This window comes from Opisthocomus hoazin, chromosome 6, assembly GCF_030867145.1.
Source record: "Opisthocomus hoazin isolate bOpiHoa1 chromosome 6, bOpiHoa1.hap1, whole genome shotgun sequence".
NCBI lineage: Eukaryota > Metazoa > Chordata > Aves > Opisthocomiformes > Opisthocomidae > Opisthocomus > Opisthocomus hoazin.
Genome location: NC_134419.1, coordinates 65169874 through 65293774, shown reverse-complemented (window position 1 = coordinate 65293774; position 123901 = coordinate 65169874). Strand labels below are relative to the sequence as shown.

The window sequence follows — 123901 nt, the reverse complement described above, 5'->3', positions numbered from 1 at the left end:
GGGACCAGGGTGGTGGTGGGTGCTAAGCTACAACCAAACCAGCCAATGCTTCACCCCCAGCAGAGCCTGAGGCACAATGGTGTCATGCATTAAGCAACTTGATGTATGTCTTCTTGCGCTGTGATGGGGTCTTCCGTGTCCTTCCAGCAAGGCTGCAAGCTGGCAGTGGCTGGAGGAATGTCTCTGGCTGGGGGTCCGGCAGGGAGCACGTGGCAGCGCTGCCGACCCGGGCGCCGAGCTGCAACCTGAGTGCACGCAGGTTGCTGGCTCCTGGGCTCGGGATGAGCGCAGCACGGGCACTGGGAGAGCTGATCCGCGCTAATCCCATCAATATTTCACGGCTCTGTGGCCCTGTTATAATTCCTCGCGTCATCTGGGGTGCCAGCTGGGACAGGAGTGCGGTGCCAAGTGAAACGTGAGAGCTGCCCTGGTTTCACCCTGGCTCCTGGGCATCGGAGGAGCGAAGGGGGCTGGCTGTGGGCATTTCCACCCGCTGCCGCGGGCAGGGTTATCTGGCAGAGACGGGCAAACCCCAACATGTCAGCTGAGCATGAGCATCGTGGGCATCCACCTGGCTCTGCCGCGTGCCGGAGCGGTGAGGCTGTGCTGTGGCAGGCAGCTGCCCCTGGTGTGGACGGGGCTGTGACGTGGGACAGGTCTGCTCTGCCCAGTCCTCTCTGCGTAGGACATGGTGTTTAAGTGACAACAAGAAGAAATTAAACAGTAACCAGACCCTGGGCTAATGATCAGAGCAGTGAAGCGTCTCCTTTTCCTAAACACCGTTTGGATTAACGGGGACGTGAGAGTGTCGGGGCTCTCCTCTCCTTGCGTGGCCGGGGGAAGGGCGGTTTCCCATGGCACCGTGGCACGACCCAAAGGGCCCCCTGCTCCGGGCTGTCCTCTGGGCTGGGATGGGGGCTGCAGGGTTGCTCCGAAGGAAAATTCCCCTTCCAGCGCCTTGCTGGCTCTGGGCTGAGGCTGGAGGAGAAGCGGGACCTCCCTGCCCGGCAGCACCGCTCTGCGGGGCAGAGGGACGCGGGCAGGCAAGCGGGTCGGGTCCGATCCGGCTGCCGCGCGCATCCTGCCCCGGCTCATGGGAAAGCCGTGCAAATAAGAGCAAGGCCCTGGCCTTCAGCCTCGTGGGGCCCGAAATTCCTCCAGTGAATCTCACGGGGGGCAGCAGGGCAGGCGAAGGCTCTCAAAATAGATCTGTTTCCAGCTGCCGATGACTCGTGCTAATTAATTAAAGCCTGGCAAGCTCGGGCCTGTAAACACGCAGTGCCGAATGCGCTGGGCTCCGCTGGCTCTTTGCTCATGCACTAATTACCCCGCTGTGAGGCCAGGAGCTAACGCAGCCCCAATTTGTGCCGGGCTGGGCTTGCAGCCACGTGGGAGGGTGCCTGCCTGCGCTGCCTGCGCTGCCCGCGCTGCCTGCACGGGCAGGGAGCGTTGCTGCGGGACCGGACGCGCACAGCGCCCTGGGGAGGGAGGGAGCCTTGGGCACCCCCTTCCCCAGCACTCACAGACCAGTTCTCCCCGTAACCGGCCCCGCAGCGTCCAGCTGCGCCTCCGCTAAGGCAGGGGATGGGATTAGGAGCGGCTGGGGGGCGACACAACCGGCTGCCTCGCAGCACCTGAACCCCCACCCCTGGGTAAGACGGGATGGTCAAGAGCATCTCTGCCTTGCGCTGGCCAGGCAGGGCTGCGGGTGCACCCGGCTCCCGTGCGTGGGCTTCCCGCTTCCGCAGGGCGGGCGGAGAGGCGAGGCGAGGCCAGGCGTGGAGGAGACGCTGGGGTTTTGCCCAGGGACAGGAGGAAATGGTAATTAGGGGAGGGGAGGGAAGGAGGACGGGGAGCGCCAGGGGAGGTGGGGAGCATCTCCGCTCTGCTCTCCTGGGGTCCCTGGGAGCAGGGATGGGGAACGGGTCCCGGCATCTGGTGGTGGAGCGAGGGGATGGTGGTTGCTTGGTGAGCATGTGCAAGGGTGACGGGAGCCATCCCATCCGCAGGAGGGTCCCTCCTCTGTTGAGACCCATCAGTGTATGGGGACTGGGGGGATTCAAGCCTCTGCCGCTCTCCCTCCCACCCATGGTGGTTTTAGGACACAGGACCCTGGCAGTCGGAGGCCTTGGAAGCGGCGTCTCAGCAGGTAGCACCCTGCCCCTGCCACCCTTACTGACCCTAAAAGGCCGAGGTGGTGACCCTCACCCCCAAACGGTGCTCAGCAACTTCAGCACAACCCTCTCGACATTGAGCCCTGCCACGGGTCCGGTCCCAGGTCTGCAGGATGTAGGGTTGGGGTGGCCTTTGCCCCCCTTCCTGGAGACCTCACTGCTCGCAGAGGGCTGGCGTGGAGTGGAGGGGATGCTGAGCCTGGGCACCACGCGGCTCTGTGACCGCGGGCTGGCAGCACCCGGCCACCCCACCAGCTCTGGGAGCTGCAACCCGGGTGCGCAGCGTCTCCGCGCCTCCCGCTCCAGTTGATTTCCAGTTGCCCTAGATCCAACCCGCTGATTGCGCGCGGTGCTCAGGGTTTTGCCTCCCGCGACGGGCGGCGAGGGAGGGCTGGCTGGGTGCTGGAAAGCTTGCGAAAGGAAAGCAAACACAGGCCTGAGCCTGGCAGCTCCTGCCCGCAGGGAGGAGCCGCAGAAGCCACCCAGGACAAAAAAGCCTCCGAGCAGGGCCCAAAGAGCAACCGCGACCTGCCCGCGTCCCCACACCAGCTCCGCCATGGGTAAACGCAGACTAAGCGGGGCGGTGCGTGCCAACAGGAGGGAGAAGCCGGGGCACGGTCCCTCGGGCGGGACGCGAGGCGCGGCGGTGGGCTCGGGCGCCGTGACCTCGGCTGCGCTGCGCTGGCAGAGCGGGACGGCGCCCACCCGCACCCGACGACGCGGTTTCGTAGCCACGAGTCACCAGCCCTTTGCCTCCCCGGCCCCGTCTGACGGCCGGGCTGCATGACCCAAACCGCCCGCGCCCAGCGACCCCGCCGCCCGCCCCACAGCGCTGGCCGTCGGCGGGAGGCATGGCGGCCTCCCCGCCTCTGCGGGGCACCCCCGGCACCCCCCACTCGCCGGGCCGCTGCAGGCCCGCTGGCTCCGGCCCGGCCACCGCGGCCTCCGCGCACCGGAGGCTCAGCGCGGCGGCGCGGCCGGCAGGGGGCGGTGCGGTGCGGGCGGCGCGGCTCGGTGCGGCGGGGGCGCGCACAGCCGGGCTGCGCCGTGCTGTACCGGACCGGGCCGTGCTGCGCCGGGCCGGGCCGCCCGCACCCGCTGCCCCGCCGAGCCCAGCCGCGCCGCAGCGCACCAGGCAAGCGCCGGGGGGGGACGCGGGGTCGGGACAGCCGCCGGCTTGGCGCTGGGTCCGGGTCGGGGTCCGCGGGCAGGGCCGGGGACGCTGGGTCTGGGCGCCGCGCCCGCGGGCAGGATCCGGAAAGCTGGGGCTGGGTGCTGGGTGCGGGTGCTGCGGGCACAGGCGGGGGCTGGGTGCTGAATCCGCGGGCAGGGCCAGAGGGGGTGGGTTTGGGGTGCCGGGTCCCCGTCTGCGGGCAGGATTGGGAGGACTGGGACCGGGTGGTCGGGTGCTGCGTCTGGGTGCTGAGTCAACAGGCAGGGTCTGGGGTGCCGGCTCTGGGTCCGGGTCTGCAGGCAGGATTTGGGGTGCTGAGTCCGCATGCAGGGTCTGGGGTGCTGGCTCTGGGTCCGGGTCTGCAGACAGGATTTGGGGTGCTGGGTCTGGGTGCTGAGTCCGCAGGCAGGGTCTGGGGTGCCGGCTCTGGTTCTGCAGACAAGATTTGGGGTGCTGGGTCTGGGTGCTGAGTCCAGAGGCAGGGTCTGGGGTGCTGGCTCTGGGTCCGGGTCTGCAGACAGGATTTGGGGTGCTGGGTCTGGGTGCTGAGTCCGCAGGCAGGGTCTGGTGTGCTGGGCACGCCATCAGAGTCCGGAGCAGGAGGAGCAGGGGTCTGACCTGCTGGGGTTGGAGGCCAGGGAGTGACGCCTTGGGGGATTTGGGGGCAGAGCCTCGGGGGCAGAATGGGGAGGGGTTCAGGGAAGGTGTGATGCAGCTGGGGGTTTGGGGGTGACAAACTGGAGGGGAGGTGGGGACGCTCAGGGTCTGGTGGCAGTGCAGGTAGCTTGGTTTGGGGGGTGGACTGAGGTGGGGCGGGGGGACATGCCGAGGGGGTGTGAGGGAAGATGATGGTGGGAATTGCAGACAGACAGGGCACCAGCTCGTAGGGGGAGGGCTAGATATAGCCCCCCACTCCCATTCCCCAGCACATCAGGGGGGGATTGGGGGTCTGCGGGGATGGGGACTGCTGGTGGTATCTGGGGAGGCTGAGCATTATCTGGGGGCAGGTGGTGTTTCGGATGGCTGGGACGAGGTACTGAACTGATGCCGGTGGTGCAGTGCAATCTCTGCCTCCCCCTGGCTTCCCCTCGGGAGGTGGGGGGCCGCGGGACGTGGCTCCTTGGGATTGGGATGCATCGCGGTGGGGCCTGCAGATGCCCCCGGGCGGAGGGGACCACCTGGTGCTGGGGTTTGTCTGCGCCGGGGTCGAGCTGCATCTCCCTGCCGATCCACAGGCAGAAGGGACCTGTGGTGCGACCAGGTAGCACTGGGGTTTAGGTCTCTGCCTTCCCCACCGGCACCAGGTGGGCCAGTGGCTTGCGCCTGGCCTTGAAAACCAAAAGCTTGAAGTGGGAGAGGGAACCACAAAAGGGCTCTTCAGGTGCCAAGAAAAACTGTCTCCAAAGACAAAGAGAGAGCCCAAAATGGATGAGGAGCGCAGATTCCCCCAGAGGCAGGGAAATTATTAATAACAGCGATGGCATTTTTTTGTGCTAGTTGGCCTACCACCGCGGGAGGCTGCTTTGCTTCCCTCCGCGGTGGGCGCAGGCTGGGAGCCCCCGCCTGAACCCCGGGACCGGGTGGGACGGCTGCAGCGATGCTGCCTGCGTGCCCTGTGGGATGCGTCTCTGCTTCATCTCGGCTTGGCCGGGCTCGCTCTGCCCAGAGGGACAAGGGGCAGGGAGCTGCCCCCCAGCACGCCGCGATCCCTATCTTGACTTTGTTTTTGTGTTGCAACCGGAGGGGAAAAAAAAAACCAAAACCCCAACAACCCTTTCGGCTCCTGCAGATGAGAGCTTTGTGTCGTAGGCTTGTTCTCCCCTCCCCGCCTTTTCCAACATCCATTTGAACCTTTCACCGCTTTCCCTGCCAGGAATGCAGCAGGTTTGCCGGAGCCGGGAGGTTTGTTCAGCAAATCTGGCAGGTCGTGTGCTGGGAAAAAGCATCCAGGTGCGCTCGGCAGGGCCGGCGAGGGGGGGGGTCTGCCAGCACCCCGACGGGGAGGGCAGCCGTGGGTGCACCAGAGATGCGGTGCCAGCCTCGCCTGGCCACGTGTGGGGAATTTCCCTCCCTGCGCCTGCCCGCTGGCTTTGCTTGGCATCGTGATGGGACTTGTTGGGAAGCGGCTCATGCGGTGGGCAGGTGGGTAGGGGGGAGCTGGTCCCGCGGGACGCGGTGTCGCTCGGGGACGGGGAGGGGGGAACCACGTCGCCAGTGTTTTTTTTGTTCCCCTGCTGCGAGAGCCCCCCGGCAGTGTCCGGCCGCTGCTGCGGGTGTTGGGCGGGCGCCTGGCCCCATCCAAAGGTGAAGGCTCCGTGCCACACTGGCGCTTGGGGACGAAATGCTGCCGTCGTCCCTCCCCACCTGGCCGTGCCACCGCGCCTGGTGATGTACGAGCACGAGGGCTTTGCCGTAGCAAGGTCATCATCAAACCCACACCCTCCTCCCTCCTGGGGCCCGAGCTGCGCCGTGCGGAGCCGGAGGGAGCCGAGGGATCTGGGCGCTGTGTTACCGACCAGTGTGGGGACGATGCCTCTTGGCGCTTCAGGGTGTGCTCTGGGTTGTGATTTTCTTGTTGCTCAAAGGCTCGCCCCGGGTACAACCCCATCTCCCCTTACCTGATGGGAGGGCTCTCGTTTGCCTGTTCCAAAGCCAATCCCCTTGCAAATAAGGTGGGGAGCTGATTTTGGGGCAGCAAAGCTGGCAGTATGCAAACGGCGGTGGGGAAGGCCAGGTGCCGCTGCCTTGCACCGTGCAGTTTTGAAAGAGAAGTTGAATATCAAATTGAGTTTGATCCCACATTTGAAGCTTTGTTGGAAAGAAGGCCAAGGAAACAAGAAGAGGTTGTTAAAGCTGGAAGCCATAAAACCACTCCTGTCATCTGGTTTTGCTGGACTTTTGAAAAGAAAACAGTTTATCTTTGGAATAAATAAATGGGAGAAGGACAGGCTTGGGATGGAAAGCCCCACGTTCACACCAGGCGAGCTGGTTGTGCTGCAGCTCTTGCCCCTGCTCCCAAGGGGACCCCAGGTCGTGGGGGATTGCTGAGCCTCAGTTTCCCCTCGGGGAAGCTCCGCGCCGTGCCGACGGTGGGAACCCTGGGCATTGCCAAGAAACGTCTTTGAAACGCAAACCTGGCTTTGGAAAAAAACCTGGAAGACAAACCGGCTCTAAACAAACACCCGAGTTAATTCCTTGTCTTGCATTGTACGAGCCCAGTGAAACGAAACACAGTGCAGCCACGAGGACAAGCAAATGGATTTGAGTGCGTCAGAAAGCCCCAGTATCTGCTGGATCTGAAGTCTCCCTTTACATTTAGCATTGGGGTCTTTTTTTCGTTTTCTTTCTAATTGTTCCTGGGAGTTCAATTCTACAATATTTTTCCTGCTTCTGCCGTGGAGACAACGCGCTGCAGCCGCAAAGCCCTCAAAGGCTGAACTGCAGGTCGCATCCAGCGCTGAGCCACTCGGATGCGAACGCCTCCTTGCTGGGAAACTCGGCTGTGATGTGGAGGGCTGTCTGTCCAGCTGTCCAAGGGGCTGTCGGCAAGCGGTGAAGCCTGGCCTGCTGCAGCAGAGACGGGAAAGGGTGGAAAATATTGGGGTTTGGGGGTGATGTTGCTAGCGCCGAGCATGCCTTGTCCCTGCCGTGGAGGCGGTGGGAGCCCCGGGGGTCTGCACCCCGCATCCTGGGGCTCGGCGGTCGCACTCTGCCTCCCCCATGGCCTGGGTGTGGGGGCTGGCTGGTGGCGAGGTGAAGTCAGAGTCAGCCCACCGCGGCCCGGCATCCTCCAGTTTCCCTTCCCAGTTCCTGCGTGGCTCCCGGCTGGGCTCTCGGGTGCTCCTGGGGGTCAGCCCAGGGCTGCTGCCATGGGGTTTCTGCAGAGTGAGACGTGCTGGATGGGAGGGAAAAGCTGCAGGGACTGTGTCTTCACCACCGGCTTGCAAGACCCAAACAGCCTCTGGCATGCTCCTGCGAGGGGAGGTTTGCTGCCCTGCCTGGGGGTGCTGGGTCTGGGCTGGCTGGGGGCATCCCTTCGTGCTCTCGGTCCCGCCGCCGAGCTGCGAGGGTTTGCCCTGCAGCCTCCCCTCCTTGCACCCTTCCTCCCGGGCCAGCTCTGAGCGAGGCTTTTGGGGTGATGGAGCCGGGCAAGGAGCTGTTGTGACTAACAGCCAGCGCTGGTGGGTTTTCCCTAAGGATGGGAAGCAGAGGAGCGCTCTGTCTGTCCGTCCCGGGCACCGTACTCTTGCCGTCTGCTTGTGGCATGCCGGGAGCTGCTGGAGCGGAGCCGTGCCTGCGCCTGGCAAGCGGCTGCAGGCAGGTGATGCCTGCCCATGGCACAGGCCGGAGCAGCTTTCCTTATTTTCTCATTTGGGTTTTTTTGGGTGGGTTTGGATGGGAATGGCAGGAGAGCTCTCATGGGGACTTGGCGCTGAGCTCCGTTGCTGCCTGGCAGCCCCTTTGAACCTCCCGCTCCACATCAGCCCCGACCTGACGGAGGAGAGGAACGGGTTCTTGTAAGATCAGTGAAAACGGGGAGCTGGGGAGAAGCTAAAATGCCCCGATCTCTGCAGCCGTGCAGGGGCAGGTGACGGTTGGACTTGATGATCTTAGAGGTCTTTCCCAACCTTAATGATTCTATGATTCTGTGGGGATACCGTCGCCCATCCCTGCCCCTCACCGGGCAGGCGGCATCCCCTGGAGGGATGCTGCAGGGGGATGGAGATAAGGCACAGTGCTGGGGGCCAGCAGGGCAAATCTGTTGGAAGCTGGGCTGCTGTTAGGTTTTTTGCTGACAGATCAGCTTGTCTTTTCAGCGATGTTTAGATGTCTGGCTCCCGCCAGCACTAGTGCCTCTTAAACAGGCCCACGTCCCCGGCCGGCCCCGCTCGCTCCCCCATCCATCACTTTGCTCCTTCACGCGCCTCCTCCCCTCCGTGACGTTGGTGGGGTCGGAGCTGGGTGCTCTCCTCTGTCGGCTCTGCCGGTGGCGGATGGGGGCCGTGCCGGAGCGTGTTCCCATGGCCTGCCGATGCCTGCTGCCCACCCCCCCGGCTCCACGGCGGCTAAGCCGTGCGTGGGGGCTTTGCGGTGGGAGCTGGGTGGGATGCGCCTTGAGAGGAGCCGATGTCGCCGCTCTCCCTCCCCTCCTCTGTGCCCGAATCCCAAATTTGAGTGAACGAGGGATGTATCTGCTTCCCGCATTGCCACAGCTCTCGTGCCTGTCCGCTGAAGTGCCTCAGGGTCAAGCGTGGTTTTGTTTAGAGAAAGCAACTAAAATAAACTTGGTGAGGGGCTCCCGGGAGGTCACTGTGCTCCTTCCCTCCCCGTCCCCAGCTCCCAAACGCAGCACCGGTCCTCTCTTCCTGGAGGGCTTTCGGCAAGTTAGCATTTTTTTCTTGCTGTTGTTGACAAAAAACCCCGGCTGGTTGAGAAATCTGTGCGCAGCAGCGCCAGCCCGGTCCCACGGGTCAAATCCTGCCCCTGCAAATCTCTGCCGGGAAGGGCGGCTCGTCCCGGGCTGGCCCTCGGGGATGCTGCTTGGGGGGACCCATCGCCTTGCACAAGGCTGTGAGCAAGTCCCTGTGGTGGACAGACGGACGGATGGACTCCACAGGCTCGTGGTGGACCCGATGCTTTATCATCTTCTGGTTGAGCTCTGCAGCAGAGGCAGGGAAGTGCTGGAAGTTCGTCAAGGGCTGAATTAAAGTTGCCTGGCAACCTCTATCCTGGCTCCTCTTCCCGCATCTCGCAGGATTTCCCACCCAAGGTCTGCCGGCTCCCGGGAAGGGGGGCCCGAGACGCGCCACGCTCGCAGCCGGGCAGGGGCCAGGCTCGCTTCTCGCTGGATGGCTCTTTTTCCGCAATTCCCCAGCTCCTTCCCACGCCTGGGAGCCGGGAGCTCTCCCTGCCGCATTCCCTGGGGCGGGTGCCTTTCCCCCCCGCACCGGGAACGGGTCGGGCCGTTTTGGCTGAACCCAAAGGCAACTCCGGGGGTGAAATGGCGCTGGGGTGGTGGGAACATGGCTGGGAGCCGGGGGGGTCATGTGCTGGGCTTGGCCCCGAGGAGCAGAGCTGGATCAGCCGCATAGGGATGGGAGCTCCTGGGCTGGGCTGTCGTCAAAGAGCAAGGCTCTCCTGGTGCAGTCCCTGCCCGGAGTTTTGTTAAGGCTGTTCTGCGAGCCCGTGACCCGGAGGAGACCTGCGGGAAGTCCTGGCCCCTGCCGGGAAGCCAGGAGCGCTTGCTTGTAGGGGTGCAGGATGCCGAGCGGGGCAGCCCACGAGCAAGGGAGAAAGGTCCGGCAGCCATTCCGGGAGCCTGTGTGGGCTTTGCTCGGTGGAGCAACCACAAGCTGTCCACGTTGTGGCGGGATGGGGAAGCATCCAATCCTGCTCTGCAAATCTGTCCTGCCATCCTGGATGGATGCGGGGGTGAGCCGGGGAAGGGCTGTCCCACCCAGCATCTCCGTCCTTTCTCCTGGGTTCCCTTTAAATTAAAAAGCCAGCATCGGTTTCGGCTCTGCTGCTGAGGAAACAGCCACGGGGGGCCCGTAAGACCCCAGCTGAGGTCCCTCCGTATTCACCAGCCCCACTGACAGTGCAATTTCCCTGCACTGCAGCTCGTGGCCAGCTGTTGCTCCCAGATTTTGCTGCCTCGTGGCTTTGAGGACAGCAGGGCAGCGGGAAGGGGCCACCATGGCCAGCAGAAGCTCTCAGTGCGGTGGCCATCGAGAGGTGCGGCAGCTTTGGCTGGTTTCTTTGGCCGGATCCAGGCTGGCGAGACCTGCCGCTGGGAAATTCGCTCATCAAAAGCTTTTTGCTCCTGCAGAGACGCTGGTCGCGGGGATTTTAAGGAGGTGCCGACTGGGCCGGCTCGTTTGGGTGTGCTGTGCCGGCTGGCTGCCGGTGGGAGGCTGAGGCCAGCACAGTCACGCTCACACGGCTTCCGTCGTGACCCAGTAAACCCAGTCAGACCTGACCGGGGCTCGCTCGCTCCCCTGCGCGCTCACACACGCCTGCACGCCTCCGCCGCCCCGCTGCTTTCCTGGTGTTCCCCGGGGACCGGCAGACCCGTCCCGCCGGCAGGAGCCGGTGCCTGGGTCGGCTCGCCCGGCTCCGTGCTGGGAGCCGCGGCTGCATCCCACCGGAGCGCCAGCAGCCAGCGGTAGGAGGGTGGGCTTTGGCCCCCGTGGACGTTGCACGTTGAGGTTAGAGCGGCTGGTTCCTGGCTCTGCCCCGCTCTCGGGGCGGCCGTCAGCCCCGCAGCCAGATCCTGCCTCCGCCACGCTTCTCCTTCAGCGTCGCTGGCCGGGGTGGGAGCTGGGGCCGGATTTTGGGTCTTATGTTGGCCCCCCCTGCGCCAGGAAGTAGGTGAGGTGCCAAGGGGCTTGGGAGCTCGCTCTTGGGGCTGGGCTTTTCTGGGCAGTTTTTCCCTTAAACCACAGATTTCGTTGGAGCTGCTGCTGCTTTTCAGCCTCTTTCTCTCCCCCTTTTGTGTCCCTCCCCCCCCGGAGAAAACTCTGTGGCGTTTCCCCTCCTGGCTTTTCCCCGTTTCCATGGAGGAGCTGGGCTTGAGCAAACCGACTGCCCCCAGCCTGACTGGTGGGTCCCATGGACCTCCTCTGCCTCCCACCCTGGCCCTTGCCTTCACCCAGAGCTTTGAACTTGCACCCTGCTGAGCAGGAAATGATGGGTTTGGGGGTGTTTGGTGCGGCTGCAGCCCGGGGTGACAACCTGAGCGGGGCCAAGGATGGTTTCAGTTCCTTCTTGCACTTTCTCCCCCAGCCTAGGTATGAAAAATAGAAAATTAAAAAAAAAAGAGAACCTTGGAACAGCCCTTCCCTGCGAGTAAAATATTAACTGGCTTTACAGCTAACTGAGTAAATGTCCTTTAGGACAAAGTTACATCTGATCTTGGGCAAAGGAGCCTTTGGAAATGGGTGCACCTGCTCCCCTGGAAGAAGCAGAGGAGCCCGGCCCCGGCAGCAGGGGAGGCTGCTCCCCCCTGCCCCTACCCGGCTGAGAACGCTGCACAGCATCACAGCTTAATTTATGACTTTTATTTCCCCCTCCCGTGCCAGCTGGGTGCTCACGCTGGTTAAATGTTAGCCGGGGCTGGCTCGCAGCACTGCGCTTGCCCAGTGATGAGCAGCGTCACTGCCTCCGTGCCCGGCCGCACTCCCAGCTCCAATCCCCATCACGCCCGGAGCAGGGCACCAGGCAAAGTTCAGGGCTTGTTTGTTCGGGGGAGATGGGGCGAGGACGCCTGGCAGCGGGCAGGCAGGTCGCAGGGCTGTTACTCATTTATTTAGGGATCGTTGTTTGCCTTGTCATGAGAAGGGTTCTCCTCCCCTCTGCCCTCCCAGCTCAGGTGCGTGGCAGCTCTGGTGGCTTGTGCGTGTGTTGAGGCTCGTGTCCCTGCACAGAGGCCTGGGGAATGGTCCCCATGGCTGTCGGGATGGCCCCGGTCCTGCTGGTGGGATGGGGAGGTGTCAGCACGGGGCTGGCTGCAGCGTTTTCAGGTGCTTTGGTGCTCCAGATGTGACCCCGCCACTGGCTTTGCCCAAAAGCCTGGGTGGGTTTGGCTTGTGCCAGACATGGTGCCACCAAAGCAACGTCTTTCTCGTTGACCTCCATCCCCACTCACCCACCTTGCATTGCCCTGCCAGGCCCATCGCTTGCGATTGAGCTCCTTGAAGGGGGGATGCTCCAGGTCACCCCCCTCTGCTCCCAGGAAGCTCAGCCCCATGGGCAGCACCCTACCCGCTACTGGGGTTGGGTGCTGTATGGGTGCTCTGCGCTGGGCCGGTGCCTGGGGACAGCGAGGCAGGAGGGAGCAGGGGGGACATCTCCCCCCTGCCCGTTCCTGGGATGCTCTGGGGCAGCGGCCAGTGCAGGTGCGAGGTCAGGGTCTGAACCCCCCCCAGGGTGTAGCGCAGGCTCCAGGACTGTGGCTGCATCCCACTTCTCCTTTTCAGCCCCAAAGCCCCTTTCACTTTCATTTCACTTTGGTTTTACCTCCCCTCCGCCTGAGACCCGGCGAGGTATTTGCTTCGGGGAAACCGTCTGCAGCAAGCGTGTTTGAACAGCTTCTCTACAGGGCCAGGTATTTAGTTTTTTATATATATATATAAAAGAAACAAACCCTAAGTGAACATATAGATGCTGGTTGCTTATGGAGAGCTCTCCTGCTCAGAGATACCCAGTCATCTTCTTCCACCTTGGCGCCTGCAAAAGGAACCGGTGGCTTTGCTCGACGCAGCCGGGAGAGGCTGGGGGTTATTCGGGAGGGATCGGATGCATGAAAGCAAGAGCTGAGGTAGACGCCGAGCTTCAAGGCAGCTTGGGCTGAAAGAAAAGCTGAAATCTCGTGGAAAAACACTCGGGGGAAAAGCTGTTCTCACTTGAAAAGACTTGATGCAGATGCCAAGAGGCTCCTGTATGGGTTTTCCTTCACCCTGCGTCACTGCGTGCCTGAAGCATCCTTCCCCACGCCTCTGTCCATGGGAGTCTCATCATTTCCAGAGGGGCAAAGCTTTGGGGACAAGTATCTTGTGTGGCAGGAGACGGCCAGCTGTGCTTTCAGGGAGGAGCGGAGCCCTTGGACTCCCCGGGAAGCCCCCTGCCACCCGTCCTGCTGCAGCCGCTGCGGGGAGTGGGGCTTGGGGTACCCCAGTGTGCCACGAGACCTGTAGAGGCTTGGCCCCGAACCCTGCTGTCTGCTTTTGGGAGTAAATGTGCCTGCGTTTTGGATGTGAAAATGCAACAGGGGATCAGGCAGCTCTGCCAAAGCATGTGCTTCGGTCAGGGGGAGCTGCAGGAGGAGATGGCTGGGGGCGAAGGAGGGAGGAGCCCGAAGCAGACCTGGAGGAAAATGACCCTCGGAGCAACCGAACCGAGCGCTCAGCAAGCAACTGCTGCCGCTGCGACGGGGCGGACGCTGAGGCAGGGGGATGCTGCGGAGCGTCACTCCGCTCAGACTCCCCTCCCTGCCCTGTGCTGGCTGCAGGCTCGACGCCTTGCGCCGTGCCTCAGTTTCCCCTTTGGCAAACGCAGGTTTTCTTTTCCCTGAAACCATCTCAGGGCTGAGGCCATGCCCGGTCCTGTGTCCATCTGTGTGTGTGGCTGGCTCCTTCCCAAGCCCGCTTGCTCACGAGGTGCTGGGGACACTGAGAATGCCTGACCCAGTGCTCTGTGTTTCAGGAGGGTTTGGCAGCCAGCTCCGTCCCGGGGAGCTGGGGAGCCCGTCCCGAGGATCGGCTGTGCCAGCCCGGCGGCAGCAGGCTGGGTGGCTGCCCTCGCCGGGGGAGCAGGAAGATGAGCAGAGGCACAGCCCATCTCCTGACTGCTCTCTTCGTGGCGGCGGCGATGGGCTACCCGTCACGGCGGTCTGCCACCGACCTGGATGCCACCCCCAGGACAACGGTCACCTTTGACGGTAAGGGGACGTGGGTCATGGTGGTGGCCTTGGGATCTTGTCGGGACTGGGTTTGGTGCACTGTGACTGCATCCGGCCTTTGCCAGGTCCCCGGAGCTGGGGGCTCAGCGCAGGGCGGTGGCTACAGAGGGCCCTCCAGTCCCCTGGGCTCCAGAAATCGGAGGCTGCATGGCTGGCTGGTGCTGGGTGCCCGGAGTCGATGTGCTCTGAGGGATGGAGCAGGGCAAAGGCATCTCCCCAAAAGCCAGCGTCAGACAAGGACCTGGAGGGAGCCAGCCTTGGCCAGCCCCCAGCCCTGGCCAGCAGCCCCTGAAGAGTGTCCCGAGCTGGGCATCCCACCCGGGCTGGGCTCTCATGGCCCACATAGTCAGCAGGGCGCTTTCTTCTGTGATTTTCTCCAATTGCCACTGGGGTCTTGGCCTCCAGCCTCTGCGGTGTCAGCCAGCCCCGCAGTGTCATCGTGGCTTGGGCATCCACACGACTTCGTTGACCTCGTTAGTGAAGCCCAGCTCAGCAGTAAACAGTGGAGAGGGTTACATTTGCAGGTGGGGTGCCCTTTTCTCCCCAGGCAGTGCCTCCTTTCGGAGGGGTCATACCCTCCCCAGCTGCCTCCAGGGTCCCAAGCCCCACGGGACATTCTCCTTCTGCAGCAGGAGGGTCCGAGCCTGGCTTGGGGTCCCTCCAGCTGGGGCTGAATCCCACCCTGAGCTTCTCAGCACCCCAAATTGGATGGTTTCTCCATCTTGGTGGGCAGGGAGCGCCCAGCCTCACTGCAGAAGGCCTCCACTTGCACGGCAGTTTTGGTTCTGGTTTTTTGCATCTTTCCTTTTGGGCTGGCTGGGCTCGGTTCGCAGCCAGGGTCACTGCCAGTGTGTTTTCGCTTCCTCCGGAGGTTCCCCAAACAGCGTCACAGGTCTGTGCTGGGCATGGATGTTGTAGCTCCCACCCCTGAGCTGCCGTTTTAATTAGCGGGGAGAAATTTCTCCTGCGAGCCTGAGCCCAATTAGTGCCTTTCGCCTCCTACCAAACCTCCCCTCTTCCTTTCCGCCTGCTGGCAGCTGGCACCATCTGCCTGACAAATCTCAGTGGGTGCTTTCACAGAATCACACAGAATCACAGAATGTTCGGGGTTGGAAGGGACCTCTGTGGGTCATCTAGTCCAACCCCCCTGCCGAAGCAGGGTCACCTACAGCAGGCTGCACAGGACCTTGTCCAGGAGGGTCTTGAATATCTCCAGAGAAGGAGAATCCACAACCTCCCTGGGCAGCCTGTTCCAGGGCTCCGTCACCCTCAGAGGGAAGAAGTTCTTCCTCCTGTTCAGATGGAACTTCCTGTGCTTCAGTTTGTGCCCATTGCCCCTTGTCCTGTCGCTGGGCACCACTGAAAAGAGTCTGGCCCCATCCTCCTGACACCCACCCTTGAGATATTTATAAAAATTTATAAGGTCCCCTCTCAGCCTTCTCTTCTTCAGGCTGAACAAGCCCAGCTCCCTCAGCTTTTCTTCGTAGGAGAGATGCTCCGGTCCCCTCATCATCTTCGTAGCCCTCCACTGGACTCTCTCCAGTAGCTCCTCATCTTTCTTGAAGTGGGGAGCCCAGAACTGGATGCAGTACTCCAGATGGGGAGTACTGCATCCAGCCTCAGCGTCCGCCCCGTCGCAGCGGCGGCAGTCGCTTGCTGAGTGCTCGGTTTGGTTGCTCCGAGGGTCATTTTCCTCCAGGTCTGCTTCGGGCTCACTAGGGCAGAGTAGAGGGGGAGGAGAACCCACCCGCTCCCGGCTCCATCCTCTGTCTTCTCGCAGTGGCTTGCGCCGTGTCTGCTCCGGGGTCCCCACTCAGCCCCCCTGTTCCCTTTGCAGAGCTGTCAGGCATCCGGCGCTTCAGTGCGCGCAGCCTCAACTACAGCACCCTGCTGCTGGAGGACGACCGGGGCATCCTCTACGTGGGTGCCAGGGGAGCCATCTTCGCCCTCAACTCCGGTGATGTGGCCGACGGCTCCCACCGCACGGTGAGCCCGACCTCTACCCACTGCCAGCTGGTTGTCCTCTGGGGTCCTGCGCTGCCCGGTCCCTGCCCAAATCGCCCTATCCCTGCTCATCCTCCTGCTCACCATTTCAGGTCTTACCTGGAGCTGCTGTCCCCAGGGCTGGCCCCGGGTCTGTCCCCAGGTCCCCAGTGGATGCCTGGTCCTTCTCCCCGGCCAGGCAGCGTGGGGACAGCGGTGGGAGATGTCCCCAAGCTCAGAGCTTCCTGCTTCAGGAACACCCTGCCAGGATGAGGGGCAGGGGGAAGTGCACCCCTTTGCTCCCCCCAGGAAGGACACCCCAAAATCCTCCAGGCTTATGTGGGTGCTCTGGGTGTCTGCCCGCGGGTCGGAGTGTGGGACCGCTCTCGCCTCGGGCTGGGGGGACGCAGGCAGGGTGCCATCTAGTGCTCTGAGCAGCTGTAAATGAAAGGGAGGATTTTAGCATCCCTGATGGCTCTGGCAGAGAGTGGAGCCTGCAGTGATGGGGGGGTCATGCAGTAGCAATCCCTCTTCCCCTTGCAGATCCACTGGGAAGCCTCCCCGGAGAAGCAGATGGACTGCCTGCAGAAGGGCAAAAACAACAAGGTAGAGCCGGTGGGTGGGCGCCGGGTGCCCGGGGAGCTGCCGCCGCTTTCCCTGGCTCGTAACGCCTGTCCTCCCCCTCCGCAGACCGAGTGCTTCAACCACGTGCGGTTTCTGCAGAGGCTGAACAGCACCCACCTCTACGCCTGCGGGACCTACGCCTTCCACCCACTCTGCGCCGCCATCGTGAGTCCCGCTCGGCCTCACCGCTGTCACCTGTCCCCTGCCACCGTGTCACCCCAGGGCAGCACAGCCCCCGTCCTCTCCCACCATCTCCACCCGCAGCCCCCCTCCCTTTCTGCCCCTGTCCCAGCCCCTCCCCGGCTCGGGGTGACCCGCAGGCTGGGGTGGGTCGGTTTGGGGACACAGCCACCGTGACAAACGCCCGAAGTCCCCACCCTGGCGCTGGGGTTGGACTCTGACCCCATAGTGAGGTGGCTGGGGGTGAATCAGTGCCATGGGGGGACACGGGGACTCAGCGGGGCTGGTGGGGTGGGACGTGCCAGCACTGGAGCTGGTCCCCAGCCCCTGCTGTTGCAGGATTCCAAAGCAGGGGCTGCAGACTGGCTGGTGGCCAGTGGCAAGCGTGCCCAGGGCAGGTGACGGTGGCAGGACTGACTCAGCCGCCCCTCCCCAGGGATTTCCCAGGCCAGGCGGGGGTCCCCGCGTTCGTGACTCAGTGGCACAGCGGCCAGGGGCAGCCACATCCCCCGGCAGTGGGACTTTCACCCCCATGCAGTGGCTCTTCGGTGACTCGGCTGCCCTTTGCCCACCTCCCTCCCTGAACTGGGGGGGAAAGGGGCCGGGGCCTGTGTCCCCAGCGTGGCCAGGGAGCCCAGGAGGGGCCGTGCCTGTTCCCAGGTCTGTGCCGCCGGTCCAGTTTGGTCATCACATGCCCTGGGGTTCAGGTGGAGCTGGAAGGGCCCCGTCATTGTTTGACGAACTTTGAACTGCAAACCCTAAAGAAAATAACTCCTGCTGTGATGGGGACGTCACCCAGGGGGACCCAGCCTGGCTGCACAGCGTCTGCCAGCCAGGCCCAGCCTGGAAACATCGGCTGCGCTGGCTGGCTCCTGCCTGGCCCCCACGCGATGCCAAAGTGGGGTGCTGGGGCTCCCCACCCCCCCTGAGCCCTCTCCCTGCTCTTGGCTGGGGGCTCTGGCTCTCCATGCTGTTTCTGACCAGCTGGAGGGTGCCGGGGCAGTTCGTACTGCCTGGACCAGGGCACAGCCGTGGGCATCGCTCTGTCCCCGCTAGCAGAGAGCCTGGGGCTGGCAGGTGGGGTGGGTCTGTCCCCTCTGGTCTAAGCTGGTCCCCTGTCCCCCCCCCAGGATGCCGACAGGTTCGTGCTGCCGTCCCACTTTGAGGAAGGCAAGGAGAAGTGCCCCTACGACCCTGCCCGTGGCTACACTGGCCTCATCGTGGGTAAGCGGCACCTTTCCCGGGGCTGGCGGAGACGTGCAGGATGCTACCAACCCTGGTCCCATCCCAGCGCCCCCACAGGGGTCCCCAGCTGGGTGGGCTCTGTGTGCGGGGGCCTCAGCAAGCCAGGACTTGGTCCTCCTCCTCCTCCCTCTCTGCCCGGGGCACGGGGGTGCTGGTGGCTTTCAGGGCAGTCCCCGCTGTCCCGGGAGTGCGGGGCCATGCTGATGGGTGCCCACCCTGGCTAGACGGCGGCTTGTACACGGCCACGCGCTACGAGTTTCGGAGCCTCCCCGACATCCGTAGGAATCTGCACCAGCGGCCGCTGAAGACGGAGGAGTCCCCGCTCCACTGGCTGAACGGTGAGACATCCCCGTTCCCCCTCCCGGGACTGGTGTCACCGGCCATGGGACGCTGTGCAGCACCTCGGGGAGCGTGGAGCAGGGGCGGGGGGATGGCCCCGGGGTCCTGTGTGGTTTGCCATGAGAGGAAACTGAGGCAAGGAGGGATCCCCCGTCGCGTGGTGGGTCCCCCGTCTCCACCTCTCGCTCCGTGTCCCCCAGATGCTGAGTTTGTGGCCTCTGTGCTGGTCCGGGAGAGCAAGGACAGCCCTGTGGGTGACGATGACAAGATCTACTACTTCTTCACGGAGTGGGCGGGCGAGGAGACCACATCCTTCTTCGACAAGAGCCAGGTGGCCCGAGTGGCCCGGGTGGCCCGTGTCTGCAAGGTAGGCACGTCCCCAGCCACAGCGAGCCAGGCACCGCTGCTCCCGGCACAGGGGCTGGGTGCCTGCACCGGGGGGGAAGCCGAGGGCACGCACCCCCACCAGCCTGTGCAGAAATGCTCCCTGCGCCCTCCCAGAGCGACGTGGGGGGAAAGAAGATCCTGCAGCGCAAGTGGACGTCCTTCATGAAGGCACGCCTGGTCTGCTACATCCCCTACTACGAGGTGCTGCGCAGCGTCTGCAGCCTGGACGGGGGCGGCTGGGCCAGCACCGTCTTCTACGCCACCTTCACCCTCTCGGCGCAGTGGTGAGCGGGGCAGTGGCCAAAACGGCTGGGGCTAAAAGTCTGCGGTGCAGGGGGGACCAGAGGTGCTCAAGGGGATGCGCAGGCGGGCGGGAAGCACCCGTCTGTCTGCCCGGGCTCAGGCAGGGCTCTGCCCTGCAGGAGGACCATGGAGGCCTCGGCCGTTTGCCGCTACAGCATCTCGGAGGTGCAGCGCGCCTTCGAGGGCCCCTACATGGAGTACCAGGACTCAGCTCGCAAGTGGTCCCGCTATGACGGTGCGGTGCCCGAGCCTCGGCCCGGCTCCGTGAGTGCCCGGGGATGTGGAGTGGGTTGGGGGGGCGGGGGGTGGCCGCGTCGCCGCTGACCCCTGTCTCCCCCGGGCAGTGCATCACGGACCGCTCCCGCAAGAAGGGCTACAACTCCTCCCAGGACCTGCCCAACAGCGTCCTGGACTTCGTCAAGCTGCACCCGCTGATGTTCGAGGAGGTGAAGCCGGCCGGCGGGGAGCCACTGCTGGTGAAGAAGAGCGTGGCGTACAGCTGCCTGGCCGTGGACAGGGTGCAGGCCCTCGACGGCCGCTCCTACGATGTCCTCTTCATGGGGACGGGTGAGTGGAGGATGGGTTTGCAGGGTCTCTGCTGGGCAGGGGGGACAGCCCACGCTCCCGCCTGACCTCCCTGCTCCGCTCTCCAGGGGACGGCTGGATCCACAAGGCCGTGGTGGTGGGCTCTGGCATCCACATCGTGGAGGAAGTGCAGGTGTTCCGGGACCCGCAGCCCGTGGAGAGCCTGGTGATCTCCCACGCCCAGGTGAGGGGTGGAAGAAGCCAGGGAACACCACACACGGGGCATGTTTGTGCTGCAAAGCTGCCACTGGGCTGTTTGGGGGACAGGGGGGACACGACTCCTGGGTCACCCCAGCTCGGGATATGTGCCGGAGCCCGGCCCAGGGAAAGGGACCGGCCTGGCCCCCACCTCCCTGCCAGGTGCCAGCTCAGCCGTCGGCACTGACTGGAGCTGAGGGCTCTTTCCCGTGCACCCAGACCAAGGGAGAGCCATGCTGTGGGGCTGGGGGGGAGGATCTCTGGGCACCCCAGAGCCCAGCCACCCCGTGCCAGGGCAGTGCCGAGCCAGCCCTTTCCCCCTCAGAGGAGCCTGTATGTGGGGGCAGCCAGCGGGATCCTGCAGATGCCCCTGGCCTCCTGCGCCAGGTACGCCTCCTGCTACGACTGCGTCCTCGCCCGGGACCCTTACTGCGCCTGGGACGGCAGTGCCTGCCGCACCACCACCGCTGCCAGGGACAGGTAGGGACGGGCTGCCCGTCCCCGCGGGGTCCCCACGGGCCTGCCACTGGCCTCATGCACATCAGCACCCCGCGGCACAGTCGCCCCAGTGCCCCGCCAAGGGCCTGGCACCCAGTGGTGGGTCTGCTGGTGGCTGTGACGCCGTAAGGGTGGGCTCAGTGGGGGCTGTCTGGCTGAAGCCCCCCCTGTCTTGCAGCACAGGGTTGGTGCAGGACATTCAGAGCGGCAACGAGGGATGCCGGAGCAGCTCCGGGCGGGGTGAGTCTGCGCCACAGGGGATGACGGCGTCCGGTGTCCCGTCGGGTGGCCGGGACGGGTGCAAGGCAGTGCATGTCCCCGCAGGCTCCCTGGCATGGAAGAACCGGACAGTGCTGCGGGGCGACGACGTGCTGCTGCCCTGCGACCAGCGCTCCAACCTGGCACGGGCCGTCTGGCTGCTGAACGGCAGCGAGGTGGCCCCGGGCACGGGGCAGGACCGGCTGCGGGTCGGGGTGGACGGGCTGCTGGTGACGGACACGCTGCCGCAGCACAGCGGCGAGTACCGCTGCTACGGGGAGGAGCGGGGCCTCCGGATGCTGCTGGCTGCCTACAGCCTCACTGTGCTGCCCGAGCTGCCCCGCGGCCCCACGGCCGCCCCTCGGCCCCACACGGCCAGCCAGGTGGCCGGCGACGTGAAGGTGGCTTACATCTCCGCCATCATTGCCTTGGTGGTGGTGTGCGCCGTGCTCGGCACCATCCTCCTCTACGTGTCCTGCCTGGAGAAGCGCAAGGGCAAGTACGTCCTGGGGGAGCCGCGGCCAGCCGGCGTGGAGCTGCAGACCGTCTCGGCCAACTGCCTGCGCAAGGGCCACCGGGAGGAGGAGGAGGAGGAAGAGCTCGCCTACCCCGACGGCTGCCTGCGGATCATCCCTGGCGAGGCGCCCACGGCCGCCACCTCCCCGGTCAAGGAGCTGCCGGCTGCCGTGCCCCCGCTGCCGCCGCCGCCACCGCTGCCAGCCGAGCTCACCAACGGCGTGGGGGCTCTGCCCAGCGTCCTCCGCAAGATGAACGGCAACAGCTACATGCTGCTGCAGCAGCAGGAGGAGCCGCTGGCCTCGCCGCTCTACAGCGCGTCCTTCACTGAGGAGCTCAGCAAGATCCTGGAGAAGCGGAAACACATGCAGCTGGTGGAGAAGCTGGACGAGAGCTCCGTGTAGGGGCCGGGAGGGGGGTCCTGCCAGCGGGGCCCTCCTCCCCTCCAGTCCCTTCCCCACCCCCTGCCAGCAGTGTTACAAGACTTAGGCAAAACTACCTCCTGGATGGCAGAGCCGGGCCGGGCCCAGGCTCGGCTGTCCCTTCGGCTTTACATCCACTTTTGAGATTTGCTGTACAGAAAAAAAGAGAGAAGACACAGAATCTATTTAAATTTGGGAGCTCTATTTATGTATAAAAACCCACGGACGGCGGCCACGAGCTGGAGGCAGGAGCTGGCGCCTGGCTGAAGGTGGACACTGGGGGGAAGGACAGCTTCTGTCTGTCCGTCCGTCTGTCCAGGCGTGAGAGCCGCTGTTGTGGACGCGTGGACTCGGCCTGCCCCGCTGGGCGTCCCTCAGTGCACAGAGCCAGATGGCTGCTGAGAGGTGGGTGAGGAGCGGGGAGGGGGGGCTGCCCTGAGGTGCCGGCGCCTCAAACGGGTGCGGGGTCCCTTCCCAGCATGGGGGTTCTCCCCCAGCTGCCTGCTCGCAGGCAGGAGAGGGGCCGCAGACCCATCTCGCGTCGCGGGGGGTGGCCTTGGTGGCTGCCAGCCCCTGCCCGCACTCCCACGTTTGCCCCTTCCAGGGTTCCCTCTCTGGGAGAGGATGATTCAGCGAGGGACGGAGCTGGGGTGAGGAGCCCACATCCCCGAACGCCCCGGAGCAGCTGGTGGAGCGGCACGTGCCCACTGCGAGGAGGCCCCAGGTGAAATGCAGGGCTGGGTGCCCTGGGGAGGTGGCACCCCTGGGGCCTCCGACCCTGACAGGGCTCTGTCCCATCTCTCCAGGGTGCTGCAGGGGATGAGCAGGATGCAGCAGCGAGCAGCAAGATGCACTGGCAGTGGGACCAGCAGCCACTGCTGTGCCCTGCAGCATGGCAAGGGACCAGCACAGCACCCACATCCCCCCCCCGGCGTCAGCAGTGCCCCTGCACACCACGTGCTTCTGCCCTCCTGCATGGTGCCGCTGGAGAATGGGGGTTCAGGCAGGGCCCTGTCCCCCACGGGACCACCTGTGGGAGGGGAAATGTCCTCACACAGCAAGGAGGAGGAGCGCTGGACAAGGGCCTGCCTCCCTCCGCAGCCTCCTGCTCTTCACAGCACTTCCTGGGGCAGCCGCTGTCCCTGAATCCCCCCAGCTACCTCTGCTCCTGCCACCTCCCGGAGCAATGCGAGGGACCAGGGCGACAAAAGCATCTCACACCCCAGGGACAGGGCGGTGACACCAGAGAAGCTGGGGAGGGACAGACTTGGTGGGGTGCGTGTCCTCCCCACCATGTTCCTCGCTGGCACCTCCAGGATCGGACATTGCCCGGAGCTCAGCCCCACGGCGGGGGGCAGGAAGGGGGTGGCAGCCCCTGGGCTCTGTAATGGACTGCAGCCACAGCCCTCCTGCCCCAGGACAGCGAGGCTTTGTGGGAAAAGGCACGAGCCGGACGCCCGTCCAGCCCCCACCCTTGTTTTTGCTGCAAGGCGGGGGCCGAGTCACCCCCCAAGCACACAACCATCGCTCCCCCCATGCCTGGCACCCCTCGGGCACAGCCCCCCGTGCCCCCCGGCAATAAACGCGGCTCTGTCTGGACACGGCGTGGCGGGGTCTCTCCGTGGGCGGGAGGAGGCGTGGAGGCTTTATTGGGGCTGCAGGCGCGGGCCCTGGACGGTGAGGGCGGAGGGTTTGTTGGTCAGGGGGTGCCACTGGCCCTGGACGCTGGGGTTGGCAGTGTGGAAGGGCTTGCGGATGCGGACGATGTCCAGGCCGGACTGCCCGGCCAGCTTGGTGGCCAGCTGCGCGATCTCCTCACTCGTCTTGCTGGTGACAAGCACCTCCCGCACCGTCCCGTTCACTGCGGCAGAGCGAGGTGGGGGGGGGAGGTCAGCTCCCCCCGCCCCGCAGGGCCCCGCTCCTCCCCCCCCCCCAACTCACGGTACTCGGCCAGCAGCCGCGGGGCCCCGTCGGAGCGGGCGCTTACGTAGAGGACCACATCGGGGTGTCGCCGGGCGAAGTCCAGCGCGGTCTCCTCCACGAACTGCCTGGGGGGGGGGGGGGGGGGGGGGGGGGATGTCAGCGGTCACCGGGCCGCTGCGCCCTCCGCGGCCCGGGGTGCCCCCGACGGTACCTGGCGCCGCGGGCGTCCGCCGCGGTGGGGCTGAAGAGGAGCTGGAGACGCTGGAGCTGCCGCACGTAGCGGCCCACGCCGTTGTGCAGGACGGCGGCCAGGAACCGGCTGGGCGAGCCGCGGCCAGTCATGGCGCCGCCCTAACGGGGGGAACCGGAAACGGAAAAGGAGGTGGGGGAACATCTGCTTCCGGCCCCCTAGACCGGAAGTGACGCGCTGAGCGCGGCGGCGGGGTCAGGCAATGGCGGCGTCCGTGAGGCTCCACGTGAGGGCGGCGGCCTGAGCCGGGACCCCGGGGGAACCGCGGGGTTCGGTCCAGGGGCCCGGGGGGGTTCGGTCCGGGGACCCGTGGAGGTCGTGCCTGGGGGCCCGGGGGGGTTCGGGCCGAGGGGCCGGGGGCCGCGGCCCATGCGTTTCGGCGGCGGCCCGGGCGGCGGCGGCGGGCGGGATGGCGGTGGTGCCGCTGCTGCGGCCCTGCAGAGCCCCCGGCCGCCTCCTGCCGCTGCTGTGCGGCGGGGCGAGGAGCAAGGGAGCGTCCCTGGGCCCCGGGGTGCCGGGCCGCCTCACCCAGCGGCGTTACAAGAAGGACGTGCTGCCCTGCCCCGACGGGCCGGTGCCCTCCGTCTCCATCACCGAGATCCGGCAGTACCTGCGCGCCCAGGGCATCCCCTTCCACGACGGGTACAGCTGCCTGCACACCCCGAGCCTCTTCACCAACGGCCGGGAGGACCAGCCACCGCCACTGGCCACCGGCGCCCCGTACACGCTGTTCATTGACAAGATGACCGGCAGCTTCTTGTGCACGGCCACCTTGGCCGAGGGCACCTGGCAGGACTTCCAGGCCAATGTGGAGCTGCGGCACCGCGGCGTTCCCCCTGCCAGCTCGGAGGAGCCGGAGGAGGGCACGAGACGTGCTCGGGAGGAGGCCCGCTGCATCTGGGACCGGGCGCTGCCGCTCTGGGAGCTGCTGGACGAGGAGGAGACCGAGAGGACCAAGGCCGCGTTCGGCATCTCCCTGGTGACGGACGCCACCCTGAAACGCTTTGGGGTGCGTTACCTGAGGACTGCCAAGTCCCTCGTCTTCCCCTGGTTCAGCCCCCGTGATGCGACCCTGAAGGGCCTGAAGCTCCTGAGGGTGGAGAAGAAGGGGGACGCAATAACTTACGTGGAAGAGACTTTACCCCGCTTCGATTCCTATCGCAATCTCTTTGGGCTGCCCCTGATCGCCCGCCGAGACATGGAGCTGGTCTTAACCGGGTGGGAGCTGGATGCCCTGGCCCTGCACCAAGCTACAGGGGTGGCCAGCCTGGCCCTGCCTCGGGGGGCCACCTGCCTGCCCCCCGCCCTCCTCCCCTACCTGGAGCAGTTCAAGCGCATCACTCTGTGGCTGGGCGAGGACCTACGCTCCTGGGAAGCCGCCAAGCTCTTTGCCCGCAAGCTGAGCCTCAAGCGCTGCTCCCTGGTGCGCCCCGGCGACCTCCAGCCCCGGCCCTTGGAGGCTCTGAACCAGGGCCTGAACCTCACCAAGATCCTGCGTGCCGCCCTGCCCGCCAGCCACAAATCCATCGTCTCCTTCCGGCAGCTGCGCGAGGAGGTGTTTGGGGAGCTGGCCAACACCGAGCAGGTGGCCGGCATCAAGTGGGCGCGCTTTCCCGAGCTCAACAAACTCCTCAAAGGGCACCGCCGAGGGGAGCTCACCATCTTCACAGGTGACAGGCTAACGGCTGGTGGACGGGGGGAGCAGGGGGCCCTTCAGTGACGTCACCCTCCCAGGGGTGACACCTCACGAGTCGTGCTGGTCCCTTTCTGCTCGTGGCTTTGGCTGAGCCCAGCGTGGGGGTGCACAAGAGGCTGGGGTGTGTCCCCTGGTGCGGTGGGGCCAGTGACATCGGTACAGTGATGGGCTCCCTGCCTGGGGTGGCACAGGGACACCTGGGGTGTCCCTTCCCCCTGCTCCCACCCATCACCTTCTGCCCGAGCCCTCCCTGTGCTCCCCCGCCGGCTGCCCGGCCCTTCCCCGCACCCCACGGGGACCCACTGGCTGCTGGAGGCGATGTGTGTGCGCCCAGTCGTGCAGCCTGCCTTGAGACGCTGCTTGTTCATGGCGGGAGTGCTGCAGATGGGCTGCTCTTTGTCCGCTCCCTGACGCTTCCACCTCTAAACGACCCCCCACTGCGTTCAGGTTGGGTCAGACCTCCTCCCCCAGCTAATTCCTCCCGTCGTTGTCCTTGTGCCAGGCCCAACAGGCAGCGGGAAGACGACCTTTATCAGTGAGTACGCGCTGGACCTGTGCATGCAGGGGGTGTGCACGCTGTGGGGCAGCTTTGAGATCAACAACGTCCGCCTGGCCAAGATCATGCTGACGCAGTTTGCCACCCAGCGCCTGGAGGACCAGCTGGAGCTGTATGACGAGTGGGCCGACCGCTTCGAGGACCTCCCGCTGTACTTCATGACCTTCCACGGCCAGCAGAACATCAAGTATGGTCCCACACCTTCCTCCCTGGTGGCGTTTATCCCCCACGGCGTGTGCTGTGGGGCCCTGGGGAGCCAGGGCTCTATCCCCACACGGGGTTGCAGATTTGGGGCTGGAAGGAGGCACGTTGGGACTGGTCAAGTCCCAGGGCTGTCTGGGGGGATTGCGGGGCGGTGGGCAAGGGGCTGTGTGGGGAGCAACTGGGTCCTCCTGATCCAGCCACCCTTACTTGTGGGGATGGGCCTGCCCCTGTCCTGTGACAGGAGATGTGGAGGTGGGACGTGCCCAGGGCCCGACGGGAGCCGGTTTGGTACCTCCAGCTCTGCCCCTCGCTGTCCTCGTGCCTGGCTCAACATCCCCATCCCTGCCTCCGCTGATCCCCGGGGCTGATCCTGGTCTCCCCCCACCCAGGACAGTGATTGACACCATGCAGCACGCCGTCTACATGTACGACATCACCCACGTGGTCGTCGACAACCTCCAGTTCATGATGGGACATGAGCACCTCTCGGTGGACAGGTAGCCCTTCTCCAAGCTGCCACCTCCTTCCTCCGCTGCCCTCCTCGCTGGAGCTGGCCCTGTCAGGTGTCACGGCAGGGACTGGGGACCCACGCAGGGTGTCCCTGTTAGTCCTGTCTGGCAGCCCTGTTCCACTGAAGGGCGATCACTGCCCTGGGAAGGAAGAGGTGGGAAAGGGTGAGCCGGTTCCCTGCTATCCCCGTTGTGCCTCGTCCCTCTGCCCATGTGGGCCCGGCTGCCTCGCAGACCCCTGGGTGCTTCCTGTGGTGGGGCTGAACCTGGCAGCGCTTTGCTGCCCTCCCTGCCGAGCAGCGCCAGCCACTGACCCCCTTCTCGCTGCCGTGGCAGGCTCGCTGCCCAGGACTACGTCGTTGGTGCCTTCCGCAAGTTCGCCACGGACAACACCTGCCACATCACACTGGTCATCCATCCCCGCAAGGAGGATGACGAGAAGGAGCTGCAGACGGCCTCCATCTTTGGCTCCGCCAAGGTGAGCTGGGCCAGGTGGCCCTTCCTGTCCCTCAGGCACAGCGTGTTCCCAGGAAGGGGCTGGCATATGTCAGGCAGCCGTCCCCAGCTCCGGCCAGTGCCCTGAGTCATCGCTGGGGCCCTGAAAGTTGCTGTTGGGGGGCTGGATGTCCCCAAGACTCTTGTCACCTGCTGGGAATGTCCCGATTTGGCCAGGCCTTGCTAGGGAGGGGCAGACGGGGAGCAAACTCTTTGCCAGCTAAAGCTCTGCTGGGGCTGTAGGTGCGGTTAATTAATGCTCATTGACTGTGAGTGGGATGTAGTATGAGATAATTAAAGAAGGAGCCGGGGAGGGTGCAGGGATGGGCTCTGAGTGCTCCAGTCCCTGTGGTGATGCTGAACGAGCCCACAGCGGTGGGCAGGAGGTGATCCGTGAGGGTGCGCAGCCCTCCCATGCTCCCTGGTTTCCCCAGGGTGCGCAGTGGCTTCGGCTCAAGCCTGTGGGTCGCTGAGGTGTCCCAGGGAAAGAAGGGGCTGGTGTCAGGGAGGTGCTGGAGTCGCCGTGGCCTGGGATGCCCCGTAACAGGGCTTGAGGGAGCCGCGCAGGCAGCCACAGAGCGCCTCTGAGCCCCGTGGCTCCGGCTGCGTCCCCGACACCCTCCTGGAGATGTTTTCCTCCCCCCAGGCCAGCCAGGAGGCCGACAACGTCCTCATCCTGCAGGACCGTAAGCTGGTGACGGGGCCAGGGAAGCGCTACCTGCAGGTGTCCAAGAACCGCTTTGATGGGGACGTGGGCGTCTTCCCCCTGGAGTTCAGCAAGGCCTCGCTCACCTTCTCGGCCGGCAAAAGCAAGGTCAAGCTGAAGAAGATGAAGGAGGACAAGGCGCTTTTAGGCAAGAAAGCTCAGGAGGGAGGCTCGGGAGCCTCCAAGAAGCCATGAGCCCGGCGGGTCTCTTCCTCAGTCCATCAGGAGGGACGGGGCCTGGCGCTGGGAGCACAGAGCAGGGGAACGCCAGCCCCTCTCCCCCGGGACCAGCAGCCATGCGCCGCCACGGCCCTTCCTCTCCCTGCACAAACAAACCTGTTGGCCAGCAGCACTGTGTCTCTGAGACGCGGGGCCACCGCCAGAGGAGGAGCGGGCTCGTCGCGGAGAAGAGCAGCCAGAGAGGTTACCTGCAGGAGCTCTGCGCCTGGGGCAGGTGGTGAAACTGTGGCTAAAACGGAGCCGAAATCCTGGGCTGTCACTGGTGGGGGGGACTGCAGAGGGACAGGAACCCCCCCTGCCGAGGCCTGACCCAGCCCCCCGTTGCTCAGGGTCTCCCCGAGCCCCTCTCTCCGGGGAGCGTCACCAGCACTAAAACCTCGGGGGGAGCAGCCCTGCCTCGCTCTGCTGGGCGGGGGGCGGCCATCCCCCCGCCCTCTGGGCGGCGAGCGCTGCGGCCTGGCCGGTCCACGGCTGGATCTCAGCCTAATCCCTCCGTTTTCTTTTTCCCCTTCCCAGTTTTATTAAAGCACCAGTGCCGTTTCTGTGCTGCTGTCCCGGTGACCGGGGGATGGGGGGTGGGGGGCTGGGGTGCAGAGGGGGTCCCTGCTGCGCAGGTCATCCCCCCCAGCCCTGCAGGTTGTTGCCAGCCCCGCGTCGGGCATAGTTTTAACCTGAGCCATAATGAGGGAACGGGGCGCGCGGGCGGCACGCACCCCGCCCCGGGTTTCCGGGGTGCATTGGCTCTACGGGGAGCACCCCTGGGTGCTGTTGGTGCAGGTGTGGGCCCTGCGGGGCCAGGACCGGGGGCATGGCAGAGGAGGGTCCCAGGGAGGTGGAGGTAAGCGGGGGGGGGGGCTGCGGGTGTCCCCCCTCCAGCTCCCTGGCCCCCTTTCCCCCCAGACTAGCCCGGGGTGGGCGCTGTCGTGGGGCTGTGGGAAGGCGCGGGACCCCCATCTCCCGCCCGTCCCTCCTCGGGGCTGCGAGGGTTGCGACTGAGCTCACCTGGGGGGGCACACGGACCCTGGGCTATACCGGACCCCGTGGGGTGGGTGGTGTGGGCCTGGGTGCCCATGGATTCCCCGGCTGTGAGGAGGTGGGGGGGGGGGGCTTTTTTCTCTTGTTTTCCCTCAGTTTGAGGGTCCTGGAGAGCCGGGAGCGGCAACATCCCATGGGGGGGGGCAGCAGAGGGGGTTCCTCACACAGCTGAGGGGGGGGGGATGACCCGCACCCCGCGGGTCTGGGGCTGCTCTGGGGGATGAGGAGCCCGGAGGTGGGGGGCTTGGCTGGTGCCCCCCCCCCCAACCCGGGAATCCCCCGGAATCGACGTGACTGGGGCTGAGCTGCGCTCCCCACCCCCCCCAGTCTGCCTCACGCACCCCGCGGCCCCCCCGGCCCGGGGGCGTGGCCTCGCCGAGAGGGGGCGGAGCCAGACGGGGAACTCGTTGCTTTGAGAGGCGGGGCTTGCGGAGGGGGGGCGTGTCCTGGCGCGGGGCGGGGCGGCGGGGCGCGGCGCGGCGCGGGAGGGCGGCAGCGGGGCCGCGGTGAGTGCGGGGGCCGGGGCCGGGGGTCCCGCGGGGCCGGGGGGGCTGTGGCGGCCCTGGGGACGAGTCGGGGGGCGGCCGGGGCGCGGGGAGCCCGGAGGGCTCTCCAGGGCGGGGTTTGGGGGTGCTTCGGGGGAGCTGCCGGTGCTTGGGGCGTTGGGGGCGCCCGGGCCCCCGGAGGCCGCTTCGGAGGGGGTCCGGGGCCCTCTGTGGGGGGCGGGGGGGGCAGCGGGGGCCCCGGGGCGCCGTGGGGCTATTTGGGGGTGTTTCAGGGGCGCTTTGGGGGTGCCCTGGGGATGCAGATGCCCAGGGTCTCCATGGGGCACTTTAGGGGGTCACAGGGCACTTCTGGGGGGCTTTAGGGGAGCTGTGGGGCAGTGCAGGGCCAGGGGCCCCGTGGGGCACTTTGGGGGTGTTTTGGAGCACTTTGGGGGCACTTTTGGGGAGCTGTGGGGCAGCAGAGGCCCAGCAGCTCTGTGGGACACTTTGGGGGGGGGGTTAGGGGCGCTTTAGGGGAGCTGTGGGGCAGCAGAAGCCCGGAGGGTCTGCGGGGCACTTTAGGAGTGTCGTGGGGCACTCTGGGGGTGTCATGGGGAACTTTCAGGGGTGTTTTAGGGCGCTGTGGGGGAGCCGTGTGGCAGCGTGGGCCGGGGGGTGCCATGGGGCACTTCGGGGAGCCGTGGGGTCAGGCATGGTGGACGCAGCGTGGGGCAGGCTGGGTGCTGTGGGGCTGAGTGGGGTGGGGGGGGACAGGGAGGCAGCACCACCCAGGTAGCCTCGGGGAGTGGGGGGGTAAAGGCGGGGAAACAGCTAGGCATGGCAGGGTGTCCACCCCCCACGGGCCGGCTGCGTGGGGAGGGAGGAGGGACCGCTGCCCCCTGCCCTGGGAGGGCCAGGAGCCGCTGCCGAGGTGCGGGGGTCCCCAGGGGCCCGAAGCACCCAGCAGCTCAGGGTGAGGCTCTGGCTGAGCGGGGGCCGAGCCTTTCCTTGCTGTTTTGGGGTCGGAACGGTGGGATCTGGCTTCGCTGTGCTCCAGCCGGAGCAGCTGGCGGTGACGCCACCCCAGTTGCTGACTGGTTTTACTGGGGCGGCTGGAGGGAGGTTCCACAGGGTGCTGGCGGCCAGCCGGGGGGCTGCCCCCCCGCCCCCCAGGCGCTTGTTCTCCTTGGGTGGCCGTGGGATCCTCTCGGCGGGCTGTGGGGGTCTGCGGGAGGGAGAAGATGGAGTCCATGCCCACCACCTCCTGGCCCGGCTGCCGAGCGTTCGGCCCCAGCCGTGGCAGCGTCCCTTCCATGGGGACCCAGCTGTCCCCAGGGGCTCCCCCAGACCCACACGTCCCGGAGGGGTGGGGGGGTCGCTGGGCTGGGGTGCAGCTGGGGGGGACAGAGATGTCCCTTTGGGACAGGGCCCGCCATGTCCCTGCCTGGTGCCTGATCCCTGCTGTCTGCGGCAGCATCGGTCCCCACGGGGCTCCGTCGTCCCCACCTCCCCTCCCGGGGTGGCTGCAGCCCTTCCTGGGCGCTGGGAGCAGCATCCCCACCGCCAAGACCCCCTGCCACCCCCTGTGCCACGCTAGCACTGCCTGCCCCGGCCCTGCCGGCCGGGGCACTTGGGCGGGGGGGACTCCGGGGGGCGCAGGGACCCCTGCTACCGTTAGGCACCCTGACCCCCTCCTCTTTCTCCTTCTCACTTCAGGGGCCAGCGGAGCCGTGTTCGCGGTGCGGGGGCCCGAGCGGACCGGACGGATGGGCAGCAGCTGGCGAGGTGAGCTGGGGTGATGGGGTGCAGGGGCGGGGGTTCACCCACCTCCGCACCCGGGGGTGTCACAGTGCCTGGGGACGGCACGTGCTGGTGGTGGGGGCTGTGCCGGAGGCGGGGGGCTGGCTTGCTGGCATCTCTCCGCTGCTCGTCCCCCGCCCAGCGCTGGCAGGCGGATTGATTTCAGGTGACAGCTTGGCGGGCGAGACCGTGCGGGCAGCGGCCCCCCCCCACCCGCGCCCTGTGCCAGCTGCAGCCGTGTGCGAGATGCGATCAGGCAGCGGGGGACGGATCCGGCCCGTCGGCTGCCTCATGTCACGCGGGTGTATGGCGTGGGTTGGGGCGGGGGGGGCTGCAGTGGGGCAGGCAGTGGCAGGGCACCCCAAGCTGGAGTGGGGGGGCCAGGAAGGAACGAGGGGCACCCGTGTGTTGGGACTGGGGAAGAGCCCGGTGCCCACACCCTGGACCACCCTCCTGCCCGGCAGCTGCCCCCTCAGTGGAGGGGTACAGGGTTGGTCGGGGGGTGCCTGGGGTAGACCCCCCTGCCCTGCACTGCTCCACGAGGGCTCCAACCCACCTGCCTGGTCCCCCGGTAGCAGAGGGGGCTGCGTGGTGCAGCCCCCCCCCACCCCGGTGGTGGGTCTGGGGAGAGCCCCCCTGCCCAGCACCCCGGCGGCAGGGGTCTGGTGAGCAGATGGGCAGGGGCTGGTGGCTCTCCGGAGGACGCTGCATCCCACTCCAGAGACCCCTTCTCCACAGACCTCTTGGGATTCGCCTCCCTCCAGCCCTGGCACGCTTCCCGTGGGGAGGGGTCACACTGGGGCATGGTGGGGGGCAGGACCACATCACTGCTGCCCCACGGTGCCGCTGGCACCCCACAGCCCCTGGCACCCCGGCATGGGGGGTGCTGGTGCCAACCCCCCCTGGGTAATCCCGGTTTTTATCCTGGTTCGTTTGGCATCTCCTTCTGCCCGCTTCCCCTGGGGCTGACCCACGCGCACGAGATCGGGGATGGCAGGCGGGGGTTCAGGGGTGCCCTCGTGTCCCCCCCGGGATGCTGGCAGCCGGCGGGGCTTGGCCGGCGGTGCACGCTGCTCTGACACCCCGTCTCCCTTGCCTGCAGGCTGCCCGCGCGCTCCTGCCCGCCGCGGGACCCCCCGCCATGGCCATCGTGCAGACGCTGCCGGTGCCCCTCGAGACCGCCGCTGAGGGGGCTGCGCAGCTCCGCGCCGCTGCCCACTCGCCCCCCACCGCCATGGGCAGCGTGGGCAGCCTCCTGCCCGGCCGGCCCCGCCACGACCGCGCCGGCCAGCCCTGCGACGGGGGACCCCCCGCCGCCTCCTTCCGCAAGCAGGAGGGGCTGCTCCGGGCCACCCCCCGGGACCCGCCGTCCCCCGAGGAGCCCCACGCGGCTGTGCCCGACGGCGCCAACGCCTATGCCAACCGGGGCTTCTGCGGCGACTGGCTCGACGCCTCCTCTCCCGCCAGCCCCTGCAGCGACTCCGACGAGCCCCGTGATGACCGAGCCCCGAGCGGCCACCTCCGAGGGCCGCCCCCCAAGCTCGTCCCCGTCTCCGGCAAGCTGGAGGAGGTGAGGAGGGGGCGGCAGCAGGGTGGGTGGGTGCTGGGATCTAGGCTTTGCTCCCCGTGCCACGCTGGGGCTGTCAGTGGGCGTGTGAACTGGGGCCACGTGGCCACGGTTTTGGTGTCCCTGGGAATGTAGTGGTCTCTGTGCCTTTGGTGTCCCCTCCTTTGTGCCAGGGGTGCGTGTGGTAGCCCACCTGGGCACCCTATGGATGGGGGATGGAGTGGACAGCAACCAGCCCTTGCCTCCTTTCCTGTGCGATGGCGTCGGGGCTGGGCGCAGCCCCTCGGGTCCCCCCCAGCCTCCCCACTCTCCCCTCTTCCCCTGGCAGAACATGGAGAAGACCCTGATCCGCCCCATGGCCTTCAAGCCGGTGGTGCCCAAGCTGCGGAGCGCCCAGCCGGGTGTGCGCCCAGGGCTCTCGGAGAGCCAGGTGAGCCTCACCCACTTGCTGGGTGCCGAGAAGTCCGGCTCCCTGAGCTGCCGCACCAGCACCCTCTCGGACTCGGGGCGCAACTCCCTCTCCAGCCTGCCCACCTACAGCACGGGGTGCAGCCAGCACCCCGAGGCGGGCGCACTGCCGGCCACCCCCCACGGTCCCGCCGACCCCCCGGGGGGCTGCCGCCCCTCCAACTCGGACAGCGGACGCTCGTCCTCCAGCAAGAGCACGGGCTCGCTGAGCGGCCGGGGCCGGCCCTCCTCGGAGAGCGGTTCCTGTGGGCGCTCGCCCCTGCCTGGCGAGGAGGCCATGCTGGTGCGGGAGCTGGAGGACAAGCTGCGGGAGAGGGAGGCTGAGCTGCGGCTCCTGCGTGACAGCCTGGACGAGAGCGAGGTGGCCATCTGCCAGGTACGACCCTGGTGTGTCCCCCTGTCCCATCCCCGTCCCCCTCCTTGGGGCACCTTGCGTGGGTGACCCCCTGGTTGGGGGTAGGGAAGCCCATTTGGGGAACTTGTATGGGGATGCGTATGGAAATGGGGATTTTCCCCTCTCGTGGGTGGTCCTGGGGGACCCTCGTGTTGTCTGGTGGGGGGGGAAGTTGTACAGACTGGTGTGCCTCATCTTGGGGTGCTCTCTCTTGGAGGGAGCTGGTGGTGGGGCTGGGGGAGCCCTATAGACTCTGGGGGTGCTGACGTGGGGAGAGCAGCGCGCCGAGCGACATGGGGCACGACTACACTGCACTCCTGTTTGGGGGGCACAAGTGAGCAGCAGAAATGGCAGGGGGTGCCTTGCCGCCCCCCCCACGTGTGTGTTTCCCCCCCAAGGTGTACGAGGAGAAGCAGCGTCGCTGCGAGCAGGAGCTGGAGGGGCTGCGGCAGCGGCGCGCGGCCCAGGCGCGGCAGGCATCGCAGCGAGGGCAGCAGGCCCTGCAGCTCCAGGTGCTGCAGCTGCAGCAGGAGAAGCAGCAGCTGCAGGAGGACTTGGCCCAGCTGCTGCAGGAGCGGGAGCTGCTGGAACGGCGCTGCGCCTCCTTCCAGCGCGAGCGCGCCGAGCTGGCACCCCGGCTGGAGGAGACCCAGTGGGAGGTGAGTCGTGGCAGGGTGCATCTCTGGCCGCAGGGATCTGGGGGGCCGGTTGGTGGTCCCGGCTGGCAACTGAGCCCTGCCGTCCCCGCAGGTGTGCCAGAAGTCGGGGGAGATCTCGCTGCTGAAGCGGCAGCTGAAGGAGGCGCAGTCGGAGCTGTCGCAGCGGGGCACGGAGCTGCTGGGGCTGCGGGCGCAGCTGCGGGAGGCGCGGGTGCAGCTGCAGGCGGGCGAGCGGCGGGCACAGGGGCTGCAGGAGGCCGCCCGGCTCAAGGCACTGGAGCTGGAGGTCTGTGCCAACGAACTGCAGCGCCGCAAGAGCGAGGCCGACCTCTTCCGCGCCAAAGCCGGGCGGCTCGAGCAGGAGGCAGCCGGGCTGCGGGAAGCCGCTCGCGGGCAATGCCCGCCGCCCGGGGAGGGATGCCCACCGCCCGGCGAGGGATGCTCGCAGCCTGGCGAGGAGCCCCAGGGTGGCGCGGGGCTGCGGCGGCAGCTGGAGCGGCTGCGGGCGGAGTTGGCCACGGAGCGGCGGCGCGGGCAGGAGCAGCGGGACGCCTTCGAGCAGGAGCGCGGCATGTGGCAGGGCGAGAAGGAGCGGGTCATCCGCTACCAGAAGCAGCTCCAGTACAGCTACATCCAGATGTACCGCCGCAACCGGCGGCTCGAGCAGCGGCTCCAGCATCTCCGGCTCCAGGGCGAGGACCCCCTGCCCGAGCCTTGCGACCCCCCCGGCCCCGACCCGTCCTTCGAGGAGATCACGGCCACCGAGATCTAAGACGCTGCCTGCCCTCACCCTGTGCTCGGAGGGTGGGGGAAGCCTCTGGCCCCGTGGATTTTGGGAGCAGTGGAGCTGTGGGGGATCCCTGCTCTCCCCCCGGCATCGAGGTGTTGGGGCGAGGGTGCGTCGGCACCCACCACAGGGGGGGGATGCCGAACCCCGTCCTCGGGGCCGCCCAGAGCTGGTTCCCGTTGATCCTCTTAGCGCCCGGGGGATTAGCGGCGCTGGCTTCGACCAGGGTCACCTTGGGCAGGGGGAGGACTGACTTGTCCCCTCCCTCTTGTCACTGCCAGCACTGTCACACAGCCCCTTCCAGAGGGGCTGGCATGTGCCCGTGCCGGCCTCCCCCCTGCCCCCCATGTGTTTGTCAGGGGATTCGTTTCTGTGCCATTTTAAATAACTCTATTTTTATAGGACCTACCAAAACTTATCACCCTCTGCCAGCTCACGCTCCACCTGTCTGTGCCCCCCCTCACCCCTGCCGTGGGGCAGCTTGCCCTCAGTGCCTTTCCCATGCCCTTGCCGCTGGCATCTCTGTGTTTCTGCCACCCCCCCCCCCAAAACCCTGGCCCGTGCCCCTGTGATGCCCACCCTGCCAGGGGAGAGGGGTGTGGGGCTGGGGTGCCAGCTGGGGACATCCTCGGGGTGGGCAGAGGTGGGGGGCCCAGCTGGGCACCCGGGGAGGTCAAACCAAAGGAAAAGCCTGGCTGTGCCCAGCTCTGGCTTCATTGCCCCCAGCTCAGGGAGGTGGGGGATTTTTGTACTTTATTTTGGTCGCGTCCCATTCCCAGCGCCCGCCTCGCCCGTGTAACACCCGGAAACGCCCATTAAAAACAGGCCCCCGGCTGTGTGTTTTTCAGGGCTGTGTCCGTCTGTCCAGAGCAGGGTTGGGGGCTGCCCGTCCCCCTCCCACCTCGCAGCGTTGCCCCTGCCTCAGGTCGTGCTGCGGGCAGCTCCTCCGTGCCTGTGCTGAGGCTGGCCACAGCTCGGTGCAGGAATGAGCCACCCGGCTCCTCGGGACAGCTCCTCGAAGGGGGGGGGTGCAGCGTCACTCTGGGGGGGTTCCGACCACCCGCACCACCAGCTCCATGGGCTCCTTGGCTTTGTTGCGGTAGGCCTGGCGGATGATGTCCACGGCCCGCTGGTGGGTGACGTTCTGCAGGCTCTCCCCGTCCACGGACACCAGCTCCTGCCCAGCCTGACCCCCCGGCAAGAGAAGGCAGCAGGGTGAAGGGCAGCCGCTTTTGGGGTGCCAGGGGGCTGCCAGCACACAGCAGCGCTGTGGGATGGGGATGTCCCCCCCGTACCTTGAGGACTCCGCTGAGGAAGGCGGCTCCCCCAGGGAAGATCTTCTCGATCTTCACCACTGGCTGTGCCCTCGACTCGATGCCACCAGAGATGCTGATCCCTACGACGGAGCCACAGGACCCTCACACCTGGGTAGGATGGGACCCCCCCACCCACTCCTGGGCACAGCCCCCCCCTGCCCTGGGCAGCCGCGCCTCTGTCCTGCCCCGTTTTGGTAGGGACGCGGGCACGGGGCAGCGGCAGCTTTTCTCCCCATCTAGTTTTGGAGGGGTGGGTAGGTAGGGGCAGTGCTCGGGGTTTTGCCCCCTGTCCCCTAAATGGGGTGCCCCTTGCCAAGGTGGTTCCCACCCATCCCAGTGATGCTGGTGCCAGGAGGAAGGATTCCCCCCCCATCCCCCCCCCACCCCTGTGGTCCCACCAACATGCCACCCACCCAGTGAGTGCTTCAGCTTGGAGAGGGTGACGGTGAGCAGCTGGTACTCCTGCTCCTCCTCTTCCTCCCTGCCAGCATCCCTAGGGCCATTGGTGGCTGCCCCAGCCCCCGCCTCACCCCCTGCCCCCCCAACGAGGGGTGCAAGGGGGGGCCGTGCCCGCCGGGGCTTCCCCAGCACGTTGGCCCCTCCGTCGGGCACCGGCCCGGGGGGCTCCTTGTGCCAGGTGGGCCGGGGGCTGCGCGAGCGCCCGCGCCCCTCGCGCCGGGGGGGCTCGGTCAGCAGCCAGTTGGGGGGCTGGGGGCTGGCGGCAGGCGGGGGGCAGCTGGCGCAGGCGTAGGCATCCACTGGCACGTCGGGGAGCGGGGTGTAGGTGCGGGGGTGAAGCCGGTGGGGGCTGGGGGAGGCTCGTGGCCGGGCTGGGCTCGCCTGCAGCCCCCCAGCTTCCTCCGGCTCCGGGGCTCCCGCCGGCTTCAGCAGGAACCCACCCCGGTAGTCTGCAATGAGAGGGGCTCAGGGATCCCCCGCAGAACCCCACAGCACTGCTCTCTGGGGACCCCCACCACCCAGGGATTCCCCCAGGACCTCAAAGCCCCACTCTCTGGGGACCCCCACCACCCAGAGACTCTCTTGGCACCAAGGGCCGCAGATCTTCCTCCTCCACGGATGCCCAGGCACCCTGGTTCCCCTTCCTAGGACCTCTGACCCCCAGGGACACCCCAGACACCCCAGCTCTCTCCAGAGACTCCAGGTCCTCCTCCCCAAGACCCCCTGGCACCCAGTGTCCACAGATTCTGCTACTCCAGGACCTCCCAGCTCCCAGGGGCACCAGACCCCCCTCTTCCCTGAGACACCCTGCACCCAAGCATCACAGCCCCCATTCACCTCCCCCAAAATGGCCCCATACCCCGTCCACCCTGCCCCCCCCCCCCCCCCCCCCCCCTTCCTGGTGTTCCCCCTGCCACGGGGCAGCCCGGGGGCCAGGCAGACCCCGTGGGGTGGCACTCACCAGGCACTGGTGTGATGAGGTGTCTCTTGGGGGGGACGTCGTGGTGGGCTGGGCGGAGGGCAGGCGAGCGCACTGCAGGGAGAGCCACTGGTCACCGCCATGAGCCGTGCCCACCCCTGTCCGTTGCTGCCTGGGCCAGGGTCCCTGGGGGGGTCCAGGCTCTACCTGAGCGGCTCTTCAGGGCATCAAAGGCTTCCAGCTCCAGGGGCATCACCATGCTGTCAAACCGACCCAGGTCCGTGGGGGCCACCACGCTCCTGTCAGGGCAAAGGGGTGGAGGGGGGAGGTTGTGGCCACCTCTGCGATGGAGCACATGTGTGGGGCTCTGGGTCTGTCCCACCAGCTGGATGGTGTTGGGGTACCCCGGGGTATCCTCCGGCACCACCCACCTCACGTCCCGCAGCAGCAGGACTTTCTCAGGCCGGTCCAGGATGGCCAGCAGTGGCTGCACCAAGTCCTCCACGCTGCCCTCGTGCAGGTACTGCAGGTGCAGGAGGGGTGTCAGCAGACGGGTGCCCATCCCCCCCCCCCGTGCCTCAGTTTACCCCCCAGAGCTTAATGCGGGCACGTAGCTCTGGCTGCGGTGCCCCAGGATGCCACGCTGCCCTGCCCGCACCCAGCCCGCGGTGCCGTACCCGGGAGCAGTGGCGGAGCACAGCCGTCACCTCGTCGGGGCTGAGGAGACGTGCGGCCGTGTCCTGGATGTGCGGGAGCCGGGCCTCGGCGTCGCTGCTGCTGGGCTGCAGGGCGGCGATGCCCGCGGGGCCCAGGATGCTGCCACGCCGGCTCTTCTCTGTGGGGGGGCACAGCAAGGAGGGGTGGCCAGCGGAGCAGGGACCGCTCCAGGCACCCCACAACCTCCCCCACGCCCCCCCCCCCCCAGTTTGATCCACACTGCAGTCAGACAGACACATGCAGCACGGGGACAGGCGCATGCAGAGCCTGCCCTGTAGCCCCCCCCCCCCCCCCGCCTCCGCTCCCCCTGCCCTAGGCACACGGGCATCCCCGTTACCCCGCTTCAGGCTCCGGATGACAAACTTCTGCACAGCACCTACTGCAAGGGAGATGGAGAAACGTGAGCCCCCGGGGCGGGGGGTGGGGGGCAGCGGCCTCGCTGCCCATCGCCAAAATTGCATGCCTGGGGACCCTCTCCCCATACCCCCCCCCCATGCCAGGGATGCCACAATGGGGCCATGGTGCCCACAGAAGGTAGGACTGGTCCCAGGTCGGGTCCCTCTGTGCCCTGTTCCCCCAGCTCAGTACCTCTGTCCCCATCAGAGCGCCCTGGGGACTTGGCGCGTGCCCGGTGGTCGGAAGCGGGGGGCTCCTGGCTAGGGGGGGCCCAGCTCTGGCTGGTGGCACGGGCCCCCTTGAAGAAGAGGTTGACGAGGGTCTTGGAGCGGTGCAGCCCCGGGGGGGCCCCCCGTGTCTCTTGTACCTCTGGCTTCTCCTTCTTCCGCTTCTCCTCTGGGGACAAAAGAGCCGGGGGGGAGTGTTGGAGTGAAGGGGCCAGGGGACAGCACCCCAAATGGTATTTGGGGGCTGTGAAGGGACCTGGGCTGGGAAACTGGGTGGGGGAGGGGTGTCTACTGGGCAGCACTGACTGGAAGAGAGACCTGCTGTGGGGCGCAGGGGGTCTCCAGGGGCTGTGGGGCTGGGCTTTGGGGTGCCCTGCAAACCCCGAGGACAGGACTGGGGCTATGCAGGGCTACGGGTTGCCCAGGAGTGGGGGCCAGGGGTCCCTATGGGGTGGGGACCAGGGACTTGGCTATAGCATGCCCAGGAGCGGGGGCGAGGTATTGGTGTGGGTCAGGGGCTACAGGATACCAGAGCGGGGGACAGGCTCCACCTGGGGCAGAGGCTTAGCTATGGGACACCCAGGGCTGGGGGTGCAGGGTTGGAGGGGCACCCCATGCCCCGGTGCCTACCGGCGACGGTGAGGTCACTCTGGGAGCGCGTGATGGGCTGCCGGGGCCGGCTCAGCGCCAGCAGCAGCGCCGTCTTGGGCGAGTGGGTGAAGGTCCGGCGTGGGTGGGTGCCGGGGGGCTCGTGGGCACCCTGGCCCCGGATGGCCGTGTCCCGCAGCAGCTCGGGGGGCCGCACCGTGCGCTGCATCTCCGGCAGCCCCTCAGCAGCCGGCTCAGTCTGCATGGCCCGCTCGGCACGCTCCCGTGCCCAGCTCCACCGCGGCCCGTCCTCCGTGGAGATGGCCACATCCACGGTGCGGGCGGGGGGCCCCAGCGTGGCCGTCCCCAGCCCGTTCACCGCCCCTGGCGCCGGCCCCGAGGAGTAAGAGGAGATGGAGGAGCTGGTCTCCGAGGCCTGAGACAGCTGCTGCAGCTGCCCGTTGGTCACTGCAAAGGTGCAACAGAGACATGGGGTGACATGACGAGCTGGGATGGGGCCACGGGGAGCTCTGCATCCCCGCTGAGGACAGGGGACATGTGGGGACCCATAGGGCCATGGGGACTGCAGGGCTGCTGGCGGTCACATCACATCCCCTACAAGGGACGTGTGGGGTCCCACAGGGTCATAGGGACCAACGGGCTGCTGGCCATTGCATAGGGGTCTTCACCTCCCCCTCCAAGGATGGGGACATGTAGGACCCTGCAGGACCACAGGGCTTCTGGCCATGGCATGGGGCTCATCATGTCTCCTCCAGGGATGGGGGACAGGTGGGACCTCGCAAGCCCATGAGAACCGCAGGGATGCTGACCATGGCACAGGGAGCGTCATACCCCTCCAAGGCTGTGGGACTCCACAGCACGAGGACCTTCCCCCTCCCCACCGGGGCCAGACGTCCCCTGCATAGGGGTCCCAGCCCAGTGTCCCTGCTGGTACCCGCATGGCACTGCCCTTACAGCGACTGAGCCAGCAGTACTCGGCCACCATCTCCTTGTAGGCAGGGAACCGGCCCGTCTCCTAGGCACAGGGGGAGAGGACATGGGGGTCAGCGCGCGCCGGCCGCCCTGGGAGAACCCGATCCAGTGCCAGCCATGAATAATGCATCCCCCCCTCCCCGCTCCCACCTGCCTGAAACCCAACCAGCCCGTGGCCACACCAGCCCCACGGGCGCCAGGCCGAGCTGGGGCAGTGCCAGTGCAGGGACACGCTGAGCCCCCCCCCGCCTCACCCGGGGGTCCCGTGGGGCCTGGTGCGGGTACCTTGATGGTTAGCATGATGTGGGTCTGCCCTTTGAGCACCTCCACTGCCTTGCTATGGCTTATGTCTTCGAACTTGACTCCATTGGCTGCAAGGACTTGGTCTCCCACCCGAATGCCATTCTGCTCCGCCAGCCCCCCGGGGTCCACCCTAGGGCAGCAGGAGGGGGGCAGGATGGGGCCAAGTCCTCGCCGGAGCCCTGCTCCTGCCCCACACCTCCACCCGGGTGGCCCCGTGCCCCAGCACTCAGGGTGGTGATGCCCACAGTCACGGTGGGTGGGAGGTTACGAGGGTGGGGGGGCTCAGCCAGGGAGAGGGTGCCGAGCTCCAGCGTGGGCACAGCGGGGATCAGCGTGCCATGTCCCCCTCATGCTCCCCGGGGCAGCCATACTTGGAGACGTAGATGCCGAGGCCGAACTCCCTGCCGCCGCGGATGTTGAAGCCCAGGCAGTAGTCGTCAGAGGTGGTGTAGAGGTGGACGATGCGCCGCAGCCCGTCCTCGGAGCCGCTCTCTGATGGCGTTGAGCCGCTTTTCTCCACCACCAGGCGCCTGTTCACCACGTCCACCCTGGAGCACGGGCACAGTGCTGGGGGGGGAAGAGGCTCGGGGGTCCGGCTCTCATCCTCCAGCAGGATGGGGCCATTGGTGTCACCCAGCAGAGGAGAGCGATGGGGATGGGGGATGGTGAGGACTGGGCTTGCACCCACCCTGCCAGCTCCAGACCTTCCTATCCCACCCCATGTCCCACCCTAGGTTCTCCCCAGCTTCATCAGAGACCTCCAATGCCCCCCCACCCTGGGTGTCCCCCAGCTCTGGGATCTTCCCTGCTCCCCAGGATCCCCCACCAAGCCTCCCCACCATGCCCTCCATGGAGCTGGGCTTTGGGATGCCTACGTGAGGGATGCCCTGCTCACCACGCCGTCTTCTCCTTGGAGAATTTGATGCCCGGCACGCGGCCCATCCGCCGGACCACCATGCGGAGGCGGTTGTTGCCAGTGAGGACTTTGACGGCACTGCTCATGGTGATGTTCTCCAGGCTCACGCTGTTCACCTCCGTGATCTTGTCACCAACACAGAGCCCAGCCTGTTCTGCGAGGGGCACACGGCTCAGCTGGGCACCTGACCCACCAGCAGTGCCCTTGCTTGGTGTCCCCTCCCTAAGGGTGTCCCCAACCTGATCCAAACCCCACGGGAACAGAGGTGGGCATGCCTGGCAATCGCACTGGGGCTGTGGCAGGCACGGGGCACTTGTCACCTCGCTGCGGCTTGGGGATGGAGCTCAGAGGCATTGGCATGGGGCTGCTCACTCCCGTCCCCAGCCCTTTTCCATGGGCAGACTGAAAACCCCACGGCCAGAGGCAAATGGTGGCTTGCCACCATGAAGGGTGGCATTGCCGCTGTGGCACCGTGCTACTGGGAGCTTCCCAAGAGGGTCTTGCTGGCACGTGTCTGTCCCCACAGGCATCCCTGGCCCCGTCCCACTTACCGGCAGCGCTGCCCTCCTCCACCTTGCTGACGAAGATGCCCAGGCCATGCTCGGAGCCACCACGGACGCTGAAGCCCAGCTTGCCGTCCGCGCTCTTCTCCACCGTGATGGCATTGATGATGTCGCTCTCGTTGCTGTTGGCTGTGGGGACAGGGGATGGGATGTGTCACCCGGGCTGGGTGCGAGCAGCGGGAGGGGTGTCTGTCTTGCTGGGGACGTCCCCAGTCCCAGGACAACCCTCCCTGCCCCCAGACCCGGGGAACCCAGGCACCCAGTGGCCGCCGGCCGTGCGGGTGGGCAGGGGGACAGGAGGGCACCCCACGCACCTTCGATGGGGGTGTTGATGAGGATGACGCGGCCCATGGGCGAGGCGGCGCGGCCGACCCGGACGGCCCCGTTGAGCAGGCGGCTCTGCTTGCTGAGCAGGCAGCGGGGGGCCAGGCTGGCCTCGCTGCTGGAGCTCCGCGACCGGCTGCCCGCCGTCATCCCCGGCAGCGACGTGTCCCAGCCCTGCGCCATGCCTGCGCTGGGCACCCCAGCGTCCCGGCGTCCGGCTCGGCGCTGGCCGCGTCCTCACGGGGCTGGGGCTGCCCGCCGGCCGGGGGGGGACATGGCATAGTCCAGCGGCTCATGCCCGGGCTCAGGCACCGGCTCCCCCTTAGCAGCGCGATGGCGGGGCCGGCTGGCGCGGGTGCTGGGTGCTGGCAGGACGGGTCCTGGGTGCAGTGGCACAGCCTGGGGGGACAAGGAGCTTCGTGAAACCCCCCCTTCCAGCCCTGTCCCCCTCCCCTCCTATAGCACCCGGGGGGCCAAACTGCCGCAGGGTCCTGGGTACCACCGTGGGGGCTGCTCTGCCCCGGGGGGAGGACGCCAGGGCGCGAAGGGGCTTTGCCTGGCAGCGTCACTCTGGGAAGGGGACACGGGGACCTCAGCCCGAACGGGACCTGACCCCCCTCGGCCCCTCCCGGGGAGGCTTTGCAGCAGGAGAGGGGGGAGAGCGTCGCCCACCCTCCCCGGAGCCCCGCCGGGTTTACACCGCCGGGAGCTGCCGTGGGGCAGGGGACGGGCCCGCTGCCCCCCGGGGCAGTTCCCGCGGGGATTTTCCAGGCGTGGGTGAAACGCTACCACCACGGCTCCCCCCCACCCCCACCCGCTTCGTCCCCCGCTCGCCCCAGCCTGACCTCAATAAATAAGTGATGGCCCCGGCCGGGGGGACGCGCCGGTGTCCCCGCCGTCTGCCAGCCCCCCACGGTGTGTCCCTCCCCGCCGCCCCCCCCTCAAAGTGGCGTTGGGGACCCCCCCCCCCCGCCGCCCCTGCCCCCCGCCCCGTGCCCTCCTCACCTGTCCCCATGGTGCCACCTGCGAAAGAGACACCCGGCAGCGCGGGGGGGATGGAGAGGCCGGGGGGGGCGGGGGGGGGCGGTGCCGCCTCCCGCCCCCCCGCCCGCGCGGGGATTGGCCGCCCCTGCGGGACCGGCGCGGCCATCGGGCGCGGGCGCTGTCAATCAAGAGCGGGGTTGTGGCTGGGGGGGGGAGCCCTGCGCTCGTCCCCCCGCCACAGCCACGGGGGGCTCGGGGGGGCGCGTCCCTTCTCCCCCGCCCGAGCCCCGCCCTTAGCGCGGGGCATCCCGGGGCCACACCGGGGGGGGGGTGGGGTGTTGTCATCCCCCTCCCCGGGGGGCACCGCCTCCGCCCCGCGCCGGCCGTGACCCCCCGGCGGGGCCCGGCGCCGCCAGCGCGAACCCGACACCGCGGCGGTTTCAGGTGATGCGCGGCGGGGGGGCCGCGGCCGGGCGGCGGGCCCGGGGCCCGGGGCGGGGGGGTCCGGCCGCTGCCAGCGGGGCAGCGCCCCGGGGGCGCGGGGGGGGCACGGCCGGTGTGGGCACGCGCACCCACACGCACACGCACCCCATGCACGCGCACGACCACGGCATGCGTGTCCACGCCCCGGCGCGCGCGCCGCCGCCGCCGCTGCGCGCGCTCACATGCACTCGCGCCGGCGCGACCGACGGGAACGCGCGCGCGCGGGCACGGACACGCGCCCCCACCCACGCGCGCTGTCGGGGGGGGGGGCAGACGCCGCGTGCGGCTCGGCACGTACCGCCCCCCCCCGCCCCCGCAGCCGGCCCGGACCCGCGCGGCCCCCGCCGCCCCCCGCGCGGTGCCGCGCGTCTCCCCCCGCCGTGGGGCCGCCCCCCCGTGACGAGGCCGGACGTCAGCGCGCCGGGCGGGAGCGGGGCGGCGGCGGCTGGCGCTGCCCGGGAAGCCGTGAGTGGGGGGGGGGGAACGGGACGCCCCCAGCTCGGGTCGTTATGGGGGGGGTCACCCGCGGGGTGATGAATGCTCGGCCCGGGGAAGGGCGGGCGTGGGAACGGGGCCGCGCCGTGGGTTTTGGTGCCTTCCCGGGGCGGGGGGGGATGTTCCGCCTTCCGTGCCCCTCCCCTGCCCCCCCCCCCCCCCCCCCCCCCCCCCCCCGTGACCGGCGGCAGCGCTAGCCCCGAGGCGGCGGGTCCCGGTGCCCCCACCGTGGCTGGGTTGCCCTGCCGGGGTGGGGGGTCCATAACCACGCCTGGTGGGTGGTGCGGGCCGGGTCGGGGGGCTCCCCACGGGCAGGTTGCAGGGTGAGGGGGGTGCGGTGGTGGGGTCACCCCGCCCGGGAGCTGCCCTGTCTGCTGGGTGGGCTGGGGGGTCCGTGTCCCCCACCCGTGTCCCCCCGGGCTGGGGGAGCTCCAGTGCTGCCCCAGCAGAGCTGCGGGGGGCGGGGGGGGGGGAGGAGGAACACGGGCACCACATCCCGCTTAACCCCCCCCAGAAGATGCCACCATCCCTCCCTGCCACCATCAACATCCGGGAGCCCCGCTGGGACCAGAGCACCTTCCAGGGCCGGGCCAAGCACTTCTTCATGGTGACCGACCCCCGAAACCTGCTGCTCTCGGGGGCCACGCTGGAGGAGGCTCGCCGGGTTGTGGAGGGCTACAGGTATTGGGGGGCTGTACCCCCAGCACCGCTCCTGGGCAGGGTACGGCCACCCAAGCGGTGCTGCCCCCCCCCGCCCGAAGCCAGCCCCCCAGATTGCCTGGCTGGTCTCCAGCACGTCTCCCAGCTGCCCCGAATGGGGTGGGGGACTAGGCAGGGCACGGGTGTTGGCAGAGGGTCTCCCAACGGGTGCTACCCTTACCTGGCAGGGCAGGCATGGTGCCCCCGGGGCTGACAGAGGACCAGCTTTGGCGGGCGAAGTACATCTACGACTCAGCTTTCCACCCTGACACGGGCGAGAAGATGCTCCTCATAGGGCGCATGTCCGCCCAGGTCCCCATGAACATGACCATCACCGGTTGCATGCTGACCTTCTACAGGTAGCTGTCCCCTCCTCACCCCAGGGCCAGGAGAGGACGCGTGTCCCGCACCCTGCAGTGCGCCCATGCCATAGGAGCATGGGTGGCATCCCGTGGTGCCACCAGCACCGTTCTCTCTCTGGTAGGACCACGCCGGCCGTGCTGTTCTGGCAGTGGGTCAACCAATCCTTCAACGCCATTGTCAACTACACCAACCGCAGCGGGGATGCGCCCATCACCCCCAGGTAAGCATCCCTCTGACCGGGTCCCCAGGGCACCCAAAAATAGCTTCTCGAATAGTGGAGGGGTTGTGAGATGGGATGGTGGGGACCTGGCGCAGCCAGAGTTGGACACCTGTGGGGCTGTCAAGGTTGGTGGTGGAGCTGGCAGAGGAACCCAGGTGTCCTGCTGCTATTGAAGGTCATGCTCTCCCTTCCTTTGGGGGGGTGGGGGGGGACCCTGGCTCATCAGTGTCCCCTCCTGCTCTTGCAGCCAGCTGGGGACGGCCTATGTGAGTGCGACCACGGGGGCAGTTGTCACAGCACTGGGGCTCAAATCGTTCACCAAGGTAAGGTGGCCCTTGGCCATCACTGCCCGGGGCATCTGGACCCTCCCCACGGGGTCTCCCTGAGCTCCTCATCACCTGGGGCAGGGGAGAAAATGGAGGAACGGGGTTGCCTGGGGGCAACCACACAAGGCAGCCCCTCTCCCCAGCGGTGGCTCCGGAGATGACCTATCCCTCCGGCCCCGCTCCATCCCCAGCTGGATCTCTCCAGGCTTCTTTCACCACTTGGCCTCCCTCCAGGGCTGGGAGGGGATGTGGGACCCCCCGGACCTCCCTGAGCTGTGCAGCTTTCACTGGCTGGGCGTTGCAGGGGAGGAGGGAACGGTTTTCCCCGGTGGGGCTGTGACACCCCGGGGTCTTGTAGGGGGGCGGTGGCAGACGTGGGGACAGGCAGCACTGCCCCCAGCCCCTCTCTGCGTGACGTACTCCCTGTTTGCACCCCCCCAGCACTTGCCAGCCATCATCAGCCGCTACGTGCCCTTCGCGGCCGTGGCTGCTGCCAACTGCATCAACATCCCGCTGATGCGGCAGAGGTGAGCCCCTGGGCTGGGAAGGGGTGCTCGGGCTCGCGTTGGAGTTCACCAGGCACTGGTGGGGGATGCGGGGAGCAGTGCCCTGGGCTTGCAGGGCTTCCTTCTTGGCCCTGCTGGCACCCCTTGCCCCGGGGGGTTGGTTTGAGGGTACAGGCACCCCATTGAATCCCAAGGGATTAATGGTTAATGCCCGCTTTGAACTTCTGTCTAGCCCTGCCCAAGACCCCCTCAAGTGTGAGTCCAACTGAGACCCGCCCAACTATTACTCAGGCAGTGGGTGGGGAATATAGGACACCAGCCTCCCTTGGAGATCTGCCCCTGTGCTGTGTCCCTGCCCTGTCCCCCTTGATCCCCCCACTGCGTGCCCTGGGGCCCCCCTCACCCCCGCTCTCCCTGCAGAGAGCTCAAGCTGGGGATCCCCGTCACAGATGAGAACGGGAACCGCCTGGGCGAATCCACAGCCGCAGCCCAGAAGGCCATTTGCCAGGTGGTGGTGTCCCGCATCGGCATGGCAGCCCCGGCCATGGGTGAGTGTCCCCTCCTCCACCCGCGTCCAGGGGCTGCAGCCAGTCCCTGGCAGCATGGGATGGGGTCCCACGGCTGGCGGCGGGCTGTGAGCACTGGGAGCTCATCTCCTTCCCTTCTGCCCCAGCCATCCCCCCGGTGATCATGAACGCCCTGGAGAAGAGAGCTTTCCTGAAGGTACTGCTGGTCCCAGGAGGGGAGGGTGGGCAGGGGGACCCCCACCTAACTTGTCACAGTGCTGGCACCCCGTCGGGGAACAGATGCCTTCCCGCCTCTTCCGCCCCACTGACTGCAGTCTCTCCCTGTCCCCTGCAGCGTTACCCGTACCTCAACGCTCCCCTGCAGGTCGGCCTGGTGGGACTCTGGTAAGTCACCCTCCGCAGATGGGCATCGCCAGCCCGCGGGTGGGGGGCAGTGCTGCTGGGGGGTCTGCTTGGCAGGGCGGGTGAGAGCCGCCCCAGAGCTCCTCGGAGCGATGCCGGAGTTCAGCTGGGCTGTTGTCACCCCAAGCAGATGGGATGGGGTGTGAGGTCCTGGGGCTGAGAGGTGTATTTCTCCATCTTGATGGCTCTCCAGCCTCCACTGGGCTCCTGATCAGCATCACTGTTCCCCCCCGCTGATGGGGACAGGCTTTGCCCCACTTCAGGAGCCGAATGCAGGGTCTAGAGCTTGGAGAGGGCATCTCCTTACCCCTTCCCTGGCTGAGTGCCCAGCACGGCTCTGGGCTACCTCCTGGCTGCAGGGGTCAGGCCACAGGTGGGAGCAGGTGATTTATGCAGCCCAGCTTCTCCTCTCCGTGTCTTTCCCTTGCAGCTTGGTGTTTGCGACCCCGCTGTGCTGCGCACTCTTCCCGCAGAAAAGGTAAAGAATGGGCACCTTGCCTGCAGATGCGGCTCCTGTGGGGCAGGGCGTGGGGTGCAGGCATGGGGTGCATGGGCTTCTTGTGCTCTCTGACTCCCAAGAGATCATTTGGCTCCTTTGAGCGATCAGCGGCCCGAAACTGTGTGTGCACACGCGTGTCCCTGTGCGCACACACATGCGCTGGGCCACGGAGACATCATCCCCATGGGGTGCGGGTGGGGAAGGGGTGGCAGCGGGTGATTTCCCAACCTGGGGCTCCCAGCGGCTGACCCCTTTCCATCCCCTGCGCCTGTGTCCCCTCGGCAGCTCGATGCCCGTGAGCCGCCTGGAGCCCGAAGTCCAAGCTCGGATCCGGGAGAAAGACCCACAGCTGGAGACCGTCTACTTCAACAAAGGACTCTGAACGGGGGGCCCGGGGCGGCCAAGACGCGTCCTGCGGAGCCGCCGGGCCAGCGCATCGCTGAGCTTTGCCCCTCGGATCCCTTCGGGGCTGCCGCCACTTCCCCTTGGCTGTCCCATGTCTGTAGGTCCCAGGTGCTCAGCCCTGCTTCCCGGGATGCCCACGGCACGGCACCGCGCCGTGCCAAACCCCGTCCCTGGGCTCAGCGCCACGCTGGGGACCTCCTGGCTGGCATCCTCCCGCGTTTCTCCCGTGGTCACCCTGCGTGTGCCCGTAGCTGTGTGCAGTGCACAGGGGTGCATGGGCAGTGGCACCGGGGACCTTGTGAGCGGGGATGTGGGGTGGGGAAGAAGAGGGTGCTCCCCGGCTTTAGGAGGCAGCGGACAATCATGGCGTTTGAGGGTTGAACCCCTCTGCACCCAGTAACTGCTCTCATCCCTCATGGCGCTGGGCACCCGTGTTCCCCGGCGATTTGGTGGCTGGCCCCTGGGGATGGCAGAGTGGCTTCTGAAGAGCAAAACTTCCCCCCCCCCCCAAAAAAAAACAGGGGTGAGTGATTTCAAGCGCACACAGTGGCTTGAAGCTGCGGGGGGGGGGAGCCTCTCCCAGCCCGGGCGTGCACTTTCAGCTCACCCTCTGTTCTCTGGGCTGCTGCGGGGATTTAATCTGGCTTTCTGCTCATTCCATCCCCAGAGCAAATGGCACATTTTAATCGCAGCAGAAAGTCCCTGTTTTTTCATTCTCGTTTTAATGTCATCTCTGTTCAGGGCTGGGCTCCCCCCCAGGGGCCACTCTACCCCCTCCTGGAGTGCCGGCTTTCAGGTGGACCTTCTCAAATAGCTTTAAGTGCACCGTGGTTTATCCTCTAGTTATTTTTGATATACATGCAATGTACCTATATATACCAAATAATAAAGGCAGGTTGTTTATACAAAAGCAAAGCAAAACACGTTGCTTGCGAATTTGTATAAGGTGGAAAGGATCTGCCATCGGGGTGAAGATGGGAGCGGGAGGGACGGGCAGGTCGGCTACCAGGGTGCCCCTGTGCCCCCCCCCGGCCCCGGGGCTGGGATCTGCTCCCATTTCCCAGCCCGCTGCCTTCGCGGTGGCTCCGGCTGACTTGGCAGGTGGTTAAGCTCATCCAGCTGTCAGGAGGGCTTTTTTTAGCACAGTCGGCTTTGCACCTCGCCACCGCTCAGAGGGCTCTGCTGAGCTGCTGCCTTGGATGCCGCTGGTTTGGAGAGGCCGGAGCGTCCCCCTGGCTCTGTCAGTGCTTCTACCCCCTCTGGCAGAACGCTCTGCTTCCATCCCCGGGCCTGTGCCTGCCTCTCCACCGAGGATATTTTTATCCTGCTCTCGATGCGCGGCTGTCAGAGAGCACGTCGCTGCCGTCATGGGACCCTGGCAAGCCTTGCAGGTGGCGGCTGTGTCACCCACAGGGCAGGGCAGTCAGAAGGACCAAAGGATGTCTGTCCAGGGAGAGGAGGGATGGAGGCAACCGCGCTCCGCAGAGCCCCTGCGCCGAGCCAGGACGGAGCAGCGAGAGTCACTGTGAAGCTGAAGATACACAGATGCAGCAGCTGGCGAGAGAAGGGCCAGGCAGCCCAGAGCCACCTTGTGCCATGGCTTGCCCGGCAGGCAGAGGCTGGCAGAGGCTGGGCGGGAGTGCTTACCCCCCGGGGGCAGCCTGGAGAACACCTGCACCCTGGGTGGGTGCTACCCAGGGTGGGGGAGCAGATTGGGACAGGCGCATCAGGGATCTGTCCCCCTCCTTCTGCCAGCCCTGGCATATTGCAAATATCTCCCCTGAGCCAGCCATTGGCGGCTTATAAATAATGCAGCCCCTCGCCGCGCAATAAGGGCTTGTCAGTAGCTATTCTGCTCTCATAAATTAAAGATGAAAAGGTACAAGGCTCTTGCCAGAAAAATGAAGACAAATTTTTAATAGCTTGCCAAGACACAGGGAGATGGAGCGCTCGGGAAAAATGAATTACGTTTTTATTATGTGTTTTATTGTGATGTAATTGAACGGGATTAGCTGAGAATACAATATATTTCCAGGACAGTGCAAAGAAAACAAAAATAATCATGACACCTATCCCCCTCCCCACACCACCAGCCTGTGCAGGGACACCCTCTGTGCACGCACCATCTGGGAGCTGGCCCTGAGCTGCTGGTGGCGGCAAGAGGCAGAGACGGGCATGGGAGGGACACTGGAGGGGACAGGGGACTGGAGGTACAGGGGGTCAGGGTGGCTGGGTCTGGTGGAATGGCAGGGCCTGGGCTCACCCCAAGTGCCCCAGAGCTGTGGAGCTGGGGTGCAGGGCAGGGTGGCATGGCAGCTCTCGGCTGCACAGAGCCACTGGGTGTCTTTCACCTGTCCCCATGTTTCCAGCTGCTTTCATCCCATCCCTCAGATCCCCTTTGGTCAGTCCCCCACCTGCACAAGCTGGCACTGCTAGGCTGAGACCTGACAAACTCAGCTCTTGATGGGGAGCAGGTCTGGGGTGCTGCCCTGCAAACGAACCACGCTGGCCGTTCTCTGCCGGAGCTGGCAGCGCCGTGGGCAGCCCGCGGACTCGGTGACTGCAGTGGATGCGAGGGAGCAAGGATGCTCGGTCCCTTCCAGAGCTGGCTCATCCCGGAGGTCACAGGCCGGTCCCTGAAAGGCAGCGGCTCGTGTCCCCAGGGGTGCTGGGGGTGCTGGGCGGTGCTGGGCTGGGGACATCGATTGGTCCCCAGCATTTTTAATGAGCTGCCCGACCACAAGCTTTAACCTTGCCCATAATGAGGGTGAGCGGCAGCAATTCCTACCACCACAGCCGGCTCCCCCAGCCTTAATGAGCTAATCAATACTTGTTCTCAGCTTAATTTCCAGCTAATTGCTCTTTAATGATGCCTGGAAATAGGCAGCCTTTTGCTAGGGGGGGCGGGCAGGCTCCCCCTCCCCAGCACCCGTCCCTGGTGGCAGGGGGTGCTGGGTCACCTTCCCCGGCTGCGTCCCAGTCCCCCGGCACTGCTGGAGGTTGGGGAAAGGGAGGGTGGCAGGGCGGACAGCGGGCACAGGGCGCGGTGCCACCGAGATGGCAGCACACTCCGGAGTACCCACCCCGTCTGGGGGGCTATGCAGCCCCGTGCACCCAGGGCAGGCTGAGCAGGGGGTCCCCAAGCCCCGGGAGGGTCCCCAAGCTCCCCCCAGAAAACTGCGTTGCTGTGGGGGTCCCCAGGGTGGGCTCATGGGGGGGGGGGGGGGGCTTGTTTTGGGGTGCAGGGAGATGGAGGGGGGGTGTTTCTGAGGTGGCCACGCATTGCTCCGGGATCTGCAGACCCCAGGTACGGTGTCACGACAGGGGGACAGGGACGAGGCCAGCAGCGTCCTGGAGGTGGCAGCAGAGACCCCGCAGGCTGCTGCCCCGCACACCACCCCCCCCGCCCGCACCCCTGCCCGCCCGCCCGCCTCCCCGCACCCCTGCCTGCACCTCTCTGCCGCCTCCTCCCCTCAGGCGGTGCCGGGGGTGGCAGGGATTGCGGGTTGGGGGGGGAGGCCGGCACGTCTCGGGGCGGTGGGAACCGCGCTCACCCGTCCCCGAGGTGTCAAAGTTGTCACGGCCGTGTGAGCGGCCGGGGGCTGGGTTATGCGGGCTGCTCTTGGACGAGGCTGGGGGAAAAAGCCCAGCGCCAGCGGAGGGGTTCGTGCGGGAGAAGGGGCCGCATCCAGCCCCGCCGAGCCGCGGCTCCTGGGGACGGGCCAGGGACACCGCGGCAGCCTGGGGACCGGAGCATCCCTCGCCACCCGGCCGCTGCTCCTCGGGGCCGGCCGAGAGCCCCTCGTCGCCCCTGCTCGCAGCTGCAACCGTTTCCCCAAGAATTTGCTGACGGGTTTGTTCTCGGGAGGAATTTGCTCTGGAAAAGCCTGGAGAAACCTGAGCCTGGCAGCTCCCCAGCGCGGGTCCTGCCTGCTGCCCGTCCCTTGTCCCCGCAGCAGATCCCCGGGATGCAGCTGGGACCCCCAAGAGCTGCGTGGCCTCGGGGTGGGCTGGCTGGATCCTGGCTGTGTCAGGCTGCTCCACATGTCAGGAAACAGAGAGGAGCAGGAGCGTGTTCAAGGTGAAACGAGGGAGATTTGGTTTATCACCAGAAGGAGACTCCCCAGTCCCAGGCAGCTCCTGTCCCAGCACCTCCTGCTAACATTTGCTTCTGCCGTGACACAATCCTCATTCCCGGCCCCGCCAGCCCAGCCCCTACACCGCTCGCCAGCCCTCCCTGATATGACGCGCGTTGAGTCACTTGGCACAGGGCTTTTTTTCCAGGGTGGTTTTTTTCCTTGGCCTCGTCTGCCGTAAGTCCCAGATCCCCATGGGGTGGTCAACGAGACCAGCCCGGGGCCGGGTCAGTGGGGCCAGGAGCAGCAGGGCACCCTGGACCAGCCGTGACATTTCTGCCATCAGGGGCACATCCAGACGACAGAGCTCTGGAGGGATGCCGTGGATGTGGGTCCACCAGCAGCATTCACTGACTTGTGGCTTCAACGGGACCATCATGGGGTGGGGAAAATGGTGATGGGGAGCAACCCACAGGGGAGGGAGGAGCAGGCTTTGGTGCCTGAGGTTCGCTGCACCTTCAGAGTCCAGTTTCAGGAGCTTCATCCGGCTTGGGGAAAGTGAGGAGGAAGCAGGGATAACTGGCTGGCATGGGCAGATGGCCAGGAATGTGATTTACTCCAGTGCCAGGCCGCACAGGGCTGCTACCACGCTTTCCCCCCAGTCTGCTCCCAGCAGCTGGAGCTGCAACCCCCGGGTGCAGCCGGGGGCCGCACTGGTTGAATCGAGGTGCGATTGAGCACAGCTCCTTGTAAAACACAGGTTAGATCTTCTACTCCTCATTCATAGCTGCTACTATTTATTAGCAGATTGAACAGTCTCATTAAGCAGGAGGTTTAATTACCTGCCAGGTTTGAGCTCCATCTTGTTTTGCTGAGCTGAGCTGCCCACGGCTTCCAGGCGCTGGATTGTGCTGCACCACGGCTGGAGCTTTTGCTGCTTGGATCTGCGGTTGGATTTCACCTCTGGCCAGGGGGTCTCCATCTGAAGACATGGCCCCCCCCCACCTTGCCGCAGTGATGCTCAGATGGATCCAGCCACCCAGAGGGGACAGTGACATGCCAGGCACCCGGGCCACGGCACACGTGAGAAGGAGCCAAGGCTGGGGTCCTGCTGTGCAGGGAAGGACAGCAGCATCGGGGCCTGGCACCCCTCGACGCCCACTAAGGGCAAGAGAAGCAGATGACCAGGGACCACTGCTGGCCCTGCTTTTCAGCGGTGTCTGGGATTTAAGCGCTGGCTCTGTTTCTGCGCCAGCTGGGAGCTGCCTGGGCTGAAGGTGGCATCTGGGGCCAGGCTTGCCCCACCGCTTTGCCCCCTGTGTGGTGCAGGGGCAGGCGAGGGTGCACGCGGCAGAGCGATGCCTGAAGGCACAGGCGATGCCGCAGCCTGAGGTGGGGAAGCTGGGCACAGCAGAGGCAGAGCGGGGGGCTCGGCACCCCAGGCTGTGTCACCTACAGCCTTTCCCCTCTCTGCTCAGGCTGTGAACCAGCTCTGTAGGAAAATCTCAGACCCCTCCACCCCTCCCCGGCTTTTTCCCAGCTCCCAAAGCAGCTGCAGCTCCAGCTGCTTCGCAAATCGCGGATGTGGGGCCCGAAAATCTGTGGCACGCTGCGACCGCGCTCGGTGGGTCGGGCAAGGGGAGCTGGGGGGGGCGAGGCAGCCGTGAGCCAAGGGGCTGGGGGCCACAGAGGGGGAGCGGGAGGCGAGGCTGAAGGCAGAGCCGGCAGGAAACCCCCCTCTGTGGCAGGGGGCTGGAAGGGGGGTTTGGCCGGCAAAGACGGATTTAGGGGGGCTGAAGCCTGGCGCATTTTCCGTCGTTAGCTGCGGCCGGATTCGCAATGTGACCGAGCGAAAGCCCTGGAGCCCAGAACGAATTTGCAGGAGGGTGTTGGAAAGCAAAAGCAGACTTTTGCAGCGTGGTGAAGGAAACCAGATCCTCTGAGGGGTCCTGCAACGGCTTTGCTTTGCCTGAGCTTTGCTGGGGAAGCAAATCCCACAAATTCCTCGCCTGGAGGAGGGGAGCAGGCTGTGGGATCCCCCCTCCCCGGACACAGCGGCGGGAGCAAGATGCAAACACACGGAGTGTTTGTGCTGCAAAGGCACGCTGGGTCCCCTGCTCCTCGGAGTCAGGGAAACTGAGGCAGGGAGCAGCACAGCAGCTCGCTGGGGGGCTCTAGAGCCCGCACCCCGTGCAGGTTTGACACCACCGTGGCGTGGAGCAGCCCCCCCACTGCTCCTGCCAGCTCCGCTCCAGCCAAGGTAACACCGTTGCTTGTGCCCTGGGAGCCCCTTTGTGCTCCTGGGGTGGGACGAGCGCAGATGTCCCCCAGGAATTACCCCCCCGTTTAGTTAGTGTTTCCCACCCCAGTTACAGGGTGAGAGAGGCTTTTGCCTGCTTCCCCGGCCATGCCCACCCCTGGCTTGCGGGTGGGGGGTGTCTCTGCCCCCGACCCAGGTCCCCTCCTGCCCCATGGGTGCTGCTGAGCACCAGCACACAGCTCGGGGTGACCCCAGCGTCGGGGTCTGCGGGGAGGTGCCGGTCTCCGGGGGCTGGAGCGGCGGAGCCCCGGGGTGCAGCGGGTGGCGGGTTCCCCGGCAGGGAAGGGGTGCCGGCCAGCCCGGGTGCCGGTCCAGGGCCGGGCCGCGGTCCCGGCGAGGGGCGGGGGGACTCACGTTTCGCTGACATCACGGCGGGTGCCCGAGCAGCCGGGGGCCGGCAGCCCCGCCGCCGCGGCCACTGCGCTCCCGCCGGCACCGGCACTGCGGTAAGTGGCGGCTTGCGGCGGGGGGGCTCCCGAGGGAACCCCAGGGGACGCCGTGCCCCTTCCCAGGACTCAGCCAGCACCCCCAGCGCCTGGACCCCGGGCGTGGGGAGCCGGAGACCAATTTTCCAGTTACTCCCCCCCCTTTTCCTGGCCCCCCACATCCTTACGCTGTGCGGCCGGGGTAAGGAGGGCTTGGGTAAGGGGGGGGCTCCGGCACCGGGACCCCCTGCACCTTTCCACCCGACGCGGCCAGGGATCCCTCCAGCTGCAGGGAGCTCGGTGATCTCTGGTGAACAGGTCAAAGTGTCGCGGTTTGTTATCCGGGGGGAGCATGTGTGTGTAACCTTGCAAGCCCACCGCCCTGGCCATCAGCACCCCAGCTCTGGGCTCCGTTAGTCCCGGAGGCCCGGGGGGGTTGGCGGGGTGCAGCTGTGTAGCGGGGGGGCCAGGGGGTGCTTGCAAAAGGATTCAGTTCGTAGTCACCATGTCTAGGGGTGGGCTCCAAGACCCTACGTGTCCGCCCAGCAGGGATGAGAAGCTCGGGGGCAGATCAGCCTCTCTGCTTTCCTGAGGGGTAATGCAGATTTGGGGTTCGGGGGCAGGGACCCCGCTGTGCCAGTACAGGCTGGCCACGCTGGGCCCGCTGCCAGTCTCCTGACTGCCCACTTCTGTGCTGAATTCCCCCGTGCTCAGCCCGTCACCTGTGCAATAACTGGGGGGTTCACAAAGCTTTCTTGGGGGGTGTTTCAGCCCCTGCTTGGATGGGAGGCATCTAAAAAGAGGGATTACAGTGCAAGGAGGGGAGGAGGACAAAAGCAAGGCATGACCGAGAGCATCCTGCTGGCTTGGCTCCTCTCGGCTGGCTGCCTCCAGCGCGGAAAGAGCCCCTTGTCTGCAGAAGCAGCCGCTCCGCTGTGCTTGTCTGGACGGTGAGGGAGGAAAAAAGGGCTCGTGACTCTTGCAAAGTGATGGGGAAAGGAAAGGGGTGCCTGGCTTGAGAGCGTCTTCCTGAAAGGAGACGAGGAGCAGGGTACAAACCAGCTGAGCCATGACGGTGTAGGGCAGCCTGTCCGCCCCCCCGCCAGCGCTGTGTCTCCCAGGGCCATGCTGGGGTCAGAGCAGGCTGGGCTCTGCCCGCCGACCCGCCAGGGAAGAAGGATAAAACCTGGTGGGTCTGGGATCAGCAGCCTGGTTCCACTGGAGGATGCTCAGCATCTCGGGCTGGGACCTGGTTGAGGAGCCCGGGGGAAGTTGGGGATCCCCAGGGTGGGAAAGAGGTGGCTGTGGGGCTGGTGGTGGGAGGGGCTGGGACCGACTCTCCCCTGCACATCACGCAGTGCTGCTGCTCAGGGCAAGCCAGCCAGGAGCCAGAGGGGTGGGAAACACTCCCTTGCACTGGTAACATGCATTCTCCCTCCTCGCAGGCCAGGATGGCTCCTCAGATCTAGCCAGGGAGGCCAGAGCAGTGCCGGAGGTCCCTGTCCAAGTGATGGTGGGACTGGCATAGAGGAGCCGCCGCGAGGATGTCTGAAGCCAAGACCCTGAGCTCCTCTTGCCTTGTGTTTTGCTTGCTCTCCTTGCACTGGGCTTTGCTCCAGCTGGGCCAGGCTTTTCCCAGCACCTCTGACTACCTCCAGCGGGGCTGGCAGCGGCTGCTGGAGGAAGGGGAGAGCTGTGCCGAGTGCCGGCCGGAGGAGTGCCCAGCTCCGCGGGGGTGCCTGGCTGGCACTGTGCTGGATGCCTGCGACTGCTGCTGGGAGTGTGCCAACCTGGAGGGACAGATCTGCGACCTGGACAACACCAACCACTTCTATGGCAAATGCGGGGAGCACCTGGAGTGCCGGCTGGATGCCGGGGACCTGCAGCATGGAGAGGTGCCCGAGCCCCAGTGTGCCTGCCTCTCCCACCTGGCCCTCTGCGGCTCCGACGGCAAAACCTACGCCCAGATCTGCAGGTTCCTGGAGGTCGCCCGTGCCCACCCCGATGCCAACCTCACCGTGGCCCATGAGGGGCCCTGCGAGTCAGGTAGTGCCCTGGGAGCAGCCGTGCGGGCAGTGGGACGGAGGCTTGCATCTCTCGGGGAGGGACAAACAAGGGTTCACCTGGCAGCAAACCCACATCATCCGCAGGGACACGGCAGCGCTGGGGACTGCTCTGTACAGTGGCAGGTCCCCGCCAGTACCCCCACCCTGTTGCTCTGGGGCAGCCCCTGTGGATCCGGTGCCTGGAGAGGTCTGGGAGCAGCTTTGCCAAGTGGGAGCAGGGTTTATGGGAAGCAGCAAATCCTGCCGGAGCAGATGGGGAAGTTCCAGGGAATTGTTAGCGAATTCTTGGCGGCGGTGCTGGGTTCACGCTGGCCCGGCGCACCCGAGAAATGCAGCTGCCTCCTGCAAATGGAAACCTGGGTCAGTTTGACTTGGCTGTGCAATTTCCACCTCCCATTTAAAACCCGTCAGGAGACTGAGGGGCTGGGCAGTGGTGGGGAAGCCGTGCCCCAGCCTGCCCAGTCCACACAGGTCACCCAGTGCTGTCACCACTGCCCAAGGGGCATCAAGATTGGCTTTATTTTCTGTAGATCATCACATCCTTGAGTTTTTCCCTCAGGTGTATTTGAAGATGGAGGCTTTCCCTAGACCTCTGGCTCATGCTGTGGGTCAGGTGCTGGAGCAGGTGTGAGTAGGAAGGGTGGTCCTCACTCCATCACTCTAGGGAAGTGATGTGGGACCTGGAGGTATTGGCTCCGTACAGCAGCCAGGGACCTGCTCACTCCCTTAATTGCTGGCACGAGCCCTGTACCAGAGCAGAGGCCTCATTTGGCTGGAAGCTCATCCACCTCATCCATCCCCACCAACCTGAGACTGGATGAGTCCCCCTCGGCCTTTGCTTCGCAGGAGGAGCGTTCCTGGATCGCACAGGAGAGCTTTGCGTTGTGGTGTAGCTGTTGGTGAGGTGCTCCTGCTGCCTGTGTGTCCCTGAGCATCACTGCGCAGATGGGGAAAGCGACTCTGGGGGGGGGGAGTGGGGAGGGAGCCCCCAGTCCCGGATGCAAGGAGGGACCGTGTCCTGGGGCAAGGTGAGGGTCTGCCATGGCTGGGAGAGCAGAGGGGCATGGGAAGGGGCTCAGCGTCTCTACATGAGCTAAATGCTCCCACCCTGGAGCAGACCAGCTCGGGAGAGCCCCTGGGACTTGCTGAGGGTGGGACCTTGTCTGAGCCCACCCTGCTTTCCTGTCCCCCCTCCCCAGAGCCCCAGATCACCTCTCCTCCCTACGACACGTGGAACATCACTGGGCAGGATGTTATCTTTGGCTGCGAGGTCTTTGCCTACCCCATGGCATCCATCGAGTGGAGGAAGGACGGCATGGAGATGCTGCTGCCTGGAGATGACCCTCACATCTCTGTCCAGGTGAGTGGTGTGCCTAGGGCATTGGACACGGCCCCGGGGTGACCCAGCCCTTCCCAGAGCTCATGGGCAACAAGACCCAAGGGTGGTCATCCTCTGGGGGTGGCCAAGCCTGGGCATCTGGGGGTGAAAAGGAGTGACTGGAGCCTGCACACTGTGAGGACTGGCTGAGCCAGAGCTGGTGTCTTGGTGGTAGGAGCCGTCAGCCTAACTCTGTCCTGCAATTTCCTCTAGTAGTTTTTGAACTTAGGAGTATTTTGTAGGACCTGTAGAGTCCTGCAGCAGGGAGTTGCCCACCTCCTTACCTTTAGTTTGCTCTGCCTGCTGGCTTTGCTCGCAGCCCCACCGACAGGGCTGGAGGAGAGGACCTCCCGAGGCCACTTCCAGCCTGGGTTATCCTCTGGTCCCACCGGCAGACACACAGTCTTTGCCCTTTTCTGCCTGTCACTCCAAGCAGGACTCTCCTCCCAGCGCTGGCAGGTCCAGGGGTCAGCATCCTGCCCGCAGACGGCCCTAAATATAGTGGGGCTTACCCAGCTGTTAGAGGGTGTGGGCAGAGGCTCGGGGCCATGCGCTGCAGCCAGGCATCGGCGGGGAGGAAACTGCGGTGGGAGGGGTGGGGGGAGCCAAGGGGACAGGTGGGACCCGGCACCGTCGCAGGGTGATGTACTGGCCCCCCTCCATCCTTCTGACCTTCCCACCACCCCATAGCCTGTCACAGGATCCAGCCAAGGACCTTCACCCCAAGCAAGGCTACCCTGCCAGGCTGGAGGACGCTTGCCTGTCCTCCGCCCCTGGCCACCGCACTGTAATAGCAGCCTGCAAACACAGCTGCAGCCCAGCTGCCTCAGGAAAATGCTATTTCTTGCTGAGGACAAATAGAAAATAGCATGGTTGGTGCCAGACCAGTCCTGGGACCTCACTGGCTGCCAAAACAAAGGATGTGGGGCTCCTCAGAGCCATCCTGGGATGGATATGCCCCCGACGGAGTGTACAGCGTCCCGGTCCCCGTCCTCCTGTGCTGCCAGTCTGCCTGTGCAGCTTGGCTGCTTCTCCAGCTCTGCCTCGTCCCATCCTCAGCTGCACTGCTCCCCAGCATGACCCTGAACCCCCAGACCACCCCAGCTGTTTGTCCGCAGCACAGATGCCCCCTTGCTTCAGCCACCCTGGAGAGCACTGACCCTGGCATCCTCCCCCCCATGGCACTGGGGGCACAGCTGGGAGTCCAGGGCACGTCTGCAGGGTCCTACGCAAACCAGGGCTCCCAGACCCTCCCACGAGCAAGAAGATACCCATTGCCCCCACCTCCCCTAGGTAGTGGGAAAAGAGGGGACCTGCATCCAGGGGGTCTGTGCCTGCCCCCAGAGTGGTACTTAGGTGGGGGCCAAAGAGTTTCCCTGGGCTTGTATCGCCCTTCCCATCCATCCTAGCCCCACTTGGGGCTTTCCCGGCCCCAGGGCTAACCAACATCCCCTCCTCTGCAGTTCAGAGGCGGCCCCCAGAAATACGAAGTGACAGGCTGGCTCCAGATCCAGGATGTGCGGGTGACGGATGAAGGCACCTACCGCTGCTTCGCCAGGAACAGGGTCGGGGAGGTGGTGGCATTAGCCAGCCTGACTGTCTTCACACCGGGTGAGCACCATATCCTTGTCCCCACGCTTTCATGAGGTCGAGGGAGGAGATGTCTGGGCAGGGTGCGCTGGTGCGGTGGGAGCTGCCTGTGCATGGGGCTGTGCTGGGGATGCCCCAGCAAGCTGCCGTGCATGATTTGGCTTTGGTCCTGGTGGGGGTGGGGGCAGGCACTGAGGGAGGCAATGTCACATCATTCCTGTGCTACCGTTACAGACCAGCTCAACCTGACGGGCTTTTCCCTGCCAAAGCCCCCCACGACACCCGAGGACTATGGGGAGAGTGAGGAGGACTATTACTAGCCTGGAGACGGGCTGTCCAGCTGCAGAGATCGCCTTGCCCATGGTGGCGATTCCCGGGGTTGGGGACATCTCTGGAGCAAGCACCCCCCAGCCCAAAATTCCTGCTTTGAACAGTCCTGGCACAACAGCCTCTTTTTTGGGTGTGGGGGACAGGGTGACACATCCCGTGCTGGGGGTGCTCGGGGAGGGGTTGGTGGCTGGTTGGTGGTGCAGGGCTGCAACTGGGGGTGGCTCTGCCTGGGGCAGGGGGAGTCTGTCCTCCGGCGGTGAGCGGGGATGTGGTGGCAGGTGGGACACTGCAGTGACAGCCACGCTGTGTTTGATGAGGACTTGGTGCTGGGAGTGGAGGCAGTTGCCCCCGGGAGAGGGAGACCAGGACAGGGGCATCTCAGCCCTGTGGATAGCATTTTGGGGAAGCTGGAGCGGAGGGCTGGGACCTGGCTGTGACACCCCATGTGTCACCCCCAGGGCCAATCTTTGTCCCCCAGGGCAGGGACTGCCAGGCTTCTCCCCAGGACCTGGGGAACTTGCTGCCGAAACATGCTTCTTTCCCGTTTTGTTTTTAACCAGTAAAGTAGTGATTTGAGGAAACCAGACACTTGTGGTTTTCAGTGCTATGTTTACTCCCCTGGACAACGCTGGCCCAGCCACCTGTGTGTTCAGAAACACGTTGGCCTCTTTTAACCAACTTTGGTGTTTTCCCTTCCAAGCAGCTCTTTACTTTGTCATTTCAGTTAATTTTAGTTAAAACACACGCATAGGTCAAAGCTGGCACAGACCAGGCAGTGGTCCTCTATCCACAGGGATTATTCTGGGGGTGAGGGAGGGTGCAAACACTGTGGATGGTACCTTGTCTGTTGTGGGGGTGTTTGGGTGGAGGAGCCCTCCTGCCCATCCTGGTCCTGACAGCTGGTCCTGGCATGGGTCCTGCCCCTCTCATCCCATGTGGGGCTGGGGGTCCCCAGCAGACCATCCCTAGTCCGGTGGGGATGTGTCAGGCTGGCTGTTTGCACCCGCATCGGTTCGGATCACATCCCACCTCTGCCCATCCTCATCCCGGGGTTCTGTGCCCCATTGGCACCAGGGTCTCCATCCAGGTGACCACAGCTGTGCCAGCATGGAGGGCACAGAACAGCTCTGTGCCTGGCTGGGAAAGGGCAGGGAGGCTCCCGTTTCTGCTGGAAATGCTCCGTTTTTAAAGAAAACCCACTGCCTCCCAGAGCTGGTGATTTAGAGCAAATTGTTGTTTTTGGGAGAGTGGGAAAGGAAGCCCAGAGCTGCGCTTTGCTGCTCCATGCCCTGAGAGGGCTGGCAGCACCCCATCCTGTGGGCACCCCGAGGCTGAGCTCACACTCAAGGGGGGCTTTGCCCCCACAGGCCAGCAGCATTTACAGGACTTTTGAGACTCGAAACATCCCCGTGGACCAAACCGCTCCTGGTTACTCCGTCGCAGCTCCAGGGAGGTCCGGAGCTGCGGCAGGGAGCCAGACCCCGGGAGAAAGGAGCTGGCCTGTCCCCAGGCAGGAGCTGGCAGGATGCGGCGAGGCTGGCGGCTCGGGCGCCACGCTGCTCTCCTTCCCCTTTTTTTTCTCGTCTTTTCTTCCTCTTTCTCTCGAGAGCTGGCTCAGATGATGCAATTATGGCGTCAAAACCCGAACAAGCAAATAAAAGGGATTTGTCTGGAGCTGGCAGCGGAGCAAAATTCCTGCAGCCGGTGAGGCTGGGCCAGCCCTGGCCCCTGTGCTGCTGCCTGATGGGGCACAGCCGGCAGCACTGCCGCCTTGCCCGCCTGCCTGCCCGCCTGCTGGGCTGCCTGTCCTCTCTGGCAGCAAACCCCTTCTCGGCTGGGGAAATCCAAAAGCCACCCGGGCCTTAGTTTCTCCTTCCATCTAACAGCGCAGCAGCATCCTCCTGGGGCTGCTACATCAGAGTTGGAGGGTGTTCGGGAGAAAGCAGGGACACAAATGTGCTGTTGGCTTTTATTTTATTTTTTTGGGTGCAAAACCTGCATTTGGAGAAGCCGGGGTGTTTTCACCCATCCTGATCCCCTCCCTGTTTCGCATACAAATCAGCTGGTGGAACTGGGCCATGTCCAGGCTGAGGCTGCTGCGGGGAAACCCGAGAGCATCCCAGCGCTTCAGCAGGCGTGAGCTGCTTGCTGGGCTCCCCGCCGGTGCCTGGGGCTGGCCCCTGGCCAGGGCTGCCATGCCAACCCTGCCCAGGGCCAGGCTCCCCATGCCCACATTGGCATCAGTCCAGGTCACTCTGGGATTAGGTGCTGCGCTGGGCTGGCTTGGATGGGGTGGGGGTTTGGACCCCCATTCCTGGCTCTCCATGTGCTCTGCCAAGAGATGCTCTGCCCAGGTGTGGGTGGGCATCCTCATTTTGGCCGCAGTCCTTGCCCCTCTCAGTTCCGCACCTGGTCCCTGTGGTACCCCCTGGGTACCTGGCAGGGGATGCTGTCGGCTCCCGTTCCTGCCCTTCAGGGAGGGCAGTGGGGATGTGGTGGCTGAGAGAGGGGGGAGCTTGAGCAAGAATCCTTGGCCAAAATTAACCAAACTGGGAGCTGTGTCTCTTGGTTTCCCCAGATCCCAGTGTGGGAGAGGGCTGTCTGCATTTCAGGCTGGCAGCTCATGCAGTATAGGGGCTCCACTCCCCCCCAGACGAGGGGCAGCAGAGCAGCCCCAGGGGCACGGAGGGGCCTGGTGTCCCCCCACCCTGGCTCCCAGCCTCACCATTTCCAGCCACTTAAAAATTAAAGGAGCCAATATCACTGCACGGCTGGAATCGGTCACTGCCACAAAGCTTAATTGAGGTTATTTGTTGGCTCTAAAAATGTTTGGTCAGCTCTGCCACTGGCTGCTCGGATGCTTCCCACAGCCCCTGCCCTGAGGAGGGGGTCCCCACGGGCTCTGCTGGTGTCAGATGCTCTGCTTGGCTCTGGGCACCTGGAGGGTCCTGGGGACCCAGCCAAACCTCGCCTGGTGTCAGTGTGAGGATACAGATGGGGCCACAACGGTGTGCAGCGCCAGATCCCTTTGCTGACTGATTTTTGGGGTGGTTGCTTTGCGGGGGCGGGGGGGCTGTGAACTGAGCATCTCCTGCCAGCCCAGCCGCCTGCACTCAGAGCAGCAGCTCAGTCCAGATGTTGGGCTGACGTCAGGGACGGGGTCAGCTGGATCAGGAAGCACTAACGTGGCTGCTGGCCCCGGGCACGCACCAACCTCAGAACCTCCGGGCTGCCCAGGGTGAGTGGGGTGCTGGCACTTCCCTGGGCACCAAAGGTCACCGCAAGGCTGGGGACAAAGATGGGGGGGCTCATCCTGCCAGAACCCAACAGAATCTGAAGACACATGCTAATGGAGCCAAAACAGTGTGGTTAAAAGCCCACCAGACCCCAGTCCCTGCGGGGACACTCACAGGGCTGGGACTGCCCTGCCACCGTCAAGCATTTCAGCCACCCTCATCATGTACTCGCAGCTCTGGGTGCTAGGGGGGAAATTCAGGTAAAACAGCCCCCCCCCAGCCTCCACAGCAGCTGCTTTCTGCCCCAAACCTGCAGTTCGTGTCGCACCCAGCCCCTGCTGCAGGCTGCTGGAGTGACCTCAGCTCTTCCCACCGACCAGCCTCCAGTGTGGGGGCACCATCCTGGTCCCCAGACTTCTCCAGGGACCACCACAGCCCGGGAGGCCACCGCGATGGTCAGTGGCTGACCCGGTGGTGACACCAGGGTGCTCTGCTCCCTGAACGGCCCACCTGACACCCCTGGTGCGTCCCCCATCCTTGCACCCCCGCAGTGCTGCCCAGAGCTCGCGTGGCAGCAGCCACCCCCAGCAGCCACCAAGCCCCAGGGCTTTGTGGTCTGCAGGGAAACCCCACCAGGTTTGGAAGATAGAGATGATGACCAGCGAAAACACACTGTCCCTGTCCTTCCCTGCCCTCGGGAGTGCCGGCACCTGTCCCCAGCCTGGACCTGAGCCGGAGGCACCTCTCCGCCTCCATCCCAGAGGCCAGATCTGGGTCACCGCCGTGATTAGCCGCTAAACAGTGCCATCTCCTGGCAAAGCCACCGGCCACGCCGAGCCCTGCCACCGTGCTGGGCGGCCTGCGAATACACATGGGCCCTTGGGCACCCCCGGAGCACTCCGACCCCCCAGAGCCAGCCCTGCCCGCTCCGTGCCCTGCCCTTGCCTCTGGCAGCAGCTCTGCCTTTGCTGGGTGCCGTCCCGAGGGATGCAGGGGTTAAACTGTCCCTGGGGGCGATGGCGGGAGCCAGAGCATCCTCTCGACACAGCCTCGGGCGGCTGCGGTGGGCACAGCTGCGATGGGGCAGACCTTGGAGGTGTTCAGCTGCTGTCCTGGGGTGTGTGCTTTAAACTGGGGCTGCAAAACGGTCAAGACCCCTTGTGGCTGCCCTCCTGGTCCCCCTGTGCCATGGGTATCTCCCGTGGGAGATCGATGGCTTCTGGCAGGGGTCTCGGCCAGCCTGAGCTGAGTGCTGGTCACGACTGGATGGAAACTTGCAGCGCTGTAACTTCACCCTGCCAACAGATAAACTGAGGCACAGAGCAACCAGGCAAGGGGAACTCAAGCAGAGCCAGGGAGACAAGCGGAGCAGAGCAGCCAGCTACACCCAGGACTTCTTCCCCAACCTGTCCCCACCGCAGGGGGTGGTGGCATTTTCACTTTTGCCCTCTGCATGGCACCTCTTCACCCTGCTGTGCTGGTTCAGGGAGAAAATAAAAAGAGCAAGACCACTTCCCTGCCTCCACCCAGCAGTTACGCCATGTGATAAACAAAATGGAAATAAATCCTCCTGCATTTGCAGCAAATAGGTCTCCACGGGAGGTTGCTTTCAATAATTCAAATGCCATTGCAGAGCAGAGCCCACGCCAGTGGGTTTTAATAAACACAGCCGTAATGTGACATGCAATTTATTATTAAGCTTAAAACAGGAAGCAAAGAGTTTAATAAAAGCACCAGATTCCCCGTATCCATCACAGCAAGTGAGGGGATGCTGGCTGCGGGGGGAAGGCTGGCTGAGCTGTCTGCAGGGGCACGCAGAGCCGGGTTCGCTTTGCCACACACCTCCCAAACTGGGACCACAGGGACCCTGGGCAGGGCAGGGAGGTGTGAGCCAGACCTGGGGAAATGGGGGTTATTGCACAGATGGGGTAAGGCATGAAACACTGCCCGCTGCAGCCTGCACCCTGCCTGCTACACTCTCCTACAGCTGCCCAGCTCCCCGGGGCAGCCTTGGCAGAGCTCTGCACTGGCACCGCAGCACGCTTGTGAGAGCAGATTGATTAAAGCCTTGGTTTTAGTCCCTCTCCCCCAAAACTTTCTCACCCTAGTCGCTCCCTAACTCAGCTCCACCTGGGCAGCCCGGCCCTGCTCCACCCTCCCTGCCCCTGGGGCTGCCTTTAAATGCAGGCAGAGGGGTAGCTGAGCTCCTGGGGACAGTGTGGCTATACAGGGGGAGGTGCTGCACAGTCTGGGGGCAGGAGCTGGTGACTGGTGCTGCAAGAAGCATGTGTGCTGCCCACTGGGCTGTATGGGAGTCCCTTCAGGCCCTGGCTCTGCTCACGGGTTGGTGACAAGTAGTTGCTCTGTGAGGAGGTAACTCAGCTGGGGGAGGGAGCTGGGTGTGAGGCAGCTGGTCCAGCTACAGCTGGAGGCACCTCTGTGCACAGATGAAAGGTGAAGAAGGTGGCAAAGTCCCATGTTCATTACCTAGCAGGAGCAGGGTGCTGCCTGCTTGCTGTCCCTGCTCTGGGCTTCCCTGGGCACTTGAATGCTGACACTTCCCCTGGGGTTGTGGCTTTCTTGCCTTCCCTCCTTGGTCTTGCCTCTTAGCAGCACCCTTTCCATTTGGAAAGTGTTCTGGCAAACCCCAGTACCTAATGCAGAGATCAGCAGAGCAGCTGGAAGAGGGGTGAGGGGAGGTGTGGGGACTGCCTGTGCTGGTTCACTGTGGAAATGGGGTTTGTATGACTGCCCTGTGCTCTGGCTTGGGGGAATGGCCTGAAGCAAAAGCAGTTTCCTAGATGCAAGCTTTGCTCTTACTGTATTAGACATCAGAGGGTCCCTTCCTCCCTAAGGCTCTGGGAGATGTGGGGCTTTGATTCAGTCCAGCCAAGGAGCAGCCTGGGGCTGATCCAGGGGCTCTGGGACACCTGCAGCTTCTTCCAGCAAAGCATTCTCCTACCTCAAGGAGAGCTTTCCAGCCAGATAAAGCCATGCAGACAGCCTCCTTCCTCCAGCTTGGCTGAAGTGCTGGCAGGGCTATGTGTGGGACAGCTTCCATGGGCTCTTTAGCAGGTGTTGACAGCAGAGGGTTCAGGCTGGGATTGAAGCTGGGTAGCATCCTCCGGCTTCTGCAAGCACCAGTGCCTTGCTGGAGCCTGTATATGGCTTTAACCTGATACTGCTTTTTCTCTGTGTTTGAGAGCTCCACTGCCTCTGGCTTTAAAAGCCCAAGGGCTGCTGATGTGACTCTGTGCACATCCACTACTGAGGCTGTGAGTGGGATGTTGAACATGGATCCGGTGAAGGGACGTGGTGTCTTGCCTGTTCCCTTGAGGTGACGATCCCTGTGCGGGGCCATCAGGAGTGGCACCAGCCCAAGAAGGGCCAGATTGTCCCCCCCCCAGCTCTCCATGTGAAGGAGTGGGGGTTCTTCGCGCAACACAGAAGGTTTTTGGCCTTCACGCGTGCTCAGCTGGGGAAGGGAGCTGTTCTTGATGGTCTGTGAAGCTGATGGTCCTGGTTATGTCTTATCTCATGCGCTCATCTGACGTCCTGGGTCTGCTCCCCATGTCCAGCACAGCTCCCCTTGGGCTTAGCTTTCTCCTCTGTGTGGGGCTGGAGTGTGGGACTGGGATCTGACCCCCTGGAGAGAGGCAGATGAGGTGAAGCAGAGAAATAACCTGTGCCTGGACACAACCTGCGAAGAGCACAGGTACCCTTCGGAGGGTGCCTGAGTCGGGTTGTCTCAGTAGCAAGGAGATGCTCAGCAGGGACCTGCCTTATCGGAGTGCTGGTTGCTGTCTCTCCTCGCAGCCCTTTCTGCCCCGGGGCTGCTCTCTGTCACTTCTCTGCTCCGTAACAGCCGGAGGCAGGCGGAAATGGGAGCCCCTGTGCCTGGTCCCTGCCGGAGCGCGCTGTTTCGGAAGTGGGGGGGTATCTGGCTTGCAATTACTGCGCCTTTGGCTTGTCAGGCCTAAAAGTGTGAGTGATGGGGTCTCTGCAGAGCAGCCCCTGAGCCCCGGTGGGTTGGGGAATGCTCAGAACTATCAGCAGACACCCTGGCTGTCTGGGCTCAGCCAGTTTGGCAACGCAGGAGGGGAGCATGGGACAGCAACTTTGGGCTACTAGTGAGAACCAAAAAAATTCACTTGGCTGGACACCCACATCCAAAGCACAGCCTGAGACCTCCCTTTTGATAAACTTCTTGCTGGCATGCCTGGGAGAAGAAGCAGAAGCAACGGGAGACTCCCATCTCCTGTTCCCATCCACCCGCCTTGCTTTGCAGCTGCGTATTGCTCTATGCAGTGGAGGGCTGGGGCAGCAGTTCAGCATCTCTCCAGGGCACCTACTGGAGTCAGTCCTTCCCTGCCTCAGGTAGGGAGGAAAAGCACAGGGGAAAAAAAATAAAGATCTGTTATTGCATCTGGTCTGGGGTCCGTGGGACCAAGAGGGTCTTGGGACCCTTGGTCTGGCATGTCCTGCAAGTACAGCTGCAGCCAGAGGATTGCAGCCCCTGTGTCTGTAGATAACAAACCATCAGCCACTGGGCTGCTGTGGTTGCAGGATGGGAGCGGCTGTTGCGTCCCAAGCATCTCCCCAAAAGCACCAAGTGCATTAAGATGGTGTCCTCAGGAACAGTCTCAAACTCTATCTCTCTCCCACCACCAGCTTGCTCTGGCCTTGGGAAAGAAAGGGTTAAGCTGCAGGTCTCAGCAAAGCAAATGCTCTCCAAAAAGCCAGCCAAGCTACCCAAATACTGGCCTCCCCTCTGCCCCTGCCCTTATCCATCTCTCTTATCTGCCCTGGGCAAGAGCAGGGCATTTCCCCTCCTCGGGCTGATGAGGACCAGAGCTGGCGACAGGCGGAAGCCAGCGCTGACTGCACGCAGGGCTCGGGGAGGCCATGGCCGTGGCATCCCGGCTGCGGAGTGGCCTCTGTAGCTGTAGGTCAGACATGTAGAGGGACGATACGGTCGACCATGGGGCCGGACCCTCTAAGGGCATCCCTTGTCCCTGACTGTCCCATACAGGCTGTCTCATACCCCAGAGACCTCCAGAAGAACCTCCTTTCTGCAGTCTGTGTGTAATGAGCTGCTGGGTCTCAGCTCCTCTCCGGAGAGCAGGGCTTGTATCACAGGGGACGGCAGCTCTGCAAGGCCTAAGTACCCTCTGGGCACTGATATGAGGGCATGGCAGCCCAGTTTGGAGTGGCATCGCACAGCCCAGGTGAGCTGGGGCTTGGGTCTGCCTGTGCCAGGGGTGCAGGTGGGGGGCTCCGCAGGGGTAGGGTGGTTTCTCCTGGCAAGGTCTGTAGTGTGCGTGAGGTGCCAGGGCACCTCTGGCAGCACAGCAAGCTCTGCCGACACGAGGCAGGCTTGGACGGGCTGTTTAATTAAATGTGAAGGGCTCTCGCACTTCACAAGCTGCAGCCCTCACCGCAGACTGAGCGACTTCGGGAAAGAGGCCTTTTATTAAAAGAGAGAGAGACTCCAGCCCTGCCAGGCAGCCATCAAATGGCACATTTAATTGTCTTGGCTCGTTTAGCTGTCGTGCAGGGAGGGGTGCACTCTGAGCTCTTCAGCCTTCCCTATATGTTCTCCCTGGCAGGCACACGTGCTATCTGCAGCCTGGGTGCTCCTCCTGCCCTCCTGGAGGGCTGGTGAGGAGGAGGTGGGAGATGAGCCTCCATCCAAGGAAAGCACCGGGGGCTTGCCAGGGGCTGGGCAGAGCCATAGCTTGCTTGGTGCACTGATGGCTCAGCCTGCCTGGGACTAAGCACTGGGGTTTGAAAGGGCTTGGGAAAGCATCTGGGAAGACGGGAGTCTCCTGGGGTCGTGGGAGCTGTCTGGAAGGCAGGGGGGTAACTAAATGGCAGCTTAAAAGTGTCTTCTCACTTATTCCCATGGTACAAATAAGGCAGAACATTTCTGGCTCTGAAGAGGCCATTCTACCCTGGCTGCAATGTGGCAACCTCAGTGTATAAGCCGTGGGGCAGGCTGGCAGCCGTTGAGGATAACTGTGCTGCTCCTCTCCTCCAGGAACTTTGGTACTTGGAAATATCTTCTGGGCTCTGCACCCTCACTGCGTTGGGACCTGGCCTGTCCAGGGTATGCATGGAGGGAGAAAGGACCTCTAGGTGGCTTTGCTTTAAATCTGTTGTCTTGCTGCTGGGTGATACAGAGAGCATGAACTTGGGTTCAGCTGCTGGTATCGAGCCCGTTGTCCTGAGGGAGAAGTCGTTTGCCTGAGTGAGGGGCGATGCCGCTGGGGGGGACTCACAGCCTTTCCCCTGGCTGTGCAGGAGCAGCCATGCCAAAGCTCAGCATTTGGAGAGGGGGAGGAAATAAAGATCAAGAGGGGGAGGAAATACAGGCTTTTATCAAAACCTCCTACTTCAAAGTTGTCCAGCTGAAGCGCTCCCCTTTGGTTTAATTTGAAGTGATGTTTCCTTCAGCAACTGCAGCTAAATGGCATCAAACAAGGCTGAAACGGCCGGAAAGCCTGGAAAGGGAAGGCGCTGTTTGGGAATGGCTCGAGGCAGATCTTCCCATTGGGGTCATCCGTGAAAGCCTTTCCATGGGGATGAAAACTGCCAATGCTGGCACTTCTCATCCCTCAGCTCATGGCATGGGACAAAATCCAAACTCTCCTGGGAGCAGGAATTGGGGTAATTTCCCATTCTGGGTGCCTGGGGGTGGCTCTACCGCTCTGAACTGACTGCAGTGTCAGTGCTTGTGAGCAAGGGGAAGGCAGGAGTTGGAGACCCGGGTGCTGCTGTGCCCCATGGAGCCAGCACATCCCCCAGGCTTGTGATTCCCAGCCTGCAGTCTCCCTAAAGCCAGATGCTGAGCGCTGCTTTGGCAGCCCCTCCACATGGGCGAGAGCTAAACCAGATTGCGGGGAGCGCCAGGGGAAGGGGCATGAATCCATCTTCCTGACGAACCCCTCCAAACCCTCCTGGAGTGGAGAAGGCTGGGCCCTGCTCCTGCTGCCATGGGGAATTCCTGTGCGGGGGCAGTGGCAAAAACCAGCAGCAGCAAGGCACGTGCTCCTCTGTCACAGCATCCCTTCATTACCAAAAAACTGCCTGGGAGGCAAAGCAGCTGGCTTTTGCTGGGACAGCCCAACATGCTCCTGTCTGCTGAATAGGAACTGATTTTCCCCATCTGGCTGGAAAATGGAGAGAAGACACTTTGAAGGCAGCTGTGTCCTTTCCCTGCTGGGGCCAACGGGGCTGGGTGCCTGCTGGGCAGTGGATCTGATGCTCTGATCACTGGGAGGACAAAGGTGCTCAAAACAGGCCAGCAAAACTGAAAGCTGTAGAGAGGGATGTGTCCTGAGAAACAGAGAGAAGGGTCACTGTCAGCTCTTCCACCTTTGGCAGTCAAAGCAGGATTTTAACGGCAATAATTATGTTGCAACTAAAGCCACTGGCCAGGAAGGAAGGTGAAGGACAAGTCATCTGGCACTGCACGTGGAGGAGGGATGCTCAGAACTGTCTGTCTGCTGGGGACTGCTCATACCAGTACCTCCAAACCTCTTCCACCCAAAAGATATGAGTGCTTTTCCAGCCAGGGGCTGATTTGTGAAATGGGACTTCAGAAACCTGTGATAGTATCAGAGCTGGGACCCTGATCCCAGATTTTCTTACATTAAATCTCAAGGGGAAGATGCTCAAAATGTGTTTTCGCTTGCAGTGATGGGAGCTCCACGGAGTAGCAGGCATCTGACCATGTGCTCTTTCTCATGCTCTCCTTGGTGTTTGGGCAAAGGTCTCTGCCAATATTATGTGACGTCTTGAAGCTGCGTGGAGAGGCAAGTAGGAAAAAAATATCCATCTCGCATAAAACTGGGGTGAAAGGAGCTGTAATTTCTCTTCTTCCAGCCCAGCAACCCCACGTCCCCCGCAGCAGATCCGTTCCAGTGCTGGTAGGGTTGCCGCTTTCTCAGCTCTCCCCCCTCCTCTGCCTCCCCCCGGCTCTGCTCCACGCGCTCCCAGCTGCTCTAGGATGATACAGGCGGGCGCAGAGTTCATGGGAGCCGTACCTGTGCTTTGTCTTCATCTGTCACCCCTCCTGACAGTCAGATCCATCTTAAACTGGGAGCGAGAGGGGAAGAGAGGGAAGCAATAATTAACCTCTGTGCAGGCCGCTCCCGAAATGCTGCAGTCTGGTGATGCACGAGGAGATGTCCCTGACACTTTTATTGCTACTCCAGCGCCGTACTGCGTCTGTAGGAGGTGATTTGGCTGGGCTGGGATACCTGAGACTTTCATTACGGTTGAAGAGCGGCTGGCACCTGCATTAGCGAGGGTTCCCCCGCTTTCTCGCTCACGGAGCTGGGGGGCAAAGCTCATTCGGGGTGTTTGCAGGCAGGCTGGGTTGGGGTTTTCATGGCGCAGACCTCAGGCGGAGTTAGATTTAGGGGCTCAAGCTGTCTCCGGTGTGGGTGGAATACAAGTGTGCAGCAGAAGAGCTGGCGGGGTTGTCCGGGATGGGTAGTCCCAGCCTCTGGGTGAGCTGCCAGGGAGCACAGCGCTGTGGTCGGGATGTGCCTGAGGTTGAGGGCAGGACACCGGGTGTTATGGAGCCTGAGCTCCCACTACCTATGACAGATCCTTGGTGGCAATCTTGTCCTGGGCTGGAAAGTTTCCTCCATGGGGACATGAAATGGGGAGAGGGGCTGGCGGCTTTTGGGCTCCCTCGTGATGCTGTGCTGGACAGTAATGCCACCTTGGCTAGGGATGATGCTGAGCACCCTCCTGTGTCCCTCCAGCTCCTTGCCCTGAGCATGTGTGGGTCCTTGCGCTGGCTCCCTTGGGGTGGGGTGGCCCTACAGCCACCTCCCAACAAGGCTGGGACAGCAGTGATGCTGCACAACTGACAAGGTTGGCTACGCAACTGCCTGCTCAGGACCTGGTAGCAAATCAGCCTGGCAATTAAAGCAGCATAAGTGACCAAGTTCCATGAGATGCAAAGACAACAGTTATTCTTCTGAACCCAGTGGAGCCCATGGGCAAATGCAGCCTGACCCTGCATGGAAACCAGGAAAAGCTATCCAGGAGTTAGTGACTGGCTGGGCTGTCTGCTCCTTGGTTCTTCTGTGGGGTTGCTGGGCTGTCAATCAGAGCAATGACTGCATTTCATTACATAGTGGTGCTGGGTCAGCAGATGTTGCAGCTTCATCTTGCACAAGCGTGAGAGCAAATCAATGCCAAAAGTGCTTGGCAGCCAAACCCTGGGTCGTGCTGATCCAAACTGGCTCATGGTCAGGCTGGTGATGTATCAATCCCTTGGCCCTCCATGAGGGTGTGTGGAGGCTAGGGAAGAATGCGGCAGCACTGGTCAGATCTGGCGACCAGATGTAGGGCCAGATCCTGGTGTGGGATATGCTGTTGTACAGTGTCTTACAGTGATCTGGACATGGAAGGTCTTGTGTCTGGGGAGGAGAGTGGAAATGGCTCCTACAGATGTGTCTTTAGGACAACACCGTCATGTCATGTTTGCCCATGAGATGGGTTGCAGCAGCTGTTCCTCTCCAAAAATGGCCCCAAGCAACCAAGACTGTGAGCAGGCAGGAGCCCAGCATCAGGTCCCACAGCTGTCCCCGGGGTCTGCAGCAAGGGGCAGCCATCCAAGGGCTGTGAGCTTCCCAGAGTGGAGGGTCAGAGGGCCGTGCCATCTCCTGGGCAGGAGCATGGAGGTGCCACTGGAGCTGGCACAGGGAGAGCCACGGTGTGATTTCAGGCCCAGAGGAAATGCTTTGTAGTGTCTGGTGGATTGAGCTTATCAAAAAGAGCATGAGGGCCCCTGGTCACTTTGTGAGGAAGAATCACCAAGTGCTGAAGGACTGGCTTATGGAACTAAGAAAGAGAAAACATTAATCTGGACCTGAGTTCAAACCAAGAAAAAAAAACACTTGAAAATAAGATTCATTTTGTTTTCCAGTTGTTTTAGCAGTGAGAGGGGGCTGAAATCTGCCTGTCCACCAAGATCAGAGGTGGCTTAGCCTGGTTTTGTTGTCTGCAGAGCAAAATGGGATCCTTTTCTGTGTGTTTTTGTCATAGTGATGCTTCAAGCAAACCTGAGTTACAGCTGTTGGTGTTTGGACACAGGCTGATATAACTTGGCCTGGGTAGTTTCAGAGGCAACTGCAGAGGATCCTGGCATCAATCCTAGCCTTGAATTCTCTAGTTGCAACCTTGGTCCTTGCAGGTTTCTTACTCCATGTCCTGGCACCCATGTCTTATGAACTGTTGGGCCCATTGATATCCCCAGGCTGTTTCTAAGGGGTCTATGAAAAGCCACCAAGAAAAGCTGAGGTGGCTTCTGCACAGGCCAGAGTTTGGGGCAAATTCCTACTGGCAAACAGTCTCTGCTTTAATGAAAACAGTCACTGCATGTAAGAAGTTGTTGCTCATGTCAGTTGGAGATGGAGAAACTGAGGTACGGAGGATGCGACTGATATTTTCCCAGCTGAGGCAGGGACCTGGTAGCAAGCCCAGAAGTCTTGTACAGCTTCTCTCTTCTAGCTGCAAATGCAGCCACTGGGAACAGGTCAGCAGACTGAGGAAAACCAGCCCCAAGCTTTCCAGTTCAGCCTTCAAGGGGTAGGTTACTAGGGGTGAGGGGGAAAAAGCTCCTGAACACCTGAAATGTCCAAACAGGCTGCAGATGAGGCCGTGCACAAGAGCTGCCAGCTCCCTGGCTTTTGAGTGGTGACAAGTCTCAGCCTTTGCCTGCACAGATGGAGGTTTAATCAGGCACAGTTTAAGCACATGGGTGTTCAGCGCTAATCCAATTTCCCTCCATTCATTAGGGTGGTTATTCATCACTTGGGAATGATGAAAGGCTGCGAGTCCGCGTGGATGCTGGAGAGTGGCAGCGCTGCTCAATGCTGGCGTGCATTAGCCCTTCCCTTGCTGAGTGCCAGACCTCTGGTGTGGACAGCAAGTGAGCTGCCGGGTGATCCCAACCCCTTCACAACCCCAAATGCAAGCTAGGCTTGCTCCACCAAACTCCAGAGACCAAATCGTCTTGGGCTTGTCCAGCAGTTAGATGGGAAACTGGATGAACTGCCAGATAACACATACAGATAGAGAGCCACTGGGTTGGGAGAGGACCTGAAGAGGTGGAAACCCGTAGCTCCATTTCGCTCCATCAGACCCTTGCATTGCTCCTGAGGCGTAATTGTACAGTAAAGTTGCAGGGCAGAGCTCATCTCCCACTGCTTCATGAGCCCACAAACCACTGTGTTCAACAAGCTGGTGCTAACCCTACAGAGAAAACCCAGGGCCCATGAGAGCATAGAGCTATGGGGAGGTGGGCGAAGAGATCACCGGTGCCCTGGGCTGGGCAGAGCTCAGGTACATCAGCTGGAAGAGCCATGGGTAAGGCTGCACAGGGAAGGCAGCTGCTTTGAGTGCACATTCGCTTCTGCCAAGGGTTTAGCCTCTGCCACCTGCTGCCAAGGCAAATGGGTCAGGAGACTGCCAGAGCAGGCAGGTCCTGGCTGTGCCCTGGGACCCTGCCATCCAAAAAAAAGCAGTCGAAAGAAGTGTCTCTTTCTGTCCTTCTCCCCCATATGTGAAGCTCAACAGACCTGAGCTTTCCAGACAAGCAGCAAAGTTTGCACAAGTGTCTAAGATGTTCCCTCCTGTTTCCCAACTTCTGCCTTCAGTGTGAATATTCTGGCCATTAAAGGCAAAAAAAAAGTAAATTGCTCTCCATGGTTGGTGTAAGTTTTGGAGTGAGGTGAATGAAAGCATGTGCAAACATGGTACAGGAGGAATCACAGGCCGTTGAGCGGGTGCAAGTGCAAGTGTTTCCTGCCGCGTTTCTTCCTCCAGCCCTAGTAAGTGGCAGTCGGTAGCATGGCTCAGGGGGATGAGAATTACTACCCTGCCCCAGTGAGCTAAAGGGTAACTACCAATTAGCGGCTGGAGTGTTATTGGATAATTCTGATTATCATGAGGTGTCTGGGGATCTCTGGGTCATTGCCACAGGGCACCTGGGCTGTGAGCAGGTATTTAACCGTGTTCTGGAGTGAACCAAAGTGATTTCCATATCCTGGCCAGGTCCAGTAGTGCAGATCCCACCTGGGGGTTACCAGTGCAGAGCTCAGGAGGGGTGGCAGGTAAGAACTCCTTACCATCCATGGAACTGAGCTCCTGAGCTCCTGGCCGGTCGGTCTGTCCGTCCTGTGCCTTCCTTGGCTGGGAGCTGGGTGCTAACACATCCTAGATGCCCTCCCTCTGGACCTGGAAGCTGAATACATCTTTGGGGCCCTGAAATCGCCCCCAGATTGCGTGCTGGCATGGACTGTCTTTTGCCTCCCCATTTCCCCCTTTTCTTTCCTCTCCTTTGCAGGATCCCTTCTCCAAAGCACAGACCCCTCAGTCCCACCACCTGAACCGCTTCATTCAGTCTCCAGCTCATGGCATCCTCCAAACCCCCCATGGCACCCTCTCAGCTCCCCAAGCCCCTCTCCCCTATCTCCCCAACACCCCACTTCCCAGACCTCGGCCAAGCAGTGAGGTGCTAGTGCCGGCACCCCTCTACCTTCCAAAAGGAGCTGGTGGTTGTGTTTGATGGGAGCAATCCATCTCCATCATTGTAATGACCATTCCCATTAATCGGCCATAAACTAATAAAGTAAGCACTTTCCCCTCCATCCTCATCACCCCCCCCCCAACTTCATTAAGTCTTTAGTACATTAATATGTCTTACTTAGCGTCTGCTTTGGCCTCTGTTTGGTTTTTTGTGGATCTTTTTTCCTTTTTTTTTTTGCTGTGTGTAGCATAGGTTTACCTGATGATGCTATTCCCTGCAGCCCCGAGGAAGCTTTGACAGCCTAGGTCATCCCTGCGGCAGCGGGAGCATCAGACGTGCTGGCGAGCCAAGAAGAAAGGGACAGGAATGGGGGGGGCAGGGGGAGGGAGGAATAAAAGATCCCGTACACCTCCAAATTAAATTTGTGATGCCTGGCATCAGATGGGCCCGCAGCCAGAGATTAATTCGACTGATCAAGTTATAAAGAGCGCTGAGGCGGGTAATCAATCTTGGAGCTGTCAGGCGAATCGGCAGCAGTATTAACCTGGCAGGACTCGCACACACATAGACGCGCACACACGCGGAAGCCTTTTTAATTCCTTTCACATTGACTATTATTTCCCAGGCCTGTTTATTTTGGAAGGGCTGGGGGGAGGTGGGGGGCAGCATTGCTTTGCTCTCTCCTGCTCCATCTTCATCAGTGATAGCCATATACAAACGGAGCATCGTTCTCCCCCTCGTGCACCCACATGCAAAGGGGAAGCCCTTTTGGCCATGAAGTTGGAAGCCTTTAGGGTCAGTTTTCCAAGCGACTACACCAGATTGTCTGCCTGATACTGAGAAGATTTGGGCTGGGCTTCCTCCTCTTCCCAGACCCGTGGTGGTATTGTTGCTCTTCCTCACCAGTCCCCGGGCTGGGACTGGCCCTAAGCTTGTGATGCTAGGCCCAGGGCACCCCCCTGGCCAGGCACTGTCCCCACATGTCCCTCGAGGGTTGCAGAGCCACTGGGCCACTCCACATCAGCTGCAGATTCATAGAATCATTAAGGTTGGAAAAGACCTCTAAGATCATCAAGTCCAATCGTCAACCCAACACCACCATGCCTATTAAACCATGTCCCAAAGTGCCACGTCTACATATTTTTGAACACCTCCAAAGATGGTGACTCCACCACCTCCCTGGGCAGCCTGTTCCAATGCCTGACCACTCTTTCAGTAAAGAAATTTTTCCTGATATTCGATCTAAACCTCCCCTGACACAACTTCAGGCCATTGCCTCTCATCCTATCGCTAGTTACTTCAGAGAAGAGTCCAACACCCAGGTCACTACAACTGCCTTTCAGATAGTGGTAGGGAGCCATAAGGTCTCCCCTCAGCTTCCTCTTCTCCAGACTAAACAATCCGAGTTCCCTCAGCCACTCCTCATAAGACTTGTTCTTCAGACCCTTCAGCAACTTTGTTGCCCTTCTTTGGACCTGCTCCAGCACCTCAGTTCTTGTACTGAGGAGACCGAAACTGAACATGGTATTCAAGGAGCAGCCTCACCAGTGCCGAGAACAGGGGCACGATCACTTCCCCACTCCTGCTGGCCACCCTATCCCTGATACAAGCCAGGATGTCATTGGCCTTCTTGGCCACCTGGACACACTGCTGGCTCATGTTCAGCTGGCTGTCAGCCATCACTGGGCAGCTTTCCAGCCACTCTTCCCCAAGCCTGTAGCGTTACATGGGGTTGTTGTGACTGACATGCGGGACCCGGCACTTGGCCTTGTTAAACCTCATACAACTGACCTCAGCCCTTGGATCCAGCCTGTCTAGATCCCTCTGCAGAACCTTCCTACCCTTGAGCAGATCGACACTCCCGCTCTATTTGGTGTCATCTGCAAACCTACTGAGGGAGCACTCAAACCCCTCACCCAAATAATTGATAAAGATTGGAGCTTCTTGGAGCTCCAATCTGCACAGCCCTTAGCAGATGAAGGCCAGGAGCTCTCTAAGGATCTCTTCATTGGGATTTGGGTGCAAATCAAGGAGCTTAGAAGTGGTGAGAGCTGGGCAGCTCCGTTTTTTCTCTGCCTTGGGAGTGACAACCCTGCAGGCGGCTGAGGAGTGTTCTACCTGCATGGGCTGGAGATCCCTGTGCCGGCCAGGTGCTGTGCAAAGACCTTGTCTGGTCCAGTCTGAGGTGGATGGGGCAGGTCCTACAGACTGCGGACTGGGAGTCTCAAGAGTGATCAACTCCAGAGGGAAAAGGAGATTTGTAGGTGAGAGCCATCCAGGGACCCAGAAATGGGCTATTTCAGGAAAGAGCTAATGTTGGACCACTTGGAAAGACGACAGAAAGAGCAGGAGCTTGGGGTGCTCAGCCAGCAGTCAGCACTGCAGTGGGTCTGGGAGGCCCCTCAATGCCTCATGGGATCATTTGCTATAAATATGCATTCAGCTGCTGGCTGTTCATAGCAAACCACCCACAACATCAGGAGGCAGCGGGACCTCGTTACATGAGGAACGCAGGATACCGTCCCCTGCTAACTCATCTCTGGCTGGGGACATCTTCTCAGGGGATGTACTCAAGGAGCAGTATCTCCAAGCAGAGGTGACTATGAGCAACCACCAAAAGCTGTCGGGTTTTTTTTTGCCAGGCCAAATGCACAGCGCCCCGTTTGGCATCCTTCAGGAGCTGGGAGGGGACCTGGCTGGGTGAACCGTCTCGTACTGGTCCTAGCTTTAAACCCAAGGGCTGAGCATGGCTGAAACACTGAGGGCTGTCTCTGCAGGCTCCTACTCCTGGTGGCTGGTGGCCACTCAGACCCCATGTGAGTGTGAGCACTTGTTTAGTAAAAAGGCTCTGGCACGAGTCCTCCCCGTACTGCAGCCCCTCTGGTTGTCCCAGCCGGCCAAGGACTGAAAGCCCACCCTGAGCCCCTGGGCTGGTAGCCCTTCGGCTCAGAGCTGTGCTGCCCTGTGACCTGAGCAGGCTGGAGTTTCGCAGTGGCCCAGGGGTCCTTTCAAAGTGCCAAAGCTGCAGGCTGTCAGTGTGACACCAGCAGGACACGTGGTCCGGGCTGCTGGGAACACCGTGGCCTTTCCAGGATGCTCAAGTGGGTCCTTCCAGGCTGGAACAAACTGCGTGGGCAGCTGAGGGGTCTCTGAGAAATGCTATGGGGCAGGAGCCGGCATCTCTGTGAGGGGAGTTGCTTTCCAAGCAAGGTCCCTCGGTCAAACATTTCGAAATCCTTTCGCTCCCACAGTTTCCCTGCCTGTCCCCTTCAGGGGCTGTCAGTCAGCCTGTGATGGCCCCGCTGCGAGCCAGAGCATCCTGCACGGCTGTGGCTTGCAGCCAGCTCCCGTATTTGTGCACCCAGCACTTGTGTGGTTGCAAGGACTGTGCAGAGGGCTGAGGGGGGCACTCACCTTCGGGGTGCTGGGGATGGGTCCCCAAAGGGGGCAGAGGTTGGGGAAGGATTTCTGGATGATATGCTCAGCACCAGCACTCGTCCTCTGTGTCTCTCCCTCTCCGAAGGGGATACAGGACTCGTCGGAGCCTCCTTGCGATGGCCAGTGTGTGCCCCAGGGGCGTCCCCATCCTCCCTCATGTCCCCCATAGAGCAAAGCAGAGGTGCTGGGACTTCTCTCGCCCCCCGTGCTGGGCAAGTGTCCTCTCCCCTCTGCTCAGAGCACGTGGCCACAGCCAATCCTCCATCTCCTGTCCCCATGGCCACATCCCTGTCGTCCTGTGGAGTTTCGATTGATGCCACGGCTCCTTCGCCTGGACCTGCCAACAAACACCTGTATCCTCTGCCGGCTGCACCGACCCCGCCAGCTCTCAGGGCTGCAGGCAAGAGAGCTGCATCCCAGCGTCAAGCTGCTCCCGCTCAGCTCCCGCTGGCAGATTTTGGAGAGATTCGGTGCCAAAGTCTTCTCCAATTAATCTTCCTCCTCCCTGGCTCCCTCCTCTCCTTGCTGGGCCACGTCTTGGGGAGGATCCATCGATCTCGGAAGTGCCCAACAGAGCATCTGGAGCTCAGGCTAGGCTACATTTCGCAGCACCTTCTCCAGGTTGACTGGTACTGGTGCAGATGCTGTCTTCATGTTTGATGGGTTTATTAGCATGGGGGGAGGAGGAGGGGGAGAAAGAAATCACTAATTGGTCTGGTAATAAAGTTAATAGAAGCTGTTATGAGCTTATCCATTAAGAATAATTAAGGAAGGGTGAGTGAAGGGAGGTGAATGAAGGGAAGTCCCCTGAGGCTGGGGCAGGCTGGCTTGGTGAGGGTTTGCAGAAGCACTGTCGCTCCACACCCTCTACCCTCGACCTTCACCCCCAACGCTCTCCTGTCCCTGCTCCCAAGGTCCCAGGCAGGTCCGACTTCTCCATCTGGGACTGGGGCAGCCGGGACCACGGGTCGCTCTGGACCTGAGAGGGGTGAGGCTCGGGTCCTCCCTCTTGGTACCCAGGCAAAGCTGGGGTCCTGTGGGAAGCTGGGGGGGGACAGGAACCAGAGAGTATGGGGGAGTTTTCCTAAGATCTGCCAGCAAAAAGTGAGCACCAGTTTTTGCCAGGCCTTTCAGGGATTCTGGGGCTGCTCTGATTCACCAGCTGGCTTGGCAGGAGCAGCATCCCTGTGCGGGGCTGTGGCTGCCATGGACCCTCCAAGCTGGGAAGCAACGGGAAGCATCCCAGGCTGGAGACAGGATGGCTGAGCTCTGACACGGAATAAAAAGCCAACTTCCAAGCACTTGGTAAACACAATTGTTGAAAGAAGAAAAGAGCAGCTCAGCGAGGTCAGGGGTTAATACGGACAGGGCTACCACTACAAACAGCAGGGAAAACAGGTGGGATTTCAGCGACTGGTAACAGGAGGCAGAGGGGACCAGTGTGCCGTGGGGCTGCAAGCTGGCACAGAGGCAGGACGCGGGGCAGGGGACTGCCAGGTTCCCGGCGGCAATGGAGAGTAAGCTCCCCGCTCCTTCCCTGCCCGCTGGACTGCAGGCAGGAGGCACAGACTGCCCACAGTATGTCCTCCCCGAACTCCCGGAGACACCGTCCCGCTGCTTTCCCCACCTTACAGGGCTCGTTGTAGGTGTGTGCCCGGCTTGGCCAGTGCTGCAAACTACAAGCACTGAGCCGGATTCCAGAGAGCTGCCAAATAAACTAGGAATTCTGGAGGCACGAGCGATGCTGCAGCTCCATCTGCAGCAAACAGCCACGTCCCAGCTGCCAGGCAGTGAGAGGACCCAAGGACCCTTGGCAGCACTGGCCCCGGATGCTGCCCAGCCTCAAGAAGGGACTGGAGGCAGAAAGTGGGGACTTTCTTTCCCCTGTGGCTCTGCCACCACAGTGGCACGCAGGCAGCTCGAGCTTGCTCTGCCTGCAAGCTGCCCCAAAGAGGGTCAAAGCCCCCTACCCTGGCTCCCAGCTCCTCTGCCTGCCCCTGGCTGGCTCCCAGCCCATCCGTCTGCAACCAGCTGGGACACGCAGCCGGAGCCGATCCGTGGGGCAGGCGGATGCAGGGGTGCTTTGACTGGCAGGTGGATTTTGCTGTGGGCACTGAAATGCAGACACCAAGCAGTGGGGCTGGACCAGCCTGCTCGATGCTGTCCCTCAGCCCGAACCCCTCCGTGTCCCCCTGCCCTTGGCTTTGCAGCTCAGCCCTGGCCCTCTCTGCCCATCCCTCGAGCACCCTGTGGATGCAGCGCCATGCCCATGGGTCTCGTGGCAGCCCTGCTAACCAAACCCATGCGAGGCATGGACTTCTGTCCTGCCACACAAAGAGTGGCTTTGTCATCATGTGACCAGCACGGCAGCCCTGAGACCCCCTGCCATGGGGACAGACAGGCTGGCTTCTCCTACCAGCGGGATGCAAGGAGGAACCTTGGTCGCGGAGGGGGATGCAGCGGGTGCAACCTGGAGCACCCAACCCAGCCTGGGGCCAGCTGTGTCCAGTGTCCATGGGAAGACGAAGCCTGCCCGCCTGCCCTCGTGCCCCCAGGCCGACACGGCGGGCGACGCTGTCTGTGTTTGTTTGCTTTGAGAAAGGGAGTGAAACCAGATCCAGCCACGCTGCTGTTTGCGGCGGGCCCTCGACCCAAACACAGGGACATGGTAAACAGCGGCAGGAGGCCAGCACTCAGCAGAGAGACCATGTCCCTCCTGTGAGTGCCTTGGCCACAGGGAAGCATCTCCACGCTGCTTCTCAGGGCATCCATCCCGGCCCCTCCTAGACCCACCTGCAGTCCTTCTGTGTCCTGTCTGGAGCAGAAAATCCCATCTACTGGTGATTTTGTAGAGTTGCCTTGTGATGTGCCGGCTGCCAGCATGGGCATGGGGACCAGGTTAGTGGCGGGACCCCGGAGAGGTCCCTGGACTTTCCCACCACTTCAGCTGACGTGACTGGCAGAGCATCCCCACGAGGAGGCAGATGACATCTTAAAAGCTGCTGCAACACTAGCTGGTGGCTTGGGAAATCCCATATGCTCTGCTGGACCCTGGGGAGGGCAGCCAGAGCCAGCAGGCTCCAAATATTGATCATGGCTGGGATGCTCACAGAGCATCTTCCAAGCCCTGCCGTCGTGGAGAGCCACGGCCCGATGTCACTGCTTTAAACACCCTGTGGGTGGAAAGAAGAGATGCCGGGTCCTCGGAGCCCAAATAACCCCACTCACCCACTGTGTCCGTCATTGCCTGTGTGTGACGGAGCCACTCATTGCCACAGCAGACCGAGCATGTCCTGCGTGACCGTGAATCGCCTCTGCACAGGGGTGACACCCTTCCTCTCCTGTGAATATGGCCTAGCTAACAGGGCTTGTGATCTTTTATGGTAACCCCGAGCAATGATTTATGTTTAATTAGCCAAATGAATATGAAAATAGACTCTGCCCAGGAGCCTACTAATAACTTTCTGTGTTAATGGCTTGGGCTAATAGAACTCCTCCCTGGAAGATGGCTGTGCCGGGCAGCGGGGACTGAGAGCCCGGCCAGGCTGCGGGAGGAGCTGGAGCCATGTGTGCCACAGAGCAGGGCAGGGGCTTTGCTGCCAAGAGGTCTGTGACTGCAGCCTTTCCCCTTCCTTTCAATGGGTGCTGCAGCTCTGACATGATCGAGGCTCTAAAATAAGTAGTTATAGCCTAGCCGCACTGTGATGGCTCAGTGGTGGCTTTCTTGGTCCTAAATTTGGTGTTGCGTTGGTTAGCAAGGTCTAAATCTGAATAAACAGGCATTTTGTTACTGAGGCCAACGATACGAGAGGAGGGAGTCGGATGTAACTACAGCAGAGAGATCAAACAGTAAAAATAGTCACTATGCAGACCCAGCCCAGGAGCTGGATTCGAAACACATCACATCGCGTCTGACACCTGTGAGCTTGGTAAGGGCTCAGCTATAAAAAAACCCCAGAGCTTTCCCTCTCTGGGCCCCCCAGCAGACGCAGAAGCATCTCTGTAAGGCTGCTGGTTGTCAGAAACAAATCAATTGCTACCTATGGGACACGGGAGGGATCCTGACCCAACAGAGCCAAGCTCCCAGGCTAGCCTGGAAACAAGTGCGTTGCAAGAGACAGTCCTGGATGGGGTGAAAAAGGACATTTGGAGTCAGCTGTTACCGAAGAATTAAAATAGTATTCAGTTTGTTAATTAATTAACATTAATAAATTGTTGGTTAATTAACTAATATTAATCAAGACAGGATGTTACTTTTTTAAAATTTATTTTTAAAACATCCTCTGTGCCCCAGGCTAGCCCGCTCCCAGGGCATCAGAGGGCTGGCCTGATAAACCTGCAGACTAGCATGATGGACGTGACCTAAGAACCGGCTTTGATGGCTTTACACTAAATCATAAATGCATGGGGAAGTCAGAGCGTGCCTGATTTTTGTGTATGTTTGGTTTCTTAACCTGTCTGAACCCCATTAAACCTGTTTGAGGCTAATATGGGGCGGATCCACTCAAAATCTCTTACAGTGGCCGGGGGTCTCCCAAGTCAGTCTCTTCTCCATTTGATTTCTTGCTGGCTGGGAGCCCCCCTGCACCTGTAATTGAATGTAAGGGCTTCTGTCCAGGGGAGAGGCACTGCATTAATCACTGCAACCTGGTGGAGCTGGGCCGATAGATCTTCCCAGCATGTAAAATAACTGATGTTAATTGCTGCTTCTGATTTATCCTCTTCTCTGTCTTGTACATGAATTATTCAGGGTGGTGCTGGCGGAAGCCGGGGCAAGGAAAGCCATGAGAAAGTCCCGTGGCTGGTGCAGGCGGCCCTGCTCCCCTGGCTGGGAGGGCGGAGTGGGATGCGGTGGGGCTCTCTGTCCAGCCTTGGGCACATCACTCTGCAAAAGGTGTTGGTCGGGGTGTTCGCTCTCACAGGGACTACTGGAAATGAATTGCATGGTCGACAGCCATGTGTTGAACTCTCCGGGCATCTCCACCTGGGCTTCTTGGGACAGGCTCTCCTCCCATCTGTCTTCGTACTGGCTGCAGGGCTGTGTCCATCATTGGCGCCGCGTTTGTTTTGCTGTGGGTATTTTTCTTTAGCCCCAATTATGCTCAGGCTTACACCAAAACAAACAAGCCCTGGGATGCGGAGGTACCTGGCTGGCTCAGACAGGCTGGTGCCGCGGCTGGCCCCGGGGCTGATAAAGACCCACGGTGTCGCTGTGCTGGAGTCTGGGCTTGCAAAATGTGACGTGGCTTCTCTTGACAATTAATCACTGGGGAGCGGGCGGCATCAATTAATGGGTAATTGGCCTCAACTTAGGTCAGGGTTTCCGGGCCGGGCTCCTTTTGGCTCTCTCTCTGCTGCAGGGATGGGCATCCCCGTCGCAGCGCCGGGATGCAAAGCCCTGAGGGAGCTGGTGGCCAGAGGTGCGGGTTGACCCCCCAGGGATGGCAGGCGAGGGGGTTATTCCCCTGGGCAAGCGGAGATATTAGAAGCAAACCCCGCGATGGGGGAAAAGGGCCCATCTGGGGCAAGGACATGACCAGCCCTGTACTCACCACTGCCGTCAGTGCCCCAGCCAGGCTGACCGCAGGTCTCCAGCCGAAGCCATGAGGTGTTTTGGGGCCCGGATGCTTTCAGGGGTTCAGGTCCCTGCATGGCCCTGCGTGGGGGCAGAAGCAAGGGCTGCTGGCTTTGGATTTAGGAGTGAATTGAGATGCCTCTAATGCCGGGAAATGCAAAAATTTCTGATCCACTCTCACTTTAGGAAAAGCAGCAGTGAGGCAGCTGCTTGCAACACTTAGTAGGGAAATTGAGGCACTGAAGCAGCTTTCCTGAGACTGAAAACCCCCTGATGAAACAGGGCTCTCCCAGCCACACTGCGCAGCCTGGGGGGAATCTCCCAGGCCGTCTCTCTGCAGAGGAGCCGCCAGGCTGAAGGGTGGAGATGCACATGTGCCTGCCCTTGGGGAGAGCCTTACCTCCAGCCACGGACCACATCCCGCTGCGGCGTGGCTGTCGGCGTCTCCTGTCAGTGCTGATCCGGGAGCTTGGAAGAAGTTCAGTGGAGGAGTACTGGATGGGAGAGTAATTCGATGCTCTGAGTGTCCAGAAGAGATCCTGCTAGAAATACCCATCTGACACGCTGCTTGAGATAAAGCAGGGGAGGCGGCTTTACTTTAGCTTATCGCACACATTTCCTCCAGAGAGATCTCCATCAGCTCGGGGAGGAAACTACCGAATTTTTGTGTTTTGCTGGCTTTTTTCCTTTTGAAATTTTTCAAGGGGAAAAAAGATAGTTGGGAAAAAATGTTTCACTTGGTCCTTATTTCATTGGTGAGAAAGTTTTAAATTGGAAAGCTTTTGTCTCTGTTTTCTTTTAGTACCAGAAATAGAAGCTCTTAATAATTTTTTTTCCTGAGATGAGATGAAGTAAAAACTACTGCCTGGAGAACAAGGTGGAAGAGAAATTTTTAAGTTGAAGAAGAGCAAGTGACACACTTGGAAAGCTGTATTTTTCATAATTATCCAATGGAGACAAAGTGAAGCGCAAGCACAACGTGGGAATTTCCCCCACGATTTCAAAGCTGATTTAATGAAATTCCATTTTTCAGGGAAAGAAGCATCTTGTCGGAAAGCGTTTGCAGACATCCCCATCCCTGGGACCCAACCCCATTTCCAGGAGCTGAACCCCTGCCTGCTGCCCAGACTCCTTGTGTGTGCTGGGGAGGTGCAAAAGGACATCGCAAATGCCCCCACCCTGTGGAGCCCCACGGGGGCTTTGCTTGGCCTCGCCTGCCAGGTAAACTGCTTCAGTCCCTGCGCCTGCTGTCACCAGTCCTTGCTGGGCAGGTTTTGGGGCTTCAGTGCCCCCGAGCTCCTCCAGTCCCATCACTGCAGGAGATGTGGCTACTGGCCTGGTCCTCTACCCCGGCCACATCCAGGCACCGGAGCTTTCAGCAGGGACCTCCCCTTAGGGAGATCTGATGGGTGGGTAGGGACCCCCATCTCCCCCACCTTCCAGCACATCTCTGCCCCTCGCCAGCCCCAGATGTGCACACAGTGGGGCACATGAGCAGGATGCTGCAGTGCCAGGCGGGATGGCTGCTTGCCTGGCACAAGCCCAGGGAGCTGTCGTCTCTCTGCTGCCGTGCTACTAAGTGTCAGGCGTCCAGCATCAGTGCCCCAAAACCCATCAGCAGCTTCAGGGGATCCACCTTGCAAGCTTCAAGCATGAGCAAATGTGTTGCGGTGCACCAGTGTCTCATAAAATCTTCTGCAAGGCCGGGAGCACATTAAATACCAGTTTTGGTACAGCAGCATGTGGGGATCAGACCCTGGGGAGCACAACCAGCCCTCAGGAACTGGGAGTGCCCTCACCCATTTGACCTTCCAGCTCCTTTTATCACGGTTTCTGAAAACTGTTGCCACTTGCTAGCATTTTGCGAGTGCCCCTTTGCACCCTTGGTCTGGGAAATGCAGCCCTGGGACAATGCTCTCCTCATTGATGAACGACTCATTCATTTTCCTTCAATTTTTTCCCCAAATCCCAGCTGTGTTTCAGTGAGGACACACTTATCCAGCCTCTTAGGTTTCCTGCTCTCATTTTCAGCTCTGTGTTTATCTGCCCCAGAGATCGTTGAACAGGAGGTTTGAGTCTGCTGGCAGCCATGGGGCATTTGCCCATGGCCCTGGCACCTGGGATTGTGATGGCCTTAGAGGCTCCCGTGGGCAACAAGCAGGGAGAACACAGGCACTGGTCAGACACAGCTTGCTGGAGGGAAGCATCAGCAGGAGAATCAACCCTTGCTGGCCAAGCTTTGCTGCAGCATGGGCAGGGCTGGGGATGTGCTGGACCGCTGGTGGGTCCTTTGAGACCCTTGCCAGCCTGGCAGCAGCATCAGGTCCTTGGAAAGAGAAGTTTCCAGGCTGTCATTGACCTTCAGTGCCCAGCAGCGCTGGGTGGATGGCCAGGGTGGGTAGTGCATTAGGTAGCTGATTGGGGTGGTGATGGATGGGTGAGGTGTTTGGAGCTCATTAATTTCCTGGCAGGGATTGGCTTGTCACATCCTATAATGCAAAGTGGGAGCACATCTCACTCGGGGAACACACGGAGTACTTGACTGAGAGGCAGAGCACTGCCTCACAACACCTCCAGCTGGCATAAACTCCCCACTACTGTGACAGTTAAATCATGCCAAAAGCTGAGCACCTGGGGCACGGCTCAGCCTTGGCCCTATAACCCTCAGCAAGGGCACTGCTCCTGTTCAGCCGATTTCTCCAGGCTTCTCCGGGGCAACAGCAGCTGAGCAGTGGGTGCTGGAGCTCAGCTTAGTGCTGCTTTGAAACCTCACCATCCCTGAGGTGCAGGTCTCCTAGGAAGCCTCTGCCCCCAAGCATGGAAGTCTGGGTGGGCTCGACTGCAGCCTTCCCTCCCCTGTGCTCGGCTTCAGCCAGGTTTGGGGCTGGCCTGGATCCCTGGAGCAGGGGCTTGGTGGTTTGACAGGAGCTATCTCCCTGGGCTAGATGTATGCAGGGCACAGCCAGGCTTCCAGGAGCTTGTGCTGGGTTGCAGCCGGCAGCGCTGTACTGGGGCATGCTGTGGGACTGGGCTGTGGTGGGGGGGTCAGGATAGGTGAGCTCATGCTCCGTCCCAGCCTGAAATTCCCCAAATCCCCAAGCTCTTCTCCAAGAAGCTGTCGCTTCCCTTCCTCTGAAGGAATGGGAGAGCACGGAAACAGAAAGATTTAAAAAAAAAAAAAGCCCCCGTGGTGACAAACATGAGCAGCATGGCTCTGAGCCAAGGCACCGCTCACCCACCCTGGGGACAAGCTTGAGGGGGGGACGCATGGCCCCTCCGGCCAGGCCAGTGGAGGGAGGAGGCCGGTTTTTCCGGCTGCAGCATTGTTCTGCAGGACCTGAACAAACACCGGGCCTGGGGCACCCAGGCGAAGGGCACGTTTCCCTCCCAGCACCAGGAGCCTTGAAGGAAACCCCTTTTGCATCCGCCTTCGTCTGACCCTTGGAAACCACCTCTGCTCCTTGCAGCCAGCAGTGCCTGCAGCAGCACTGCAGGTTCCTTGCAGGGTTGGGAGAGGGTGGGACGGGACTGTCCTCTGGCTCCTGTGCAGACTTCTGGTCTGTGGTCTCCTCTAAAAGAGTCAGGATCCCTCATCCGCTTCTTCAGAGCCTAAGCTCTGCACGAGCGTGGGTGTGCTTGAGAAGTACTTTAATTTACACTTTTAATATGAATATTATTTATTAGTAATGAATTAATAACTGTTTTGTTATTAATACTGCTTGTTCGCTACTATTGGTTGCTTTGTGTTGATGTTACTTGCAGACAACCGGGGGCTGAGGGCAGGCTCGGGCACCCCATGGTAAGCTGCAGCTTCCCAAGTGCGAGGAGACACAGCTGTCCCTAGGTGGGACTGGACTGGGAAAATGCCACTCCCTGGGCTCACACAAGTGGACGAGGCTTGAAACCTGCTGGTTTTGTAGCCAGCCCCAGATGCGGGGGCTGTGGCTGCCCTGCAGAGCTGCACCTCTCTGCTTTTGAGAGACTTTCTGTCTCTGAGCCCACCCATCAGCTTCCCCAGGGGTTCCAGGGCTCGGCTGGAACCCACCAGACTCTCATGTGCCAAGGACACTCTAATGCAGGAGAGGGCAGGGGGGAGCGAGCTGCCTGCGCTGGGCATGGGGCATGGAGCCCGGAGCTGGCACATCCCCCTGCTCAGCCAGGGGCTCTAGCTTTGCCTGCTGAGGCTCTCACAGGTGCAGCAGCACCCGATGGACCTAGGACAGGCCTTGGGTCACTCCGGGAAGGCAATGGCACAAGGATGCTGCAATGTCCAGGGATGCCGCTGTTCCACAGCGCAGCAAAGGACTCAGGGCAACCAGCTCCAGAGGCATCAAAAAGCAGGACTTGCCAGGTGGTGTCAGGGATGCAATTTTCACCTACCATTTACAATTTTTAACCGAAGTATGTTAGTGCTTGGAAGCCTGTGCATCCCTCATCTTACTCCATGCTGAATCAGACCTTGCCCCTGAGTAGGAAAGAGCTACTGCCCATCCAGCCTGCTTCGCTATGCTGCACTGGTATCGCCCGGAGACAGCGATGCTCTTCTCCCTGGCACAAGAGCTGATGAGCACAGGCTCCTGGCCAGGGAGCAGGTTAACAGCTCGCTTCTTGTCTGTTATCCAAAGCACTGAAAGGGCTGCAGATGAACTAAGTGAGGGACTAAGTAAATAAAGGATTGACCTTCCACCCCAGGGGCCAGAGGGCAGCTACAAACTAGTGCTAATGTGAAATAGAGAGGCAAACTTTACAGGCTCTGGAGGAATTTGCCCTGGAAGCGTCAAAAAGGCAAAGGACTCGTGTATCCCTCTGTTTGCATCAACACGGGAGTGATGGCCCTGCCACCCAGAGGACCAAGCTCTGCCGGGCAGCGCTGTGAGGGATGCTGTGTCGGCTCAAGGGCTGAAGCAGGAAAGGGCGACGGGGAAATCCTCGACTTGGAGGCCTCAGGCTGCTCACACTTTCAGCAGGGTGCCCCATGGGTGTCTCGGCACCAGCAAGTTACTGTGATTCCCACAGTGTCCTGCGAAGTCACCACGGGGCTGCTTGTGTGCCCTGCGGATGGACGGACCTGGGACCTGGTGCTTTTGTGTTAACCTTGTGTGTACCAGCAGCGGGGACCGCTGGAGAAGCTTGGGCTGTGCAGTACAGGGTTTTCAAAGGACTTCCTAAAAAGGGGCCACATCTGAATGTCTCAGGCTGGGCAACCAACATGCCCAGTTACTTTTAGCCATACGCAAGTGGGAACATGGCTGACAGCCATACGATAGAGGCAGAAGACCAGAAGGGACGGACAGGTCAATAAGAGGTGGCAGATGGACACTGCCACTGGAGAGAGGGAAAGACAAGCGAATAAAGCTCTGGAGCTGGAGATCAGCAGAGGAGAGCTAGGAGTTGACGTGGGTGTTTTGTTCTGTCTGAGGCAAGTTGGACTGAGGGATGGTGTTTGTTATTGCTTTTATTGGTCTCGTGTTGGCTAGGGAAAGAGGTGCAGCTCTCCCCATTATTAATAGCTGGGGACACGTGGGCTGGCACAGAGCGCTTCTGATGAGCCCACAGGGCCCCCAAATGCTGGGTAATGCATGGCTGATAGCCAGGCGCTAAATCAGTCACAGGATCACCGTAACGTGCACAAACCTCTCTAGGCCTGTTGGATTACAAATCACAGTGAGTGATTTACACCCTGTTAACAGCTAACCGCTCTGTGTTACCTACGGCACAACCGGGCCCTCCGGGCTGCCTATGGCTCTGCTTGCCTCTCCAGCTGATCCCTGGGAATGGCTATTCCTCCCTTGCAACCGATGCCAGGGTACTGCACTTGCCTTCCCCCCCTCTGGTGCAAAAAAATCCCCAGTCCCCCAAAGCACCCTGTTAAGAACTTCCAGATCTCATTGAGCTGTTATTAATAGGAGGATTGTCTGGTGTCACAGCACAGGCATAAAATACATTAACATTATCACATAATCTTATTTAGCAAACACTTGTGTCGCTTCGCCCTTGGTAATTGCATTTGGGAGATGCAATATTTATGAAAGGGGAGAAGGAAATGTCTTGGCTCATATCCTCTGAGCAGTAAAAGTCCTGAGGGGAAATGAAAAAAAAAGCTTCTGGGGGGATTGTAGGAGCCTGGGAAGGGGATGCCAGAGCTGCCGCTTCGCTCACAGCGAGTTCGGTGTTTGATGAGACTCTGCCTAAGCTTGAGTTTTGGCACTGAGCCGCTCCTGGAACTGAGTGAGGCTGGAGGTACGGGCACAGGTTTTGCAAGGGCTCTTCTTCCTGTGCTACACGGCGTCAGATCAGACCTCAGCAGTCTCCCAGCATCTCTCTGCAAATCTCGCTGCCAGCTCACTGGCTGCCTGGCGTTAATTCTTGCTTCTAATTGCACCTGCAAGGCTCTCCGGTGAGGCTGCGCTCCGGGCTCAGCTCCGAGGATGCTGCCCTCTAAACACGCTGATGGATCAGGATTTCTCCTAGGACAGAAATCCACCGGGCCAGCGCTCCATAGGGCTGACAGCAGGGTCTGAAGAGCCGAGTTTTATCCCGGACGCAGCATCCCCGACCCTGGGAGCTCAGATCTGGCTGTGCACCTTTCCCCCCACCTCTGAAGCCCCGGCTCCTGCCACTTCCAGTTTTGGAGGAGGTTCGCAGCAGTGTACGAGCTGCTGGAAGTTCTCCCTGTTTCAGAGCTCAGCTACAGCAGCGGTATGGAGAGACACGTCTTGGAAGATTATTTTAGTGCCTCGGGCAGCGCTGTTCCCTCGGAGCCTTCAAGCAGTTGTCCCCAGAAATTCAAGCTCGTTTCCCCACCCGCGACTCCCCCCTCCCTTCGTGCCCCCGTTGTCCGTGGGCGACCTCGGGCAGCCAGCGAGGCACCGCGGGCTCTGCTGGGGTCCGGAAAGTCGCGGGGGGAGCAGTGACACGAGTCTGCGACTTCACACGAAACCCGGACCCTCTCGGTACCGGGACCGGCCATTCAAAGCCGCTGGTGACGTGCGTGGGACTGAAAAACCGCTGTCACCTACCCTTCTCCCCGACTGCTGTTTACACGGCCAGTTTAATCTGTTTGTTTTCTGTCGTGCTTTCTCCTGAAGCCGGTTTTCGGGATCCCACCCGGGCGGTCGGGAACGGCGTCGGGCAAACCTTCGGGATGGGGCCGGCTCTGCCTCCCCCCGCGCCTGCCCGGCCAGCCGGGGGCTGTAGCGCTGGAAATGACACCTAATTACAGGTGGAAAATACGATTAATACGAGAGTAGAAAACGCAACCGATTAATTAAATTTACAAGTGTGGAGAACGCTGTTTGCACAGACGGCCAATGGCTGCTTAAACCCGGGTAGCCCCCCGCACTCCCCATGCCCGGGGCATCGTTCCGTGTTCGGCCCCACGGGGAGCGGTGGGGCGGCCGGGCGGGTTGTGCCACGCGGGGAGGGCCAGGGCTTGGAAACCCCCATGATTTTCTATTTCTAGATATTTTTTTTTTTCAATCTTTTGTCACGCTTAATCCCGCACACGCTCTGTTCCCGTGCTCCCAGTTTTCCCAGCGCCCTGCCACGACTTGGATCGATTTCTGCCGGCGAAGGAAAAGCGTCTGAACCTGTCCGAGTCCCCCAGCTTCGGGGACCGGGGGGACCCCCGGGCAGAGCAAGGGCTGGCCCCCGCAGCCGCCCACCTGTATGGCAGCTGCCTGTGGTTTGGGGGGGGGGGGTGTGTGCCGCTCCTGCCCGGCCCGCCTCTCTGAAGGCTAATGCAAACAGCAGCAAATTAGATTTAAGTTTACCCGTTGGTTCTGCCATAATTTGTATTTGCTTTTTGCGCGCTAATTAACCTCGGGGAGGAGAAGGGGGAGAAAATAAAATAAATAAATAAATAAATAAATAAATAAACTAGAGGATTTGCCGAGGAGGGTTTTGAGGTGTTTATACTAAGCCCGTAACAATGTTTACCATAATTAAGACCATTATTATTGGGATCTCCTCGTTCATTAGTGAAAGCTACTTTGTTAGCGGAGCCGACAGGACGTACACGGTGTTTGCGGAGCTGCCTGCGCCCCTGCCCCCGGGGGGCTGCTGTTACGGTGGGGGAGGACGGGGCGGGGGGGAGACAGACACAGATCTGTTGGCAAAACAGGACTTTGTCTGACGGGGAAAAGGCCTAGGGCTCGGGGCGGGCGGGAGACAAAAGCAGCCGCCGCTCCCCCGGCGAGGGAACAAACCAGGCAGCTGCCGGCAGCCGGGGCCGGGGGCAGCGAGCAGCCCCCACGGGCGCTGGGGAGTCGCAGGCTCGGGGCGAAATCACGACTCTGTGTCGCGACAGGCCTCGCTGTCGCAGGGGCCAGCGCTTCCCGGTACAGGGGAGACCCAAGGGGAGGCGGCGGAGGGACGCGGGTGCCCGACCCACCTGCATGAAGTGGCACAGCGGGTGTAATTAAACCGAGAGTTAATAACGGGGCAGAGCCCCTGGTGTCCCCCGCTGCCGTCGGAGCCCTCGGGGGTGGCGGCCAGACGCCGTTCATTAGCGGGGCCGGTGCGGGGCGGGTGGCCAAGGGGACGGGGCTAATGGGATTACACGCATTTCTGCACGGCGGAGAGCGGGGCTGGTGCCGCAGGACCAATAACTTCCCGGCAGATGCTCCTCCGGCAACCGGAGACGTTGAATATTCATGAGCCGCCACCGGGCCCTTCAGCCCCACCGGCCAACACCCCGCTCCCCCCAAGGCGGGGGGCCGGGAGGGGTGAGACCCCCCCCCAGTCCCGGGGCAGGGAGGCAGCCCGGCGGGCGGGGGGTGCAGGCCGACCTGCCCTTCGGGGGTTCCCTGGCTCCCGCCTTGGGTGCGATGAGTTGCGGCCGTTCTCTTCCCTCTCCCGAACCCACTTTCCCCAGGCAGCCAGCCGCTGCGAGGAGGGAAGGGGGCAGCTTTCGGACCGCTCTAAACACTTATTTGGGGTGGATAACGACTGCCCTAGGAGATGTCGTTGACAGAGCCGGCCCGCCGCCCCTTCCCCGCCGTATTAACTCGTAGCCCCTTGGTCGTTTGTAACCATAAAGGGGAGAAATATTGTTGCGGGCGAAGTTCGCGCGATGCTGCGGCTCCCGCCCGCTCCCCCTGCGCCGGGCACTTTATACTCATTAAGTGCAGCGGCGTTAAGTCATTACTGTAATAAGGAGTTATGCTGAATACAAGGGGCCACGTTTCCACAGCCATAAATTACAACTGTCAGCGCGTATTCGAGGGATCAACAGAGCTGGGAGTAATTATTTACGGCGTGCTTTATAGAGCAATTAAAAATTCCCCGAATGGCGTTAATTGCTTTGAACGCGCAGGAAGCGCGGCCCGCCTTTCCCGCGGACGCGGAGCCGGCGGCGGCGGCGGGGGGGCTCCGGGGACACGTCCCTGTGCGGTGGGTCTCGGTGTGAAATGCGGGAAACGAGATTCCGCGCTGGGAAGCCCGCACCGCCGCGGGAGGCCGGCCGGTTGGTGTGGGGGTCGCCCGGCTTCTCTGTCGGAGGCTTTCGCGACGCTTGCTACATAACTCAGTGGAGGTGGCAGCGCTGAGAGGCAGAGCCCCGACGGCAGCGGGGACCGGAGCGGGGGTTCCGGGGAGCGGCGGGGGCTCTCCGGCCGGGACCCCAGGCCCACACTGACCCGCACGGGCACTGGCTCCTCCGCCGTCATCGATTTCTCGGGGTCGGGACAGGAGAGGAAGAGCTGCGGGAGGTGATGGATGTGCGGAAGGGTGAACAGTCACCCAAGGGGGAACAGGCTCCCCCAGCCCAACGAAATAAACGAATGAAGCAGTGGAGGAGTCGGGGTGCAGAAGCTGAGGGGGTGTGGGTGTCTTTGTCACCGTGCACGTGCCTGTGGCATGGTCCATCACTCCCCTTCTGGGAAAAAACAGGAGGATTTTGCACGTTCCGGAAAGCGCTGCTCGAAGCGCAGGTTTTGGGGCAAGCCTGGTGCGTTTTGCTGGGACCCTGCCAAGGACACTTTTGTCCCTGGTCCCTGCAGGAGGGCTTGGATTTCGCAGCAGTCTCCCAGCCAGCAGCTGCGAGGCAGGGAGGCAGCTTGCGATGCCGAGCTCCCGGGAGCCCCGAGCTGTACGGGAGCTCAGCGGCTAAAGGGAGCCCTGGAAAACCAGCAAGGCAGAAGAAAATGGGAGTGGAGGGTGGAGGTCAGGCCCTGGAGGGGCTGCCCCCCTCTCTGCTAGCAGGAGGCAGATGCACCCGATCAATGGGAGAACCTGAAAAAAGATCCCCAGGCCTTCGTAGGGAGGGAGAGGGGAGGCTTATGCAGCATGGGAAGGGCCCTCATCTCCATTACCATCTCCCAGCACAGATACACCGAGCCCCAGCCCTCAGCTGAGACAGGATTGAACAACCCCTTTGGAAATGAGCCTGTCCCAGCAGCTGCTCGGGACAGGCAAGGGGGGACAAAAGTTTCAAGGCTGATAGGAATATATAAGCGGCCCTGGGTGCTTGAGGAGGGTGAGATGCTCTGGGGAAGTAGAGGCCAAGGGCACTGAGCTCCTCAAGGTACCGATTTTGCAGCAGCTTAGTGCGTGTGTCAGCTCCTGCCCTGAAGACTTCATTCAGTTTCTGAAGAGGGCTGATCCAGCTTGATATTTCCTACAGAAAAGGATTTCTCTGGCCACAAAAGAATTTCTCTGTCCATGAAAAAACCGTACTACCCTGAATAACTCTTTGGGCAAACACCCGAGAGTGTCTGTCTCCGTGGGCTCTGCCTAGAGTGTCATCTCTGAATTGTTATTTGCAGGGCCTGGCACTCAGAGCCCCAGCAGAAATCCAGCCCTCGTCAGGTGGGAGGATGCTGGCCAGGGACCTGCCTCCAAGCACCAGCCAGGCAGAGCTGGCTGGCCTGGGGAGCCTCTGTCCACCAACCCAGGGATCCGTTTGTAGGACCACTGGATTCACCTCAAAGCGGGTGCTGATCTTGTGAACCCCCCCATCAGGACGTGAACCCAAAAGCACCAAGACTGGCACTGATGTGTCCTGGTGTGTGAACTTGCAGCACTGCATGCATCCCCCTTGGCCCCAGAAGTAGGGAGTTGGATGCAAAGGCTATGAATTAATTGCCAGCTCTCGTGAGACGGGGTACTTCCACAGCCTTGTGCTATGTCGCACTGCTCAGCCCCAGCTATGGAGAGCCCAAGGGGAAACTGAGGCCAGGAGCAATTTGAACCGGAGCACCTGGACGAGGTGTTGTCCTGGAGCTCAGACATGCAGTGCCCAAACTTCTGATGCCAGGAGTTGTGTGGCTTTCCCAAGGTTGCAGGCGAGGGCTGCGGCTTGTGCAAGGATTAAATCCTGGGACTGTGCATCGTCCCAGAACCTGTCGATAATTCCCATTGACTTCCAGAAGTCTTGAATCCCAGCTGGAACCTAGCCCTGCCTGCCCATCTCCTTTGTCCTCACTGGGCGCTGGGCAGAGAAAGGCCTGACTTACCTGTAGTCTGTCTCCTGGTGGGTTTTATTGCCTGAAAGCCCCTACCTTGGGCTCAGCAAATGGGGGCTGTGACCCTCCTTAGCCGGCCTGGCTCACTGGTGGTGACCTGGTGATTTCTTGGGGCCAGTCCCTCTGGGGCTTTCGGCATCTGGTCAGCCTGGGAGACCTCCAGTGCAGGAAAGAACGAAGGCTTTGCCCAGCATCGACCAGAGCCTTTGGGAAGCGTGAGCAGTGCGAGACGGCTGCTTTATTTACTGGAGAGAGGGCACCTCCTGGGTCTTGGCAGCAGAGCTGGGTCCCCCTGGATGTCACAGCTTGCTGGCAGAGGACCCTGTGGCACTGCGTGAGGCCAGCACGTCATGCTCTGGGCCCTTCCCTGTAGAGGCAACCCGACCTGCTCAGGGCTGGTGAGCAAGATCTGCCCCACGTCCCCTGTGTGGGAAGGGGTTGGAAAAGAAACCCGTGCTGGTCCTGGAGAAGGGTGAAGGTATCTGCGGCCCTGGGAGATGAGAAGACCCCCTGCCCGAGGGCAGCCTCCTGGCCCCAGCTGGCCTCAGCCCTCGCTCCCTCCCTCCCTCTCCTCCTAACCACAAGGACTTTGGTTGATGGAGCTGGCGCCAGTGAGTTCCCTGAAGAGTTCAGAAGTCAAGAACTGAGGCAGGTACGGGGAGGGGGGAAACCCGACCCCGGCGGGCAGGCAGGGCTGGGCGGTGGGGAGGGGGAGCAGGCTGCCTGGGCACCAGCTGGGCACGGGGCCGAGGGGTGGCCGTGACCCGCTGCTGCCTGCTGTGCCCCGGCGTGGGGCCGTGGCGGTGGGTACGGCGACAGCAGTGGGTCGCAGCGGGGTGAGGGTGGCAGGAACCCACGAGCACTGGTGTGTCAGTGTGCGCGGGAGCGAACGCGTGTGCGAGCGGGTAGCTGTGAAGGTGTGAGTGGGAATGCGCGTGTGTGAATTTGCATGGGTGAAGGAGGGTTGTCAGCGCCTATGGGAACGGGCTGGGTGTGTGAAGGAGTGTGCACAAATGTGGGCGCACGTGCAAGAAAATGCGTGGGACTGCGTGGCCCCACGGGTGCCTGTGAGCGCGAGAGGGTGTCCGTGGGCGCGTGGGCCTTGTGGGGTGGGGCTGTGGAGGGGGGGGGGCTGAAGATGCGGGTGGGATGGGAAGTATGGCGGCGAGTGAGGAGCTGTACCTTGGAGCACGGGCACGAGTTTCTAGGTCCGTGCGCAGATTTGTATCGCACGGGGGACGCCCAGGAGCAGCCTGTGGTGAGGGACCCCCACGGTCCCTGGGAATGCCCAGGAGCCAGCCATGCCCCTACCACCCCGGCCACAAACAAGTTTTGCAGCAAATTAAGGCAGCGGCTTTCAATTTATTAGTTTTGGTTTTTTTGTAACAAAACACTCGTCTCCCCGCGGGTGGGCGTGGAGGTGTGGCCACGGCAGATGTACCCCGCTCTGCCTTCACCCTGCTGCCCCGGGGGGAGCAGCTGAGGCCGGGGGAACGGGGCAACGAGCCCCCCACCCCCAGCCCCACCGCGGTTCTCCAGGGGGACATGTGCCTTCTCCTGTCATACCCCCTCCACGGGCCTGGGCACCCGTGGGGAGCCTCCAGGCCACCCCCCTATCCCTGTTATGGGGTCTGGAGGTGGGGGAGCCCCCTCCTCTTCATCCGTGGCTCTTTCAGAGGTGCTGACTTTCGGAATGGAGGACACCCCTCCAGAGAAAAGGGGCATGGCGGGTCTGAGACCCCTCCAGGAGGGGATCCCCCTGTTTCAGCCCCCTGCACGGGGAATCAGCGGGGCCCGACCACCCAGCGGGGCCGGCAGCCAGGACCCCCCTTCCAGCACCCCACGGCCACAAACCCCGGGACAAAAAAACATCCCCCTCTACCCCCCGGTGCCCGCCGCTCCTTCACCCACCCCAATGCCCTGCGCGCACCCAGCGCTGACTTTATAAGGCCGAGCCGGGTGATCTTATTTTTTGGGGGGGGGGGGTTGGGGGGGCTGGGGAAGAAGAAACTCCTTTCCTCCTGTGCTCTCCTCCGCTGTCATTCACTCGGCTCCTTTCAGCATCCAGCCAATGGAGAGTGAGGGCCCGGGAGCAGCAGGCCTGGGGAAGGGTGATTGATGGGCAAGCGGGGCGGCGGGCGCTCGCACTCGCACTCGGCTCCGCGCTGCTCCGCGGGGCTCTCGGCTCCCCACGCCCGCGGAGGCTGAGGGGGGGGTCTCCGGGGTACCTTCCGTGTGCCCCTCGGGTGAGGGGCTCCCGGCTCGGGGTGGTCGTGGGGGTGCTGGGTCTCGTCGGAGCGGGACAGGTGTGCGTGGGGGGGGTGGGGGGTGTTGGGGGGGCGGGTGTCTCTCCCCTGCTGCTGTGGTCCACGCCTCGAGTGTGCGGCTCCCGCGCCTCGCCCGGGAGCGGCCGTCGTGCCCTGGGCTGCGGGGGCTGTTTAGCTCGGCCGCGCATGGCTCTGCGCGGGGCTGCCGCGTCCCGGCCGTGCGTGGCTGTGCCGGCGTGTCTCGGGGTGCGCGGCCGCCTTGCCAGGGCACCCAGCGCATAGCCCGGGCTGCGCGGGGCTCGTTGCGTGCCGAGTTTCGGGGTTTCGCTGCCCTCCCCGCCGCCGGGACCCGGCGGCATGGAGCACCTCGGGGCTCACCACCTGCACCAAGGCCAAGCCGAGCCCATCAGCTTCGGCATCGATCAGATCCTCAACACCTCGGAGCCGGGCAGCTGCATGGTGTCCCACCCGCGGCTGCAGGACTCGGCGGACTACGGGCTGGGCTGCATCGTGGGCAGCGCCTACAACACGGTCACGGGTGGCTACGGGGCGAGCGGCGGGGCGGCCGGAGCCTACACCGGCACCTCCTGCAGCATGGGCGGCCTGCCCGGCTCCTACAACGTGAACATGGCGGTGAGCATGAACGGCAACACCCTGAGCTCGGCCGGGGGAGTGATCCGCGTCCCGGCCCATCGCCCGGTGACCGGCGGCGTGCACCAACCCCTCTCCGCCGCCGTGCCGGGGGTGAACGGCGTGAACGGCCTCACGGGGCTCACCTTCCCCTGGATGGAGAGCAACAGGCGGTACACAAAGGACAGGTTCACAGGTGAGTCGGGCCACCGGGACCCCCCCCTTTCTCTCCCTTCCCCGCCGCCCCGCTCCCTTCCCCGCCGCCCCGGCAGCCGGGGGAAGCCGGAGCCGGCCCCGGCCCCGGCTGGAGAGAGCGGCCCGGGCCGCCCTGGGGAGCCGGTCCTGGAGGAGGCCAGAAGCGAGAAGCGGTGGAAAACCAGACGCGCTCTGTCCCCCCTAAATGCATAGGTTTGGGGTTTATTTTGTTGGTTTCATTTTTGGGCTGTTTTTTTGCTTGTTAAGTTTTTTTTTTTTCGTTAGTTTGTTTTGTTCGCTGTTTTGGGGTTTTTTCTGTGGTTTTTTTTTGTTTGTTTGTGTGTTGTTTTTTAATTTTTTTTCACCCGGCATAGGGCCCAGTAAAGGCGGGCGGGGAGGAAAACGGGACGGCAAACTCCGCGCACCTCCCGCCAGCCCCGGGGACGGCTGCCCGCTCCCCGGCGCCCGGCCGCCCGACCCGACCCCGGGCAGAGCTCCCTCTCAAACAGAGCGCGATTTCGGAGGCACAGCCCGGCCCCGCGGCCCCGGCCCTCGCCCACTGGGCAAGGCCGGCCCGTTGCCGGCCGCTCGTAGGGCTGTTTTTTCCCGTGCGTGCCGTAACCGGGCTGCTTTTCCCCGGCCGCGGGTTTCGGCTCGGCCTTTCTCCCGCCAAAAGGGACTTTTTGCGGCCCCGAGCTGAGCCGGGCTCGGGCTGGAGCCGCTTTCCCGACCCGCCGCCGTTTCCAGGTGTATCTAGGCTTGTATTTTCGGCGCTCGCAAAGCAAAAACTCCAACAACGAAAACCAAAAAATACTAATAATAAAAAAAAAATAAAAAAAAACAAAATTGCAAAGGGGAAAAAATCAGCGCCCGATCCCGCCGGGCCCGCACCGACCCCTCTTCCCGGGGACGGGAACCGCGGCCCGGTTTTGGGGAGCCGGCGTTTCGTTTCGACCCGACGGCGCTTGTCCCGGGCGCGGCCGAACGAGCGAGGCCGTTCCCCGGGCGGGCACCGAGCTGAATTTCACCGAGCCGTGGCCCGGCCCGGCCGAGACTACGCCGCGAGTTTTCCCCAATTATTTTTTCGTGCGGGGGGAGAAAAAGAGAAAAACCAAAAATATTATTTAAAAAAAAAACCAAACAAACCAAAACGAAAACCAAACAAACCAAAACGAAAACCAAACAACAAAACGAACCGCAACTCCAGTTTCCAGCCCGGGAAGTTGTTTCCCGGGTACGAAGCGTTGGGGCCGAGGTTACCGCCGCGCCCAGACGAAATCAAACCGAATCCCGTTTGCGCGTAGCCCCGGCCCGGCGCCGGGACCGGCCGCCGCTACCGCCCCCCCCCGCCTTCCCCGTCGCCGCAGCCTTGCGGTGCCCGCAGGGTTCCCGCAGCGCCCGGGGAAGGCGCCGGGACCCCCGCCGCGTTTCTGAAGCCCGTGTCGGCAGGGAAGCGGCGGCTTCGCAACGTGGGGTTGTGGGGGGGTGTCCCAGCCCAGCGCCCCGGAGCCGGAGCCCCTCTGCTGATGTGTCGCTGCTTGCTTCTTTGCCTCTCATCCCCCCTCCTCCCGTGTCCCCCCCAGTGGCCCTCTCACCCTTCACTGTAACACGCCGTATAGGTCACCCCTACCAGAACCGCACACCCCCCAAGAAGAAGAAGCCGCGCACCTCCTTCACCCGCCTGCAAATCTGCGAGCTGGAGAAGCGCTTCCACCGGCAGAAGTACCTGGCCTCGGCCGAGCGGGCTGCCCTGGCCAAGGCCCTCAAGATGACGGACGCCCAGGTGAAGACCTGGTTCCAGAACCGGCGCACCAAGTGGAGGTGAGGGCTGGGGGCTCGGCGGGCCCCGGGGGTGGGTGCTGTGGGGGTCCTGGGGGAGCAGGCCGGGCTACTGCCAGCTCTGCCAAGGGTTCTCGGTGGCTGCGTGTGGGTGCGCGAGCCCTGCGAGTGCACGTGTGAAGGGGGTCACACACGTGTGTGCGCGTGAGTGTGTGCGTACACGCGTGTGGGACACACAGCGCCTGTGGATATGGATGTGTGGCGTGTCTGCGTGCGGGCTGCGTGCGCACATGCCTGTGCATGTGCATGCAGGCAGTGTGAGCGTGTGCACACCCCTGGGTGTGCGTGCAAGCAGGGCACGCGTGTCTTAACTGCACAGTGTGCGTGAACGCCTTTGCGTGAAGGCCCTGTGCACGTGGGTGTGCACACACGTGTGCGCGAGCGTACGTGCGGGTGTGCGTGCAAGTCAGACGTACGTACGGAGGGGCGTGCAGCGTGTGTGCTGGCAGCGTGCGTTCCGTGTGCGTGTGCTGTGCGGGCACGCTGGCTGTGCGTGCAGGTAGGTGTGCGTGTGTGCAGTGTGGATGGACGCGTGTGCTCGTACTCGCGCGTGCGCTGTGTGCATGTGTGCAGCATGCTGTGCGGGGGGGGATGTGCGGGGGGTGCAGGCGGTATTATAGGGGGGGCTCAGTGGGTGCAGCGACTCTGGCACCGCTTTCCCAGGCAGCAGCGTGCGGGACCCTGGGGTTGGCAGCGATTCCTGGCGCTCGGGGGGCGGCGGGACCCTTCGGCACCTGGGCCGGATCCTGCACCCGGGCCTGCCAACTACAGGGCCCAACGGAACGTGACAATTTTTCCCCCTGCAGGGTTTACGGCAGCTCCTTGCCAAAATGCTTTTTTTTGCCTTTTTTTTTTTTCTTTTTTCTCCTGCTGGGTGTGCTGGTGAGGCCAGGCTCACACGGAGGGTCCAGGGTGACCCTACCCCTCCCAAGCTGCACCTTCCTGGGGTGTCCCGGGGTGTCCGCAGTCCTGGGATCATCCTCAGCCCTGTGCTGGGCTGGAGACAGGCACGCTGCATGGCGGGGAGGGCCTGGGCAAGGGGCAGCCCCCCGGCAGGTGAGAGGAGGGGGCTGTTGCTGGGTGCTGGGCGCTTGGGCTCAGGCAGGCAGTAGCTTCTTCAAGGCAGGGGAAAAGGGCTTCCCTGGGGTCTCCTCGAGGGTGAAGGGGACAGCGGATGCCTGGGGGTGCTGAGGTTAGATAAGAAATGGAGAACGAGGAACTTGAAACTAAGGGTGTGGGTGAATCCCCCCTCAGCAAGTCCTCTCCTAAGGAGCCCGTGGAAGAGCAGCCCGCCAGGCCCCAGGAAGTCTCCAGCTGGAGCGATTCAGGGGGCCAGGAGAAGAGTCCTGGAGGAGGAACAGTCCTGCGGTGGCCTGCGAAACGGGGTCAGCTATGTCTGCTAACCTGGTTTCCTAAGGAAGTGAGGCAAATGCGGCTTGGCTGGATCTCCATCTGTCTGTCAATACTCCTTGCGTCTGTTGGCTAAGTTCAGTCCCCTTTGGCAGAGGAGCAGAGGATACAAACCTATTCGTACGTTTCACGAAAAGTAGCTGGGTAAAGAGAAACAAAATCCCGGTTCTGCGTCAGGGAAAGGCTGCAGCCCAACCTCAGCCATAGTATTAGACAGAGGAGAATCCCCACCAGCCTGGGCCAGAGGGACGCAGGCTGGTCAGCTCTGCTGATTTGCATCTGTGCACACTGGGCTTGCGGTGAAGGTGCTGGTGGCTGTGGCTGAAAGCAGGTGAAGGTGCTGGTGGCTGTGGCTGAAAGCACGCTCGGTGCCTCGGGCCGCTGTGCAGGGCGGTGGGCTCTGAGCACAGCCCGGAGCTCCGGGGGCTGGAGGGAGATGCTTGCAGGCACGGTCTGAGCTAAGCAACGGGCAGTATTTGAGTAACGAGCATTGCTTTAAGCCCTCTGAGGGATTCAGCTCTTTAAATAAACGCAGGCTAGGGGGTGAGCCCCTCGCCCAGGCACCTCTGCTAGAGTGCGGTGGCTGCGTCATCCCCTCCCCAGATTTGGGGTCTTGCTGGAGACGTGAGTGTTGAGGTTTAGTTGCTTCCTCTGACGGAGCAGATCTGAACCTGCAAATCGCAGCTTGATGTGAACGCAGGAACAGGCCAGCTGCTTGGAGCTGGGAGACACTTGGGAGCCTGGTGCCTTGTGCCCCAGCCGGGTGCGCTCAGCCACCGTGCTGCCCACCACCCTGGACGTGGGGGTCTCTCCCTCCTCCCAGGAGCATCTCTTCATTGTGCAGGGAGTCATTAAATATTCATCGAGGCAGAGACGCTGCAGGGCTCTGCAGGGAAGGCTGGTGCTGCTCCGAACCCCTTCTCCCGGGGAGGTCTGACGGGAGAGGTTGACACAGAGATGAGAGCGGGGACGGAGCCCCGAGATGCCTGCTCCCGGGAGGGAGCCCTGGCCTCGCGTCTGGAGGCTCAGCTGTCCCGGAGACCCACCGCCCGCATCCAGCCCTCGGCCAGTTCCCCGGTGGGTAGCCAGGGATCCCCCGACCCATGCTCTGAGATGTCACCACGGACCTCCAAGCTGCCACTCACAATGCCTGCAGCCACAGAAGATGAGACATCTCACGTCCCCCTGAGTTGCTAAATTACAAAGCTTCTGTTTCCCCTGTTACTGGTGCACTGAAGCTGCCAGGAGAGCATTGGCTGGGGCTGGGGGTGTGCGTGAGGGAGGGGGTGTTTTGGGGATTATCCTGGGACCGGTGCTGTGAGCTGGCCCCGGGTTTTCCAGCAGCCTCACTGGGTTGCCAGGTGATGTTCACCAGCAAAAGCAGAGGTGACCACAGGCTGCAGCCTCCGGACTGACCCACCATCTAAGCAAGGGAGAAATGGGATTTTCATCGTGGGTTTAAGCGTGTTCAGGCCACTCCTACCCATCCCATCCCCTCCTCCCAGACACCCCAGAGCTGGGACCCTACCAGCGCTGGAACGTACCCCTGCAGGCCCCCTAATCCCCCCCTCGGCAGAATCAGCACTGCCGGTGTCATTCCAGACAGATGCGTGTCCAACCTGTTCTTAAAAATACCCTCCTCCACCCTGCCCAGACAGTTTATTCTGGGCTTTGATTCTTCTCGCTGCTAAAAACGTGTTTCTAGTTTTGCTGATTTTTGTCCTGCCTGCCACGGGTGTGTTGCTGCCTTCACCCAGACTCTCGTCAGCTGGTGGAGCAGGTGACAGGCCAGGGTGCAGTGAAGGGATGCCCGGGGTGCCATTGCCCGTCTCCCAGCCATGTGGCACTGCCAGTTGGGGATGTCTCACCTCACTCCTGCCCTGCGCTCCTCGCTGGGACGTTGTGTGCTTGGCTCTCGCAGCTGGACGCAGAGCACGTATGCAGGGAATCGCATCTTTTGCAACCCCTTTGTGTGCCCCCTTGGCTGTTTTGGCTCTGCTTGAGTTTTTCCCACGGACAGAAGAAAACCCAGAGCTGTGGTCTGCTCCTGGCTCTCTTCGATTGGAGCAATTTTTGCTGGGGCCACTAAGGGAGACGGCCCAAGCTCCCAGTTTGTGGGACTTACTGGCAGTTTGTGCAGGGATGTGGGACCATGCTGTGGCTAGGCACCCTCTTTCCCTACCCCCCCCAACCCTAAGTAACCACTACAACTTTTTCTCTCTGGAGATGCCCCCCTTTTGCTCCCCCAGCCCCCCTAACTGCTCCCTCTGTCCTAGGAGGCAGACGGCAGAGGAGCGGGAAGCCGAGCGGCAGCAAGCGAACCGCATCCTCATGCAGCTGCAGCAGGAGGCCTTCCAAAAAACCATCAACCAGCCCATCCAAGCTGACCCCATCTGCGTCCACAACTCCTCTCTCTTCGCCCTCCAGAACCTCCAGCCTTGGTCTGATGACTCCACCAAGATCACCAGCGTCACCACCGTCGCCTCCGCTTGTGAATAAGGCTGGCACCCGCTGGTGGCACGTGCACCTTCTGCCAACGGGGCTGTCCCCGGCGAGACACATGGCATCCCCGGTGGGACGTGTGGCATCCCTGTTTCTCCTTGGGGAAGGCTGACACGCCTTGGTCCTCCGGCCATCCCATGCATCTGGCTGGGGAAACCTTCCACGAGGACCGAAAGGAAGGGAATCCACCCCAAAAACTCTCCTTGCCGGTAGGGTTGCTGGAGCAGTGGTGGCGTCTTCGTCTCCCCTCAGCCCTTTTGTTCTCTTGAATGTCTCCGGTGCCGACTGTGAACTTGTTGACGTGCTGCCAGACAAAAAGCCCAGCCCTGACAGACACGGCCGCCGGCGTTCACCCAGCCAGGGGAGAGAAAACTTCCTTTGGATTCTGCTGGTGGCGGTGCAAAGCGTGGGGTCACCCATATGTATCCGTATGTATATATAAAGCGCATATATATATACACACATACACTCTCCTTGGACTGATGGCTTGAAACAAAAGGAGGAGGCTTCCTGGAAAGCGTCTCTGCTGCAAGCCTCCTCGGGTCGTCTGCGCCGGAGACGCTCGGGGATGCAACAAATGGAGGAAACGGCAGCAATTTCTGCTTGAGCCAGATGGGAACCCTTCGGATCTCAGCTCGCCGTCTCTCCTCCCCTTTTTCATTAATTTTTTCTTGCAAGGGGGGAAGAAGAGAAGGATCTGACAGACTCCTGAGGACGGTAAATATGATATCTCAATTGTATGAAGAGCCCAAACTGTCCCCCGACTGCCACGGACTCCACGCCCATCAGCGTGCGTTTTAATAACGAGAAGACCTTAGTGGCAGTTTGCTGGGGTAATGCAGTTTCTTTCCGTGGATTATTTCCATGTCATTTGCAAAATGTTGTCCAATGTTTTATTTTACCTGTTTCCCTTTAGAAGGCAATTTCTGATGGCAAAATATCAATTTAATTCTCAACCGTTTAACTTAGTTGTTTCTTTAATTGTACCAGGGGAATAAGACACAATTAAATAAAGCACTTCTTATAGCAAATGCCAGGAATATATATATATATATACAGTATATATTTTTCATTTACTTATAATCTAATACAGCACTGCCCATTTAAGCAGCTAGTACAAACAAGCGATCAGAAAACCTATTTTCAGTGAGATTTTTAAAGACATTGGTTCGTTTGGTTTTTTAAGTTATGCACTTATAAGGTGGTTTATGTGTATTCATTTTATAAAGTGCTTGTGTAATTTATGTGGAAACAAAAAAGAAAATAAAAATAAATTCTCCAGGGTACTGAATAAATCATTTAAAGTCTTGCTCTTCCCTGTCTATTAGTTCCCTGAGAGGAGACAGCGTATCACAACTAATGCTGAAGCTTCTGCTATTTTTTTTAAATGAAAATAGAGTTAGCATTTCCGTTTGACTTTGCTCAGGTCCGCTCGGCTTTGGAAGCTCCAGAGGTAATCTGCTGTATTTTAATCCCGGATCCTATAAACATTTTCGGGCTTCAACCCAGCAGTGCTCTTAGCACCCTGCTTTAACTGAAATCCTTCTGGGGGACTTGCTGGAGTGGAAGGATTTGTGCAGGGGCTTGGCATTAAACTAATGTTGAATAATTTCTTGAACGAGACCTTGGAGTGGGGTCTTGCCCGAGCTAGGGGGTCTAGCAATATTTGTGTCTGAAACTTTATTTGGAAAGGGGAATTTGAATATAAGGAAAACTGCATGAGTACATTTTAGAGACAACCTTGCAGGGAATTTATTCTAGGGACCTTGTTTTCTGTTCATGCTCAAGGACATTGTCCCCAGCCAGGCAAGCCTTTCTCAGAGGAAAATCAAACCGGTGGGAAAACTCCCGTCGGCTTCCTCAGGGGAGACTCCCAGCCTTATGCCCAGGGAAGCTGTGTTGACTTCAGCCTGGCGTTTCCTTCCAGTACCGGGAATTACTGGGTAAAGGATGGTGGAGGAGAGGAGTGAAAAGGGTGGCCGGGCACGAGCCCCTGGCAGGGACCCACTGATGTGGCCCTGGGGGCCAGGCTGCCTGCAGGACGTCTGCAACAAAGTACCCCGAGCCTCTGATACCTGGCTGTTGACAGTGCTCCTGGAAGCTGGGTCCTCTGGGTGCAGCAAGGCTGGGGAGCTGCTGAAGGGAGCGTAGGAGCAGCCTGCTTTATCCAAATTCTATCATTGCGGGATTGGGCTGAAAATTTATGCTGCTGCAGGATTTTCCCATCCCGCAGTCCAACAGGCGAGCGAACACAGAGAAACATCTGCAGCGATGGAGAAATGAGAAGCCAAAAATGATTAAAAAAAAGTGAAGATAAACCACAGCAAAATAAGTAAATACAGAGAAAGAGAACAAGCATTTTGTGAGATATAGCGAAAAGACACTGGATTACCCCCCCAAAACTGCTAAAATAAAGTACCTTGTATTTTTTTGCAAGACAAATTTCACAGAAGTCTTTTGTTTGAATTCTGTTTCATACTATAGAGAGATTTTTAGGAGCTGATTAAGCTAATTATTTAATATGTGTCCGACTTTGGCTACAAAGATAAGGCTGGGGTTAGGGCTTACTCCTTCAGGAGGCATTGCTGTGTACGAATCTTTAATGGTTTACAGTTTGTTGCAGGGTACGATTTTGTTGTCAAGGTTTCTGCATAGGAAAAACCACCAACCACAGAATAATAAAAAAAAGGATGATAGAGCTCACTGTTGATATTAAAAGTGTTTTCTATTTTATTATTATGACATATCAATATAGTAAAATTTAATTCTAAGACAGCCATTTTATAATATCCACATTATTCAGTTCATATTCCAAAATGTTCCCCAGCGAAGTAGAATAAACGATAGTGCACATTTGAGGGCATGTGTTTAGATACAATATTTAGCTACACCTTGTTCTCGAAACTGTTGACTTCCTCCTTTTCTTCTCAGTCTTTCCTGTTGGTGAAAAAGACCAAAAGACAAGAAATAAATCTTGATGTGAGAAGACAATATATGTAACATTGGACCCAGAAATATTGTCGTCCAGTCTTTCTTGTCCCTGGAACAATCGCTTCTGGAAAGGGTTTCTCTCAAAATATTTCTCCTGGATTCATTTTAAAAATTGGTTTAGTGGCAAGAGGTGTTCTTGATATCTGCATATGTTCTTCCAGTTATTAATATGATGATCTGTACCTAGACAATAAAAGTTGCCTGAAATATGATGGAATTAAATCAATAAGCAATGACACATAATGATACATTTCGTAGACTGCTATCACCTCAGCCATATCCTGGGGCCATCCATACCACACTGAAGGCTGATTTAATTTTTCGTATGAAGCCTATTTGAGAACAGGAATAAAATTGCGTTAAAACACCTTGAAAGTCATTTCCCCTTCCCTTTATCTCAAAATATTGTGAATCCCAAACGTGAAATGGGAGTTAGGAAGAAATGTTTTTCCACTGTTTGCCTGTATCTAGGAAGTACAGACCAAACCAGAGGGATCTTGGGCTGGAGCGGGAAAGCCGAGGGCATCTCAGGAGAGTGCACCATGGTCGTGCACACCTCTATCACTCACAGCGCTGCCGGGGCCCAAGAGCTATCGATCACGTTGGGTTGGCTATGGACATGCTGAGCTTTTGAAAGCAGTATCTGGCGGGGGGGTGAAAGCCCCGTCTTTGCGCGAGCAAGCGGAGTCTTAAACATCTGTGTGGAGCTGGAAGAGATGAAGCCCAGCTGGATGGGCTGCGGCTGTCTGGGTTTGGTCCCAGCTCAGCAAACTATGTGGGCAGGAGGGAACCAGAGGTCTGGCCCCCATTTAGCCAATTAGTTAAGCACATGAGTCATCTAAATGAGGATCAGTTGGTTTATTTCTGTGGAGGGGTGGGTCTAGGGAAAGGCTGAAGGGTCTTTGCTGGAGCCTCTTGCCTTGAATAGAGCCTGCTGTTGTGCTTTTTCCTGGGCGCAGGCCAGCACGTTTGGCCCGTTGCACTACATGCCTGCCCTAGCTTTCACGGGAGTGCTTGTAAAGACCATGTGTAACTTCTCTTGGGCTGCATTATCCTGGGCTGCATTATCCTATCTATGGAGCATTTGTTGTATATTTAATGCTATTTTTCCTGCAGTGGCATCTGTGAGAGTCACCTGTACGTCGCATTCGCTGGAGGAAGACCCAGGCGAGTGTACATGTCCTCTAATACGGTTTGTATCATTGATAATCAAGAGAGGCTCTGACCCCACGAACATCTATATATAGGATCATTTTCATTACCTCACCGGGACTGTTGATCAGTATTTTTGGAAGTGCTCATTATTAACCAACCCAGCAAAAGTAGCTCAAAATCAGGGCTGGTGACTCGGCAGGGCATCAGCGGGAGCCCAGCTCTGTGGGAAGCAGCCCCCTGCTTACACACAGCCGTGGGCTAGATGAGGTAGAAAACGCAAGCCGATTTACTGACAAAACCGAAAATGGCCTTACTAAAAACTGTTTGGGTTACAGTAAAAAGCCAATCCTGTCTGGGGTTCTGGGACAGCTGGAACTTTTTGAATTAACCTTTTTATTTTTTCCTGTCAGAAGCAGACTGGCTGAGAGACACTGATTTCTTTGTGCAACAGTGAGCTTTGATAGTTGCTTATTTGTGAAATTAGATTTGGAATTATTAAAATATCCTGGGTGGAAATTTTCTAAATGAGGTGGTCTCAATCTGCAAAGAAAAATTAATGTGTGGTTTTTTTTTAAAAAAAAAAGTTCTTTAACAAATACTAAGAAAACAAGAAAAGCACACAAAACTGCAGATTATCACAATAAGCTTCTATTGCAGTCAAACCAGATAGATTGTCTCTGTTTTTGCAGTTCTTTTGTTTCTGAAGCTAGCTAGGGCTTTAATTTCTTTTATTATTATTATTAATTTTGCCTTTGTCACAGTCGGAAATTTCTGTTTGATACTTCAGCGCTTGACCAAGATTAGGACAGAGATTCTTTCCCCCTATTCCTTCCCATTGATCAGAAACTCCTTGTTATTTTGGTTGTTTTAAATGTCTAGAACAAATGTATAGAATCCAAATTTAAAACTGTATTCAAAGAGGGTTTTTTTTTCTTCCAAAGGCACAAAAAAAAAATCTTGAAATTTTTTTTCCCTAAGCCTAGAAATGAATTTTTGGCTTTTTTTTTTTTTTTTTTTTTTTTTTTTCAGCTAGTCATGGTAAGTCTGACGCTGAGTCTGGTAGCTTTCAAGCTGTGTAACTCCTAATTACACACCAAACCCCTGGCAGAAACTCTGAGCACTGAAGGCGTGTGAGTCCCCTGTGCAGAGAGCTGCAAACCCCTGCCCTGCGCTTCCTTGGGGCTGGAAATTCAGTACTTACCCTCAGCTCAGCCGCCCTCTGCCTTTCTGCTTCTGGAGCAAAAATAAAATTAGCAGAAATAGATCGGGAGTCCCCACTCTAATTTCTGAGCAGCAACGAGCAGGGCTTGAGAAAACTCGTTTTCTTGTTGCCCACAAAGAATGTAAACCCGCTGGTCTGAGAGCTGCGGTTAACTGTCTGTCTTTCCTAGACTGCAGCCGCCTAAAAATAACAAAGCAGTGGTTAAAAAATATCAATCAATACATACTTTTTTTTTTTTTTTAACTACAGTTGAGAAGTGGTACAAAGATGGGGAGAGATGAAAACATGGAGAAAAACTGTTTCCCAGGGACTTGCCTGTCTCGGCAAGAGGCAGTTTCTGGAAAGTCGCTTTGTTTAGCAACGGGTATTTGCTGTTGCCGATGCTCAGCTTTTGGGCACGCGTCAGGGCTGGCCAGACTCTTCCTCTCTGGGCTCTTGCCTACAGAGCATTTGGTTTATGATGCTGGTGGTCGGCTGTTGCAAGACTGAGCCTGGGCTATCAGGTGTGTTGGATGTAAACTTGCAGAGAGGTAGGGCTTGCCCCTAAGATCTCCCCACCTGAAATGGCAAAGGAGGAAAAAATAGGTGTAGGTGGGGAAGGGGCTTGCTCAGGGTTGTCATGAGGAAGAAATCACAAGTGTACCAAGCTTTGGCCAGGCCTCTGCCCAGCTCTCCCTCTCCAGGAGTGAGATCCTCCCCAGCTGACCTGGCTGTTTTCACAGGAGAGCCCCGAGAGCCTCAGGGAGAAGGGGGGGGTCCTCTGAGGCCAGGCTTGGGGAGAAGAGGACAAATGCTGGCACCGGCAGGACCCTAGGAGCTGTGAAGTACCGGAAGGATGCTCTTTTGAAAGATGCAGTGAAAAAAGGCACCAAGTCTCTGCAGGCCCATGGGATATTGGGGTAAGCAGTGAGGAGCACCTGGGACTTGGGTTCCTGGTCCAGCGGGATCCCAGGTTGGGCAGAGAGTCTGGAGACATTGCATCATGAGGTTGTTGCTGAAACGCAGGTCCTGGCTACAGTATCCACTGGTGACACAGGTGTGGAGCATGGCAGTAGCTGCTGGGCTGTGTCCAGGGCTCTGCCCTCCTTCAGACCAGGATGAAGCTCCGGGAAGCTTTACACACGCTTATGACACTGTTGGGTTTCTGCCACTGTCGGGCTGTGTTCTCCTGCCCTTGAAGGGACTCCCAAGACCGCAGAGGGACACGGTTGCTCGCAGAGGCAAGCAAGGGATCTACAGAGGGGCCTTTCCCCACTGCTCCCTGCAGAAATGCTTGAAGAGATCTGGTTTTCATTTCAGGATGGAGTGAAAACAAATGTTGCAACCTTATCGGTTGTTATGACAGGTTTGAAACCTGCTTTGGCCATGGCTCGTACCACCATGTCCAGAAGCAGGAGATGGGATACAGTGGAACGTGCTCTCCAGGGAGCAAGGCGAGAGGGACCTGTCTGTGCACACACAGCTGTTCCCACATTGTCTCCCTCCAGGCTTGGCCCTTTGAGGATCTCAGCGTACATATAGCCTTGATCAGAGCTGTGCCACACACCATGGGCAGAAGCAAGACTTGTAGCAGTCAGGCAAGGAACTGCAGAGCCCACGCTGAGACCCTGGGGTGCATACGTGTGCGTCAGCCCCTGGGGAAGCCACCACAGCAGTGGCAGAGAAAGCCCAGGGACAGGCAGAGACATACCTGTAACGTTATCCGGTGGAGAGGGTTTCCTGAGAGAGCTTGCGGCTGCAAATGCTGCCAAAAGAGGCGAGGAGTGAGGAACGGTGTCCTGTTGCTGAACTACTGCGTTTCGGGAGCCAGTTTCTTTCCCTTCCCTGGCGAGAAGTGGGATTGCAGGAGACAGGTCCTGACTCTAGCCCGGCTCCCCTTCCTGGAGGAAACCCTGACTGTGGCTGATAGCTCGGCCCAAACCGGCCCTGGTGGGATGGGGAGAGTGGAGACTCCTCATGTAAGAGGTGTAGTGGTGGGGATTGGGTGAGTGTTGCCTGGCAGTGCTACAGATGCTGCCTCACATGCTCTGACCCCATGGTCCTGCTTTCCTTCCTTGTGCTCCCTCCCCATTTCAGTCTCAGCAACTGCCCCTTATTTGCTTTTATTTTAAGGGCCTGCAGACATTTTCTGGACGGGAGCCAGAGGACCTCAGGCCTCTCTGCAGCAGATGGGGAGGGGGACGCTTAGCTGCCCGGTTTCCCCTGAAGGATGGGGTTTACGGCAAGGTAACACCTCGCACACATCCCTGGAGACAAATAGGGGTCAACGCTATGGCTGATCCCCCCAAATACATCACACCGCGCCCTTCACAGGTGAACCTACAGCGCTGGTGGGAGCTGCGGGATGGTGCACACCGGCTGGAGAGGAGCCCTGTCCCAGTGGCCACCTCTCTGGCCAGGTGTGAGCACCCGTGGGTGAGTTAGACACGAAGGACGGGGGGGGACACCCTGCCCCTCTGCTGGCCCCTGTGCTGGGGAGGGGGAGCTGCTGGCGAGCCCACCTGCCCTCGCCGCCCGCCCTCCGGGGCCACCCGGCGCCAACGGCGGGTGCCGAGCTCCATCTAGGGGCCACGGGGCGCAGGGCGCCGGCCCACCCGCGACGGCTCCCACCCGCACGGCTGGGGATGCCCACGGGCAGCTGAGCCCCGAGGCCAGCCGGGGGCTGGCTCAGACTGGGAGCGCTGGGGAGGCGGCTCGGGAAGAGGCCTGCGCCTCGAGCAGTGGCCTTTGGGGAGCAGCAAAGGGGTGTCAGATAAAGCCGGCGCTGAGAAATTCAGTGGATGGATGCCCTGAATCCAGTGTTCCCCACGGGGGTTTAGAAGTGGGGCTTCCCATGGGATGTCCCATCTTCTGATGCTCCCTGCGATGGGTAGGTCTGAAGGATGTCAGGATGGTCTGCAGGACCACTGCTCATGGGGATTGCAGCCACACGGAGGGCACAAAGCTGAGACCCCTGCAAGCCCTAAGCTCGGGCAAGGTACAGAGCAAGGGGTCTGGCTCCATCCCTCTCTTGGCCACGCACCCCTACCTCCTGGCTGCGAGGTGCAGTGGGTACTGGGGTCAAGCAGCCAGGATTTTTTAAGAACAGAGGGACGAGCTTTGGTCAAAGTGGGCGGCTGCAGCAGCTCTCAAGGACTGCCAGGAAGCTACTTGAATTAATCAAAAGAGAAAAACTATAAACCCAAGAAATGCTAAAACAGATAAACAAGGAAGCAATGATTTTCACTTTGAAGCACACAAGTCAATAAAGCTCAAGGAAACCACCTGTATTTTATTATCACATATTCATATGTTTAATGCTGTTAAAACTAGAGTCTGGGGTGAGCTGCAGGAAATCAAAGCACTTAATGGTGCAGACACAAACCATCTCTCCTCCCTCCCCAAAGGTGCTTTGAACCAGTTTAAGCAAATGTGTCTTCATCTCTTAAAATAATTATGTGATTTAGAGACACTTTTCCCTGGATCACATCAAATGACTTTAATGGGGTCTGCTTGTGTGTGCGTGTGTGTGTGCGTGCGTGTGTGTGTGCGTGCGTTTAACCAGTTATTGCTTTTTAAAGCTGCATTTTTCCCCAGTATGTGCCAAAAAAGTAATTCTCTCTGAGAAAGGATTATTTGTGTTCCACCATCACATGACATCTATTCCACGGTGCATTTAGTAGTGAAATGGTGCTCTGAGGGCAGAGGCTAAAATGTGATCTAAAACGATATGCTGAAATTTGGGATAAACGTCCTCTGGATGGTCTACCAGCTGTGAACTTCCTCTTAGTTTCCTTTTTTTAGCCTGATTCCCCCCAAAAAAAACCATGCAAGACTCCTGAGTGCGCTTGCATGTGTGGGTGCATTCAGATGAGTCTGTGGATTTGTGTATCTGTCATCTTTGTCTAACAGTTTTTGTCCTCTCTGGCCCAATTTTGGCCAAATTCTGGCTGCTCCCTTGGCCTCCTCAAGCTCCGGCTGAGCTCTGTCCTCCCTGCCTGTGTCCTCCTCACCACCCTGCCCAAAGTGGGATTTAACTGGAGCAGAGGAGAGCTGGCAGCAGTCCCTGCTGGCCTGGATTGGGGACCTGAAGGTGGGTTTCACACCCACCACCACGTGAGTGGCAGATGTCCTGGGTGGGTCCTCACAGGTGACCCTGCTGTCCTTGTCTCACAAAGACCTTTCCTTAGAGTTGGGGAGAAAAGGGCTCTTTTGGGGGGTAGATGAGCAGGCAGGAGCGCAGCAGGAGCCAGGCTGCATTTCCACACACCTCCCACCCATAGCTGGGCCAGCTGAGGAGTGGTTTCCCCAGATGTTCAGGGTGATGTTGAGACTGCTCACTAACGTACAAAATGGGAAGAAAAGCTGGGAAGAGTCAGAAACTGTTTGGGTTTGGTAGGAAGGAGGGCAGGAAAATGCACAGCAAACCTGCTGGATTGCATCATTTCCTGCAGCGAGGAGAAAGCATTAGACTGTAGGATAAAGCCCAGGTGAGCTCCTCACGGCACAGCCCTCAGTTCTGAAGGGGTGGATGGGGAGGCAGAGCACTGAGCTATGGGCACGCCTGCCCTGAGCCATGCTTCTCCCGGAAGACACTTGCTGGGTGAGCTGCTTCATTTACCTGTTGTGCTGGAGACTCTGGGAATCTCCCAAGCAACTGAGCACCGTCACTGAAGCAGCTAATTTCTCCTCACAGGTGTATTTGGCTGCTTCAGGTAAGGGTAAAGTGAGGTGTCACATGCAAGTCATCAGAGCAGTCTGGGGATTAAGGGGGACAGTGACAGCTCAGCCGCAACCAATCTGTATTTCCTGGAGAGAAAAAAGGCCAGCACAGACAACGAGAGGTGCAAGAGAGGGGGCTCAGCAGTTAAAGAATCAGGCTGTTCATGGCATAAATCTTGTGTTAACAGGCTAAAGAGAAGGTCTCAGCAGGATGTCTTCAAGCTCAGCCGCTGTGGTATGAGGGAAGAGATGGGTACCACCGAGTGGGAAGCAGGAGGATGAGCGAGCGTATCTACAGCGTGCCTTCACCCAGCCACAGCCCTCATCAGGCCACAGGGTCGTGGAGCAGAGCTGGCTCCAGCAGCAGCAGCAGGACAGCCTCCTCCACGGGATGCTGCTGTCAAGGCCACTGGCTCTGTCTGGTGCTCCACTGACTGCTGCAGCCCACGGGAGACTCCTCGTGTGCCTGCAAAAGCAGCCTAGGGAACGCTACCCTGTTAGCAGGATCCAGGCACTCCACCGAAGCAGGTAGTCACTTCGCAAAGAAACGTCCAGGGCTGCAATGGTGAAAGTCTGGGCTACTCAGCCGTGCCAGGGCACTAGCTTTGCTTTGCAGGTCTCCTCTCCAGGAACCACAGAGCTTGGAGTCTGGCATTGCTGGGTCTCTCCAGGGGGTGTTGCAAGCCAGAAATGGAGGCAGGAATGTGAAATGTTTCAGTGACTCTGTTGTGACCAGAACTGATCCTTCTAAGAATTCAGCTGACCTGCTGGACTCCCAGACACAATATTTTTGCCTCTTAGTTTGTGCTTCAGAACACTCCTTCCTCTTGACTTGTAGAGAATCTTCTAGAGGGACATCCGTGTTTGATTAAAGGACCCCTGTGGTGGAGAACCTGCCCTCCCATTGCAGTTCTACAAGGCTTGTCCCATGTTGAAAGTTGCAACTTTAACCTCGAATTGCTTTGTGTCAAATCCTGAGCTCATCAAGCCTTTTGTGTCGCTTCAAGGTGAACACAGCAGCTTCCAATGGAACTGGATTTTGTTCCAATGTAGCTTAAATCTTTTCTGGAGGAAGAAATCACATCAGTTCTCACATCCTTTGTGCCCACAATAGCTGCGATTGCAAACAGCTGCAGTTGTTGTCCTGATGTAAAGCCACCAAGAAGCACTAATGCTCTCTGTTGACCTTCCATCTCTTTACAAAATCAGAGCAAACCACTCCAGCTCCTTGTAAATGGTCTCTCCTGCTCTTGGCCTGTTGCATCACCCAGTGCTCTGATGAGACCATGTCCTTACCCGGTGCGCTTAGGTGGTTGTGAAGGAGCTGGAAGTTGTGGGTTTCCCAGAGGGAAGGAGCCTGAGGTTCTTTGTGTTAGTCTGTTGCTGGGGTTATTCACTCATAATGGACTACCAAACTAAACTGACCTCCTCCTAGATGATCTCCTGCAAACGCATCAATGCTGTAACCAGAGACAGTGTGGAGCTTTTTTGGGAACCGTCAGCGACTGCACCATGGGTTCAGGTCTGTGGCAGGACAGTGATGGAAATGTAAGTATAATGGGCCCATTATGGCAATTGTACTGGAATGAAGCACCCCTAAAACACGTTGGTGCAGACTGATTGCTGTTGGAAAACGTGCTAGCAGCCTGGTTACATCCAGTCCTTTTTCGTCCCTCATAATCCCATTCCTCAGGTAGTTGTTCACTCATCTGTTTCACAATTAAAGATTAATTACAGGGTCTGCCTCAGACTTCTCGCCAAGGGACACAGTGCTGAGTCACCCAGCCGTCACCCTGTCACCTGCAGCGGTGGGATGTGGGGCTGAAGGACGGGCCCTTCCCGTGGAAGCGCTGAGCTCTGATGCCAAGGTGTAAATGATTCATTTTAACGGTCTAAGGTGGGTGGTCAGAACCTGTCAGCCTGGGCCAGCCGTGTGGATGCAAGCACCTGAACATCTTGCAGCATTGCAGCGAATGGGACACAGCAAGAAACCTGGCCTTGATTTTCCACTGATGATGGCCTTTTGGTCATTCCATCATCCCACCCAGGAGTTTGTCCGAAGGCCCCAACAATGTCTGCCTGTACGGGATAAGCGGCTGTGTGGATCTGAGCCTCCTTTGCCCATCTCCAGGCCAGAGGGAGGGAATGTTGTGGGATTTACAGGTGGAGAAGAAGCACCCAGACTGCAGCAATCCCAAATGAGTTAAGCAATCCCTGCATCCATAGCAGAGAAAAGCCCTTGTCCCCACACCTACCCGGTGGCCTGCAAGCTGCTCATCACGATGGTTTCCCAGGGCGATGCTGCCACAGCTTCCCAAGGAATCAGGTGTGAGAGGCAGGTGTTCACAGCCTAGGCTCTCCCCATGCTCCAGCCTGAGGGGTGCCCTGGCAGGGAGAGTCTGACCCTGTCCTCGGAGTGCCAGCCTCGTCCCCTGCTCCTTCCCTGCCCTGCTGCAGCGCCTTCTCTTGGCAAAATCCTGGGCAGGGGGTCTTGGTGACGTCTCTTGACATTGCAGACAGCAGCACACGGGGCAAGGTAACAAATTTGGGAAAGTACTCTGGCCATCAGTTCCCTGGGTGATTTGGTGGGAGAGGCTTTGAATGATCAGCCCAGCCTCATGCACGCTCCCTGCCATTCACTTGGACTTGAATTACCCTTTTATTTTACTTGCTCCTTGTTCTCATTGCCACACCACTCAAACTAAAATTATTCGCCTACAACCGCAAAAGCAGGGATATATCACCAGGAGTGCTGTAGGGCTGTCGCCATATATAATGCTCTGAGCTCAATATTTATAGAGCTACATACAGCACAAATCATATCCAGAAAGCCCGTCGAGCTGGAGAGCTAGGTATAAACTCCAGAAATATCGCAAGCCATCGCTCACGAGAGACTGCCCGGCAGACCCGCTGGCCGTACATCACGCTGTAATGCCATCCGAGTCCGCACTCGGTGCTGGAGTGGATCAGAGGTCACTGCCAAGCTTTTCTTCCATAAATCCTGGGCACCGGCTCTCAGCAAGGTTAGAGGCTGGGAGAGCCTTGCTCCGAGTGCTCCGTCCTCCTGCTTGGTGCTGCCGACACCGAGCTGTCCCAGCACCGTGCATGGGCATTTATCTTTGGGGTCTTGTCTTCCATTCTCCCTCTCTGCTATAGGAACCAGAGAGGGAAGGGAGGAGGGATGTGACGGATCTCACAGCTCAACAGTACAAGATATGGGGAGATGACAGCTCTTCTGAAATGTCCTTTCGGTGGGCTTTGGGGGAGTCTGAGCCCCTCTTCTTCTCACCTTGCTGGGTCACATTGCCCCTCATCCCCCTGCCCTGTGCAGGGACATGAATTTTCTCCAAATCGTATCAAACCCCGGGTGGTTAAGGGCACCCAGTATCCTGCCTGCCCAAATAGCAAAGGCACGGGCGTCAGTCCCAAGATAGTTGAGGTCCCTCTGCCACTGCTTTTTCTCCTTCTCTTCTCTTTTGCCTCTTTCCAAAGTTTCTCCTTGGCTTGGGTGAAGCAGATGCCTGCCTGGGGATGGGGAACAGTTCCTGACAAGGGCAGACCCTGATGCTCTCTGTGCCTATTCTATTGCATTTAAAGTCAATCTGAAGAGCAAATCACAGGTGAGTGCTCTACAGATGAAGACTAATCCCTCTCCGGTTTTTCCACCCCTGGCAGCCCCCACCCTTATGTGCTTGGTGGTCCAAAACGTACCACAGCGGATGGAGAAGATCCAGGACAGGAGACCCGATGTGACGAGCAAGTGAGGCCTCTCTGATGCAGGGGAGCAGTGACGTGGTGCTTTCTGGGCTAATAAGTGCTAGGCTTTTGCCTAAGAAATCACCAGCCGGACAGTCACTTGTATTTCTAAGAACAGTATGACGGACCTGAGCTAAACAGCCTCTGCCTCTCCCCTCTCCCCCAGCAGCATGGCAGGCAGACTCTGACATTAAGCAAAATAAAATCCAACCCTTAGCATTAAGTAAAGCTCCCAGCGTGATGGGTTTGTGGCTTGCAGCAACAACTCAGCAGGGGCGTGTTAAAGCTGGTCTCCAGCGAGTGGAAGAATGAAGCTTTGCAAAACCCTGACGAGGCAAAGCTCCTAAAATAACAATTGAATTAAACTTAATTCATTTTCGCTTAATACCCTAATAGTGCCTTTAGCAAATGAGACTATTATTATTTTGAGGAGGAAAATGGGGAGGTGCGGTCTGGATGCAACTCACATCTTGCCAAAAGACAGAAAACTTTGGTGGAAATAGAAAAAGCCATGGGAAGAAATGCAGACAGTTCAGATTTTCCATTCAGGACAAAACACCCCCAAATCCAGCCAGCCTCACGTTGTTCAAGATGTGCCCCAGACTCCAGAGTGTGTGAAACCACCTCTTTTTTGCCAGGTGCTGATTTCCTGAGTTTGCCAGGGTTAGACACGTGGTCGTATCCAGCATCCTTGGATGCCTGGCTGAGCCCTTCCTACCCTCTTCTCCTGCAGCTTTTTGTGCACCTCTGAGGCATTTGAACCCCAGGTGCCCACTGGTTGGTCTCCCCGTCACTGGCCCGGCATGCAGGATTTGAAGCACCGTGCTCACTTTTGTTTCCGTGAGTGATGTGTCGGTGTGAGCCTTTCCCTCGGGAAAGCTGAGATAACACTGCTGGCCCTGACTCAGTGGGGCACGCAAGGACAAGCTCAGGGTGGCCCTGCACCACAGCAGCCCTGGGCATTCATCCCTGTCTGGGACGTTGTCTGAGCACACACCTGCAGTTAGGCACAGCCAGGTCCTTCTTGCCAGCCATGTCTCTTGTTTGCTTGCGCCCGCCTTCATTTTGCTGGGGGTGAGATTCGGCAAGGCCCTCACTGCCAAGGTTTTCTTCCTCTGTTGGTGCTGCAGATCAGTGTGCTGTAAAGAGCATCCTGCAGCTCTTCCCCTCAGACCCCCCAGCAAAGAGGGAATGGCTCACCACCCCACACTCCAGAGAGGGGTGGTCAACTGAAGCAAGCAGCAAATGGACCCAAGGAGCTGTCCCAACCCTGTCACCCAGACTTTCCTGCTCTGAGCCTCAGGCTCTGCAAACCAGGGGGAGCAAAGACTGCTCTGAAATGGCCATGCAGGCACTGAACTACAGTTCCCAGTAGGCCACAGAGTAAGGGCAGTGCTCACCTCCCGGTATTAAAAAGCCTCTCTTTGACTTGCTCATGCTCGGTGGGGATGGGGACAGTGGGGGGATTTCAGAGCTAGAAGCAGCTGTTGTTCATCCCTGCGAAAGCAACAGTAGGCATTAGAGCAAAATTCATTTCCTCTCTTCATGCAGCTCTCCTCTGTCACTACTGGCTTTACAGTCTTCCTCACAGAGCTCTAGAAAATAGCCCAGACAGGCTTTGCAAGGTCGCCTCGCCCTCTGTCTTGCTCGGAGCCAGGCTCTGCTCCAGCTAATCCTCTCCTGACAGACCTTTTTGTCTCTCTTGCTCATAGAAACCTTTCTCCACCTGCCCTGGTAAGGGCTGGCAGCTTCTCAGCTTTAAGAAAAAGGAGAAGAAACACTCTCATTAAGATGCAGCTTTTGGAATCTCTTTGCTCTTCCCATCAAGTAGAACTGGCTAATTTTAGGGCTATTCTACCAAAACTGAATGAAAAGTTCCCGAGGACAGCGAGCACCCACCCTTCCTGGCTGCAGCCCCTCTGCTGCCAACAGATGCTGCTGCCTCTCTCTCTTGCTGCCAGTAGAGCCTCTGTCTGTGGCAGGGAGGAGAGGCAGGTGAGAAAACTTCACTGGGATGTTTTCCGGTAACCTGAAGAGCTAGCTCATACCCATCTAGCTATTCCTCTGTGCCTTGCTACTTCTAGCAAGTCACCCCTCTCCACCCTGATAGACTTTCAGAACTATTCCAGCTAAAAAACAGCTCTACTTTCAAAAGCAAGGATTAATGGGAAAACAATTAGCAGACCTGCGAAGTACTCCATCAAAATCAGACCATCAGAGTTTTGTTTTTTTAATTCATTGCAAACAGAGAAGAATATGAGATGTCGAGAGTGAACTCCACCACCTCTGGGGCTGCCATGAACTATTTGCCTTCTGGATCGCTGTCTAAGAAATGGATTTTCTTGGGCATTGTTCCTTTGAAGGGAGAATCCTGCCTTGGGTGAGAGACAAGACTTCAAGAAACCAAAGATCTAGGTAGTCATTTGCCAGAGCTTGTGGATAGACTCCCGCACCCAGCATGTGCCAGACCCACACCCAGTAGGAACCTGCATGGAACCTGGTCCTGTCCTGGCAAGGTGAGCACCCGAGGTGCTGCGAGGCAGCGCTGAGCTTACCCTGCATGTCGTGCAGCAGCAGGGCAGCTTCTGACGGTGTCCTGAGGGGTCTCAAGACCAGCCAAGGCCACAGAGAGGACCTCGCGAGGAGCCTCTGCCAAGACATCGGGCGCCTTTCAGGGAGCATCGCTGAGCTCTCGTGCCTTGCTCCATGGATGCCAGCTGAGAGAGGAGCAAAGCATAGCCTGCGCTGTGCACACAGGCCCCAGCCATGTTTGTGGGTAGTGGAATACCTGTCCCGTTTCCCTTGCCCAAAATTTTCCTGTCCAAGCCCTTTCTTTCCAGCCCCTTCTCTGGAAAACAATCCTTCTCCACCCAGGTGGAAAGGGGATCCCAGAGAAGGCGCTGAACTCAAGGGCTGTGACGCAGAAGAATGGAGGACAGAAGAGGATGGGAAGCTTTCTCCAGGGAGTCCTTCTTCACCACTCCTTCCGCTTTCTTATTGCCAAACCTGCTGCAAAAGGGTTTTGAGGGGGACACTTGTCACCACTCCTGAGTGAGGTGCTTCTGAGCCAAGCCGTGGCTGTCTCATTCCGGACGTCGGTTACATGGAGCGGGTGGTCCCAGTGGCAGCCCCAAGTTATCAGTTAATTATTATTTCTTCCCGCTTTGGAGCGATCCCGTCTGTATCTTTACATCTGGCAGCGCTAACTGTCTTTTCGTTTTCCCTTGCAATGTTCATGGATCAAATGGGGCAAATTTTCTTCCCCTTTGGCCATGGTTTCTACACCCTGCGATGGGTAGGGCATAGGGAGGGAAGGCAGAAGTTGTTTTGCAACCTTGCTCATGGGTGTCACGGCTGATTCCGCCTGCAGGGCAAAGAAGGAGTGAAGGAAGTGAGAGAAATGAAAGCTATTAGTATCAAACAATTAAGGGCTACGGTTGAATTAGGTGAAGAACAAATGGGACTATTTGGGAAAAGCATTAGTGGATCATAAAATAATAGGATTTTAAGAAATGAGAAATAGCAGCTGATTACAGGCTGTGTGACACCGGCTTTACATTGCTGCTTGTGCTGATGGGCTTGGAAGTTGCTTGGCTGCTGCAGTTTATTTTGCTGTGCTGGAAGGCACTGGTGGGTGAGGGGGATACAGGAGCAGCAGCCAGGGGTTAGTTCGCATCATCGTTGAAGCACAGCACGATTCAGGTTGGAAGTGACCTTGGGAAGTCTCTGACCCAGCCCTCCCTCTGAGCAGGGCTCACTGATGCTAGGTCAGGTTGCTCAGTTCAGTCAGCCTTTGAACGTCTCCAAGGTTGGTGACCCCAAAGTCTATCGCTGGTCCAGTATTTGACTAGCCTTCATGGGGAAAGTTTCTTTTCCTAATATCTAGTCGCGGTTTTCCTTGATGCAACTCGTGTCCACTGCTCCTTGCGTCCATTGCCCCTCAGCCTTTCCCTGTACTCCAAGAAGAGCCTGTGTCCATCTTCTCTAGCACCCCACCAAGCATCCCAGGCATGGAAGAGGGTGCCTGGGCAA

General features: G+C 60.9%; 8 protein-coding genes across 19 annotated transcripts; 6 read left to right on the top strand and 2 right to left on the bottom strand.

Moving 5' to 3' along the window:
• Positions 1-2709: 2709 nt before the first annotated feature.
• SEMA4G (semaphorin 4G) lies at positions 2710-22944 on the top strand. Of its 7 annotated transcripts, XM_075423605.1 has the most exons (17): positions 4346-5298; positions 13552-13786; positions 15645-15793; positions 16334-16396; positions 16481-16579; positions 17725-17818; positions 18064-18177; positions 18379-18545; positions 18680-18849; positions 18988-19132; positions 19213-19435; positions 19522-19637; positions 19977-20131; positions 20328-20389; positions 20474-21750; positions 21950-22069; positions 22152-22944. In XM_075423605.1, the coding sequence occupies exons 1-15, from the start codon at positions 5224-5226 to the stop codon at positions 21325-21327; spliced, it is 2721 nt and encodes a 906-aa protein (XP_075279720.1). In that variant the 5' UTR covers positions 4346-5223; the 3' UTR covers positions 21328-21750; positions 21950-22069; positions 22152-22944. The 7 variants fall into 7 exon arrangements, with proteins under 7 accessions (XP_075279719.1, XP_075279724.1, XP_075279721.1 ...); XM_075423604.1 differs by lacking the exon at positions 4346-5298 and adding an exon at positions 2710-2757 and having other exon boundaries at positions 20328-21750; XM_075423609.1 differs by lacking the exon at positions 4346-5298 and adding an exon at positions 2713-2734 and having other exon boundaries at positions 20328-21750.
• A 7-nt stretch (positions 22945-22951) lies between these two features.
• Positions 22952-23655, bottom strand: MRPL43 (mitochondrial ribosomal protein L43). The gene is made up of 3 exons (XM_075423610.1): positions 23480-23655; positions 23287-23393; positions 22952-23206 (listed from the first exon to the last, which is right to left on the bottom strand). The coding sequence occupies exons 1-3, from the start codon at positions 23608-23610 to the stop codon at positions 22992-22994; spliced, it is 453 nt and encodes a 150-aa protein (XP_075279725.1). The 5' UTR covers positions 23611-23655; the 3' UTR covers positions 22952-22991.
• Positions 23656-23861: 206 nt separating this feature from the next.
• Positions 23862-28466, top strand: TWNK (twinkle mtDNA helicase). The gene is made up of 5 exons (XM_009941602.2): positions 23862-25188; positions 25717-25957; positions 26364-26471; positions 26820-26961; positions 27625-28466. Exons 1-5 carry the CDS (start codon positions 23928-23930, stop codon positions 27877-27879), a joined length of 2007 nt encoding a protein of 668 aa, XP_009939904.2. The 5' UTR covers positions 23862-23927; the 3' UTR covers positions 27880-28466.
• A 982-nt stretch (positions 28467-29448) lies between these two features.
• Positions 29449-35751, top strand: LZTS2 (leucine zipper tumor suppressor 2). The gene is made up of 6 exons (XM_075423615.1): positions 29449-29465; positions 31161-31229; positions 32347-32814; positions 33140-33655; positions 34072-34332; positions 34424-35751. The coding sequence occupies exons 3-6, from the start codon at positions 32386-32388 to the stop codon at positions 35102-35104; spliced, it is 1887 nt and encodes a 628-aa protein (XP_075279730.1). The 5' UTR covers positions 29449-29465; positions 31161-31229; positions 32347-32385; the 3' UTR covers positions 35105-35751.
• A 75-nt stretch (positions 35752-35826) lies between these two features.
• On the bottom strand, positions 35827-44263 carry PDZD7 (PDZ domain containing 7). Of its 2 annotated transcripts, none has more exons than XM_075423613.1 (17): positions 43846-44263; positions 42831-43239; positions 42505-42645; positions 41933-42107; positions 41409-41585; positions 41020-41167; positions 40717-40777; positions 39784-40209; positions 39119-39322; positions 38868-38909; positions 38491-38648; positions 38245-38336; positions 38021-38112; positions 37856-37942; positions 36849-37343; positions 36415-36515; positions 35827-36305 (listed from the first exon to the last, which is right to left on the bottom strand). In XM_075423613.1, exons 2-17 carry the CDS (start codon positions 43021-43023, stop codon positions 36156-36158), a joined length of 2742 nt encoding a protein of 913 aa, XP_075279728.1. In that variant the 5' UTR covers positions 43024-43239; positions 43846-44263; the 3' UTR covers positions 35827-36155. The 2 variants fall into 2 exon arrangements, with proteins under 2 accessions (XP_075279728.1, XP_075279729.1); XM_075423614.1 differs by having other exon boundaries at positions 37856-37927.
• SFXN3 (sideroflexin 3) lies at positions 43998-48816 on the top strand. 4 transcript variants are annotated; one of them, XM_075423618.1, is made up of 11 exons: positions 43998-44268; positions 45320-45483; positions 45690-45860; positions 45986-46084; positions 46332-46407; positions 46852-46937; positions 47337-47464; positions 47590-47639; positions 47778-47827; positions 48276-48323; positions 48630-48816. In XM_075423618.1, exons 2-11 carry the CDS (start codon positions 45320-45322, stop codon positions 48724-48726), a joined length of 969 nt encoding a protein of 322 aa, XP_075279733.1. In that variant the 5' UTR covers positions 43998-44268; the 3' UTR covers positions 48727-48816. The 4 variants fall into 4 exon arrangements, with proteins under 4 accessions (XP_075279733.1, XP_075279731.1, XP_075279732.1 ...); XM_075423616.1 differs by having other exon boundaries at positions 43999-44268; positions 45317-45483; XM_075423617.1 differs by lacking the exon at positions 43998-44268 and adding an exon at positions 44694-44772 and having other exon boundaries at positions 45317-45483.
• A 6706-nt stretch (positions 48817-55522) lies between these two features.
• On the top strand, positions 55523-93614 carry KAZALD1 (Kazal type serine peptidase inhibitor domain 1). Of its 2 annotated transcripts, none has more exons than XM_075424235.1 (5): positions 55523-55591; positions 57016-57616; positions 58836-58996; positions 60478-60625; positions 92126-93614. In XM_075424235.1, the coding sequence occupies exons 2-5, from the start codon at positions 57115-57117 to the stop codon at positions 92176-92178; spliced, it is 864 nt and encodes a 287-aa protein (XP_075280350.1). In that variant the 5' UTR covers positions 55523-55591; positions 57016-57114; the 3' UTR covers positions 92179-93614. The 2 variants fall into 2 exon arrangements, with proteins under 2 accessions (XP_075280350.1, XP_075280349.1); XM_075424234.1 differs by lacking the exon at positions 92126-93614 and adding an exon at positions 60839-61510.
• Positions 93615-99825: 6211 nt separating this feature from the next.
• TLX1 (T cell leukemia homeobox 1) lies at positions 99826-106041 on the top strand. The gene is made up of 3 exons (XM_075424232.1): positions 99826-100294; positions 101913-102114; positions 105819-106041. The coding sequence occupies exons 1-3, from the start codon at positions 99826-99828 to the stop codon at positions 106039-106041; spliced, it is 894 nt and encodes a 297-aa protein (XP_075280347.1).
• The last annotated feature ends 17860 nt before the right edge of the window (positions 106042-123901 follow it).

What these genes read in the sequence shown, in the direction of transcription:
- SEMA4G (XM_075423603.1), top strand. Translation starts at nt 5,224, where the DNA reads ATGCAGCAGGTTTGCCGGAGCCGGGAGGTTTGTTCAGCAAATCTGGCA. An exon ending in CCGACGGCTCCCACCGCACG is followed by an intron (nt 15,794 to 16,333) that starts GTGAGCCCGACC and finishes TTCCCCTTGCAG; the next exon opens with ATCCACTGGGAAGCCTCCCC. An exon ending in AGAAGGGCAAAAACAACAAG is followed by an intron (nt 16,397 to 16,480) that starts GTAGAGCCGGTG and finishes CCCCCTCCGCAG; the next exon opens with ACCGAGTGCTTCAACCACGT.
- PDZD7 (XM_075423613.1), bottom strand. Translation starts at nt 43,023, where the DNA reads ATGGCGCAGGGCTGGGACACGTCGCTGCCGGGGATGACGGCGGGCAGC. An exon ending in CATCAACACCCCCATCGAAG is followed by an intron (nt 42,646 to 42,830) that starts GTGCGTGGGGTG and finishes CTGTCCCCACAG; the next exon opens with CCAACAGCAACGAGAGCGAC. An exon ending in CTGCTGCTGCGGGACGTGAG is followed by an intron (nt 38,113 to 38,244) that starts GTGGGTGGTGCC and finishes TTGCCCTGACAG; the next exon opens with GAGCGTGGTGGCCCCCACGG.
- LZTS2 (XM_075423615.1), top strand. Translation starts at nt 32,386, where the DNA reads ATGGCCATCGTGCAGACGCTGCCGGTGCCCCTCGAGACCGCCGCTGAG. An exon ending in TCTCCGGCAAGCTGGAGGAG is followed by an intron (nt 32,815 to 33,139) that starts GTGAGGAGGGGG and finishes TTCCCCTGGCAG; the next exon opens with AACATGGAGAAGACCCTGAT. An exon ending in TGGAGGAGACCCAGTGGGAG is followed by an intron (nt 34,333 to 34,423) that starts GTGAGTCGTGGC and finishes CCGTCCCCGCAG; the next exon opens with GTGTGCCAGAAGTCGGGGGA.
- TWNK (XM_009941602.2), top strand. Translation starts at nt 23,928, where the DNA reads ATGGCGGTGGTGCCGCTGCTGCGGCCCTGCAGAGCCCCCGGCCGCCTC. An exon ending in CACGGCCAGCAGAACATCAA is followed by an intron (nt 25,958 to 26,363) that starts GTATGGTCCCAC and finishes CCCCCCACCCAG; the next exon opens with GACAGTGATTGACACCATGC. An exon ending in GAGCACCTCTCGGTGGACAG is followed by an intron (nt 26,472 to 26,819) that starts GTAGCCCTTCTC and finishes CTGCCGTGGCAG; the next exon opens with GCTCGCTGCCCAGGACTACG.
- SFXN3 (XM_075423618.1), top strand. Translation starts at nt 45,320, where the DNA reads ATGCCACCATCCCTCCCTGCCACCATCAACATCCGGGAGCCCCGCTGG. An exon ending in AGAAGAGAGCTTTCCTGAAG is followed by an intron (nt 47,640 to 47,777) that starts GTACTGCTGGTC and finishes TGTCCCCTGCAG; the next exon opens with CGTTACCCGTACCTCAACGC. An exon ending in GTCGGCCTGGTGGGACTCTG is followed by an intron (nt 47,828 to 48,275) that starts GTAAGTCACCCT and finishes TTTCCCTTGCAG; the next exon opens with CTTGGTGTTTGCGACCCCGC.
- KAZALD1 (XM_075424234.1), top strand. Translation starts at nt 57,115, where the DNA reads ATGTCTGAAGCCAAGACCCTGAGCTCCTCTTGCCTTGTGTTTTGCTTG. An exon ending in ACCCTCACATCTCTGTCCAG is followed by an intron (nt 58,997 to 60,477) that starts GTGAGTGGTGTG and finishes CCTCCTCTGCAG; the next exon opens with TTCAGAGGCGGCCCCCAGAA. An exon ending in CCTGACTGTCTTCACACCGG is followed by an intron (nt 60,626 to 60,838) that starts GTGAGCACCATA and finishes CTACCGTTACAG; the next exon opens with ACCAGCTCAACCTGACGGGC.
- MRPL43 (XM_075423610.1), bottom strand. Translation starts at nt 23,610, where the DNA reads ATGACTGGCCGCGGCTCGCCCAGCCGGTTCCTGGCCGCCGTCCTGCAC. An exon ending in GCGGACGCCCGCGGCGCCAG is followed by an intron (nt 23,394 to 23,479) that starts GTACCGTCGGGG and finishes CCCCCCCCCCAG; the next exon opens with GCAGTTCGTGGAGGAGACCG. An exon ending in GCGGCTGCTGGCCGAGTACC is followed by an intron (nt 23,207 to 23,286) that starts GTGAGTTGGGGG and finishes GCTCTGCCGCAG; the next exon opens with TGAACGGGACGGTGCGGGAG.
- TLX1 (XM_075424232.1), top strand. Translation starts at nt 99,826, where the DNA reads ATGGAGCACCTCGGGGCTCACCACCTGCACCAAGGCCAAGCCGAGCCC. An exon ending in CACAAAGGACAGGTTCACAG is followed by an intron (nt 100,295 to 101,912) that starts GTGAGTCGGGCC and finishes CACGCCGTATAG; the next exon opens with GTCACCCCTACCAGAACCGC. An exon ending in AACCGGCGCACCAAGTGGAG is followed by an intron (nt 102,115 to 105,818) that starts GTGAGGGCTGGG and finishes CCTCTGTCCTAG; the next exon opens with GAGGCAGACGGCAGAGGAGC.